Genomic DNA, 143,584 nt, shown 5'->3' on the forward strand with positions numbered 1-143,584 from the left:
GTGTATTTATTACAAAAGCTCAGAAAGCCTCTTTTGTTAGAAAGACTTGAGATAGAAAAAGGGTTCAAGAAACCAGTTTTTTTGAAGGGAGCACATCTTACTTTAAGATTGGTTCAGCTGGTCAAGCATGTTGCTAATAAAGCTGCAGTCGTGGGTTTGATCCCTGTATAGGCCATTCACTTAAGAGTTGGACTTGATGACCCTTGTGGGTCCCTCCCAACTCAGAATATTCCTTGATTCCACTTTTGCCTCAGGAAATGGCCATGTCCCACATAAGTCTATCAGTTCAAGAAATCCCTTTCCTCCCTGCCTTCCTGGTAAAAGGGTATAAAAAGGAATAGCATGCAATGGACTTACTGCAAAAGGAGGAACATATAAATTGTATGCACAATTTTATATATAACATTTTATATATATATATATATATAAAATACATGACCACAGATGACAGCCTTTTGACGTCTATAAAAAGTCTAATTGCTGAAGCTCATACTATCAAACCTAACCCACCACTTAGAGTGACAGCTGTCAAGCTTCTCACACACGAGAAACTCACTGTATTTACCAGATTTAGTTGCAGGGATTTTTTTAAAGCAGACTGGCATGTATGAATCAAATGACTGTTGAAATATAAGTCTCCATGGATACATGAGTATCTAATGCATGTAGGGAGTGAAGATATTTTCTAGACATTATTGACAGATTAACTGAACATGAAACCTTAACTTTCTGAAAAAGACTTCTGAACAGATTCAAAGCAGCATCCTAATTAGAGGTACTTTTGCCTTGTTTCTCCTACGGCAACAGGCTGCATCCTGCCTAGCACAGCAGGAGCTGAAGTCTTACATTATCTAACAGCTATTTACTAGCACATATAAAATGAACTGACGTGGTTAACTTGACCTACACAGACCCACAATCTTGAAAATTTGAATTCCTTTTACTCTTAAATACAGCACAAGTGGCCAGCAAATGCTGTAATTCTGTTCTGGGGTGCAGTTTTGAGTCAATATCTACCTAAGAAATGTATTTTAGTGTTCTGCTAAACGATTTTTGGAATATGGTGTCCACTAAAGATTTTCACATTTTTGAGAATAAAAACTCAGTTCAGCTAAAGGAAATTTAACTGAAATTCACATGTTCGTGAATGACATTCTCAGAAGCTATTGTCACATACTTTAATCTAACAAATTGTACAATAAACTCTTTTGTACAAAGTTTAGACACACTTAGAACTGTTGTACTTTATTCCAACAGCATCTACTAAAATACAGGAGTTCTATATTTCTCAATAGTTTCTTTCTCTTTTCTTTAGTCATACAGACAGCACACTCTCTGTATTTCAGGCATATTAGCTGACTTCCCAAGAGAAGCATGGTAATGTATTCAGTTCTTTATATTCTTTATATTCTTTATATTCTTTATATTCTTTATATTCTTTATATTCTTCTTCCATCTCCAGTGACCAGGGTTTAGCAAAAGAGAATGAACATTATAAGAGAAACAATGAAATCTTTGCCTCAACCTAGCATAGAAAATTTCTTAACTTTGTTTTCCTGGGATTAATGTTGTTTATCTTTAAAGTGCAATACAAGGAGCACTACATGCTTCTGTACCTAAAATTACTCTTATTAGTCACATCTCTGAAGTTATTTAACAGCTGAGAGTCTACTGTAATAAAATTCAAGCAATGCTGAAGGACTATAAAGTCAGAAGCCATTTGTTGTGTGGATGGCTCATAGAAAAACTAGCAGCTGCATTTCCATAGCTGCTGAAGTCTCTCCCCTTTTTGGATAATCATCTGCTTCTTCAAGATGTACAGGGACTTTATACTAGTTACCAGCAAATAAGGAAAAAACTTTCCTTGGTACTTCTCTGACCATAATTCTGTATTTCTCAGTGCACAGATAATTAGCTTGTAACTTAGAAATTCCTACGTGTTTAAGCATACTATCTGTATAGCACTGGAAACAGAATGTATGAATGTGAAGATTGCACAGTGAGAACTGATCACTAAAGTTCGGTCTGGTTAAATATTCTCCAGTTGCTGGAAAAAACTCTGCAGTTACACATTGATGCCCTTCATTAGGTACCTTCCACAGGTTTTACTTGTATTACACAACAGGAGATATCCAGCCATGATTTACAGGCTTCCAGGAGCTCTCCTAGCTGCCAAGACCTTTCAAAGATGATTGTGAACAGCCACTGCTAGGTCTCCACCAGCTCTCTCAGATATATCTCCTCAGAAACCATGCACTTATTATTCATGCCAAATTTACCTACATGTTCTCTAACCAAATTCTCCTCAACCAAGGGAAAATCTTCCTTCCAATATTTCTGTGCCCTGGTCTCTTGGGTCGGAGATTCATAAGGGCTGCTCTTGTCAGTGAAGACCGATGCAAAGATGGTATTCAGTAACTCTGCCTTCTCTGCTTCCTCTTGTTTGGTAATGTCTGCCATTATCCTTTGTTTTTTTCTTTTTATTGATGTATTTGAAAACCATTCATTAAATTAAAGACCATTCATTTTAACAACATTATTCTGAGCTTCATTAACAGAAAAATTTATCTACAACAATGTTTTTTACATCCTTTGCTTAGCAATTTGTTCTCACAAAAGCAACAGAGAGAAAAACACCAACCCCAGTCCAAGCAAATCGTATTCCCAGAGTGATCTGGCTCACCAACAGGATAGCAATGGAACAACAAAGCATGGCACATCCAGGGAGGTTTAGGAATTGTCTTTGAGATACTTGCTTTACTGAGCAATTCTTCCTCTTCTTGGGATGTTTTTCTGGAAAAAGCCCAGGAAAAAAGAGAGCCAAAGTACTTTCTAATGGGTGTTTTAGTAAAGAAAAAAAAAAAAAAAAAAGGACTGGATAAAAGACACTGATGTTAATGTCAGGTCATATTACTCCATTGGGCAACATCATCTGGAATAAGTTACTGTATATTTGGTACTGGACCTATATTTGTCTTCGATGAAGTGTATGTTCCTTATTTAGTTTAGTCTACTGAAACTGCTGCAGTTTAGCTCTACAAAAATTCCCATAAAAAAGAGAACCTATAAACCATGGCCTCTGTTTTTTGGTATGTGGGGTTTGGTTGGTTGTTTTGTTTGTTTTTTGTCTGAGAAACTTTTACTGCATAATAACCCATTTGCATTTGAGTCATGTAAGCTCCCTCAGCTCGTTTTTCAACAGACTGAGAAAACAAGGAAAACAAAGGTTTTTCACTTTTTCATCAGACAGGATGCCTACAGCAGCTACCTAATTTGAGTAGAGAGTTGTCATGGTGTGAATTATGTTGCAAGACACAAGGAAACTGAGAAAATCAAGGTTTTTGCAGTTATCCTTGATCCCCTCCTGAGACCATGAACAGCTTTGGCCAGCAGGGATGCTCTGGTGGTTTCCACAGGGTCTGTGGAACTGGCCACTTTGGGCATGTTCCTGAACACATCTACCAGCGAAATCTGGCATGAACCGAGCTTTGTGATTCCTTTTGCTTCTCTGCAGCTCAGCCAGCCCTTTACAAACTGAGGCGATGACGACTGCTCTGCTTTACATGGTAGGTAGGGAGGAGGCCTCGGCAGCTGCTAGGATATGCTGATCAAAGTGGGAGGGCTAGATAGGGAACAGCTGCAGGCAAGGCAGCCTGACAGCTGGAACTTCCCAGAAGGGTAAGTGCTGTCCTGGAGAGGAGACCATCAGGAGGACGAGTGCGGAACGCGTATTTTGGGGAGCCCACAGCAACCAGCACCCCGCGGCCCTGCCCCGCGCGCCGCCATCTTCCCGCGCCCCCTCCGGCCGCCATCTTGCCCCGGGGCGCTGCAGCCGGTACGCGGGCCAGGGGCGCCACCTGGCGGCGCGCGCGGGACAGCGTGCGCGGGGGCGGCGCGGGGAGCGCCGGCAGCGCCGTGAGGGGAGGCGGCTCGGCGGCCGCGGGAGCTGCACGGCCCGTACCCTGCACCCCGCACCCCGCACCCCGCACCCCGCACCCCGCACCCCGCACCCCGCACCCCGCACTCCGCACCCTGCACCCCGCCCGGCCCGCACCCCGCACCCTGCACCTCGCACTCCGCACCCTGTACCCCGCACCCCGCCCGGCCCGCACCCCGCACCTCGCCCGGTCTGCATCCCGCCTGGTCCGCACCCCACGCCCCGTAGGCCTTTTCCAGCCCTTCTCGCTTTTAACCTGCAGGCAAGGCAACGGCTCCGGCAAGCAAAGGAGCCGTGCTGCTGGTACCTGTCCGCCGCATCTCCCCTTGCAGGCTTGTAGCTCCAGGCGTGCAGGTTTTTGGCGGTGCTGACATTTCTGTGCTAAAAGCAAAACTGACTTCATCAGTAATAAATACAGTCTTGCTGTTATTTGAAGTAGCTGCATATTAGTCTTTACCCAACTAAATTCATATCTGAAGAGAGAATAAAGAAACATCGCCCATTATTATAAATTATTTTAAATTAAGTATTTATGGCAAACAACGGCTTTAGTTTATACTTAGCAAACGGTTGTTGCAAATTTCTTTAAGCACCATTTATTCCTGGAAACAGAGCTGTAGCTCCTGAGTTCTGGCTCCCGTATCAGACGTAGCTTCAATTGTTGGGAGTATTTTAGCTATCAGACAGAAAAACCTGCTCAGGAAATGAAAAAACTAGTCTTGGAAGTTAGTTGATTGTTCCATGATTAGTAAATTCTTGACAGGCATTTCTAGATTTTTCAAATGAGGTCCTTAGTCATTCCCTGGAAAGTCTAATGTACCAAGTAGCAAGTTCAATATTTTGCATATTTCTAAATATTTTTCCTTGTTATTTGTCTTCAGAAAAGGAGGGAAATGAGTCTGGTTTGTTTTACTTTGTTTTGTCAGGACAAAGAATTTGCCTTCTTAATTCTTTATTGTCAAATTTTTAGTGGTGACACATCTAATTTTGTTGGCTTGTGATGTGTTCTTCAAGCTGACATTGACATTGAAAGAAAAAAGGCTGTGTGACATGCACTTCTTTCCCAGTTATTTAATCCCACATACTACTGCATCTCTAAGCAGCCCAGTGCTCTTAAGAATCTGTGGGCTGTTGAGAATTATAGAATAGTTAACATTTTCATCATGGTTTCTTTAAGGTACTCCTACTGCCAATCTCATAGGCATGTTGATTAAAGAAGCAATGAATTACAAGAATTTTTTATACACTAAAGAGGTGATGTGTGTTTTTTATTAGAGCTCTCTCATAAAAGTTCACAAGAGCTGCATTTACTGGAAGGATCAGCATTTATATTTGTGTTTCTCTAAGGTGATTTTTTTTTTCTGTTTTAATCTTCAGATGTTTGATGTCACCAAAATATATTGGTTATGCTTATTCTTCCTTATCCAAAATTTTGTATTTCTCGGTCCCTACAAAAGTTGAGATTTATTTCTTAATTGGCTTATGTGCTTATGTGTAAAACTCCCCCCCAAAAAGATATGATTCTGTATCCACTTTAACATATGTCTGATAGAATTACATAAAATTTATTTTATGACTCCTTGTTTACATTTTAAGATGAAATAATTTTTGTCTCTGTCTGCAATGGCTTTATTGGCTATTACTATTACAAAGTTCCATGGAGAAAGTTAGTTCCTTGTGTTCTTCCCAATGAGCAATACAAGTGACGAGGGACTAGAATAAGGTGTTCAAATTCTTAGAATGTCAGTGAGAGCTGGAAGTGCTGTTCATTCAGAATACCAAGAAAGTTAGTGGACTTCTGTTAATGAGTCCAAAAGACAAAATTTCAAGTAATTTTCAAGTGCTCAAGCTGTGCAGAATTCCAGTCTGCTTCAGCATAAGCCTCTTGCTGCCGAAGGACTAAATTAATGCTCTCACCAGGTCTCCTTGTGACCTGGTAAAGCAAGGAAGAGAATTTGTTCTTAACTCGGCACTGCTCACAGTATGTAATTTCTTAAAAAGCAAGACCCAGAACCGATATGAAATTACTAAGTAATACAACATCTGAAGCAAAGAGGACTCTTGGAAAATGTCTAGGGCTGCAGCTTGAGTTTTTGTAGAGAAAAAAGGTGTGTTTTTCAGGCACTAGAATCTGGCTTCTAAAAAGGAGTAGAAGAAGATAAGAACAAACGCTTTCTATCTGTGCAATTCATACCCTAGTTGGAAGCAGGAACATGTGATTTAAAATCAGCATGGAGATCCCAGAAGTTGAAAGTTTTGCTAAGAATCTCTGGCATTTGAGCTAAATTTTTAGAAAAAGATCAAAGGTGTTGTACTGTGTACTGAATTACATTTAATGCCAACTTGCAGCATCTGTCTATAAACACACATGCATGCATCTATAAGGGGTCTTATTTATTTTTACTGTTATTCTTTCTCTATGGCATGACCAATTCTTAATGTTTTGTTGCACATAGTTTCTAGAGAGTAAAATCAAGAGTTAAATACATAGTCAGTTTTTACAAATCATGAGGATTTCTAACCTGAACATTTTCTTGCAAGACTTATGTTGAATAGTAAAGTTTTTGTATGAATTTTAAAAACTTCAGTGTGCAAATACATTTTATAATTATATAACATATCTCACCTTAGAACTGAGCAGCTATTACAGCTCAGGATCAATCAAGCCTTTGTAACTTATTTTTTTCCTTATATCTAGTTTGTGATTTACTCATTGCCCTGCAGCCTTTCCTCAAAATAGGAAAGTTGAAGAGCAAAGTTCAGCAAATTACATTAACACATAGTGGGTCTAGGACAGCGTTGGAACTGTTTCTCTGGTGGGCTGGCCTATAACGTTATATTAGTACTATGCTCTCTGTAGTTTCAAGTTGCAAAAAGTCTTGCATGTAGCCCACCAGAACATGCAAAATCTGTGCTAAGAAGGATACCAGTTACCTTTACGTTTTCACTGGCATCCTTGGAGCATTCTAGTTTCAGTCACCTGAGTCAGTGGTAACAACCTCTGGATATGTTATTTCCCACCTGTCTGTTTCCTTTCCCCAATGAGTTCTGGTCTGTTCACGTTTAAAGACTTCCCTTAGTTACAAACTGTGTCAGACCCCTCAGTTGAGACTAGGATATGAAGTTTTTAAACTTGAATTTTTTAAATAGCAGCCCTAGGGATTGAAATACCAGGATCATTTAGTTACAAAAAAATACAAAGACAAGCCTGTATATGCAGATAAAGCGTAGCTTCCTTTGCAAAAGCATTGAGGTCTACTTGTGGTAAATCAGCATCAGGCATTTAAAAGTCCTAATTTAAGTAACCATCATAAGTAAGTTTATGTTAAATGTCTGGTGAGTGCAGTAAACTGCCTCCTTGGCATTGTTTCAGGAGGGATTTAGTAGAACTGTACTACTATCATTGAACTGTGCTTATAGTGGGGTGTAACATGCCATACAGTGTTTCAGTAGCAGCCAAATTACTAGCCTTTCCAAGTACTCTTGTCTTCTGTAATTAAATGTGATGAGTCTGAGCTATTTGTTCTGTTTTTTCTTCCTCTGGGACAAAGGGTTTAATCTGTTTGTTTTCACTCTGATGCCCTAGAACTTCAAAGCAAATAATAAAGGGTTACCACCTTCCTGCCTCATCTAGTTACTGAAATTGCCCTGATTTTTTGATGCACCCCAGCACTTCCTAGATCCGCTGTAAATTCACTTTTCATTAAAAAGAAAGTCAGACACACATATCCCTTCCACCCACCCCATCTCCTAGAACTCATTTTCCTAATTTCTGCAGAAAATAACACTTAGAGTAGGTGCTGCTGACAATCTATTAAGCAGGTTAAGTCTCTCTTTTTCTTGCTCTTTTTTTTCCCAGCTAAATGAAACAGTTTAAGAAGAAGATGTGAGTGAAATTCATGAGACCTGAGCCAAAAATGGAGGTGTTTTAAAAATGTATTACTTTTTTTAAAGAAAAGGATTTTGAGTTGGAAAAATATTGGCAAGTAAATTTTAGAAGTAAATCACATTTTGAAAGAGAGTGAAAAAATGCTGAGAAGAAAATATAATTAATCCTGGCAATTGTCATAGGCTATATTTCCCTCATAATTTAGCAGAGTAATAAAGTGGAACTACTAATAAAAACAGAATTTAGAAAGTCATTAAGTATTTATAGTCGCACAGTGTTGCATATGGGACAACTCAGACAAAACTGATTATTTCATGGAGTAGGAAACAATTCTGAAGGTAGACACTTGAAATATTTTTTTGTGCTGAATGCCTGATGTAGTCTAGGAAAGGAGAAATTCAGGTAACAGTTCTGAAGCCAGCACTAGCTAAAGGCTTGTGAGCTGACATGGGCCCAATAGAAGGATATGCAAACTGAGATGTTTCAACATTCTGTCTGAATCCTATTAATCTATTATAATACTATTTTTTTTCTTATAATTTGTTCTTGATACCAATTTTCTTTCACTCAATACTGTGATGAAACCAGAATGAAAAAATTGTTTCTAAAGAATTCACCTTCTTGGTGACATTTCTTTTGTATGACTCTAACCATGAGTATTTTTACCTTTAGCAAGTGGGACATGATTTACCATCAAGGCAGAATGGAAATTCTACAGCAACAGTAAATGAATGTCACATATACAGAATTATGTTTGTGATTCCTGCCATGCTAGGACTAAAGAAGCTAAATAAATATACTCTTGAATTAAGTAAAAGTATTAATAGAAGAGCAACATCTTGGCCAATGAAAACACTACCAAACAGACTGTTAAGAATGGTAAAATTTATCCTGGCTAAATCAAAATTTTTGGACTCTCAAAAAATCATTACAGAAAAATGATGAAATTATGTCTGTAAAAATTTTGCATTATCAGAGTTTCCCACTATGATTAGTCATACATTATAATTTTCATCTTTGTTCACAGTTTTGATTTTTCTCTACATATCAGCTCTTTTGCATTGCCTAGAACACAAATAATACAGCTTTCTTGAATTCTGGCCGTTCATGTGACAGCTGAGACTTCCGTTGTATCATCATGTGTCTTTTTTGCTATTTCTTGAGGTTCTCAGACAAGACAATTCTTTGAGCACACCCTAAAGAAAATGAGAGACTGCATTCATTACAGAAGGCAGTAGTAACAAATACTGGTGACCATTCTCAGTTAAGACAGAGATGATGTGCTTAATGGCATCACAAAGGTAAGTCCAGACATGCTTGGCTCCTGTCATTTTTCATTTCATACATCTAATGAAGTGTAAATATGTGTGTATATAAATATATATCTCATAATTATGAGTATCACTCCCCCATCCATTCCTAACAATGAAGATTCATTTTTCCTTTAAGATCCTTTGGACATTCCCAACTAAAGCAGACCAGGCTGACGATTGACACCTTTTATTGGAGGAACAGTGAATTCTGCCCCTCTACATTCTTCCTTGCTTGCCTGTCTGTCATGGGGTGACTTTACCTTTAAGGTGGTTTTGGGAGCTAAGGAAGTTGAAGTTGCTGGGGACTGATGGGAGTCTTTTCTCCTGATCAATTATCGGTCATTACTGGGAATTGACAGCAGTTTTGACCATTGAAAAGTGGGATCAACTTGTGAACCTTACCTTAAGATGTAAAGCCAGAGCACTCTTGTTCTTTTTGTTTGCTGGCTGTGAAGGGTAACAGAGCTCCAGCTGGTCTCCCGTTCTCGGAGGGAGAACGGGGGCGGGGGGTTGAGCCTCCCACGTCTCCCGGCCGGGAGATGGGGCCTGCGGGGCTCGCCCTGGGTTCTGGTTGGGCCAGGCCGGTCCCTGGCTCGGCTGCAGTTTTTGCCGTGATGGAATTCACCAGAGACTGCTGAGTAAAGAAAGGAAAAAGCTCTGGACCTGCGGCAGGCTGAGACAGCGACCACACTCTCCAGAGCAGCCATGAGGAATCTTCCATCGCAGACAGCTCCAGCTGCTGCTCCGGCAGAGATCCCCGAACCATCTACAAAGCCTGGGCAAGATTTTAACCTTTTCATTACCCAGATGAGACTTGCAGATTAATCCTTTTATCCAGAGAGAGAAAAAGAGAGTAATCAACATGTAAAGAGACTTTATAAACTATCAGAGACTGTAGAGAAACGAATTAAGTTTCAGAAAGGGTAGAGAATAAGGAGATGCTTTATAAACTGAAATACCTTTCTGTTGAGGCTATGGAAATGGACAATAAGGTCTTGAAAAAACTCCTTTAATTCATGACAGTATATAGGGAGGAATAAAGTGTTCAAAGTGTAAATTTTGAGTAAAAAGTAGAGTGATTGTGATACAGTGAAGTGCTAGAATAGAGTGAAGTGAAGATTTGAAGCCTTGGGGGGCAATGAGAAAACTTTTTTCTGGTAAAGCTCACAGAGACAGATAAAGAAGACTTTTGCCTTTGAATAACTCATCCTTAAAATGACATCCCTAGACTCATGGTCCCTACACACCTCAGAGTGATGTGAAATGGGAGGAGATGACAGCACTTCTGGGCAGCTGACATCAGGGCAATAGAAAACGATAACAGAAGTAGTTTTCTTGTGAGACACTCCATAGATTAACAGAAAGAGACTTCTGTTTCTCTACAAAGACTGATGGAAAGACTGTAGCAGGAATTGGAACTGTTTTAACCACCAAAGTTCCAAAACTTTTGTCTCTGTTGTCATGTGAACAAGGGAATGGTGGGTAGTAGGGGATAAAAAGGATTTTCTGAAAGTTTATTCTGGTGTTCTTATTATTGTAGTTTGTTAATAAACTTTCTTTATTCCTTTTAAGCTTTAAGCCTGTTTTGCTCTTGTTCTAATCCATATCTCACAGCAAGAAATAAGTAATTTTTTTGTTACTGGTTTAAAACCACGACACTGTCAAATGCCATCCTGCATAAATTCTCATTGCCACTCCCAGCACTTAAGAAATCGAAAGGCCATTTTGCACTCTCTGTTGTGCCAGCAGCATTCAGAAATTCTATTGTCTCTCAGCTAGTTTCATGTCACAAACAGGATTACCATTCAGAAAAAGGGAGACAGCAAAGCAGACCACGAGGAGTGTGTCTACATCACATCAAGGTCATTTTCAGCCCAAAAATCTAGTGAAACATATTTGTTCAACACAGAAGTACAAGGGCTTTTTCACTGTGAAATTCCAGGTAAACCTTTCTCCTAACAGCTCTGCTCTGTGATCCTGCTACTACTCCTTACTTCACTTGCTGCCTTGGATACTCTTTACTCCTTTAACCACAAACATTTCTGCTATTTAAATTCTAGAGTGCATATAACCTGTGGAACTTCTGGTCATCCAAGTGTAGACAATTCTAAAATAAATTTTCTTTCCCTTTTTCTTCTTCCCAGGCTGTAACATTTATTCCTCAAAATGTTTGCTGGGGAGACTTATAAAAGCTGTCTAACTCAGGTTTCTGCACACAGTTACAAACCTACATTGCAATGCTCCATATATGGTGTGAGTGTATTATTATATGATTTTCTTATATATCGTGCCTGCTTCTTTAAACAAAAGTGTGTCCCAGACAGAGAGAATTAGGATGAGAAGTGCTGCTTCTTGAGAAGGTTAAGGTCTGGCCCAGTGACTACATGCTGTGGACATAGAGTAATGGAGTAGAATGATGCTGCTGCTGCTAGGTCATGTAAATTCCATAGTTAAAACTGAAGATAATCTCAGGCTTCATTAAGAGATAAGAGAATAGTCACTGTGGGACTAAAAAGACCAGGTTTTGATCCTAGTCATTATGATCCCAGTCATAATAAACAGAGATGTAGCTATTTCCTAGACTCTTAGTGTCTCAGATTTGGCTGTGAGAGGGCACAGAAGTAGCACAAGGTGCAAGGTGGTTTAAGAATGAAACTTACGTATTGGACTTTCATTAAGCCACTGATACTTCAGAGGAAACAAAAATAAACACTGATTTACTTAGGAAAATGATCTTCCGTTTACCCAAAGCCATAAAAATAATTTTCTCTTCATCTTTATGCTAGCCACAGCTTCCCAATGGAATTCCAGTTTAAATCTCTTGCATACTCAGAGCACTTTCAGGGGAGAATTTGACCCTGAGGGAGGCAGGAGAACTGGACTGACTTGCTCATGTGATAAAAATAGTCTTTTCAGTAGACCTTCATGAAGTGCAGAGATTGCCTTGAAACTTGCCCTAGCAAGTATCAGAAATAGCCAAGCAAGAGGTGAAAAGCATCCTTGTACTCAAATAAAAAGGCAAAAGAAGAGCCTAAGATATCCTATGACAGTTTTCCTAATGAGTTTCTCACAGGTCACCATTTAAAATGGCATCCTGTTGTCACTAGCACAGAAGTACAGGAGTACCCTGGGCATGCAGATTCTCATGCACCCCAAGTCTCATGACCCCCGGGAAACAAAACTTCAGGAGTTCAAAGAGCAGTTTCTTTCCTGGTTTTCCCTATTTGGCATATCTAGTTCACCTGCCCTGTCTGCAGGTAGCCTGGTTCTTTAATTCCCTGTATGACAATGGTAGGAGATTTATCCTACTTCACACTTGCAGGGCTAAGAATTTTGTGCATTGTTCTTCCAAACGTGTTACTTGCATGTCTAAACTTTTCCATGAAGTATGGAGCAGTTATGCAGCTTCCATGGGATAAAAAGACTAATAAGGTAAGTTTTTCCTTCCCACTGAAGTACTGAGATCAAAATATATGTAAGTTAAAGGTCATCTCCTCTTAATGGAATAAGCACCTGGGGCATGAGGAGAAGATATGCCTCATCATTTTAATGACTAGTGAAAGAGTGATATTATGATCCAATACAACACTTGGTCATGGTCAAGCATTAACAAAAACTTATCAGTGGTAAAAAATTAAAGTGCCAATATATATTTTATAAAAATATCTATGACTACAGCCAGTCTGATGCAGATACTTTGAAGCAGGGGTGTGATGTGAACCTGGATATGAAACTAAATCAGTTATAATACTCTTTGTTTTAAAATACTACTGAAACCACTGATAATGCAAAGATAGAATAACATCTGTGTTTCAGGTTAATGACGCATAGAATTCTTTCCTGTCTTGAAAAATTTCTACTGAAACGGAAAGAAATGAAAATATTTTTGTGTTTGTAAAAAGTCCATAAAAATCCATATTTGCAATTAGAAATAATTTGGCAAAAGGTACTGTAAGAGGGATATCTCTGAGAGGTTTCGAGCAAAACATTTACATTTTCCTTTCTGGGTAGCATTTTATTTTATTGCATACTTACTCCTGGACATTATTTTTATTTATTTATTTTTAATACTTCTAAATTTTTTTTCCTCCAGCATTATAACTTGTATCCTTGTCATTGAGCAAGGACAGGGTGCTCCACAATGGAGGGAGATCCAGGCAGCAAGGCAGGCTGGCACCCCAAAGAGAGCCAGATCTACAGTGCCAGAGGAGGGCAGTCTTGACAGGTCTGTAGATAGTCTCCAGCCAAAAGTTGAGGTTAACAGATGAATATATGGTGATGAGATAAATCCAAGGTCAAGCGATGAAGTCAAATCCATGTGGTCAGAGTCAGGATTCAGATCAACAGAGTTCCTGGCCATGTGTGGGCATAGGTGCAATATAGCTCTGGCAGAAAACAAGTGTAGGAGCCCAGCCTAAAATCAGATCTTGGAAAAAGGTGAGGAGTCCCTGCAAGGGCTTCTCAGGCAACACTCCTACATGTGGTTTCGTGGCTGGAGAGCTGCATTGTCTGTGTTGGCCCTGAGACTAGATGGGTAGCTTCCAGGAGAGAGGGGCATGCTCAGAGAGCAAAGCTGCTTATAGCCCATGTCAGGATTGTGTTTCCTTTTTATTACTTGCTTCACACATAACACATAAAAATGAGATATTTTTTCAGAACTATTTTTTCAGAAACTTATGTGGAGATTTAGTGGCATCAGGTCTCTGGTTGCTATTTACGTCTTTAAGAATCCCTTTTGGAATTTTAAAAAACAGGTAATTATTTTATAAGAACTAAATTATAAAGGAAGTGAGGGGTCTGGAAGAAATGTATAAGACGAGAATTTACAGCTCAGCTCCTAACTAGTATCTGACATAGCAGAGAGCTGAAATACTTTATGGTGGAACCACCTGACACATTATGCTCCTTGCCAATCAGACTACACTAGAAATAATTAAGGATTCCACTTTGGAATCTACTCTCTGAAGGGAAGGGAGAGGGATATAAAAAAACAGGAGAACAAGCAATTAGCCAATAGACAATATAAAACCGAAATAATGGAAAATAAAATTCCTCTTTATAAATATGACTTCATATGCCCACATTTCTCCTTTTTTTTCTTATTTCTCACATTTATTCTCAAGTTTTCCATTCCGGAACTATCACATCATTGGGAAAGGCAAAGACATGTGCCAGGGATTTCAGTTAAAATGAAGCTGAGCCCTAAATCACCTGGGTGATTTAGCATGTGGCTACAAAGGATACCTTATTTTATTCCCAGTTGGTATGCCACATCAGGTATTTGGGTTTCAAATCAAACCAGTTTTCTATCTCTTCAATCACCATTTTAGCCACTATTTCTTGTGTCAGAGCTACAGTGCAAATGGTAGATTGATCTCGAGTGAGAAAATTCCTGGCTGCCCAGTGTTTTCTGATGGAAGAAAGACATGTCTGACTTCAGCAGCAAAAGTAATGTACCCTAAGAACCAGAGAGTCCTGAATAGCAGAGAAATCTTTTCAGGTTCAGTGGCATACAAAAATCTTCTCCCACTAGACTACTTCTGACAATTAGGCATTTGATTATACAAAATGGCATTATGCCAAACTGGGAATTTACAAAGTTCACTCCATTTGAGGCACAGATTAAAAAAGCTCATTGAGACAAAGTCTCCATCAGCAGAAAGACTGTGATGTTAAAGAAAGACTGATTTTTACTTCTCTCTGTAACTGACGTTTATTTTAATTACAGAATGAGCTTGATCATGGTAGTGATCATAGGCTGCATTTGCAATCACTTATTTGCACACAATAACCTGAGGACAAAGTTAATTCTACAGTTGTAATATCTCTTCTGCCTTGATTTACTTTTTAAAATCTGTTTTAATTGTATATATTTTATGTATTTGTATGTATTGTGTTACAGAAGCTGGGATGGTGCTTTTTCCCGGTGAAGAACTGCAACAATACATTTGTGTAAGATGTCTTGATACATAGTAACTAGCGGAAACCAGAGCAGTGGAGACTTCAGGCACCTAAAAATAATACAGAACAATCTGACTGTTCTTTGTGTAGCTGGGCTAAGTATTGAAGTGAAATTATAGTGAGATAGAAGCTGGTGGGTTTATAGAGAAACCCTTTATCAATGAGTGGTAGTGAAGCCTTGGATTACGCCACAAAGGAAGGGATAGAGGCTCCATTTCTGAATGTTATTAAAAACAGGTTAGACAAACATCTCTATAGCCTGACATATGCAGAAATGATCATGACTTGAGGAAAGGAAAGAGTCTGGATCTCTTTTTCTTTTTTGGGTTGGTCCGAAGAGATGATCAGTAGGCTAAATGTTCCTTCAGTTAAGAGACACCCCATCTCGGTGATCTCTCAGTGTCTCTTAGGAACTCCTGATTGTGTGACATCCTGGAAACGTGGAAGCAATTGTGGTTTATGAGGGTGTCTTTATTGGGGAGAGAAGGGCTATGTGCAATGTCCACAGATGTGCAGTGCTAATTGTACATAAAATATGAGCTTTGGAAAATCATTGAAGAATTCTGGAAACAGGAATGACTAGTATGGTGAGAAGTGAGGAAGACAGGAAAAACTCATTCAGGGAAAAGGCAGATTTCTGTTGAATGCTGCTACCACCAGTGAAATGACCAGTGTATCTTAGGATCATGATAAGAACAGAATTTTCCCTCAGCTGCTGTCTGTCACTATTAACACAGGTCCTCCAGTAAATCTTAAGAGCAGACAAGGTTTCTGTTCTTAAGCACTGCAGACATGTGTAGCATTTCTGCCTGTGTGGGAGGATTGAAAGATGGGAGGAATTTGAGAACATCAATAATGGTCTGCTCGCTGAAAAACTCAAAATTATTCTGTGCTGAGCTGGGACCCACTCTTCTAAAGCTTCCCAGGCAGTCATCCTGACAAATGGAAATTCATTCTCACATTCTCAGACTTGCTGAATGCCCTTTGAACAACTACAACATTGGCATGCTATGTTACAGTAACAGAAACACAAAGATTTGTTCAGGAAAATCCCTTATGCAGAAGTCTATATTATGTACTTAGGCTAGGATTTTCTAAAGTTTAACATGGATTACTTTGAAAATAAAATTCTTGGTGGCTTTCTGAGAACTGAGAGTTCATTTTTTCTTATCCAGGCTTTTTATACACCAAATAACTAACATCACCAATATTTTCAGTTAATGAAATAATCACTGTTACCTGTTAATTTTCTATCTGTATTTTCCTTGCAGAATTCTAGATTATCATTGTTCTATCTTCTCTTTAGAAGAAGAAAAATTAGGTGTTATTTTACATTATGAAAGTTTTAAAATGTTGCGCTTTTTTTTTTTTTTTTTTTTTTTTTTTCCCCACAATAGCTCATTTACTACTGGTCAGTCCTCTAAACAGAGAATAATATTGTTCTTAAGGAAAAATATTTCTTCAAGTCTGTGACATATCCTAGGTAACAGTCTACGTATAACCTGGGGGAACTATACAAGATACTTTTCATTTCAAGTTTCAATGTATTTTCTAACATTTTTGAAATAAATTAAATATTTAGGCTTGTTTAGTGGCATAGATCAAACCCAAAGTGCAGCAGCAGAACAAGCCTTCCTGTGATGTCTCATGAACTAGAGTGAACCTGAGGAATGCATCTATAAAAGCATACATTTGTTCAGTATTCCTAGTAATCTGTGAGTACAGGGAAGACTACCTGCCACCTTCACCAATTAATACCACTTGTTTTTTTGAGGTTTCTCTGAGTTTATGAGGTATGTACAACATTGTGGGTGGTCATCAGAATAAGCAATTTCTTTGCTGTAGTTTTCACTGGCTATAGTTACCTTTTTATGTGTTTTGCTTTCATACTGTCTTTCTGCTCTGTTCCTTTGTGTGACTGCACTTCTGATGTAAGTAAACTGTCATCAAAGATTAATCACCTAAAGTTAACCTTTCAGATACTTGAAAATCAGTATATCATCACATCCTTTTTTAATGTATGATTACCATTGTTTTTAGCTTGAGACCTCTTTCTTTGAAATTCTCTCAAATATTCAATATTTGGAAAAATCTATGAGAGAAAAGTTAAGTGATGGTGTGTGTGTAAGGCTCAGGATCTTGCTTACTGCTTTCCAACATTTCTTCAGACCCACACTTTATTACCTGTTCAGATCTCCCAGCAGACTGAGGGCACTCAGTACCTCTGAAGCTACTAATCTACTATGAAACTTATTACAATGTTTAGTCTTTTAGTTAAATTATCAGTAATTCTGGAGAAAATCAGGTGTTATTTTTTAAACCTGCTAATCCAAGCTCAGATGAAGTGTAAATCTCACTGAACCATATGAGCTCAGATGTGCATTACTTGAATAAGTGTTTGCAACAAGAATGACAGAAAAAAACAAAGGATGGGAGGAAAAAACAGTAAATCTTTTTATGGTAGTGCATAGTAATAACAATAATCACCATCAGATCACGTTTTTGATCCAGTTGTCCAGTTCATTTACTAAGGAGCAGAAATCTTGGAATACCAGCACCATGAGGAGAGAAGAAGAAGCCCATGCTGAAAGGCCTCTTTGACACGTGTAATAGTTTGCTTCAATGTGGATTTGCAAGACAAAAGTCAACACCCTTTGCAGGGCTGCATTACGTAGGTCATCAAAACCCTTTCTCTGCAGGCTGAAAATGCATAAACAAATGTTTGGGGCGGCCCAGTGAAGGTGTGGCCACTTGTGCTGTGGTACCGTCACCACATGCCAGAGCCCTGGCAATTCATTGTGGCTGCGCAGTGCATCACTCTGCTCTTGGGAAGGGGTAGAAGGCCACCATCCATCCGCTGCCTCTGGTGACTCCCTGGTGACAACCTGAAATCGGACAGGTTCTCTGCTGCACTGTGTTCTGTACTCCATTTGCCACAGTTTGAGCATCAAGAGGGGACTTTTCTTGCAGCAGACTGCCTAGTGTGGGTGCGTCCAGCGGAAGGTGTCCTTGAAGGAGACGGGACGGGCGGGAACCTGTCTGTCGTTGTGCTGCAGGGAAACCACTGGAGAGCAGCGTCAGAGTGCTCTGCCCGTGCCCCGCTAACGCCGTGGGTACAGCGAGCGGTGCCAGCAAGGAGGGCACTCGGAATCCCTCTCCTTCAAAGTCATTTCGGGGCTCTCACTGTATAACATGAGAATAGCGTGGATAATCTTATATCCCTGTAGATGCTAGAAACTTGGAGCGGTGTGGCGTTGAGCAGGACGCCAACCCATGCACAGGGATGAACGTATTCTGCATAAGTGGAGTTGTAAATGCTAAGAACTAAAGCTTTAGCTACTGATTTCACAAACGACAGTGCAGTCCTCATGAATCTGATAAATGGTGTCTTTGGAATGCCATAATTTAAAAATATCAAATAAACCCTGGTAGTAGCTTTTGGGGGTTTTTTTTGAGTTTTTTGGGTGTTCGTTTTTGTGTTTTGGGATTGGGGTTTTTTGGGTTTGTTGCTTTTTGGGGATTGTTTGTTTTTGGTGTTTCTTTGGAATTTTTGGAGGTTTTTTTGGTGTTTTTGTTTTAATTCAGTATCCTCATCTTGCTTCCAAGACAGGAATCATCTCGAAAATTTGAATGTCAGAATAAACAAATATTTTCAAGGATACCTGAAGCTTTCATCACACTAATTTTTGTTTTGGGTTACTGCTGGAAATAGGTATTCTGAAATACTAGAAAGAACATAGGTAGCAACTTTTGTTCTGTGCTATTGTCACCATGATTATTCGCTACAAATGTTAACAAATTTTTATTTATATGACTATTAAAATATTAATAGGAATGCATGTTTTTAACCATATCTAAAGTTTTCTTTAGAAATAACTTTTTGAAATATCTTTATTTTGCCTCTGTTTCCTTTATAGTAGAAGCCATTATTGGATTAATTACTGAAATGGAAATAATGTAGCTTAAGGGACTGAGTGCAGCCAACATAATAGAAATACATCTGTAAACATAAAGTGATTTGACACTTTAACATCAATCAGTAGAAATCTACTGTTTTGTTTTTTTTTTTTATCTTTCAGGTTAAGAGAGCCTTTGAAGAGAAGAAGCCAAAGAACTCAGTGTTATTGCACTAGGCAAGTTGAGCAGCAGTACATAAAATTTACTTTATGCTAGACTGGGTATGGCTGCGACAACAAACTCATCCGTGGTATGATGGAATGTTAAGATATTAGTGCAAATGATGTAACTGCTTATAACTTACAAACAGTAAAAGGAGCAAATTTACTTCAAATGAGTACTTCATTTTATTAAAATTTGTTTCTGATTTCTTTTATATACAAAGAGTTTTGGATGAAGAATTTATATTTATATTTATATATATATTTATATATATTTATATATTTATATATTTATATTTATATTTATATTTATATTTATATTTATATTTATATTTATATTTATATTTATATTTATATTTATATTTATATTTATATTTATATTTATATTTATATCACTGAGCTGTCAATCCTTTCTTTTTACCAAGGTTTATATATTTGTATTGCACTGGTTTTCTTTTTAAAATTTCCGGTATTTCTTCGCTTAAATGCAGAGATGGTAATGTGCATCTCAAGTAGCTGAGACACGTCATTAAATCAGGTAGAGTAACTGGGTTAGATTTTTAAATCAGACAACTGTTAGCCTTTCCTGTCTGTCCATCTTTAATCCAAGATTCCCAAATACTTGTGGCCATTCTCCAGGAATTATTAATGAGTTGATAGACAAGTAGCTGTAAATATAATGAATGATATTTAAAGTCCTTGAATCATGATATCAATGTCATCTGAATATTTGTCAGTCCAATTAAAGAAAACAGGATCTGTCTGACAGTCTTTTGGCCTCTGAAGTATCTAACAAGTTATAATCCTTAGCTTCCTTGTCATCAAATTCCTTATCAAGCAAAGATACCCTAAAACACAGGGCAAATAAAACCTCTCCAAGATGTTAATATAAGTGCTCTATTTCAAGTAGATAATTATACCAAAAAAAAAAAAAAAAAGAAAGGGAGTCAAAAAAAAGTGGCATACTGAAATTCTCTAAAGGAGTTCCACAAAGTGAAATCTATTATTTGGGTGAAATTGTCATGGTGAAGCACAGGAAGACAAAACACGTGTGAGGTTTAGCATCTCATAGCAAACCTACAATTTTAACCTAAAACATATTAGTTTATACAAACAGATCTTTAATCAATGAAGCCAAACAGATATTTTCATTAATTTACAGCTTTTTCAGGATTACTTTGGCACACATTGCAGTTTTTTTCATGCCATTTTGATGCAAGATATAGTGAAGTTCAAGCAGTTTGACTAAGATTCTTAATATCAGATTGGGCTGAGAGACAGAACTCAAGAGGCAGCATAGAGAAATATTCAGGAGAGCTGAATCACAACTAAAAACTTGTATTGGCAGGGCTTCAGGAAACAGATATTAATGGACACATCTATGTCTTTATTGCACCAGCATGGCTACACAGAAACCAATTTCACCTATATATGTAGAAGGACACTTGGATAGAAGCTGTCCTACACCTTCAGGGACTGAGAAATTGAAATCACGATGTCTCATACAATTCAGGTTGGAAGGAAGCTCAGGAAGCTGGTCAGCTGTTCAGCCTTACCATACATCTTATATTGGTAGCCTTTGCTTTTCTTGGTGTTTATACATTCTCCTTCTTCGGGCTCAGGTGTGTCTCTGTGTTTATGTCCACAGCATCAATTCATCTGCCTAAGGGTCGGATGCTGCTCATGTTTGACAAGGCACTACAAGAAAATCCCCCCAGCTGTTCTTCTAGTTTTAAGCAGTATGTAAGGGGAACAAATTTCAGGAGGGTGGGTCTGCCCCTACAGCAAGTGGGGACTTTTCAAAGGGTTTCAGCAGAGGTGCAGAGGGGTATTTCCACCCTGCACCATGAAGTGGAAAAAGAGGGAAAGAGGAGGCAGAACAGCTGCAGCAGCTGGAGTTGCCAGGATCAGCTTGCCTAGCAACCCCCTTCTTAGGCAAGGGCATCTAATTCAGAAGCAACAGCAACATCAGAAGCAGTCCTAACACTTGGTGAGCTGGGTGCACATTAGGGAGCATGGGAGCTGTCAAATCACCAGCTGTAGAGCTCCGAAGCCTCCTCAGTTTTTTGGTAGGTCTACCTAGATCTGCTTATCAGAACATATTCCTCTGATCTGTGCATACAGAAAGAACTGTATATGGCTTATTACAGTGAAACGGCTATTTGTATTGGGAAGTTGTTGATTTTTATTTTAGTAATGTAGAAACCAAGAGCAGTGATAAAATCAGTATCAATATCAGTATCTTGGAAAAATCAGTTGTATCATTCTATCTTGTTCCATTCACGTTGTGTTGTGATAAGCAATTGCATGATACAGTAGACGATTATGCTTTAGTAATATATAGAAAAGCAATAGCAGATTGTATGAGTAGAAACTATTACATTTTTCTAGAAAAAGAATAAGCCCAAAGTACTTTATCATAGAGTATTCTGATCTGTTCATGTGCACCCTAAAGTGTATTTTTTAGTATATGGCTAATATGATCTGCTATAATGTATTATATATACATATATAGTGTATATTACTTTTGCAGTTCAGTGTGTGTGCTATTGTCATGCCGTATTCTACCTACAACAGGCATATGCAATCCTTATTTTATGTATCATTGTGTATATTAACATTTATATGGTTAAAATTTGTATTGTGTTATTAAAAGTATAACAAAAAATTACTGGTTAAAAGATTTTAAGAGAAGATTGAAGATCAAAGATTAAAAGATTAAAAGAAACCGCGCCATTTGGTGTGGGAGGAGTGCCATTTTAAAAGCAAACAAAAAAACCTCTAAATAAATTGTCTCTCTGCATATGGTCCTAGAACCACCTGTTCTTTGTAAAGAACCATTTTGGAAGGGAAAGTTTAGTTAAGTCCCCTATCTGTTTCATGCCAGTTTCTGGACAGATCAAAATAACATACTGGTTGTATTTGTATGGAATTATTTCTCTTTTTTTTTTTTTTTTTTTTTTTTTTTTTTTTTGTCTGGAAGTTGGAGAGGTCAAAACATGCCACCCTATGTTTCTGCATTTTGTTCAATTTCTCTAGAAGGATTATAAACCTAGAAGATAGAACTCATCCTTTCCCTCTTCTCATGCTGCCTTTTATTGACTTTATTATTTTTTTTTTCTGGCAGGTGATATTAGTGGAGGGGTGGCATGATTTAGATAACAAAGACTATGACTGTTGGCCCCTGGAAAAGCCAGATGAGTACAACATGCTGGACTGCGGAGGTGAGTGAGTCATAAAGAAAGATGGTTTCTTACTTGGGAAATGACTGAAACCCCAAAATTGAAGCATTCATAATAATAGCTTACTCGTGATGGATATTATCCATGGTGAAATGCATCTAAATTAGTGAAATCAGAGAAATAAGTGAAAGAAAACAGCTAAAAGGTACTTCAGAGCAATTATTTGTCCAGTATACCTTGGTTTCAATAGAAAAAGTAATAACAACAGCTGTATGCATTTGCCCAGAGAGAAACTGAAAACATTTTCCTTCTCATTAGAAAACCAAATGGAACATAATCCAAACAGAAGTGTACTGTGCTTAATCAGTAAGCCAGTAAGCAAAATCACTGTTTCTACCTATCATGCTTTTCCATTTTTCTCAAAATTGTTCCATGAGTACCTAAAAGACCCTCAGACCTTTAACCACTTACTTCTGCCAGTATAAAAACTTAATTTACATGATGAGATAACAACAAAAAAGATAATGACTTTTTATGTTGATAATTTTTGAGATGAAAAAGTAATTAAGGAGCAACTGATATGTGGAAAACTCAGTACAAGTTTCTTGTACTCTAGTGGTTATAAAGCAGTAGAACAGTCCCAGAAAGGTATTGGCTTCTCCCTTCTTGGGTATTTTCAAAACCTGACTAGACAAAGGCTAGAGAAACATCCTTGAGATGACCCTGCCTTGAGCAACACAGGCTTGGACCAAATGATTTCTGTAGGTGCCTTCAAATTCAACTCTTCTGTGATATTGTGACTCTGTAACAAATAAATAGCTGATGTAAAGGAACACTTTGTTTGTGTTGAAAAAGATGGGACTGGAGACAAGTGTTCAATAGAGTTTTTAGGAAAAAAACCAAGAACACTTCAGATGGTGATTCTAATAAAACCGTCCAGGAAATATACTGCTGTGTCACACTCCTAGCTCAATGTTATAGTTAAACATTCTCCAATTAATTCTGTTGGAACAATGAAGTTCAAAGACTTTCTAGATAATTTCAACTAAGACTTTTATCCCTGTATGAATTTACTATTGGTTTAACATTTAAACAGCTATTTATCACTACAGATGCCTTGTTTAAAGCTATTTTTACTAAGTACAAGGGAAAATAATGTGATTAGATCGCTTAATTAATGTATACCCATTACAGTCAGTTTTAGAATGAACTTCAAGCTCTATCCTGCCTTTCTTTGTAGGTTTTCTTTGCCATTTGCTGGGCATTGCTAGAAACAAAGCAAAACGCATATACTGAAGCCTCATTGCTGTGAAATTAACAAAATATCTTCAAAGATTTTATATGTGGGAGTAACTTTCATTGAAAAGCAGAGTTTAGTTTACCTTTGTGACACCTTTAAAAGGAAGTAGAAAGTAATTTTACTGAAATTTGTGCTGACCTTTTGTCTTCATTCTCATGTATTCTTTGAAGCTCAGCTCTCTTACCTTTTAGTAGAAATCACACTAGCATTTTTTTAGAAATCTTTGTATTATAGTTTTTCACTTAATGTTGGCAATTAAAACAAATTTTTGCTTTTCAAGGGAGATTGGAAATAAAGAGGTTATTTTACAATTTGCCTAGCTAAATCTGATAGTAAATTAGGGGGGAAATAGTGGTTTCAGTACTGTGCAAGCGAGGAACATACTTGTTAAAACAGGTATGAGTAACAGAAGAGGTCATAACTGAACAACAACAAAAACTCTTGTATTTTTGTGAGATCTCTTGTAAGGCAGGTTTACCAGTCCTCTGCAGAAGGAGTTTAATACTTCCTGACAAACTGTACACAAACTGAGTTGTATTATGTAAGTAATTTGATGTGGTGAAAATTAAAACCTTCATCCAACAATAGGCAAAAAGGTAGGTGAGTGCAGTGGGAAGATTTTGAGGGGGTTAAGTTTATAGATTTAAACTTCTTCCAACTTTTATCTCACTTCATTCTCAGGCCCAGAGGAGGTAATATGGAATCCCAGGGACAAGAGATATGATGGGGATAATTCATCTTTCCCAGTTTAAATTGTGAAAATAGAACATGAGAGATGTCTGATAGCACTCTTTTCACTGTCCTCTGTTCTAGAAGCCATATGGTTCTATCATATGAGAATGCATTCTTAAATATGTAATTATTAATATATATATAATTTATGTTTCAAGAGTTTAAGGGTTTTGGCTGAATTTTGGGTGTGATAGAGTTATCTGTTCCTATTCCATAACAAGGTGTGTCTCAGTGAAAGCAGCTGAGAATTAAGTGCAAAACTGCCAGATCAAAAGAGGAAAGCAAATATGCCAGAGTAGGCAGCAATGCCATATTCTGGAAACAAAGTTTGTTTACATAAGATAAACAGATTTTTCATTGCATTTCTCCAACTGTTTGCTTTTTTCTGAGTGTCAGAATTCTTCAACTAATGTGCATTTGTGTTTACCAATACAGCCACTAAAATGCTCTTTTTAGCTCATAAAAAGTATACTTGAAGAATACTCAAGAGGGTTGTGATGCACTGGAACAGGCTGCCTGGAAAAACTGAGGATGCCCTATCCCTGAAAATGTTCAAGGCCAGGTTTGATGGGGCTTTGGGCAGTCTGGTCTATTGGAAGGTATCCCAACCCATGGCAGTGGAGGAAGAACTAGATGATCTTTAATGTGTTTTCCAACCCAAACCCCTCTATGATCCTATGAATAGATGAAAATTACTATAGAGAAACTTTTACATTTGTATGTATCTGTTAAGTAAAAAAGTATAGCAAATATTCTGACCCATGTCTGCATTGTTTCTAGGACTGGAGATGACATGGGTGCAAAGGCCTCCAGAAAAGGCTGTGAGTGGGGAATCCTTCAACGTGACCTACGCAGTCTTTGCTTCAGACAGTTTTTATCAATATGCTGTGCAAAATGGAATCCTTTCCCACAGGTATTACTTCTTATATAAATGCTGTCATGATCACGAGTATATGAGAATTTTGTGTGTACATATTCAGTGATATAATTGGAACAGCCACTCTGGGGCTCTTCATTATTCTTTCCATCTTTTGAGATCTCTTATAGCCCTCTTTGCCCTGCTATTTTTCCCTTTGCTCTCAGACCAACCATCATGACATGTTTGCCTGCTAGGTCAGAGACAAGGAACAGCACTACTGTCACAGTGCAATTCTGAACATCGCTTCTTGCCTTCTCTGCACATTTATACAATTGTCTATACAATTTATAGCTGAAGATTAAGCATGAGTCATAGGCTCTCTGTATCCTATACTTCAATCATAAGTATGATTCAAGTACAAAACATGGATGTGAAAAAGAGCTAGTCCAGCCCTGAATCCATTTAATTCAGTGGGCAAACTTTCTTTATTTCTGTGAGATTAAAATCACTCCAAAAGCTTATATGTCAGCTCACATGCTCTGTTGGTGACTATGGGCATCAGCAGTTAGAGAGTATGGAGGGGTGCAAGTCCAGATCTACAGACCTGGATCTGTAAATCCAGGGTAATTCACTCTGATTTCACACTTTTGTCTGTAAGTAGCAATTCTCCATCCCTATCTAGGAACAGCTAGGACAGAGGAGCCCCACTTTCCATGCTGTTGTGTAAGAGATGTTTACGGAACATTTTTCTCTGCCTGAGAATCGTTCAAATTATAAAAGCTGTTATCCAGAGTTATTTTATTTCATATTGAAAGATGATCCATAATCAATTTGCAACCACAAAAATTTGAATTTTTTTTTGTCATCTATGTAGTATGCTTAAAAACTATTTAAAATTTGTTTATCACATTTTTCTGAAATTTCTGGCTAATAATAGTTCTGGGAACTTAACTATGAGGCAGGTTTTTCCACTGCTTGGCATGAATCTGATTGTGCTAGTCTTCCCTGGGAGACCCACTCACTCAAATCAGTAAGGAATTTGGAAAAGTCTGCTTTTTGTATACTTACACATACCTTGAACATGGAGACAAATGGCAGATATTTTTAAAGAGAGATAAATCTATGCTGCAGTTTTTCAAAGGATTCAAATTTGCACCTCATTTTGACTAGAAGGTTATCTGTTTGACACTAAAGGTTATAGTGGCTGACCCAAATATACCTGAGGCTGGCAAGTCAGTGTATGGGCATCAGTGTAATTGGGTGAAGCCATGGTGAAGATATTGAATGAAAAATATGTAATACCATTTAAATTTTGAAAAGGAGCCCTAAAGAAAAGTTCATGATGGAATTAGACACCAACTTAATTAAGTATTTTTCTTAATTTCCAGCATGAACTCAAAGGCTAATAAATTTTAATATTTTATCTGTTTAGATGTTTTGGAGATTGACATGTTTGCTTATCTCATATTTCAAATATGTCTATGCCCTTATAAATCTTGCCATGAGTACAATCTATGTTAACCTGTTCCTTTGTGATTTTGTTTATTTGTCATAATAAACACTGTTTTCTCATAAAAAACGAAAGCCTACTGTCTTAGACCCACTCATTATTGGCTAATTCTTCTTTCATTAAGAACAAGCCAAAATATAAGTCCTGTGTTCTGGAATTGTTTTATAAAGATCCAACACAAGTACATAATGTTTCAGCTGAACTGCAGTTGATTCTGGCTGTATCTGAGTAAATCATGTTTGCAGAAAACAATTTTATCTTACAGCCAAATTTATTAGGGTGATAATAAATCAAATAAAACTACCTAAATTACCCTGAAAGTGTAACTGAGGAAACAGTGTTGCATCACACATTTCGAGATGAATACATTCATCTTTCAGGATTAAGTTTCCAAAAGTTGTTTTGCAGAACAGTCTGTTCAAAATGTCAACTCTAAATTTGTGGATTGGAGAATTATATCTGATGTTATCATCCATTTTACTTATTTTCCTTGGCAATTTAGATTGTGGAGCAAATACTGGAGCTAAATGGTCTGTATGAATTGCATGCATGGATGAAGGTTTATGACTGAAAACACTGAGACAGGAAGTAGCCAGGGACATGTGTATCTGAGAGTGGAAGTAGAATAACAGTGTCTTTATCTGTGCCAGATGAAGTAGTGCCAAGTAATCCCATCTGGTCATGAAGTCAGGCTGGAAAGAGAAGTGGAGGTTGGTCCCTGCTTGCAGCACAGTATCTCCTAGAAGTCTCTAGTGCGTGGCACTAGGCACAGGTCCAGTTGACAACAATCTTCAGTGCTCCAAGAGCATTTGAACCAAAAGACAAATGAAAGGAAGAAACAGTTAAACAGTGTTTATTTCACCCCATATGTTTTTGCTGCTAATTTCTCTGTGCAGGATAAAGAACAAGCTCTCATGTGTTTGTTGCAATTTTTGTGAATGAGGAATGGATGTTAAAGTTTTTCTCTCTCTCCTGCTTGGTTAGCAATGCTACTGCTGCAAAGGAATTCTGTGAGGAGCATGAATGTCCTGCCAGATGGAAAGATGCAAATGGGGATAACTGCTGTATCCACCATGCCAATATTCACTCCTGTCCTTTGGCCTTCATGGTTAGTGTGATGGCACAGCATCATGTGCTCTGTTCTTGCTACTGGATGAGGCATCATTGTAATACGCTGGTTCGAGTTCATAAAGTATTTCTGTGATTCCAATTAGACCAAATTTATATAGTTCATTATATGTTCACAAATTGTGGTTCACTAGAATCATGGTGGCAATGTCTGTCAGTTTTAGATTTTTTTTTTTTTTTTTTTTTTGCACTGGGTGCTGTGGTTGGAAGGCAGTATTCAGAATCTCTCATTAGTGGGACCAGTTTCATCCATCTGGGTTTACCTGACTTGGACCACTTCGCAGCCAGCAGAGAAAGAAAAATAGATCACTACATTCTAAAACAAGCAGGCAAAATTGTTAGTTGGAGGTATTCCAGTCTCTCTGTTTTTTAGAGAGACTGAATAATTTGCTTGGATTACAGAGTTGAGGGGAGTGAATATCACCAGCTGGGACTTGAACTGAAGCCTATATACCCATGTCCTGAGATGGAATGATTTTTCTTCATTGTGTCAGATCAAAAAAAGGGAATCCAAATACAGGATAACAAACTTTGTTCATGCGGTGAAGGCAAGATCCATTCTTAGCCTGTCTGCTTGGTCTGTTCCTCTTTGAATGACTCCTTAAAGTTCTCATTCTAAAAATACTGTCTGGAACAATTTTTTTTGGTATCTGTGAGGCAAGCCTTACCCTGCATAAGAACTTTCATGCAGCTGCCCAGTTTTTCTACTTTCACATTCTTGGTGACCAAAGGTGGTGTAACAGGAAGCCTAGCCTACCACTCATTTTGCAGCTGTTTCATATACCCTTCTGTGTGAAGGTCTAATGACTCCACAACAGCTCTAACTTGCTTCTTGGCAATCTGTTCTTAAGGGCTTGTTTATTAATAATTCCCTGAAAGCCTTAGCTGGCACCAGGACTTTGGTTTAAAAGAGGAATCCCTGATGGCACCATTACATCAAAATTTTTGTCTAGAACCACAGTAAAAAACTTTCACATCCCCCTGCTGTGGTGACCTCTTATTATTTCTGTTTTCATGATTAGTTCTGCTTGAAATTATGGTGTAGAAATGGCAAAAGCATGTTCACCAGCATGCATCATTTGATTTCTTCATAATACTCTAAATGTTAGAGTTTCTGCTTAAAGGAACTGAGCTTTTGACTGTCATACAGTTGAATATCACTGCATAATATTGAACATACACTTAAAAGTAAATTTTTTCCATTGTTTGAGAGGACAAACTCTCTTTGTTTGGGTTTGGGTTTTCGTTGTTTTTTGGGGGTTTTTTCAGCATCATGTGTTCGAAAATATTTTATTTTGGTTGATTTGCTCCATTTCTTTTGATTTGGCCTATTACTTACTCTCCTTTGAAAGAACTGTCTGAAGAATTATGTGAAGTTAGAAGATAGGCTTCATCCTTTTAGGTAAACAAAAAACTATAATATCTTTGGACAGCCAAAATTAATCCTCTGTGTTTGCTGTTGTAGGAGGTTTATTGAGAAATGCTCTGCAAACAGGCCCTGATGCAGTGCCTCCCTTCCTCATTAAAGAAAAGAGAAAAAAACCTGCTGTATCAACCACTTGAGTTGTACTCAACAACTACAACTGAAGTACAGTTGTACTGGACTTAAGTACAACCGCTTGAGAAAAATATTAAAAGTAGCATATGATTCTGGTTCTGGTTCTAGCACAGCAAATCCAAAAAAGCGAACCGGCTTCCTAAGATCACTCATTCTATGAGTACACTACAGAGGCTCATGCTTTAAGAAATAACAGTGTATGTGAGAACTTAACTGAATATAGGAACAATTACTTCTCTGTTATTTTGTCACAGAACAGTGTTGCTTGTGCAATGGCAATTTGATAGCTTTGTTTATGAAATAGAACTTTATTTACTGTTAGAGAACATCAATAATTTTGAGAAAGTAAAAGAGGAGGAGCTGGGACTTTCATTGTGTTCTGGTATACTGACATGACCAATATGTCTACTAAAGGCTAAAGGAGGAATATGCGGTCCATGGATCCCAGATGATGGTCAGATATTTACTCACACTTTGTCTGCTGCTGGCAAAATGAGCCAAAGAAACTGGACTGCCAAGGTAAAGTCTATTTACTGCATATAGGATTTGCTGATTTGCTCTTTTTTTTAAGCTTGAGCTTACTTGCTAGTAATTTAATGCAGTTCATTAACTTGTTTCTCATTTCATTTATGTGGATGTATTATTATCTAAGTTATGCAGATAGCTGAGTGCTATCAATTCCAAACAGACTTGATTTGGACGTATCACCCTTACACCTTAGGTGGTAATGGAAGGAGTGGGGATGGGAGGAAAATGAATAGCATAATCTGTCCATTTGAGGTCCACATTAATAATACATTTCACTCCTGACTGGACTTTGATGCATGTTCGTATGACCATTAGGGAGCTTCTACCTAAAGAAATAGCAGGAAAGCCTACATGGCAGGATGCACAGGGCTGATAGCCCTAACTGGTGAGAAGAAGACACACCAGGAAGGGAATCAGACCAGTCTTTCTCACAAGAGCTGTCTCTCCTGATTTGATTTGAAACACACAAATTCTTCTGAAGGATACCACAGTTGGTCAGTTCTTGTTATAAAAGCCTAGTGTATGCAAGTGAAGTTTTGATGCTTTCTGGTTTGTTCACTTGTTTTGCAGGTTGTTCTAGTTCATGTGGGTGTGACTTCTCTCATTGCACACATCAGAGTTGGGAGAATCCAAGCTGCTCTGGAAGCAAAAACTACAGTCCTTCCTGCAGTAGGTATGATGTAAAATGAAAATGTGAGTTAATTGCTTATTGACTGCAAATCTCAGTGCTTTCTTCATTTGTGCATAGTTAACAAGAGCAAAAGCAACTCCTACCCCAGCCCACCTTTAAAAATACACAAATGTCTTCCTGAGATTCTTCTTCACATAACACCGAAGTCTGAAAAAGTGTTTGAGCTTCTAACAGTTGTATTAATCTAGAACAATAGAAGGCCACTCTTGTCAAATAAGTAAAGTCAAGTACCATGACCAATGACTTTAGGTACTACAAGGCTTGTCTGCAGTGTGAGAATATTCTTCCAGTTAGTGTTCTGAGGATCTGGACACTTTTCCTCTGAAGGGAAGCAGACTAGTCTTAAACATATTGGAAAGGCAGAAATCCATATTGATTCCCATGTTCACACTGAAAATTGCTCCCAAGGGCATCAGTCTTTCATTCTCTTGAGTATAAGAGTATAGGAGGAAAGCACAAAAAACTGTATCAATTCTCTTAGTGATGTAAAATTTTAAAAGTGGACTTGTTTAATAAATTAAAGACACGACCTGAAGAAAGTTATTGAATAAAACAAAAGTAGCATCACAATACTCTTGTTAGCTACTCTTCTGGAAGTGTGAGAATATATTTCCTAATGTTACGGGAAAAAAAGAAAAAAAAAAAAAAGCCACAAAGCAACTCCAGTGTGAATAGAAGTATTTATCTATAGAATTTTCTATTCATTTCAAAACAGCTGCTGCTGAATTTTCCAGGAAATTTACAATATATTTGAGATGAAATTTTAAAAATGCAGCTCTACCCCTGAGGCAGAAAGTGACTTCTGTTATTATCTTCGTATTATACTGGAATTAATGAGGCTGAAACAGAATTATTACTGAGCAGTGGAATTTTTCTTTTAGGTTTTTTTATTAAAAAAAAAATTACATAATGACAAAATAATACCTTCAGCTCACTTCTCAAGTCTGAAGTACAGTGTGATATTAGTTTAGTCACAGAGGTAAAATTGAAAGACCATTCAAGACATGGGAGAAGGACTTTTGTTATTTAAGACTTTTGTTTTAAAACTTTGTTTTAAATTACATCTAATATTGCTGATGATTTATATAAGACCTTGGAGTAAAGTAAAGAAAATACTTAAAGTGTGTAATGCAAGATTTCTTTCTGCAGTCCCTTGTGTCTTCTATTGCTTCTGAGGAAATGTCCCTGGCTTCTGGGGATCACAAGTGCTGAATTAAATACAAAGAATGCAAAAGAAAATGCCAGCCTTGAAGAACTTTGAGTTTCAGAAAAAAAAAAAAAAAGTATGGATAATGAGAAACACAATAGTGATGAAGTGATTTATACACAAAACATATCAAAAGCTTAGATGTAATTAACATTTAACCTGATCAGAGAAAACCTTTATTATTTCAGAAATTCAGATTGTTCTTTAAGTTGCTGGGATGGCATCTCTGAATTCTTCAAAATTTATTCTCTCTGGGACTCTGAGGTTTCACAGGTCAAGAACCACATGATTAATTCTGAATACAATCTTGTGGATGGATGAAACTGCCTTAAAATTTTCTGATACGTGTTTTGTTTTCTAATCAGTCTGTGGAGATGGCTTTTGTGAGGAAGAAGAAGACTGCTCTATCTGTCCAGCAGACTGTGGGGAATGCCCTCTTTCTGTTGATGTTAGGATAGCAATTGCCTTACCAATATGTTTAGTCTCCACTGGTTTCATTTTGACAGTCATGGTAAGTACCTGTTCTCTACCTTTTTATTTCTTTTCTCTTCCATGATTTTATTAGACAGAGTGGAGCTCTCTCTTAGTAGAGGGTTATATTTTCTTCTGCCTCAAGCACCGGTGTTCACTGAAAAAAGCAGGAAGAAGGGAAACAACTTTCAAAGCTTCCTTATGAGGGAACTCACATTATATTAGGAATTTTCGTCCTGTAAGAGAGCAGATTGAGGTGGAATGTAACATGGGGATGGGTAGATTATGGTAAAGAAAAAAAAGATTTTCCACAACATGGGGTGTAGGGAATGCCAACAAAGTAAGAGTACTTTTCACTTGCAATAAAACTCTGTTATGAAATAAACAATTTCAAAACTTTATGAAGGCCAGAATTATAAAAGATTTCAAAAACAAATTAGGTAAATTCATTAAGGGATTAGGTCCACAAGAAGCCATTAAATCTCAGAGTCCAAATAGAACTTTAAAAGCAAAGCATTCAAATTGCGATAGTCTCAAAAGAATCATGGGGAGAGGATAATTTTTTTTCTGTTTTGGCTAGTTGATTTTTTTAATAGGTTCATTCTTATAGTGTAACAACCAGCTTGGTTTAATTCAAAGTGATTAATTTTTCGTAATAGTTATCAATTATTATAGCTGACTTATGAAGGAAAAAACAAAAAGCGAATGAGGAGAGTGGAGCATATCAATACTGGAGAAATAGTTTTGGGTGTCTTTGAATAAAAATACCTGTATAAAGAGAAAATGATATTATGACTTATTCCTTAAGAGTGCTTCTGGGAAAGAGGATCTACATTCCTTACATGTCTGCATCTTGAAAAAAATGCATTTGTGAGTTTCAAAGCAGAGGTTTAGCAGGTGAATATGGTAGTTGTAGAGTCATTGTATTGACTATGTTCATAATGGGTAATTTATTTAGATCTTGGCCTATATAAAATCCCATAAAACTGTAGGCTCTTGTGTCCTCAGGGATCCCTTCTCTTTCCATCTTATGCTGCAGTTGCAGTGAGGATCTGAGGAAGGCAGCTGCATAGAGAGGGAATGAGTAGGAAAAAGCTGATGGTCCACAAACTGAGGTTCTAAGGGAGGCCTGAATCCCATTATATACCTTTGCAAGATAAAATGTGGGTTTCTTTCCTCAGAAGCCCTTTGAAATAAGTGGGATGACTTAATTTTGATTCAGTGAGCTCTATATTTGTCATAATTTCAACCAATATATCAACACAATCTCTATAACCTGTTCCTTGTCCATTATCTGGGCTTTTGTTACCTCTTTCAATGAATGCATCATACCTAATATTAAATTTCTCACTTTAGAAAATGGTATAATGATGGTAAAATGCTGCTTTGATTTCACATTTTGGCATTGACTGCAGTCATAACAACTGTATAATTTCATGTTACTCATTTGAAAACATGTATTTACACTTTGTAAATGTTAGCTTTGTATGTCAGTTCTACTAAAAATCAGCTATTAGCTCAATGCCTTCTTTACAAAGTAGTCACAGAATCCCTACCTAATAATATTCTTTATGATAGAGTATTTGACATAATTTGCCCAATTTGTAGGTCATGGGGTAATTCTATTCCAAGATATAAGTTACATTGCTTATTATCTTGGGATTGGGATGAAGTGTGTTCTTGTCATGTACTTACATAACACAGGGCACTTCCATGAGATGAGATTATTTAAACTCCTCATCTGATCTCCAGGCTGAAATGTAAATGCATAAATGTTGCCGAATGTTGATAATGATGGAGAGTTTGTAGACAATGTAAAATATGACAGGTAATTAGTTCTGGAATATAGCCTGTACAGTTTTTAATACATTTATTAGATGCTGTTTTCTTCTAAGCCTGATATTAATACTTCTGGTTCTAATGTTACTGTAAAACATATGCTGGATGTTTACACTTCAGATTTAATTTGGATACTTATAACTTTTCATATTTTATAAAAATAATCTCTGATTCAATGCCTTCAAAGACAGGAGGGTTACATTAGGATTGAATTTTTTTACTTTTGTAGTGGTTTCAATATCAGAAACAAAAGATGCTTTGGGATGAAAGCTGGATTATAGACTTCAGTTGCATCAAACAAGGTTAGTAACTTGTAATTTTGATACTGTAATCAGTTTCCTTATTAATTTTGAGAAATAATCCCAACTGTTCATATTTTAAGGGTCTTGCAAAAACTGAAACCATTTTTGAAAGACATATCCAGTATTTCATCCCTGGAACCTCTGTGAGCTGCTCACTCATATTTTTGTTTATCAAACTTTTAGATCACAAACTTATTTTAAATAGTTGCCTTCTTTTTATTTATGTTGATTTGTTAATTGATAAGGCAAGCCTAACCCAAAATAAACAGGTAAGATCTGAAGTTGGATGAAACACATTGCGTCAGTGGATAGACCTTTCTGTATAATTGATCTCACTAAGTTGCCCTGGAATTGCACAAATATATTGAGAGATATAGCACTGTCCTAATTTCTCTCAGCGTATGCTGAGTGTCGCAGACTGGTTACAAAAAGTGATAAATTTTGGCCAGGGGTTTTGAGGGTTTTTTTCTATTTTATCTTCTGGTTATAAAATATGATTTAATTTGTTCTAATTAAAAAAGTTAAGAATAAATTCAGGTGTTATTACATGATTTATTATGCTGTACTTAAGATATATCTAAATTATCTACTTTGCTGTTCCTTGATTTAGCATTCAGAAGGAAAACAATACCTAGATCCTCAGAATGCCTAAATCTATGGAAGTCTGCTATGCTGATTGTGCACACTTTCATTTTCTGCCTCTAGAACAGAAGAATTTCTAGGAGAAATTGCTAGGCGGATGTCTGCTTTGGGTGTCCAGTGTTGAGATGTTCTTGTGATAATATATAGTAGAGATACTTTCAGCCTTAGACTTGAACATTAATGTCTTTTGATAAGATATCCTTGCTGTCGTAAATAAAAGATTTTGGCTTAGAAATTATTTTGATTTCAGGAACCAAAATTAATTTCAATCCAAATTTGTGAGAACAGAAATGGAGAAGAGTGTTTTTCAATACAGCAAAAACTAACATGAGCAAAATTTTCAGCTGATAGTAAATTAGAAAATGCCATAAGCATCACATGTGAGGGGTAGCAATGGAAAGAGACTGAGGGAAATTAGAAGCATGATAAAAAAATAACAGAATAAAATTCCTTTGAAAACTCCAAGATGAAAGATGTAATTTTCTTGGGAAAAGAGCCTGCAAAGCATCAATACTGTTTAAGAGTATTGCTTTAAAAGTGATGATTAACAACTTAATGAGGATTGATAACATTATAAGGTCACAGACAGTATGTCTTCTCTGTATAGAATTATTCAGAGCTACCCACAGTAGCCTGAAATGCACAGATACCTAAATGAAAACACATCTGGAGTACCCAGGGTATGTAGCACTCAGTATGAAAAATTAGCCTTATTTTTTTAAAGTAACTTTGTTTTTTGGTGTATTGCACCGTATTTAGAGATATAGATACATATGCAGTCTTAGTCTCAAAGCTATCTCAGGGATCTGTAATGTATTTCTGGAAAGAATGCTGTAGAAAGCTTCAAATGTCAATGTAATTTTGAACTGCATATGGGTAATACTATGGTGTGGGAACATGGCAGTCCTGATTCAAGGTGAGATGTTGAACTTCCTCAGCAAGATATTTCTAACAGGGAGAGTTGAGAGGTCTCAGCAGTTCTGATACTAATTGGCTAAATCTGGATTTTAACTGGAGATTATGACAGGACATGTAGTTCATTAAATTTGTTTTGAATTTGTCCATTTTTTTACTGTGAGCTGGTCAACTGATATTAAAAAATGTACATTGAAAATCAGTGGGATTTTTTTTCCTCTTACTGTATTGTTGCTCTCCTCTGACTTCTCTCTGGTGTCAGAATCACTTCCCACATTCCTGTACTTTACAGTCTTCTAGGAGCTCCAAATAGACTTGTTAAAGCACAGGGTTTACTCTCCTTCCCTGGGTTCTGTCCTCAGCTTCTAGGAAGCCCTAGCAGAAAGGGCTAATCATCTCAAGAGCACAGAAATGAAAATTGCATAAAATCCTGAGGATTAGTGAGAAGTATCTCTGGCAATGAATCATCTCTGAAACTTTTTTCACTTTTTGTGCAGCAGTCACACAGCTTTCTCTCTTAACAAAAGCAGATGAGATGCAAAGTTTTTGAGAATTCTCTATATTTGTTTGCCTTTGGAGTCTCCACCTGTGCATAAATAAGGACCATTGTGTGCCTTTTCTCATCCCACATCCCATTTAGATTGCATTATAGAGACAGCAACAGGAAGCATGATGAGTGCTCCCCCAGCACTCAGTGACTCCAACATCAGTTGTGTTACTGCTCTGAGCTCCTGCACAACAGCTGCCAACATGTCCAGAAGGAAATATTTCACCCAGACGGGGAGATAGTAAGTCAATATACTACTCATTTATTGCAGTATCTACTGTTTTAGTTTCACCTTGGTTTCTGGTTCTTGCCACTTTACGTTGATAGGCAGCAAAAAATCTTGAATTTATCTTACTAGGCCAAATCTGGTATATTAAGGTCATCATCTGACTTCTGTACCATATACTGGCTGTGGAGTATTTTACATGCCAGGCTTCTGGTTTGGTTGTCATTTCTCCTTTTCTCTTAGAGTCTTGTTAAAAGATTGTTGGTACATAAGATGTCCTGCATGTGTTTATGAATGGCCCTTGCTGTTCAAATGTATCTCAAACCAAGACTTTGAACCTTGAGTTGTGTCAGCTGGTTAAAGGACAAGATTTCTAATGTGCTACTGTAGAGGATGCCCTTTAATGGAGCAAAGAACCTAGTTTGCTCTGCCTGCATTTTAGAAAAAAGGGTTTTATAAAAGTCTTGGTTTGAGATACATTTGAACAGCAAGGGCCATTCATAAACACATGCAGGACATCTTATGTACCAACAATCTTTTAACAAGACTCTAAGAGAAAAGGAGAAATGACAACCAAACCAGAAGCCTGGCATGTAAAATACTCCACAGCCAGTATTGGCCTAGATAAGGTGCATATCATGTAACTATAAGGACAAATTTTATATCCTGCCATGCAAGAAGCAACTTTTCCCATAGAAGTGATAAAATTAAGAGGTAGGAGCAGAACACATGCAAAGCTAGAAGCTGTAGTTATCATTTGAATACACAGGGAAGGATCTATGCTTGGCAGGATAAAGAAGCTTACTTGGGATCATTGGCTGAGAGAGAAAGTGCCTTCAGCATAGCTTGTGGAAAATCATAGCCACTTCATTGATGAAATACTGTGTTCAGCACTGATCTTTTTTTCTGAACTCTTTCTGAATGGTGACATTTTCATCATCATCATCATCATCATCATCACCTTCCTTGGATGACTCACAGTCAAAAACATTTATCAGTGGTGAAAAATGTAAGAATGGGGCATTCAGTCTCATTGGTGAAGCACCTACAACTGTTACACTAGACACCCCATGCTCTCTATTTATATGGTGGCATCACTAAAATTCCTGCAGTTATCTCCACTGAATTCCTTTACTCTGAAAAGGAAAATTGCCTTGCTCTCTATCAAATTCAGCTACTTCTTTGCTGAGAATGCTCAACCGCATGAGAACAAAAATATGTTAAATTCCCGTGAAGGATCTGCAGAACAGTAGCAAGAAGTAATGGATAGCTAGGAGGTGGTTTTATGTGTTTCTCTAGCTCTGACATTTTTTTTGCTGTTACTCCATCATCAAACTGCCCCAACTGACTCTAACACTCACATTCCAAATGTTGTCCACAGATTGGGATTGATTGAATATAATCACTAATGTTCCTTTATCAAATGAAACAGGGTCCTGTCCCTTGTCTTAGATTCAGATTTACAACCACATATCAACAAGCTTAAATTCTCTGCCTCATCTCTAGAGATACGAAGATGCTCCCCATTACAAAATATATGCAGCCCATTTTTGTAGTATTGCTGGATTCTGAAGTTGCCCTAAAACTGTAAAAAGCATTTCATTCTGTTTCAGTGATGGTAGAACAGTGGCAATAAAGAAAATAATGAAGAAGGCATTCACACTGTCTAAAACCATACGTAAAGAGGTAAAGCAAGTGAGGTAAGAAGTGAAATCTAAGAACTGTATGTTGTTCCATTTGTACACTAATTTTTTAGGGCTTAAAATCTTTCCAAATGTAACTGTAAATTCATATTTCTTTTTCTTTCAAACTTTGCTTGAAAAGGAGCAAAGATCAAAATTTACTTATGTCTGTTTTACTTTTTCTCTACATTGTGAAACAAGGCACTTAGTTTTCCAGTTGTGATAAAAAATCAGGAGGGACATATGTGAAAATTACTGTTGTGCTGTGATTTTTGTTTACTTTCATAGGGAACTTGACCATCCCAATCTCTGCAAATTCATTGGCGGTTGTGTAGAAGTTCCAAATGTTGCTATTGTCACAGAGTACTGCCCCAAAGGCAGCCTGAGTGATGTGCTCCTCAGTGAAGATATACCTTTGAACTGGGGTTTCAGGTACAAAAATCCAGCTTTTGAAAAGCTAAATGACATAGACTGTGCTATATGCCATTTAAGACTAAATATTAATTTTAGAAGTTCTTGTCTAGACAGGCCTATAGAGAGGAGGCAAGGAGGGAGGAAATTTGAATGTGCATACTCAGTCCAACTTGTCTTTTGGGTGTTTTGAGAAATCATATGTTTAGTGCTTGAAATGCTAAGCCAATTACTTTTCAGCTCTTTCTCTAGTTATACTGCAAAACTATTTGAAAAGCCTTTCTTCCCTTAGAACTTTGCTCCCAAATAGGTTAGGTATCCCTAGTTAACTAAAATCCACTGCATCTTTGTTTGTGAAGTCATACTGGTAAAATTGTTAGCATACCTGCAAGTGGTTTATTATTCTTACCGATACAAGAAATGAGCTCACATTGTCCATGAAACTTTCACAAAGGCAGTGATACTGTTTTTTGAGATCGATCTTCTTGACATGTCCTTTCTGCTTCTGCTGTATGCTTGCCTTCAGCAAAGAAAAATGCTTTTCAGGAAGGAAACCTTCCAAATAAAGCAAAAAAGATAATAAAATTGTTTCACTTGTAAACATGTGAAAGCACTCCCAAGGATACAAAAGTACGGACAATTTCTAGAAGGAACTTTACTGTCTTGGCCTGTGAGCACAGGGAGATATGGGTTTTCAAACAGTCACCTTAAGTATTTTGGAAAAATTAATATGGGGACAGAAATTGAAAAAAAAACCTATAGTTTCTGTAAACTTCAGTAGGCTTTGGAGCCATTCTTGAATAAAAGTGGAAGCACTAGATCACTGATTTTTGACTTTCAGGTTTTCTTTTGCTACTGATATTGCTCAAGGAATGGCCTATCTTCACCACCACAAAATGTATCATGGACGGTTGAAGTCTAATAACTGTGTGATAGATGACCGGTGGGTTTGTAAAATTGCAGGTAAAGACAAAGCTAGAAAAAATTTTCAAAACTGCCCAGCCAAACCCCTTATTATAAATTTTACACTCTTCCCAAGTGGTTTCATGTTGACATTTCATATGGAATTATTGTCTGTACCAGACTTCACTAGCAATGCCTTGTGCTGAAGCAAGTTTCATGTTGCATTATCAAGTCAAGTCATTTAGTACTTGTCAAAGATGCACATTTCAGATCCCACAAATTATTCAGTCTATCAACATCTGAGCAGAAACTCTACCTCATTCTCTGTTTTGATAGAGAGAAACCTGAGGCATGGACAATGGTGTAAAAAGATGTAGTAATAATGCTGACTGATTGGTAAGCACAAGGTAGTTTAATGGAGAAAAGCAGACTCAACTCAGAGCTTTTAAGTCTTGTTCACAGCATTGAATTGTATTCTCCCAGAGATGGAGCTACAGGTCAGGTCTACTCTTGCTACAGGAAGACAGCCTCTGGGAACAGGAAATCCACTGGCAAGTCTAGTTTAGTCTGCAGCTGCCAAAGGGAATTGAGGCAGTGATCATCTCTTCTACTTTTTGCCCAGAGTAGTCACAATACTCTCTAACCCATAGCCCATTCTAAAAGCAGCAGCAGCAGATTTGTTTTTTGGTGGTACTATGACTAAGGCTCCTACACAGGGCCAGGCTTGCTTCTTCAACTCCTTCAGTATCCCTTTGCCTTTAAAACTCTTCTTGGAGCATGTTCTGGAGAAAAAACATCAAAATTAGACATAGTTGAATAAAATCAACTACTTCACCTTAGCACAGCTTCTTTCAATTAAATAGGATATTTGTGAATTCATTAAAAAATTCTGTTTTGATTCTGTTCTGTGTCAAACAGTAGTGTTTTCAAATCTTCATGGTTTATCTAGAAGCAATAATGTCAAACAAACATCATAAATAACAAATGTGGGAGCTATTATAAAAAATGTTCTCTACATAAAGATTCAGTCCCTAGGAACATCTTAATTAGAGGTCACACCAGATAAAACTAGATGTCTGCATCCAGCCTTTGCATACAATCAGAAGAGTACTGTTTACGTAAGAAAGAAAACAGAACTCAGTTGTTTTTTTTTCTCCTTCCTGATTCTGAGTCATATGCTAAGAATTCCTTCTATATTAGGCTAGAAGTATAGATGGAAAGATGTTTCACATCTATGCTGCCTTTGTTCTGATGCTAGTGGTGTTCAAGTAACGCCCACCATCTGATTTTCAGTTGTTAGTCTGTCTAACTAGTAATTAGTTGAGCAACCTGCCACCAGAGATAAGGATCAAGGGACAAAGTAGAAAAGAAACCTGTATTTACATGCTTACTCTTGCACTGAGTTGAGACTATTATCTGAAAATAATTTGATAAAATTGTAAAATAATTCTGATTGCAATGGATCACATAGTTCAGTTTCCCTATTCTAATTCATTTTTTCCCAAATATTTTGTTTTCAAGAGGCTACATTTTCAATAGTTTATGGGGGCAAGACCACCCAAACATCATTATTTCTAGATTTAGATGTGTATTTAGAATAGGGAAAATGAAATTCTTTAGACTAGCTATGCTACTGTCTGCTACTGCACATTTTTCAGGGAAGTATCCACTGAATAGTTTCCTTCCTGTTTTCTTCCATTTTAGATTATGGCTTGCAGTCATACAGAAAAGAAGATACTTGTGATGGATCAAGTTCAGCCCAGCAACCTTTGATACAGATTTACACAGCTCCTGAAATACGTACTCTTTCAGATTTTGAACCCAACTCTATGGCAGATGTCTACAGGTAACTAAGTTTTCATAATCTGGCTTTTAGTAATCTTGAGTATTCTTTAACTGCAGTTAGGCTTTCTGTAATTCTGTTGGCACTCCAGGTATATATTTGATTGTATTTTTTAAAGGATTGGAATATAGAACTAGAATCTGGAATGTAGAACAGCATAGATATCACAGGATCTTCTCTTTCAAGTTACATAACCAAATACTGAATTCACTGACATTATTTAAAAGCAGAGTTGGCCAAGTGATTTATAAGGGGTCACTTGACTAGTAAGATGAAAAGGCATAAAGATCTGCTGCTGTCTAATTATCCTTGTTGCTGTTGTTGTTATGAAAAGTAGATTATTTTCAACAATGGTAATACTTTAAAAGTTAATAGCGTCAATGTTCTAGAATGTCATAATGCACATATGCATCCTATAATTCTATAACTCAATGTCAATACAATTATTTGGGGGCATTTACATGGTGACAATATTTGGTTTACAGAGGAAATATAAAGAGTAGGGAAAAAAATGGATGCACTAGCAAATAATTTCATTCCTTTCCTTTTGAAAGCATTTATAGAAGATCACTTTCCAGTGGCTTTTCCTACTAGTGGTGGATTGCTTCTATCCAGCCACTTTTCAGATAAGTGGGAGCACAGTTGTAAACAAACGTCTGCATATAAAATGTACTTGAATGTCATTAACTTTTATCTATTCTATCAGACTAACTGAACAAGAATTTGAAGTCTCAGTAGTATATCTGCGTATAGGCTTAAATATGTCTTTAGAATTTCTTCCAAAATTGCTCAGCTAAGGAATTTTGGATTGTGTTGGTATTTCTGTCTACTGTCATTTGTCCATGTCACTCTGTACTTTTTCAACATGAAGTAGTCTTTGAAAGAGCTCTGCTCCAACTAAACAGTAATTTTAGGATTGTCTTATGCATTCCAGTTTACCATTGCCCTGCAGCCAAAATGCATCCCAGAAAATGTTTCCTTGACTTGTTCTCACTTTGCTCCTGTTCTGGATAGATATCATTATTTGACTTTGCAGGCAACTTTGCCTCCTCAAGGCATTTCTTGCCAAGGGTTCCCCTTTTAATAGTCCTAAGATCTGATTTGCTTCTCATATCATATATGTCTACAATGAACTTTTGACAGATTCAGTGAATGTTTCCTGGATTTATCTTGCTGTCCCACCCACATGTCTGCAAAATCCACATCTTCTTTTGTGGCACTGCAGGTATTAATTTATTGGTTAAAGAAAAGGTAAAAGCAGAGAGAGATAACACCAAAAAAGGGAGAACAAGCAGGCAGGGAAGATAGAGAAGTACCCTGTATGATTGAAAGGGTTGTCTTCTTATCTGGGCTGTTCCTTCAGAATTTGCATTTTAACAAATTTTGTGATTGATGATATAAGCAGGAGGTAAGCCTTCCCAATACATGTATTTGGCCTCACTGGCCAGGCAGCATTGATTCAATCTTGAAATCCTCAGTTTTCATCAGTGCAAAAATTCCATTAATATTTCTGAAAGTGAGGCCCAAATAAAAAATTAGTAGAAACTGCAGGAGTGGGGCTTGTAATTTAGTGTGTTCTTACAGATGAATCACTTGCTTTTAAAGTTCTCTAGGCAAAGTGTTGGTCAGATGGGAAAGCTAAAATGGAAATGAGAGCAGGAGCATGAACGTAGCTCCTGTTCTGAGCTAAAGAGGCTGTTTCAAGTCGCAGTTTCTCCAACACAGGTTCTTCATGATTTGTAATCGTCATATGAATTTCACTATCCACAAAGGATAGTGAATTTTATTGGGCAATGCAGCTGAAGATGATTTAAACCAATACTGCTTTATCAGACTTACTATCATCTAATTATTATGCTTGCAAATCTGTTTCAGCTTTGCTGCCTCACCAGGATAGATTCTGCTTTCTCCTACCAAATCACCACAAAATTAATATAAAAATCTCTTTAGATTAATTTCTAAATTATTCATCATGTTTTGTATACATTATTTTATTTTCCAGCGGTGGTCCACAAGTAGGCTGAAAGACAGATAAACACATCCTCTTATCAACAGAATGTCTTACAAAGCAGTGCAACCATTAGCAACACAATAGATTGAAAATCAGTATTCTCCAAAAAAGTAAATGTTACCAAGCTAAGAGGCATGCATGGGTAAACTATTACACAGTTCCACTATATAAAGAGGCATCTTTATCCAGCCTGTTGGCTTGCTTCTAAGAGACCTCTGCTCTGAAATATATCCAATGAGTTCAGGAAAAAGACTAAATTCTCTATTTTTACTGTCTTTTTCCGTTCTTCATCCTTGATGAATGTATTTGACCTTAGTTCAGCTGAGGAAGATAATGACCATGAAAATATAATTCAGAAGAAACAAGCAGAAAAATATATCTCCTCTGGACACACAGACTTTATGGAGATTTTCTAGAACAGTGATCTTTTCAGTGGCTGGAAAAAAGCTACTCCTCCTACTGGTGATTCTGATGAACCTGCTCCTGACCCCTGATTGGAGCAAAAATCCGAACTCTGTGTTTAATTGGTAGGAATCACATACATAAACCTGCACATATCACCTTGGATTCCATTAATTCTTACAGTAAAAATTGCTTTGCTCTCCCTGAAACTCAAACATCTTTGGCACTTACAACCATGAGAGGAAAATGCTATGAAACATTCAGTAACAGACCTCTGAAAACACATAGTAAGAAGTAGCAGTACCATTGCTGTCATTCCTTTTGAGATACTGGGCTTTCAGTAATAGAATGGGGAAGAGTAAGAAATCATGAGATGAAGAATTCACTGACTCAATTAACAGTTATTGCATTAAGATTTTTCTTCATTTTTATTCTGCAGTTATGCCATCATTTTACTAGAAATTGCCACAAGAAGCGACCCTCTGTCAGTAAGTAAATATGATCTATCTGTAGAATATGGCAACTTTGTTTTTGTTTCTACTGATGATAAAAACCATAATTTGAGCTACTGCACCTTTGAGTTACTTTTTGAGCTTATGAATGCCAGTTCAGTTCCCATGGAACTGAAACTTCAGAGCTTTGCAGAGGAGCGTATGATAAAAATAATGTAGCTCCAAAACTGCCTTTTGATTAGTTTTGTGAGGCATAATGGTTAGGTGGATGCAGGGAGAATGTATGTATTAATATCTTCCTTTTTCTTCTGCTTCTTCCTTTTCCAGTAATTTACAGGCCCTTTAGTGGAATCTTAGTGATAAGAATAACCTAGAAAAACAAATTAGCTGCTCTCTATAATGAAAATGTCTGTTTTGCATGTGTCTTTTGATCACTGCTAAATAGCAAGCACAAAAAGAATGCACCTTGAAATTGAAAGCAGATGGTCTGGATGTATAACCATGTTCTCTCTGAAATAATTTGCTTAACAAGAATTGTAACAATGAAGACTTGAAACTACCATTTTTCCAGTTCTCACAGTTTGTGAGAATAGACTAATATAGTCCCTGTGGTCTCTTAGAAGTTTCCCAATATCTTGCCAGGTATCTGTTTGTTTCAAAAGTTATGTCATATAAACATTGAGATTAAAGCCTGTGAGCCATGAAAAAACTTTTAGGCAAGTTGACCCATTTTAGACTGGGTTATAGTTGGTTTTTTTTTTTATCCTTTCTTCTCCCTTGTGCTCTTATGTAAAAAAAAAAAGCTGACTTAGAAGTGATAGGGAAGATGTTATAAAAGTGATGATGATAATAGTAATATATTTTCAGTGGCTGGCATGAGAACCATAACCCTTGTTTCAATATTGTTTTGAAACATCTTTTCTCTAGAAAGATGATGTGCATTCAGCTGAATGTTCTTGGTGCCCACCTTTGGCAGAATTAATTTCAGGAAAAGCTGAGAATTCTTGCCCATGTCCCACAGATTACGTAGAGGTGAGTAAAATACAATACTGTGTATAAAAATCATTTATTGAAGTGAATTTACAACACTTCATAGAAGTTTTATGGCAATATTACCTTTGATAACTATAAATAATCCAGAAATCAAGAAGTATACCTCAAACAAGGCAAAATGATAATATTTAAAATCCATAATAAAAAACCTGTCATTGTGACAGTGAAGGATTCAGTTGTCCCCTCCAGCTGCCAGTGTAATAGATTATGTTTTTAATATCCAATCATTGATTTTTGTGCAATTTCATTTTATTATAAAGTGTTGAATTCCATACATATTTTATGTTAGTAATATCTAGCTCACTGACAGAGGGCTTTCACATAATGAAGTCTCTCTTAGGCAAACAAAGTTTGGTTTGTTTCTTATGCAACAAGTCTTTCCCTTCAGTAGCCTCAATAAAGTACACCCCCTCCTAGTTTAATTAAATCAGAACAAGATGAGGTCATCCTCATTTCAGTTTAAGTGCTATATAATTCACCTTTGCTGGTTTGTAGCAACATAAATGTAAAAATACCTCTCCTTAGCAGCACAGGCTTTTAATCAGAAAGATTAAAATATTATAACAGTCTTAATGGGTTCTTCAGCTCTTAATCCTTTGTGAAATTTGTATACAGACTAGTCCTCTAGTCCTCTGAAAACAGTATGTGACTCCAACAGCATAACAGCACAAGATAGGAGCTTAAGCAGTGTTCAGCAGAAGGAATGTGTATAATCTTACTCATGATTACCCACAGCAGCATTTTCATGAACTGTTATCTTTCATTCAGCAAGAACCTGTACAACTCCAGAATATTCAGTACAGCTCTAATGCTTTCCAGCAGCTGCATATAGAGCTCCACACAGCCAGTTGGCACCAAGGAAACAGAAGTATTAACTTAAGATACTGCTTGTGCTTGGAATAATAAATGGCTGTTTGCTTTTCTCACTTTCTTTCCCTTCTGCAGTTAATTGAAAGGTGCAGAAAAAGTAATCCATCTCAAAGGCCTACATTTGAGCAAGTCAAGAAAACACTGTACAAAATGAATCCTGTTAGCCCTGTTGACATGATGATGACTCTGGTAAATTTAGATTTTTAATCCAATCCAATCTGCTCACTTTCAATAACTTGTACCTCTATCCTTAGGGTTGTTTTTCTTTTTTATCCTATTGCCTTTGTTTGGTGAAAAAATCCACAGTTACTTGTTCAGTTCTGTTGGGTTGACTGTCGCTGTAGTTCTGCTTGAAACCCAGCTTTTGTCCTCATTCAGTTTTTTAACTTTCTCAACTTCTTCAGGGTTGAACAATTTATTTTTTTTTGTCTGTCAAATATTGCTTGCAAACTATATTCCTCCTTTCCTGTAACTCAGTAGTCTTATACTACCAGGGATATAGAATCCCTTCTTGCTACAAATAGCATGTTTATTAATCATTTTGAGCAGAGTATCTCAAGTCCCTCAGCACAGAAAGAAGATTCCTGCCTCCACAGATTATTTCCTCACAAAGAGGAGGGATGCAAAAAACAAAGCATAGACTAGCATAGCAAGGTAGTTTATGAAAGAGCATTGTGACCTTGCACAGTTGCTCTCTGCATTGCATTTGACCCCTAAAGTTTGCATGAAATTTGAATAGCTGAAATTGCCTCCTGCTATCTTGTCTGTAAGCAACAACATTGAGTCTAGATGCATAAATTTACTTAAGGAGAAATCTGATCTTTGGATTTTGTGAAAAAGTGTCATGCATTTTAGACCTGTCCCCTTTTTTATCTCTGAAAATTTTCAAAGCAGAATCATTCAAATACTTAAATCCTATTCAACTAGGCATCTGTTTCACTTAAAAGATGAATTTTTGAAAAATTTTGGAAAATTCTCTCTTATTTAGATGGAGAAATACAACAAACATCTGGAGATACTCGTTTCTGAGAGAACTCAGGATTTAATGCATGAAAAACAGAAGACTGATCGTCTGTTATATAGTAAGTTACAAAGAAAAAAATACTGAACATTCTTCTCAATAAAAATTTTATTTCAGCTGTGTAACTACAAACAATAACCTTTTGATAGGTGATTATTTAATGGGTAACATTTAGCTAGCAAAGAATGAATATACTTTTTTCTTGCAAATCTGGAAAGATATTTAGCTACTTTCTGTATTTCCCCTTTAGAAATCAGTGCATTCATCTGAGAGCTTTTTGCCCAAAATCCACAGTGACTTTGCATCACTGTGGCAGGCCTTTTACATAGTTATAAATGTTGTGGAATTGTAGCTAGTTACTTTTGATGGCAGTGTGTGTTCCAGAATTTTGTAAGATAAAAAGGCATAAAGAGATGGGAATAGCATGTAAGAGAGGAAAAAACAAGGGGATGTGAAAGTGCAAGATCGGGGGAACAAAGACGATTAAAAAAAAAAAGTAACAGGGAAGAGACAGTAAACAAACCTAACACAGGTAGAAGACACTAGCAAACAGTTGACAAAGAGGAAATTAGTAAAATCCCAGAATTAGAATCTATTAGAATCTAACCTTACTCTTTCTTGGAATGTGTAGGTACTGGTTTGTTTGGCCTAAAAATTATGGGCCATGTGAAAAATCTGAATGTGTTATCAGTGAGATTTATTTGTGAATTCTCACATTACAGCAGAGCAGATTTTCATGCAAAAGTGTTTCTCATTTTCATAAATTCTGCATTTATGAACATTTTTTGTGCCTTTAAAACAACATGTTATGTTTAGTGTATTCTTTTATCCATGTAAAAAAATTACAATGCTCTACTTTCTACAACAGGTATGTTACCAAAACAAGTAGCAGATGATCTCAGGCAGGGAAAACATGCACAAGCTCAAAGTTACTCAAGTGCCACCATCTTCTTCAGGTAAATAAAAATGAAAGATAGGACTAGAACTAACTCCTACAGAAGAAACTTCTAGGCTTCTAGTGGAGGTGAAGCTTCTAACCGAGTACAGAATTTATATCTAAACTGCTATTTATTGTAACAGGTGGCTCTGTAAAAAAAGGTCTTTCAAAATTCTCACACCTCCCTATTTATCATTATTACTTAAATAAAAAATTACATTACTCTGGAGCTCTAACAAGCAGCAGCACATCACTTTAGATATGTTACACATGCATGAATGCATGTTTCATAAGATAGGTCTAAGTAAAGAATCCACCATATAGCCTGTGTAAAGTAAATTTATCTATCCTTAAAGTCCACATGGATTTACAATTTTAATTCTTTTTATGTGTACAGGAAGCAACATATAAATGGCATGCCTTCACTTGTCATAAATGGACAGATATCAAGTTATCTTTTTTTCATTTATACATAACCCAAAACTGAAGACTGCTTAGTCTGTTCCAGATTAAAGTCTACCTGTAAATTGCTTTACTGCATTGATAAGCAAAAAGACTTGGGTCAGTCCATTCTTTTTAATGGAGTCTTTTGTAAATATAAATAAATGAAGACAAAACTATCCAGTAAGAATCTTAGTGAAAGAATTATTGAAAAGAAAATGTTGATGTAATTGCATTGAGAAATTTTTACTGTGTATTTAAGATTACTAATCAGCAATGATTAGGACAGTGGATGATTACATTCTTTCTGTTGTTTTAACAGTGACATTGTTGGCTTCACTGAGCTGTCCAGCAGTAGCACGCCATACCAAGTGGTAGATCTCTTGAACAAACTTTATACCACTTTTGATGAAATCATAGATAACTATGATGTCTATAAGGTGGAGACAATAGGAGATGCCTGTAAGTTCCTTGAGCTGTGGACAAAGATGGGGCCTGGGACATTAAGATAGAGACTGGTGACAAGAAGAGCTGAAGGAGGTTTGGAAAACTTCTTACCACTGGGAAGACCAAATAAAACAATCAGGAGATGAGTCCTACCAGAGCCCTAGCAAACTTTAGGAACATTTTCCTGTATACCTTTAGTCATTTGTAGGATTGATAATGCAACGTATAATAATGATGATGTGAATGGGACAAATTAATTGAGTAAAATACCACTGCTGTTTATTTGGTTCCTATGATTAGTGAGGTCTGATTTTAAGTCTTGGCAGCAGATTAATCCCAGTTGTATTCTGTATGACAGGAACACAAGTGAAAAAATGACCTCCTATATGAGATCATAGATGCTATACCCTAAGCTTTAGTATCTCTCTTTTTTGCAAAGACCATAACAATCTTCTTTCTCATAATGCACTGTAGGGGCTTGACTGCCTCTTTTTCAGTTTTGTAGGAAAATGCCTCTATATTTGCTACCGTGGCAATCTGCTGGGGATAGACTATGATTAAAATGGAGTTCCATAAAACCTAAAGAAAACTAACAGGGATTTTGGATGAGACAGACAGAATACCTGTAAGAGATATGGGGAAAAAAAACCCACTCTTTTTTCTCCATGTAATTACTGAACACATCATAAAATTCCTGAAAGAAATGCAATCCACAGATCCCTAAAACATAGGTTGCTTACCCTACACAGTAACAGAATCAAGGAATCATAGAATATTCTGAGTTGGAAGGGATATCATAGGATCAAGGATCATAGAGTCCAACTCCTGGTCCTGTACAGCACCATCCTAAAGAGTCACACCATGTACCTGACATTGCTGTCCAAACACTTCTTGAGCTCTGTCAGGCTTCATGCTGTGATCACTTCCTTGGGGACCCTGTTCCAGTGCCCAGCCACCCTCTGGGTGAGGAACCTTCTCCTGATATCCAGCCTAAACCTCCCCTGACACAGTTTCAGGCCATCCCCTCAGGTCCTGTCACTGTCACCGCAGAGCAGAGACCAATGCCTGCCCCTCCTCTTCCCCTCACAAGGAAGCTGTCACTGCAGTGAGGTCTCCCCTCAGTCTCCTCCAGGCTGAACAGACCAAGTGACCTCAGCCACTCCTCACACGGTTTCTCCTCAAAGCCCTTCACTCTCCCTCCCTGTGGTTGTCATTTGGACACTCCCTAACAGCTCAATGTCTTTCTTACATTGTGGCACCCAGACCTGCCCCCAGCACTGGAGGAGAGGCTGCCCCAGCTCAGAGCAGAGCAGGACAATCCCCTCCCTTGCCCGGCTGTGATGCTGGGCCTGATGCACCCCAGGACACCGGGGCCCTCCTGCCTGCCAGGGCACTGCTGGCTCAGGGTCAACTTGTCATTGATCAGGACCCCCAGGCCCCTTTCCTGCACTCATTTCTGTTTTCCAGCATCTCCTTTCCTAGTCTGTCTGCACATCCAGGGTTGCCCCATCCCAGGAGCAGAATCTAACACTTAAACACAAATTTGGTGATTGCCCAGTCTTCTAATTTCTCAGGGTCTCTTAGCAGGGCCTTTATGCTTGTGAGGCAATTTAGTAGCACTGGCAGACTCAGTATCCCTTCCAATTCTGTGTCCAAACCATATATGAAGGTGTTGAAGAGCACAGGGCTGAGGATGGAGCCCCGTGGAACTCCCCTTGTGACAGGTCACCAGTCTGATGTCACTCCATTCACAGTAACCTTTTGTGCCTGACCCCCAGCTGCTCACCCATCCTGTGATGTGTTTATCCAGTTGCATGCCAGACAGTTTGTCCAGAAGGATCCTGGGAGAAGCAGTATCAAAAAGCTTTACTGAAATCCAAAAAGATTACATCAGCTGGCTTCCCTTCATCACCTGGGTGGGTTATCCTGTCATAAAAAGAAATCAGATTTGACAATCAGGGCTTTCTGCTTATGAAGCCATTCTGGCTGTGACTAGTGACTGTGTTGTCTTTCAGATATTTTTCATTACCTCCCAGAAAAAACTTCTCCAGAATTCTGCTGGGCACTGAAGTGACAGGCCTGTAGTTTGCAGGGTTGTCCCTCTTCCCTTTCTTGAAAGTCTGGACATTTGACAGCTTCCAGTAGACTAGGACCTCTCCAGATTTCCATGACCATTTAAAAAGTATTTTCAGAGATCTTACAATGATTTCACCAGTTCTTTGATCACTCTGGGATGAATCCCATCACGTGCCATAGATTTACAGGGGCCAAACTAGAGCAGCAAATCCCACATAAATTCAGGTTTTAGTGGGAGTTTATCATTCTCACAGTCATGGCTGTCCAGCTCAGCACTCTGGGACCCCAAGGACTTGTCATCAGTTTTTAAAGCATAGTGCAGGAAGCATAGGACAATGTCTAGTAGGAGTCATTGCCCTTTTTTATAATATCTGCCCAATGAAAAAGGTGCATTTGCACTGCCTGTCCCACTTTAAGCATTCTCAGTGGAGGGGAGGATGAACAAAGAAAGAAAGGATTGGACGGAATAAATCTTATATAAAAATAAGGATGAAATACAAAATTTTTCATACCTAAGGTAATTCCACACATGAACCATTTCCCTAGCCTTCATTTTCTTCTGGCCTTCTTTGCTCAGCAGGCACAACTGTGCCTTAGGATATGAAGGAACAGGGCTTCTTTCTTTTTCTTTTTTTTTTATCTTTTAATGTATTTTTTTTATTGTAGGCAGTGTACTTTAGTAAATCTCTGTGTAATGCCAAAGGTTAATACAGTTGCATTGTTGTGTTAAGATATGGTGGTGTCAGGAGTACCCAAGGAGAATGGGATCCTTCATGCTGGTGAGATCGCAAGCATGGCTTTAGATCTTCTGGATGTCTGCAAGATTTTTAAGATTCCACACAAGCCCAATACCCTCCTAAAGATAAGAGCAGGAATACATTCAGGTATGTTGAGAAAGCTGCAAAAGATTCTTCCTCTGGCCTTACAAAAAGATCTGTAGTGGCCATTTCCTCTCCATTTAAAAAAAAGAGTTAATTTTTTTATATGCAGTGGAACACAATATAGAGGTCATCCCAACAGAATAATTTATTGGATACATGGGATATTGGTACCTCAGTTTTGAATACAGCATTGGAAACATCCCACAACCCCTTTGCCTCTGCTGATGTGAGTTAGAACTGCCATTCTGTATCTATTGTTTTTCTTTATCAGCTGTTCTCTTCTCAAAACAGTGAGTTGTTTTTTGACACTCTGATCTAGCCTTCACTGTGAGACTCCTAGCTCCTGATTTAATTTGATGTATGTTTGCAATTCCTTCTTGATAGACAGACAGAGTTGCATATGTCTTGTGCAGCCCAGCATCTTCCAACTAATCAGCATACATTGTCTTCTATGTTTTAAATCACTTTTAAGACAGATTTGTAACCCATGTAAAGACAATACTGACACTCAGGCTTTATTTGGTTAACAAATTAGATTTAAGATAGTGTGGGAAGCAACCACAAGGCTGTATGACTGATTATGTGATTTATAAACACAAAATGTCTTGTTTTCTATTTCTTGACAGGGGCAGTTGTAGCTGGAGTTGTTGGAACAAAAATGCCACGGTACTGTTTATTTGGAGATACTGTGAACACAGCTTCCAGGATGGAATCTACCAGTGAAGGTAATAAGGAACAAACTGCAGGTGGGGTTTTTAATCATCCCTGAATTAGTTCTTAAAAAATGTTAGGCTGAGTTTTGAGTCCTGACCTATTCAAATGATTCTGAATCCTGTAAAGAGTTTCTTGATTTCTATGTCCAGTCTGCCCAGGGACAAAATATCTGAGTGGTATTCTCTACAACTGTTTTTGTAACCAGATCCCCATATTTCTCAAGTCTCAGAAAGGGATTTTTGTGGCTTTGAAGTTCTCTACAGTAAAAAAAGGTAGAAATAAAACCAAATGAGAGGCAAGTGGTTATGTTCACTGTTTCTCTTTGTTCCTGGCATCCAGTTGGATTTATGGTAAAAATATTTTCATTACTCCTCTTTTATTTCTGATAACTTTCTGTAATGGAGAACACAATAAACAGTAGGACACCATGGGAGCTGTGTCTGTGTTGTAGAAGATTGTGTATATTTTTTAATATTGTTTATTTCTTATTTATTGTAATCTGTATGTAATGTAATATGTATGTATGTAATATGTATGTGTCTGCTAGAAAAGAGTCTAAACAGAGTTTCTGTGGAGGTGTTCTCACTGCTTCTTCCTAAGAGATAACAGAGCTCCAAGTTTACTTAGCAAGCTTTGTCTTTAGCCAATATGAACATTTAAATCTCAGATTCTGAAATATTTTAGCTGATCTACAAAAACTGAAAGAAAAAGAAATAGAGTGATCCAGTGTCACAGAACCCTCATGGCTTGTCTTCTTTCATTCTTGAAACAAAGCTGAGTAATTTTATGGCTCACATTGCAATGCATTGTAAATGAACTAGACACATACAAGATTCTTCAAGTTTAATTTAATGGTAAAAACTGATGCCTTCAATATGATCCACTAAAAACAAGGCAGAAAGGCAGGAGAATGGTCCTAAATGATGGATTTGAAAGTTTTGAAAGGATTTGAGAATAACTAGCATCCATTCCTTCTCACCATTTTTATTTTTCCAAAGCAAACACTAACCTGGGTGGAACACATATAACTTCATTTTTTTCTACCAGTCTACCAGATAACTCCTTTCATACTTCTTGTGTCATCTTATCTGAACTCCTTTAAAACTAATACCTTCAAAATCTGCTTCCATCTTTCACAGGTTATCTTTTGTTCTGTATGCCAGTTTCTTTCTAAGATGGTGCATCAACACTATAGACCTAGAAATAAAGAGAACATTTATCTTTCAAGCCTTTGTTTTCTCTCCCTCTTTTTCTGGCCACATAGTGAGGACCTCAAATTACATTACCAAGTTTTAACCCTAAGATGATTGGTTTAAAATAGATTAATCACTAGCAACGTGCATTAAAAATGCTATTACCTGGTATCTGAGTGCTAGTGTCTTGTTTTCAAGCAAGATGACAAGCTGAAATATAATGTATCTACTGCAAAGAATATTTCTGCGATATGTATCTCATGTATATATATGTTGGAACATATATCTCCTGATTACAGGCAATGTTCTGAGACTCTAAAAACATGTAAACAAATAAAAGTGGGCATTATAGAACTGTCATTTTCTGATATAGGTAAAATCAGTCAGACAATCTTAGCCAATCCTACTATCATCTGGGATTTTTTTTAAACAAAGAAGCATTGTGATTGGCTCTGTGTCACAGAATGTTACAAAAATTTTTGAAATTTTTTTAAATTTTGGCAAAATTTTGCTTTTCAGCAAAAGTAGAATTTCTTCTATCTGTCCTCCTTTTTGGTCCTTCCTCCATCATTTGCAAAAGGCAAGATAGGTGAGGTTTACATGATTTACATGAGGATAAAATTTCAGCTAAGGAAAAATCGCATTGTTAAAATAATTGTGGAATTATGTTAATATAATCTCTTCCATATGTTTTAATTTAAAGGTTTGGAGTCAGAGCAGGGATGGCTGTTTCCTTAATGTTTAGACTTCACTGAAAACTGAATGTGCAAAGAAAGCACTGGCTCTTTATTGATCAGGGGGTAGAACTGTGTATAGTTTTCTTCATCAGATGAAAAGGATGCTTATCAGTAGCAAAGACAGACAACTGTGAAGAGTACAAAAATATTATTAGATGCAGAATGTGAAGAGTAGTGCTTGTTGACAGCCCCATATTTGTCCTGAGATGCTCTTACAAACAGGCCAGGATCCTGGAGCTTATATGCAAACATTTTGAAGAACAAATAACAAGGAATGAAAGCAAAGACTTGAAAAAGAAACCCAAGGGGGAGTTCATTAATGAGTCCTGAAATTTTTGACACACTTTGGGAGATGGATCTGTCTTAGATGTATAATTTTTGCTAATATGATATTTCTATTTCTTTCCAGCTCTTAAAATACAGTGCAGTTCAAGTGCATACCAGCTGTTGGAGCAGATTGGAGAGTATGTGTTAGTATGCCGTGGGAATTTACAAGTCAAGGTGTGTATGCAACATTTACACTCAGCTTTTCAGAGAGGAGAGTGTGAAAGTACTCTGGAGTCCCTGAATTTTAACCCATGAAGTTCTCTATACGTTCTAGTCCTCTGTACCTCACAGTGCTTTTGTTAGACTAATTCCAGTACCTGAAGAGACCGTGTTCACATTTTAAGACAGGACCAGTTCCATGCTCTTGTTCATGAGACAAACCTGGTAAATCAGAGATGAAGGACTTAGTCAAGCTTGGAAGTCCTGCATGGCACATTCACTGTTACAACTGCTTGAAATAAAGAAAGGTCCTTCAGAGACATGACAAATCATCACATGAGTTCCACAAGAGAATTAACATACTTGTGGAACCAGTTTTGGATGGGACTTCAAAGAATTGTTTTAACTGATACTACTGTGTAGTGGTTTAGGTTTGTTGAGATTTTTGTTAATGTATTAGATAATGTGGCAGGTTTAGTGTTGGTTAAAATTATTAGTGTATTTATTTATTTTTTGTTGTGAGATATGGATTAGGAGGAGGGTAAAATAGGTTTAAATTTAAAAGGTATGAAGAAAATTTTATTAATAGAATTAAAAGATAAAAATAATTAGAATAAAATTTTTAGAATTTTTTTGCTTGACTTTTTTAATAAGAAATAGGTTTTTTGTCTTTATTTTTATAAACAGTAGTTGTTTGGGAAAAAATTGCAATTGTGAAGGTTTTTTTTTATTTTTACAGCCTTCACACAGCTGAGTTTATGGTTTATGTTAATTTATGGGGTATTATTTTAAGGATGAGTTGTTTAAAAGTAAAGGTTTTTTCTTTTATTTTTGTGATTATTTTTTTTTTTAATAGAGGGTTTTTTTCTTTCTGGGGTAAAGGGATTTTATTAATTTTTTTTGTTTAAGTTTTTTATGGGATAACCTTTTTAACTTTTTTTTTTTAATTATGGTTGCTTCTATTTATATTTATAGTTTGAATATTTTCTTTCTTTACATTTTTATGAATCAAAGGGGATATTTTATTGTATTACAGTTTATTTTTAAGGCTTTATTAAAATAATTTTTCGTTGTAATATTAGGGTAGTTTAAAACTTTTTAATTCAGAACTTGATTTTTTAAAAATCAATTTTAGTGTTTTTATGTGGGGGTTTTTTATGTGTTTTTACTTTATTTTCTTTTTTCACTGAGGGGAAGACTGAGGTTTGTAGGTTTTATTTGTGCAGTGAAAGGGTTAGTATTTTACTTAGGCTTGCAGATGGTTATGGGCAGAGGTTGAATGAGTTACGGTGATGGATTTTAGGTTGTGCTGGGCCCCTCTCTCTGCTTGGCCTGGATTTTTGGGGCTTGGTGGACTTTGGCTTGGGCTGATGGCAGGGGCAGGGCAGGGAGGAGGAGAGAGGTTTTTTGGGTTGTTTGTTTTCTAAAATATAGAGGCGGACTTAGCTTTTAAATGGTTTTAAAAGTTGTTAATTTTTAGAGTTAGCTATTGGGGTTTATTTAAGTACAGAGGAAGATTTTAGTAGTTTTTTCTAGAAAAATAATTTTTGTAGGAGGCTTTCTTTTTTCTTTTTTTTTCCCCACTAAATGTTAACTAATGCAAAACTAGCATATACTGGCATTATCTTTTAAGGAAATGTTTTATGCCTCATTTTTCCTCTATGTAAAGTGGCTGACAAGCACGTATTTCTCTTTTTGGGACTTGTTTTGAGTTGTAGTAAGAAAATTATTTCATAAATGACAGATAGTGTTATAACCCCATGACTAATATTCTTCCTTAGGGGAAAGGAGACATGGTCACATACTGGCTTGAAGGTAAGAAAGCCTCTGTCACCCAGAAGGCAGTCACCAGCACTTCTGTGACTCCTCAAGATGCCGACAAAGTTTCATACAGCCCGATACCAGGTGTCCTTCCCAGTGATCCTCTCTGAAGTCCTGCTTCCTAGTCACTCATTAACTCCAGTATCCCTTCTGCTTTCAGTCTGTTAGGTCATCTTGCTAAATTAGAAAATTAGGAAAGAGATTATGTACCCCTTTGGCCTTGTGAATGTGTTAGCTCAGGCTTTATTTACTGTTATTTCTCCCAGCAGTGGCACTGAAAATAAAAAAAAAAGCAAAAACTCGTCCTAAGGAATAATACATAGAAATGTCCCACCAGCTATCAGAGCAGAAGGTAGCTCCCCAGTGTTACTTCTTGATTTGGTTTTGATGGGAAGTCTTCAGCTTGCACCCACCATGACTTCAAAATCAGCTGGTTAGATATTCCAGCCTGTGAGGTGCTCCCACAGGAAAGGAGACAGTGTAGTGTTGCTGTTTAGTGGTGTCATGAACCCTGTGGCCATGGTTGTTTTTGGGGTCCAAAAGGGAAAAATGAGGTGTGTATTGTGTAAGGAAGTAAGATCCATCAAAAGAGGAGGGTGAAGCAGAGAAATTATAGTGGATACAAATTGAAACAAGAATTTGTACTCCTCCTTCCATTTCATCTCCATTGTCTGAAGCATAAAAAGAAGAATTAAGAAGAAAGCCTGGTGTGTTTCCATACAGCCAATTCCTAGTGAAACCTGCCATCTTGTTGCAGAAACATGAAAATCTTGTGAGAGAAATGTAAGACATTGTATGCCATTGCTAAAACGGATAAAGTTCACTACAGCTGCTCTTGTCTTTGGCTGCTCTGGTATTTCTCTGAAAAACAGCTCTTAACATCAGCTGATGTTGTTGCTTTCACTAAAGTAGTAGTGAGCCTACAATTGCTGGATAGCTATGTGTCAGTGAAATCAGGCAGCCCTCTGAGTCACTGTGCAATTCAGGACACAGTTTAGGAAAGGTCATTCCTGAGCCAGCATTTCCTGTAAAGAGAGAACCATCAGTACAAGTAGAGTAATCTCTAGATGAGCACGATTCTGTGAGCATTGCTGGTGTTGGCTTTCTTTAAAGACTTACGTTTCGGGACTAATCTATTTTGAATAGTTTAGCCCATCTCAGTTCAGCTGATTAACAAACAATCTAACAGAATAAGTGAAACTGAGAGACAAAGGATATCAAGAGTCAAAGCATTTCCACCAAAATGTGAACTAGACTGGATAAAGCTAGATGGAAGAGGAAAAGGAAGGACTTTGAGTGACATAGCACCACTTAGTCCTGCTTATTCTGTTCCCTTACCCTCCAGTCTGTCCCTAATCCTGGGGACAAGTACAAAAATATGCATGGAGTTACAATTTTTTCTGGTATAAATTTGTGTAATTTAACCAAGCATCTGGCTACTTGTTCATGTTCCTATGTAGCTAGCATAGCCACAGCTTTTAATTCCAAGTATGTGCTGTGCGACAGTGATAGGAGTGTCACACTAGTCTTTCTTCAGCTTCTGTGAGAAGCAAATGCTGCTGTAATGGTAGATTTTTCAAGGAAGTCTAACAGAGGTAGAATGTAAAATGCTTCCAAATTATGGGAGAATTTTTTGAGCTGAACAGAAAGGTTGTGTAACATTTTGAGCAAAAGTATGTCTCAGGAGTCTGTGAAACTCTCTGTAGTCTGAATGGAACAAGAATCGCAGCAAGGGTCACAGACATAGCTGGCTTTGGCACATGAGATTCCCAATGTAAAGTCCAGCCAAATTTTTTAAAATCAAAATTTTTAATTGGTTTCACATTTTTTCTAAGCTTAAAAATTCCTTTCTCTTTTTAAATTTCATATTAGAAGGTACATTTCAATTACTGGTTTTGTAATCTTAGCAGAATAAACCTTTCAGTTATCAGTAGCCCAGAGATATCCTCTAATACAACCATTTCCTTTATCCAAATGCTGTCTAAAAATTGTGAAACTCTCTGCTCTGTTATAGTGCTTCATGATGTATTAAATAGTATACATTATTATCTTAATGAGTTTCCACTTGTTTACAATTCTATTAAAAAGGTACATATCCTTATCAAATGTGGATGTGAAAGCATATGCTTTGTCTTTAGTATTTCAATTTTAACTCTTCTGCTTTATTTTAATGTTGGATATAGAATTAAAAGATTTTTTAAAAGTGTCTTATGAGTTTAAAATCTTCTAAGTAGAAATAAGTGATGAATGACCAACAGCAACCTTGCTGGATTGACAGCTCTAACCACTGGCAAGTCCTTGGGGAGGATTCAAGTTCTGCTGAAGACAGCAGAGACTCTTGTTGACTTCAGGAGGCTTAGAGCCTGGTGGTTTTCTATAAAAGAGGTACAGCCTGAAGAGTGCCTGTGTCAGCCTGCCTCAGTTTTATTGTTACTTCCTGTTCCTCTCCTTGAACAGAGTATCTCCAGAATGAGAATAATTTTCTACAGGCTGTTGAATCTTCCATACCTTTCCTGCAACTTCAAGCAGTAGTCCTTAGTACTGTCAGTTTGTCTGATGACTGTGATGATATGACTGACTTTGGAAGATACAGTAGTGCACGTTACAGACACAAACAGAAGTGTCCTCAGTCAACTGACAAGTATTTTAAGATTAATCTCAGGTATTCTGACAGATGTAGTCAATGACAACGGTCATATTTCAGATGCAGGAAAGCATTTACCAGCTGGTAAAGCTGAAGTATGATAACCAGCACATTGCTCATCTGTGAGATACTTTAAATCCACACAGATTCACATCCCAGAATTGGAACTAGTCAGCTGATCTAGCAAGCGTTGTTTTCCAAAATGGCACTATATACTAGAAGTATGTGATATGCTCTTCCTTTTCTTGATGATTTTATCCATGCCAGAAAATGGGACAGGAATTGCAATAATAGAGCTGAAGAAGTGAAGGTGATATGTACTTTATAGATCACTTCACACAGTGGCCATTCATTTTCTACAGTCATGCATGATAATACAAAGGACACTAAGACTCTATTCATGATGTGATGATTTTATGGAAAGACTGTGCATTCTGATTTTTGTTTATTGCAGCTCCATCTACCTGGCAGTGAGAATGCAGGCAGGAACATGAAAAAAAATCACACAACACAAAAACTGACTTATGAAAGTCTTTTATTAGATTGATAAACTTTCACTATATTGTTTCAACTTGAATATTGAGAAACAGACTGAATAATCACAATATTTTAAAAAATCACAACAAGTAAAGCCAAAAATTCATTAATGTATTTCCAAGTGTAAAACTTCCTAAATTTTATTCAAACCATGGGCATTGGAAAAAGGCTGTTTTGCCACCAAGAAGTTATTCTGTATCCCCTAGATTAGGTAGCAAACATATTTTACTTAGCTTGTTATTAGTGTGTGTGGGGTCTCCAGTTCCAAGGTTCTTTTTTTTTGCAAACAGAAAAGTTAGCTGCTTCCTTGTACAGCTAATTAGTCCCATGAAATAAATGAATTTTTTTTTTTAATAAAAGTGAAGTGAAATCAGGTGTCCTTTGCAAGCAGTGCAGGGGCATAAAATGAGTGTTGAGCCTGACTGTGCAGTCAAAGGATGCAGCGTCTCTTTAAGACCACTGATTATAATGAGATTTTCCCAGTTTATAGAACATCTTTTCCACCTACTCAGACCCGTAAAAATTGCTAATAGCCCTTCCATCTGAATTGACCTCAAAAGTAAAAATCTTTGGTTTTTTTTAAGAGTGTCTTTCTGGGGCTACCCTTTCAAACCTGTAAAAAGACAAGGCTATGCAAGATTGTTCTGATCATACTCCAGCTGAGTACCATCTGCTTTTCAGCTAATGAGCACTTTGTCCTCCTAATTTCTCTCCCAATTCTTCCCCACTTCAGTGTAGAACATTGCATTGTACATTTTTTTACATTCTAAATTGGAATTCAAAGATAAAATATTTTGCAATAAAATGTTCTCTCCAAATAAAATATGGGGAAATTGCCTTTCCTCCTAATGTAAATTTTGATTTAAATTTAAATGCACTTTGGATGTAGAGATATGGAACAACCATAATTTGAAATGTGACAGAGTGGGTGTTTAGAATTTGTTTGTGTGGGAACCCTAATGACTGAAACCTTCTGAAGAACACCCATGAGTCTACATGATGTTATTTAATGTCCCACAGCATAGTTACCACAGTCCTCTGGTTCACACAGCGAAACAACCTACCCCGGCTCCTTATTTGTACACCATCTTTCCACTGCATTGTCTTAAACACTTATATTCAATCCTTTTTGGAACTAAATTCCAAAGATTGGATTCAACAGTTTTCATACAGCACTAAGTTTGACCTTGAAGCTCTACATTAAATGTTTAGTGATACATCTTTGGGCAATTTGCCTTGGATTTCAACAGCAACAAAATAAGTACTTCCTATCACTGAGTGCCAAATATGAAGCTAATGTAGGAGCATTCTTATGTTTATGACTGTGCACAATTGCTGATTATTACTGCATTTCATACTAAAATATGGTAGTGTGAAAAATAAGTGTTTTGATGAGATCTAAAATTGCATCTCCACTACCTGGTAATTTTTTTTTTTTTGTGTAGCTCTTGTATCATGTCTTCAGGCAGGAAAACTCTCTCTCTGTCCCTATGTGAGAAGCCATCTGGGTAAGCTACCAAAGATAAAGTACACACACGGAAGAGTGTACTAAGCATACTGCTTCTGTGACCAGAATTCAACACAGTTAACCTGACAAAGTAATGAAATACCGTGCGTGATGCCTTTTTGGTCTCTTTTGCTTTTATGAAGACCTCTTCTGTTCTACTCTCACTAGTACATGTGAGAGGACAGAGCCATGAATTCGAAGTGCTTAACCCTTTTTCACTCCTCTTCAACTTTAGGTTGAAAAAAAATGTTAGAAATGCATCTTTCAGAATTCCTAAAGGTTCAGGGCTTTTACCAATGGTTTGGGGAAATGCTGAATGCAAAGCACTGGAAAAATTCAGATTTTAATTGCCAGGATTTCACAGGGGGCATACTGAAACACACACATGGAATGTCTTAACTCTGTTGGAAGAACTGTGTCTTCTTAAAGAGCCACAACAGAGTTGTTCTTAGAAGTTTTTTTCTCCTGAAGAACAGAAGGAATTTTAAATTGCAGCAATAGACTTGAGGCAAAAAAGCTAGATAAGGTGTTGGAAAAACACCTCTGGGGAGATCTCAAATTACTATGTCGCTATGATTGTGCCTTCTGTTACCTGCCCTTGCAGACAAATGTATAGCATATATACACACACCCATCCAGGGTGCAGTTTGTAAGTAAAAACGTTAAGCATAAACACTTCTGTGTATCTGATACAAGGCTAATCCATGCAACTGTTCTAAACACAAAATACACAAAGATTTAAAAATTAATGAAATATGAATCTCCATGTCTGGTAAAGACATAGAGGGTCTGGAATTCTAGCACTGATAGGACTGCTAAATTCAAGGTAATGCCTACCTATGAAAGTTTGCCAGGGTGCATGAAAAGTGACTTCTCAATCCACACTCTCTGTGGTTTCCAGACATAAAAGAGCCCATACCACCAGAGAAATAACAAGCCTGCTGACAGTTCTCCCTGTAGGGATTGCATGTTCACACTACCTGCAGAGTGGAAACGGGCTCAGCGTGAGCTGCTTTGCAGCTGATGCCCCATGCTGTGTGTCAAGAGAACACATCTAGCCTACACATCAGGAAACTCCTCTACAAGTTTTAATACAATTTATGTTAGAAGCATCGACAGAAACCTTTCAGGACTCAAAAGTTTCCTATGCCATGGCTTTACTGGCAATATGTTGAGAGTCAAGGTCCTGTGTGCTGATTGTACTCTGCAAGTAAATAGGTTAGTCCCTACACAAACCATGACAATCAGGTTGGCAGTACTTAGCAGCCTGACAGTCACCCACCTCTAACCCATGGCAAAATCCCAAACTTGTGCTGCAAGAACTGACAATATAATTGAATACCTCAACATAACAGCTTAGATTGGATGGGTGATGTAGTGTCAAACTCTACCACCCTGGCCAAACACGAGAAGTCTGGTATGTAGCAGCAGGCATGGTAAGAGGGGGTCACAGTAGCTGTTACTCTGGAAATAGCAACATATTTAATAATTACTGGAGCCAGGGCTGCACAGAGTTTGCATCAGAGGGGGAGGAACTGCCTCTGCAAGAGTATGACAGCTCTGCAGAATGGAGATGAAGAATACAGTCCAGAGTGACACATACGCTGAGCACACTCACCTCTTGCTTATTCAGTTCTGGGCCAAAAGGACCAGCTATTGTTTTGCACTCAGGAGGAAAAAGTGCACACTGATTAAAACTTTATTTTAAACACTGCAGTGATCAGCTTCTATGACGGTAAAAATGCTACTTGTTACAAGCGACACAAAATTGCCTTTTGTTGATCTGCATATCACATTGTCTCTTAAAAGAAGATAAACTACACTGTAGCACTATGACAAATGCTATTCCAAAAATAAAGTTTATATATCTTAGGAAACTTCTCTAAATGCCCAAATTACGTTTGCCATTAAATGCTTTATACACCCTGCAACACATAATTTAGGACCAAGCAATATGTGGTTTACAAGACATTTATCCCCCAAGATATTTATCCCCCAAGCTGAGCTCCCCTACAGCTTCATGCATTGTTTGGAAGAGAGCACTGAGGAGAGAAGTGGGACTTTGACCCGGAGTTTTTTAAAATAGCAGGAACAGAAAGAAGCTCTCATCTCTGGTCACGGCTTGGAATCACACCCCAAGCTGTGGTATTCTGAAGCCAAATTCAGACTAGAAGCTTCCTCTGAAAAGCAAAGTGATTATTCCTGCTTGCTCTAAGATCAGCACTGGTACCACAAGTTCCAGTGTCCACATGAGCTGAATGAAAATAAAGTCCCAGGTGCTCTCTGATCTGGCCGTGTTATATGCATAAAAATTTTGAAAATGCTGTCATAATGTCTGTGATCAAATATGTGTTAGAGTTCTACTGGTAGAACTATGAAAATGTCACTTTATTAAAAAAAAAAAAAAAAACAAAAACAAAAACAGAACCACAAAACAAACAAAACCCAAACTTAACACCTAATCCCCCAACAAACAAAAAATCTAAACCCATTTAATTTTCAAATTTACAAATTAATATTTTTTAAATGGCCAAAATAATCGATTTCCATTTCACTCTCTATTAAACTAGCAGGAAAAAGAAAAATGAAAAAAAAAAGGAAAAAAAAAGAGGTTTTAGAGACCATACTAATTTATTTCTCTAATTTCAAATTCTCACACGTTCAATAACCAAATTTAAAGGATTATGGTATATTAGCCTAGAAATATTGCTTGAAGTTGTATTTTATTGTGAAATCTTATCTGAATGAATGGAGGAATCACGTTGCCTGCAACTATCAAATTTTAAACACATTTTTTTATATCTCTTTCTATAACTTGTGGGAAGTTTTCACTCCCATTAAACTTTGCCTGAATACAAGCATTCTCTTGTTTGTACACTAAGAATGGACAAAAGCACATTACTCACATCTGCATGTCTGTATATCAAGTTATATATTTACTATTCCATTTGTCACTAGAGTTTGCTGTCTTGTCATGAAAAAGCCCACGTAACTTTTGACACAGAACATCTAATCCTAAACAAAATGGAAAAACTTGACTGCTTCCTATATATATTTGCAGAACTGTACAAAACTAGGTTCCCAGAAGGCTGGTGCCTTTCTCTCTTATGCAAGGCAAGCGATTACTCACAACCCTGTCAAAGGCAGCAGGCAGGACCCAGTTGCCTGTTTTCTCATGGTGGGTCTCATCTCCAGGGATGCTCAACACCCCTGGGCACACAGTGAGACCCTCACCTGCTCTGATTAGAAGCAGAAAGCAAAAGACCCTATTTGTCAACATGTTCATCAGCAGCTTTTTAGCTGTTGGCTTCAGAGGCCATTAAATAAGACTTCGTGGTGTCATTAAAGACTTGTTCTGTACATTGCAGAATAAGGTCCTGCAGTGACTAAGCTGAAGGAGGAGGTAAGCTGCTGACAAGTGCTTTCATGTGGAAGCTGAACATGTCAGGGAGAGGGTCTGTTTTTGTTGAATTCCTTTGCTCATTGGATAAAACCTGGGCTCCACAGAGTGCAGGTGTTCATTTATTACCACAGTAGTGTTGTTGCATGCCTGAGCAGCAGAGCTGCTATGCTATGCTATGCTAACCTATTCAGAGTTTTTGCCTGGCTTCAACTAGCTAGTGTTTTTTGAATTTATCCTAGAGTATCCAGATGCCCCACCAAAGCCTGGCCAAAAGGTTAACATCTTATTTGGTCTGAGAGACACCAAGCTAGTCAAAAAATTGTTTCCTTCTTCTGGAAACATCTTCAGACACTGGTTGTCTGTTATGATTTGACATAAATTTCTCAACAAACAAATACACACGTAAGTATATATATATATATATATATATATAAAATTTACATTCACTTTCCAAACAATTCCATAGGCATGGAAAGCCTCATTTGAGTGCAAAATTCCTTTTAATTTTCTACACAACATCTCAGGTTGCTAAAAATGAAAGGCTGTTTTTCTTATTTCCTACTCCGGTAACTCAATAACATTTCTTTAGTACAACTTACGTTGACAAAAAACCAGGCAGTAGGAACGGCAATTAAGACTTTGATCACACAATAACTTTTTGGCGTTCTGGGAGTTTACTTATAGGAAACTGGGGCTTTGTGAGATGCTAGCAAATTACTCTGTGCTTTACCCTATGACCTGAACACTTAGAGTAGCTGCTTAGCATGCACACTGTATTATACCACACCTCTGTTACCTACACCGTAGAGGTCAGGTCAGACGTTTATGCACAGCATGGAACATGCAACTTAGTGTTGGACAGGATAGCCAGGATTTGTATTTCAGGATGTAAACTGCAGGCTCTGAATGCAGGTTAATCTTCATTACTCACTTCACATTTTCTTGCTATGTATCCATAAGCTGTGAAAAAACCATCTGTCAGTCAGGTCCTCTGTTCCCTTCTCCCAGCAAAGCATGGTTTTGAGACCCCTGAGTGGACTGTCACCATGCATCCCCATACAGAAATATCTGGCATTTTAGAAAAGGCACAAGAAAATGGCATTTTCAGAAGAGTCAGATCCCACTCTGAACATAACTCACAGTAATCTATTCCTGAAGCAATTTTTGAGGTACTGATATATATTTTAAAGACCTGAGCTCACTGACATCTGCTCCTAGTCTCTGCAAGAACTGTGTCGTGCTCATGGTGCATTCTTCTCGTCAAGTATGCCTGTAAAATCCAAAAGTGTTAGAAACATTCCAGTGAACTCAAGACCAGTGGAAAATTAAGCTAACATGTCTATGTTCATGCTATTGATGATGGGTTAGTCTTTGAAAACTCTCCTGAGCCTATCTGGCTCCCAGGAGACTTTCAGAAGAGCCCATGGGGTCAGGACATCTATTCCTTGACACAATGAAAAATAAAATCCTGCCAGGACAAAGGGAGACAAATGACTTCTACATTCCCTGACATCAGCCAGCTACTGGAGTTCATGCTGACATCTCTCAATCCCTCCCAAAATGAAGTGACAGTATTTCAAAAACTTATTCACCCATAGAGCACCACATTCTTTCTTACAGACAGCTCCAGAGTTTCATTCAGCTCTTGATTTCAGCTGACAGCCACTGCTGTCCTTCTGCCAGTGTGCCTACAGGCTTGGGTACAATGGGCAGCAGGAAAACAAAAGGGAGGGAAAGGGAGAAAAATAAAATTAAAATGTAATTTTTTTTTTTCCCAAAAATTAAAAATTGAATTCTTTAACCTTTAAACATGCTCATCTACTTACAGAAAGAGTACTTCAGGCACAAAAGGTTGGAGTATCAGTCACATACCACTTTAAATTGAAATAGTATCAGAATTGTCCCATGCAGTCAGCTATATTATCCCCTATCAATTTGCAGTCCCTGTATACATACATATATATAAAGTATGCATCTTTCACACAATGGTCTCCTGGTCCGTGTTGGGGTTTATGTAACAACAGTAGCTGTCATAAGGGCTGTTATCCTTGTAAGAGCAGACAATGATACTATCTTTAGGAGCCACAAAAATGTTGTCTTCAACGTCAGGGCAAGGAGTGCTGTCCCTGCTGGGAGAAGAGCTCTTCTTCTCCAAGGCACTGTATGTGGGGCCATCTCCCACGAACACATTCTCTGGCATCTCTGGGTAACAGCTCTCCAGGTATTTCAGCATCTCCTCCTGCTCCACTTTTTTGGTGAGGCTCTTGCACTCTCCCGTGGCATCGCCGGTGCTGCTGGTGGTGCAGATGAACACGGTGTCCTCTACCCTCAGCCCTCTCCTGTCCTTGCGGTAAGCTTTCCTGGCCAGCTCGTCACAACTTCCCTTGCCGGACTCTAGGTCCGAGGGGGTCCTTAGCAGCTCCATGACATCCCGGTCCTTGACTTCCTTACAGCACGGACGCATGTTCTCGGGACATTTGGTGCAGCCGTCGGTCTTTCTGGTCAGGGCAATGGCGGCGATGCCCGGCAGGCAGATGGCCGGCCCGATGGCCAGCAGCGGGATGTCGCCCAGGGTCTCTCCCTTGATGCCAGACACGGTGAACATGAAGCCGAATACCAGAAAGACGCTGACCAGAGCCACCACCAGCCCCGTCCGGGGGTTGATGTCGTCGGGTCTCAGGGTCCGCGCCATCCAGCGGGTGCGCACGGGGATACTTCCCTCCGGCGGAGCTCCCTTCGGGGCAGGAGACGGACGCCCCCCGGCAAGCTTCCGAAGTTTCCCAGGCAGCGAGGCACGGAGCACCTCGACAGCCGGCACCGCTCGGCTTCCCCTCGGTGCAGCCGCAGACGGAGGGCGGGCCGGGGCCGGGAGCTGTCCTGCCTCCTGCCTCCTCCCTCGCTCCCTCCCTCCCGCGCTCGTTCCCTCGCTCCCCGGAGCCGGTCGGAGCGGCTCTGCCGCCTGCAGCCCCGCCGCTCCCGCCCGCGCTGGCGGCGGGCGCAGGGGGCTCGGACCCTGCCAAAGGCCAGAGGTAGATTGACCGGGCGGCTTCCAGCAGCAGCGGCCGGGGAGACAGCTGCCGCGAGGGTTCACCTGCCCGCTCTCCGTTTCCTCTTCCTCGTCCTCACCCGGCCCCACCGGAGCCCCGCACAGCCGTGAGTACGAGCAGCGCCCGGCGCGGGATGCTGCGGGGCCGGCGCGGGGACTCGGCGGGCTTGCCCCTACCTGATGGCCGCTGCTGCTGCCTGGCCGACTGCTGCCGCCACCGCGGGCAGCCTTTCCCTCTCGGGCGAGGGGCAGCGGAGCCCCGACGGGCGGCCTTCCTCGGGAAGCCGGCATGTGCATCCTCCGCACGGGCTCCCGCGCTTAAAGCCTCTTCTTCGGTGAGGACGGGGCTTGCGAAGTAAATCCTCTCCCGGGCAGACAGCAGTCCTGCCCCGAGTCTTCTCCCGAGTTAGGCGCCAGTGGAGAGCGAGGCTTCGGGAGATGCTGTGCGGCAGCTGGATTTCATCCTGGAGGTGGCCCTTAGGGATAAAGCCTCTCCTGATGTTATTCCCTCCTCAAGAATGAACACAGATGTTGGGGTTCCCTTGGTATCCATGGCCTGCCGACTGTGATGGTGACGTTCTGTCCCTGTGATTTGATGCACTTCGGTGATGGTAATCTGAAGTAAGCACCACCAGCTGAATGAGTATAGGAAAGGATCTCAAATAGGTGGGAACGTGGAAAGGCAGCAGCATCTTCAGGCAGGTTGCCAGTGATACAAAAGACCAAATGCTTTCACCTGGGGCAGAGATACTGGGAGATGAAAAGGGGTTATACCAGAAATCTTCCAAGAAAATTAAGGTAACAGGAAAGGACACTCTGAACTAAAATTATGAAACCATATTTTTAAAAAAGTTTATTTAAGTTTTCCCTTTAACATGATTCATTTTCTTCATACTACAAACTTGGAAAGCTCAGAGAAGCCAATTCTGAAAACACACAGATGTTTCCCAGGTCATGAAAAGCATGGGTTTTATTTTTATTGTTTCGTCCCTACAGTACAATATCAACAGAGCATCTCTGTGTTGTAGATTTCCAACTTGCCTTGTAGAGAGCAAATCCAAGAATATAATTTTGTAAGTGGGAACAACTCCTGCCTTACAGGACACTTCATAAATGGGGTGTCAAGCTATAGTATTTACTGTTTCATTTGAAGGGTGAATAAATGGAAGTAGAAGTACACACTGGGGAGAGTTTCTAAGTCAGTGGCAATGGCATGTGCTTGAGATATTAAAAGTTTGAAATGGACCACGATCATTGTTTCAACTTGTCCTCCAGAAAATTGTCCAGTAAAATTCACACTGAATCTCTCACCTGTTGCAGACTGGGCTGAAACAGGAATGTTTTGGACTCTGTTAGAAATACCTTTCTTGACTGAAAGATTTAAAAACTAAAATCTTGCAGCCAGCACAAGGTAACTCTACTTTTGCCACTGTCCAGGATTTAGTGCTATGAGAAGTGAGACATTAGTGTTCTCAGCTCCTATTTTTCAGAGTGAAAATTTGCTGTTTCTTTCCATCTGCTGTTATACAGATGCACCGTTTTTATGTCCTCATGTTGGAATGAATAATGACTTTTTTTAACCATCAGCTAGATTCTGGATTAAAGGAAGTGATTAACTTTCAGCAAGCCTGTCCCACGTAACTAAAATGTTCTAAAGTGTAAGTTATAAAGTTATGAGTATGTTGGTAACTCATGCCATGAAAGTCACTGTTCCTGCTCCCTGACTTCCTTCGCCTTCCCTAGTGCATTTGAATAGTCTTTCAAAAAATTGGAAATTGTTCTTTTGTTGAAAAACAAATTATGATGCCTGGGGAAAGCAATTACCTAAAGCCGCATTCATCAACAGTCCTTCAGAGATAGAAAAAGGACACAGAAATGTAAATATTAGTGGCATTAGTGGAGGGGAAAATTGCTGTAAGAGCTGAAGTACATGTCAGAATATCTAACAGGACTAAAAAAGGCCCTTCAAATTTAAGCGACAGGCTTACTGAGATGGAAGAGGGAACATCTACTGTGGAACAGAAAGCTGTTAGTGCACAGAAAAACACAGAAAATGTCAGGACAAAGGTGGAACTAAATGTCTTCAATTTGTACCTTTGTGAGTGATTTCAAGACAAGATTGTATGCTTCCAGCAGGAGGGGATAGAAAGGGAAAACAATCATCCAGTTCCAGGAAAGCATGCCACAATTGTTAAAATTGTCTTTCCAAGCTAGAAGTCAAGAGATCAGCAAGTGCCACTTAACACAACTAAGCAACAATGCAAATGGTTGAATTTTCTGTCCTGTTCATAACCAAAGGGAAAAAAACCACTCCTTTGAGGTGAAGTATGTTTCTGTTCTGGAGCTGTACACAAAAATTAGGTACTCAACCACATTTTTTACCTCAGTTCTCAATGGCAACCTCTCTTCTCCCCTCTTGAGTGGATGGGCAGCAGGATGGAGACGGAAGGAAAAAAGTGTTCTCTACTGTAATTGATCAGGTTTGTGATGACCTGAAGAACCTGAACATGTGTGTCTATGGGATCTGATGAGATGATGTGCTGCTTTTGTCTGGGATAGAGATTTTTAATTTTCTTCACAGTGTCTGATATGGGGCTGTGTTTTGGGTTTGTACTGAACACAGGGTTGATAACACAGAGATTTTTTTGTTATTGATAAGCAAGGCTTACCCAGAGCCAAGGCCTTCTCTGCTGTTTGTACTTCCATGCTGGGGAGGAAGTTGGTGGTGCCTGAGAGGCTGGGAGGAGACACAGCTGGGACAGGGGACCCCAAGGGATCAACGGGATAGTCCAGACTATGTGACATCATGCTCAATACATAAAAGTGGGGGGAAGAAGGAGGAAATATGGGACATTCAGAGTGATGGTGTTTGTCTGCCCAGGTCTTTGTCAGGTGTGATGGGTCCCTGCTCTCCTGGAGATGGCTGAACAACTGCCTGCCCTTGGGAAGCAGTGAATGAATTATTTGTTGTGATTCGTGTGCATGCATGGCCTTCAGTGTCTCTGCTGAACTGTCTGTATCTCAACCTGTGACTTTTCTACCTTCTGATTTTCTCTCCAATTCCAGTGGTGAGGGGGTGAGCCCTGCACTGGGGCTCGGCTGTTGGCTGGAGTTAAACGATGACAGACGCATCCCAGAGTCCCAAGGGAATTAGGTGACAAGCCACTCTCTCCATGGTACTTGAAAAGTCCTGGCAGTCAGGTGAAGTCCCAGGTGACTGAAAGAGTAGAAATATTGGACCCACCTTTAAAAAAGGTAGGAAAGAGAACTCTGAGAACTACAGATCTCTCAGCCTCCCTGGATTGACCTTTCCTGTTAAAAGCTACGCAGTAGCTCTCTAAATTGTCTAAATAGGGATTTGGTTGGTGGGCTGTTCAGTGGATAAGGACTTCTTTGAAAAGTCATACCCAGAGGATAGTGGTCAACAGCTCAATCTTCACTTGAAGTTTGGTAATAGATGGTATCACTTAGGGAATCTGCCCTGGGACAAGCATGGTTTAATGTATTCCTCAGTGATGGAAAACCATTGGCAGGTTTGTAGCCAACCTGCTCTGAGTGGTTTGAGTGGTGCTGCTGACACATGTGTAGGTTGGAGTGCCATCTAGAGGGACCTGGACAAGTTTGAGAAGAGAGTCCATGGGAATCTCATGAGGTTTAACAAGACCACGAACAAGGTGCTGCACCTGGATCAGGGCACTCCCAGTATCAACACAGGCTGGGGATGGATTGAGAGCAGCCCTGCCCAGAAGGGCTGGGGGCTGCTGATAGATGACATGACCCAGCCATGGGCACTCCCAGCCCAGAAAGCCAAACGTGTCCTGGGCTGCATCCAAAGCAGCGTGGGCAGCAGGGGAGGGAGGGGATTCTGCCCCTCTGCTCTGCTCTGCTCTGGTGAGAGCCCACCTGGAACCCTGCATCCAGCTCTGGGGTCCCAGCACAGGAAGGACAAAGATCTGTTGGAGTGAGAAAGGACTAGGGCCACCAAGATGATTAGAAGTATGGAATGAAGTATTTCTACAATGAAAGGCTGAGAGAATTGTTGAACCTCATGAGATTCCTGTGGGCCCACTTCTCCATCTCACCCACATCCCTGTGGATGACATCCTGTCCTTCAGGAGTGTCAAACAACCCACTTACCTTGGTGTCATCTGCAAGTTTGCAGAGGGTGCGTGCAATACCCTCATCTATGTCATTAATGAGATATTAAATAACACTGATCCCAAAACCAGCCCCTGAGAGACATCCCTTGTCACTGATGTCCATCGGGACTCTGAGCTGTTGACCACTACCCTCTGGATGTGACAGACCAACCAATTCCTTATCCATCTAAAAGTCCACTCATCAAACCTATCTCTCTCCAATGTAAAAAGCAAGATGCTGTGAGGGACTGTCAAAGGCTTTACAGAATATAAATGAATTCACAGCCCTTCCCTTGCCCACTGATGTAGTTACTCTAAACATTCTCTATTTCCACTCACTGGGGATTTCTCCTGACTGCCATGGCTTTGCAAATAGAGTGAAGAGTGATTTGTTAACTGCATTAGCTAATTCTCTAAGGATTTTCTGGGATGCATCTCATAGTGGATCCCATAGACATACATGTTTTGGTTCCTCAGGTGATAAGAAAACTGATCTCCTAAGGAAGAAAGCTCCCACCTTGCTGTCCATCCACATCCAGGTGTGGGAAGAGAGACTGACAATGAAAAAAAGTTGCTGAGTATCTCGGGCTTCTCTCATCCATTTTTTCCGGTTTTCTACTTGTGCCATCGGAGGAGTATGTTTTCTTTGACCTTTCTTAATTATGGAGCAACCAAAACAGCTATTTGGATAAGCAGCTTTAGATGTACTACATTCCTTCTGGTTTTTTATGTAGGTTTGAAGACAGAGATCAGAAAGGGATGGACCGAGATGGATGTGGTGAAAAGGGTACCAGTAGAATGACAGGTAATTTTTCCTGGTACTTCTTTCTTAAACCCTTTTCTGAACCTGCTGTTTTGCAGATACGATTGTCTGCTTCGGTCTTCTTGCTTTCTTGCAAGAGCAAAAACTTTCTCTGATCAGGCAATACTGCAAAATCCATGGAAAAGTGTATGTGCCATACTTTTTAGTATCCTAAAATTAAAAGATCTGGCAGATGGAGTTTTGAATTAATACATTATAACTGACAGCTGTCTTACATATAAGATCTCAGCCACACCATGCAAGAACTCCACAAGCCCATAATAACATCATAGGTAAAATTAGACTCTTAATTTTCACCTTCCAAACTCTGTGGCAATGCTAAAACTTGATACTCTTTTTGAGTATGGGCTCATGTAAGTCCGATCTATAATTTGGATATGGAACATGGGACTTGTTTTGCTAGCAAGTTCTGTGTGGATTGGGATACTCAAGTTTCAAGCTTTTACTAATGTACTTGTGCCCATATTTGAGCCACACCATTAGCTTGAGGAGACAGTCAGGAATTCTGCTGAGGTCACTGGCAGACACTTCAAATCTGCTCAAGAGCTGCTTCACAAAAGTCCTTCCTGTCTGCAGCAAGTACTCCTTGCTTAAAGTGGATGCTGAATGCGCAACATCCATCTCCAGGCCTTTTTGTACATTGTGTTTTCTTGGCAGCATATACAAAAGGAAATACTTGACAATTTCTTTGTAAAGTGCAACTATGTGCTGTGATCCTCATATACCTCTGTTGAAAGACTTCTTTTTTTCTTTATTTGAAAATGCTTGTTGTTTACCCAGCTTCATATACCATAATTACCTAATATATATATTTCTTAGGGGATCTGTGTAGCCACTTCTGATGCCTCTTCCATGCCTCTGGACTGCTCTCAAAGCCCCAGGCAGTGCTGTGTGTCTTCATGTCCTCAAGCACGAGAAGTTCACCTGAGGGAGGATTTTTGGGCTCTGACTGTTCACTTAAGCCCCTGGGTCTTGCTCTTCGTAGACAATCATTTGTGCTTGACCGCTGCTTGCTGGCCAGTTGGCCGGATGTGGAAGGACTCTGCTGATGAGAGCATCTGATCAATAAACAAGGGGCAAAAAAGAAATAACAGATGCCTGAAGGGCTTGTGTTTTGTCACTGAGCCATCACACCAGGAGTGGGATTCAGAAACCCTGGTAGTGAGTCATGCATCCGTCTTGAGGTGACCTCGGGGACTTAGCAGGATTGCTGTGGAAGAGGTACAGGCTGCTGTATGAGTCACGGCATCAGGCAATAAATTAGCCAATATAATTCACTGGGAACTTTATCTATCTGCATCGCTCTGCCTGATGTGCTCTTTCCCTTTGGGAAGCTTCTGATTAAATATACTTTATTTCTTCTATCAAAAATTGCTCACAAAAAATGCAATAAACTCAGGGGAGTCACCCACAAGTACTGTGTGTTATGCACAGTGGTGAATAATGGGTAGCTTGCTTTGTCCCAGAGAACTTAGCAAACACTTCTTAAAGGGGGTCTCTAATTGAGTTGCTTGTCTGTGAAGAAAGAGGAAGGGAAAAAGGTTGTCTTGACCTACCTCTGCAGAAGAAACTAATAATTTTTGATATGCTGGAACACTTTTAAAGCAGTTTTAAGCATAATCATGACCATGTATTAGGGTACTTGCAATGACTAATTCTTTCTCTGAAGCTTGCTGACATCCTTCCTGTGTGTTTAGGAAAATTTAGTAGAAAACTAAGGAAACTGATCAAAAGGCTATGCATGTTCCTTGCAGGCTCTGGAAGATTGGAACTTCCCAAGCCAATTAAACTTGAAGCAAATATGGGGATGGATATCATCAAAGTCTATAGCTCATTTTAACAATGCAGATATGTCTTTAAAAAAAAAAAATCATTCTATGCTGTGGATATGAAAGAAGAAATGAAATCTTTGTCATAATAGTCCTGATTGCCTGACCCGTGATTACTTCATGCCACATCTGCACCTTTGTTAAGATGTAGCAGCTAATCCAGGGAAACATTTCCAGGCATATGAATGATGAGAAAATAATCAGAAGCAGTCAGCACGGATTCACAAAGGAGGAAGTCATGCTTGATCAACCTGATAGCCTACAGTAAAAGAGCTGGCCTGCTGGATGAGGGGAGCGTGCAGACTGTCTATTTGGACTTCAAGTAAGGCCTTTGACACTGTTTCACGTAAGATCCTCCAAGACAGGCATTTGTATGGCTTTAGTGAGCAGGCAGTGAGCTAGACTGAAAACTGCTCAAATGGGCAGACCCAAATGCTGATGATTGGTGGCACAACTAGCTGAATACCAGTGACTAGCAGTGCACCCAGGTGTCAACACTTACTCCTCCAACAATCTTCATTAATGACCTGGATGATGAGGCGGAGTGCATAATCAGGAATTTTTCAGAGAACATAAAACCAGGATGAGAGGCTGATATCAGAGAGTCATGTTGCCATCACAGGGACATCAACAGCCTTGAGAAATGGGCTGACAGGAACCTAATGAAATTCAGCAAGGGCAAATGCCAAATCCTGCACTTGGGGAGAAAAAAAAATGAAAAATGCTAGGTACTGCCCAGCTGGAGAGCAGCCTGAGAGAATAGGACCTGGGGGTCCTGGGGGACACCAAGCTGAACATAAGACAGCAGTGTGCCTTTGTGGCAAAGAAGAATGATGTCCTAGGCAGCATTAGAAGGAGTATTGCCAGCATCTGGGAGATGATCCTGCTCCTTCACTCAGAACTGGTGAGGATATCCCTGGAGTACTTTGTCCAGCTCTGCACTCGCTCGGTACAGTCATGAGCACATTGCAGAGAATCCATTCTTCAGTGCACCCTTCAATGGAAGGGTCATTAGGATAACTGAGGGACTGGATCACCTTTGCTATGAGGAAAGGCTGAGGGAGCTGGGCCTGTTCAGCCTGAAGAGGAGAAGGCCCAGACGGATCTCTTCAATGTCTATGAGTGTGTGATGGGAGATCACAAAGAAGACACAGCAGAGCTCCTTCCAGTAGTGCCCAGTGACAGGGCCAGAGGCAGTGGGCACAAATATGGGAGGTTCCCTCTGAACTTCGGGATACACTTTTTCATTGTGAGGATGACCAGACACTAGGGCAGGTTGCCCAGAGAGGTGGTGCAGTCTCCATCCTTGGAAATACTCAAAAGTCATCTGGACAGGGTCATGGGCAACCTGCTGTAGATGACCCTGTTTGATAAGAAGTTTCTTCCAACATGCACCATTCTGTGATTCTGTTATGGCAGAGGAAATGATGGATGAGTGTGAACATGTGTGCATGTACAGACTGAGCACTCGCTCATCACTGTGCAGGGGCACTGGAGAGAGATGGCAAAGCATTTTTTACTGGAGATGCAAGCAGCTCACTTTGAGGGGGTGAAATCTGCATGGTACACCAGGAATTCTCTGGGGAAAAGTGTGCTATGGGGCACAAAGTCTGCACAGAAGTTACAGGGCAGCTGTGTTCTTGAATAACATGGAATCTGCTTTTTTTTTTTTTTCAGGACACATTTAATGTCTATTACCTGTCAAATGGTGATGGCTTCCCTAACCATCTGCTCCAGCAAATCATCAGCAATCACATGGCTGCAGGCACCAGGAGTGACTTGCTGCAGTCCCATGCTAGCCCCTCACTCTCAGGCACTTCCCTGGCAGCCCCCCTTGCTGCCTTTGGGAAATACCTGCTTCTTCACCCTCTACCACCCAGCAAACCGAGTATCTGAGAGGAGGTATCTCAGCAATTGCCCGCCAGCAGCTGAGAGGCCACAGGCACTCCCTGGGGGACATCTCACCTCAGCCCAGCTAGCTGCTGCTGGTGGCTGCTGTGAAGAGCCTTCAGAGCCTCACTAAGGACCAGGGGAGAGAGGTGAGCTATGGGATAGGTTGTCTGTCAGCTCTGCTGTCCCAGTGATCAACACCTAGCAATAAGCACAGCTGGGGATCAGACCAAATCTAGTATACATACATAGTATTTCACTGTATAGTGAAATTTTATTTTTTTTTTTTTTTTTTTTTCATTTGGCTTCTGGGTGCACCAGAGACCAAGATCAGGGCGTGACAGAAGTCTGTCCAGGCTTCCTTCCAACACTGTGAACATGCTGCTGAAGACTGCCTTCAGAGGAAGTAGTGTTTGAGTTTGTACCCACAGGTAGCTTCAATGAGGAGATGTGGGGAAGAATATGCAGAAGTGGTTGTTAGGAAGATCTTGCTGTTTTCCTCCATGGATAGTGCATTGAATGGGTAGGAAGTGGTAATAGTAGTAAGGCCTCTGTGGTGGAGTGGGGAAAAATCAGATGTTCTGTTGTCCAAAGAAAAATGAATGTGCATCACCATGGCCCTTGCATGCCACCACTGTCTAAAAATTAAGAACTGACTTGTACAAACCTCAGTAATAAGAGTGGCTAAATGTGTACTTGATTAACCTTAGTGCCCTACCAGCTAATTAGGCAGCTTATGGGGACAGCTTCACAGATGGTAGTATTTCCTTTCTATGGACTTGTTCCCTTTTCCCATAAGCTGCACCCATATGTATCCATTATCTAACTAAGCCATCACAGATGGTGAGATGACAACAACCATGAGTCAGTCATGGTACTGTACTGTGTCAGGGAGCAGTAGTTAAAGGAAGGGCTGTGTGCTCATTGTTCTGGGAGCACAGCTCTGTGAATGCTTTATGTATAGACCAGATCCTGGTGTTTACTACATGAGGAGGTGTGTAACCACACAGGGTGAAGGGCAGTGATGCTGCTGGCAGGAGGACTTTGCCAGCATTACAGACATTTCAGTGTAGTTGGGTATTCTTGTGTTCCAAAGGCATTTGATGCAGTTTGATAAAAATTCTATTGCTGTATATTGGGAGTGCTTGCAACATTTAGAGTTGGTGAAAACCTTGCATCAGGGGACATCAAATGGTTACTGATTACAAGTGTGGATATAAATATGCTGTTTTTCACTCCCTTTCCATAGCATTGACATGTGACTCTGATAAAACGGAAGGATGCCATAAAAACAGCTACAACTGAAGGTCTCCGTCCATTCCACAGGATAAAACTTCCAGAAAACTATTTTCTCTCCCACTACCCAACCATTTTCATGTTCACATGACAACATAGAGACAAAAAAAAACTTTGGTGTTTAAAACAGTCCTAATTTTTGCTAGAGTCTTCTCATCAGTCTTTGTAGAGAAACAGAAGTCTTCTTTTGCTAATCTATGGAGTTTTTCACAAGAAAACTATTTCCTTTATAGCTTTCTATTTCTCTGATGCCAGCTGCCTGAAAATTTGCCATCAGTTGTCTCCTCCCATTTCCCATCACTCCAAGGTGTGTTATGGGTCAAATGAGTCTAGGGATGTCATTTTTAAGGATGAGTTATTCAAAGGCAAAAGTTCTCTTCATTTGTCTCTGTGAGCTTCCCTGCAAACAGAAGTTTTTTCTTTGCCTCTACAAAACCACAAATCTTCAACTATTACTTTTCCCCCTCTGTTCCAGCACCTCACTGTATTACAATTACTCCACCTTTTGCTCAAAGTCCACACTTTGAACACTCTATTCCTCCCAAAATACTTTGTCATGAATTAAAGCAGTTTTTTCAGAACACTACTGTCTATCTCCATAGCTTTAACAGAAAAATATTTCAGCTTATTAAAGCATCTCCTTATTCTCTACCTCTTTTGAAGCTTAATTCCTTTCTTCACTATCTCTGATAGTTTGTAAAGTCTCTTTTTACATGTTGATTACTCTCTCTTTCTCTCTCTGGAAAAAACCCATTAATCTGCCGGTCACATCTGGGTAATGAAAGGGTTAAAACCTTGTCCAGGCTCTGTAGATGGTTTTGTGATCTCTGCCGGAGCAGCAGCTGGAGCTGTCTGCGATGGAAGATTCTTCATGGTAGCTCTAGAGAGTGTGGTCACTGTCTCAGCTCGCCGCAAGTCAAGAGCGCTTTTCTTTCTCTACTCGACCATCTCTGGTGAATTCAGTCAGAGCAAAAACTGCAGCCGAGCCAGGGACCGGCCTGGCCCGGCCAGAGCCCGGGGGGAAGCTCCGCAGGCCCCATCTCTCGGCCGGGAGCCGCGGCAGGCCCAGCCCAGCCCCTGTGCGGGCCACATGGCCTGGGCAGGGGAACGGGAGGCCAGCTGGAGCTCTGCTACCTTTCCCAGCCAGAAACAAAGAGACAAAGAAATTCCCAGGCTTAGGTCTTAAGGTGGCGTTCACGGATGGCAATTCTTAGAAATGGCCAGCTGTTGTCTGGGTGAAAAACTCTCACCAGCCTCCAGCAGTTTTAACTTCTTTAGGTGTTTCTCTTTTGTTTTCTTAAATGCCAATCTATCACACCCCCTTAGCCCATCTCCCTGTGTAAAGTGAGCACAGGCCAATCTGTAACCCTCCTATGATGCTGTCATGATCTGTGGAAAGGAGCAACCAGCCATTGGTGTGTTTTGAATTGTACCTTGTGCTTTTACAGGAAGCTGCAGTGTGGCAGGATGAGAAATTAATTAGCCTCATGCTGCCACAAGCATTTCCAGTCCCAGCTGACAACAGACTAATTAAGAACCTCCCTGTGGTGTCTATTTTAGATAACCATTTAGTCTGATACAATTTTACCAGGGCTTTTCTAATGGTTTATTTCACAGGCAACTCATTAGATTAATTTGTGTGTCAAACAGCAGGAACTTGAATAGACATTTTGAATTCCCAGCCACCAAAAGTCAAGACGGTTTTGCCAGAGTGCACTAATTTTATCAAGGCAAAACACACGCTTCCTTCTGATATTATGTGTAATGTCATTTGTTTTTGGATGTTACCTTAACCTAAGTCCAGAAGTTTTGAAAACTGAGGGTGATCTTATAAGTGCTGGTTCTTAGGACCCGATTAATGCCCCTGTATGTGATTTGCCCATCAGAGTCACCTGTGGTGCTTGCAGACTGAGCACCAGGAGTGCCAAGTGCACCACATTATCAGTCTTGTCTGTTTCAGCATCTCAGTGAAGACTGAGGAAGCAAACTTCCTGCTAGCCCAATGCGTCTATGACTGTGGAAAATGCTCAACCTTCAGGATCTCCCACGAAGCCTAACAGAATGAGAAAAGGGCCCTACATCCCTCAAATGGCAGGAAGGAGCGCCCTTCCTTTCTACCTTAACTTTCAGTATTAAGCTTAGCCCTATCTAACTGCACCAACACAGTTTGTCTTTAGGAGCCTACAGGAGTGCAAGATGTAGTCTGGACCAAAGTAGGAACATGGGCTGAAAATGAACCCAGAAGCAACTGGGTTTTCTCCTCACAATCTGTCCTAATAGGAAAATGTGTAGGAGGATTTTACCTTCCCTTACTGTCTCTGCACTGCCTCATGTTCACAAATTACAATTGTGAGGGTGAAATATTTGACTCCAAATTAAGAGTGAGTGGATGACAGCAAAGATGGCACATTGGACCTTACATAGCATATGATTGCACCGCTTGGAAAGAAGACTGGGGTGCTGTGTGGGGCAAAAGAGCGAAGAACATGAGCAGAACGGCCATGCCAGGGGAATAGGGTGTACCACATCAGCAGTTGAATACTCTGTGTGATTTTCAGCAGGATACAGTTCTCCATATGACTTTGGTTTTTCATTGTCACTAGAATTAACTGGGAAGGTCGCTTTGAAATTAATCTTTGAACGCGTAATATATTTTCTTTTTCCCTGGGAGGGATACTAACCCGTTGCCTATTTTCAAACACTATCAGAAACTTGGGTTAAAGCCTCAGAGATTAATTTTGCTTCCAAGTTTGGTTGAAATTGGCCTTTGAATTTGGATACATAATTTCATTGGACAAATTACTTGAACTGAGAGTGCCTCTCTACAAATCATCTGCTCAGAGCCACCTCCTCAGAAGCACACAGATCATTGTTTATTGATGAAAAGGAGTGTTTCCATGCTTTTCTGTCTAAAATGCTATCCCAAACTAAAATGCCTATACTCTATCTTGCCTAGGATAACACACAGGAAGTGAAAACTAAAAACATTAGTGGGATTATTGCATTTCTCAGCACCTAATTGTTTGTAATTCTTGCCTCACTCTGTCTCACTCCCAGAAATTCTGTGTGACCAGAATTTGGAACATTTCCCCTGTTTCATGGCAACAGAGCTATGCTGTAGAAGCTCCACAAAGCCACACACATTATGATTTTTATCCCTTGTTGCAGGCTGGCTGTGTGTAAACACTTCCTTCCCAGTCCTGTCTGAGCCTTTTTGGAAGCAAGCAGCTACAGCAAATATCAGGTGTGACTTCATTTGCTGTAGCCCTCTGCTTCCTAATCCTTCAGGCTCTTGCTGCTTTCCCCCGTGGCTGAATGCTGGGAGGCTGGTGACCCACTTCCCGACACTGAAGGCACCATGGAACACAGGGCAGCTGCAGTGCCCAGCAGCTCTGTTGAAGCCGAGTGCTGACAGCCAGAAGGCAGAAAGGACTGAATGCAATTGCCTCTGAAATGTACACTGTGCGCTTCCCCCAGCCGATGCTTCTGCCGTAGCCCTGTGACAAAACATGCTCTTCACTCCTCAGGTGAATACTGGCTCAGTGCTATCAGCTTGCATTTCTTCCTGACAAAAGCCTCCAGTGGGCCCTATTAAGCAGGGGGGCTTCTAGAGCTTTTTTTTTTTTTTTTTTTTTTCCCTGATGATTAGCTTTATATAACCAGCCTGTGTCACACCGATGAAATTTTTACTTCAGTCCTTTTCTGGCTGATCCTCTGGGCATTTCTTGGTGGCTTCCTGAGGTCACTGGCACTGCTCTACTGACTTCTATCTGGCATGCTACTCCCTTGGCCAAGCTCAGCCTGCCCAAAAAATAACTTTGTCTACCAGGGTGCTCATGTCAACTGCGGGGTGAAACTGGATGACCTGCAGTTGTCATTCCTCTTGGAGCTATCAGCTGGTCATTTTTTTTACTCTTATTTACCATTTAGTATCTGTTTCCAAGAATATTGTGTGGTTTCTAAGGATACTGTATGTAAGAGTCCTATGTCCTTTGTGCTTTGGTGTATTAACAGATGGGGTACTTGGGCATGTTGCAGTACTTTAGAGTCTGTCTGGCTGACCTAGTATCTGCTGATAGTTTTCCAGAGCAGAAATTCTTTATGGGAACATGAGACTAAGGCAAGGTCTTGTGGATGAGCTACAACTAAGCACCAAGTGACCACAACCCACCTTGCTACACATTTCCTTGCAGAGGCTTGCTCAGCCCCAGCAGTAACACTGAATAGCATGTTGTCCCTGATCCTTCACTTCTGATTTTCAGACTCTCACCAAATGTGTGTCATTGATTCCTAGGTAAGTCCCAGGCATTGCACTTGGTTTCTTCTATACTCCTAGCTCCCTTCATGGTCTAGGCTGTCCTCAGAGATAACAGAGTCTCCTGTTACACATACTGGGAACAGCCCACGAGGCATGGAGTCCTTGGGCTTAAACTATAGAGTATGATCCTATGTCTTTCATAAGGGCATTGGTTTTCCTATTGTGAATTCCGGTCCTAAATCCCACCCTATTCTGCCAAGGGGAGCCACCAGCTGCCATGTTATCCCATGGCTTTTTGCAGGATTGCTGTTTTCAGCAGATAAAACTTCTAGTGGTGTTCTAGCATTCATTCAGACCCTGTGTCCCTTTCAGGATCTTTTCCACATTTCCTATTCAGGTGCTACCTGCAAAACATATAATCAGAGGGACAATGACTGGATAAAAAAATTCCTCAGCAACATTTATTTGACAGATTCATCCCCTGTGATCAAAGGCCCTCTCCCTATCCTGTTAAATTTAATGGAAATTTTACTAATAACCTCAGAAAACCAGGATATTACTCTACCTGATTAGCAGACAAGACCATTATAACATTATAGCTTTGTAAAAAATTAAATCCTTCCCCCTACTCTTTGGGTGGGGGGAACAAGACATGTAGTGTTATGCTTCCTCTTTGGATGATGCCTGTTCTCACAACTGGTAATCATCTGAGACAGGAGCTGGAGTCCTGTGAGAGCAGTGTGCTGTAGCAATTTCTCTCATCATCATATATTTAGCCCTGAGTTTGGAAAACACCTCCTACTAGATGGGAGCTGAGCTAAGTTTACCTCTGTGGTTGCAGCTGTGCATTTCTAGTCTCTGTAACCATCGGTGCTGCCAGAGCCTGGCATTGAACTTCCACTACTTTCTATTCACTCCCAGGAGGCTTGGTGGAGGGGTGTTTTGATAATTTCTCTGTCTTCCCCTGAAATTTTTATTTCTGGAGCGTGTCTCAAATGTACTTCAAGAAAAGGAATGAAATTCAGTAGTATGACTGTGCTAGCAGAGCAAATGTTTTGCTGGTGGTAGCTATTTCCCCCATCATGTTAGCACTGAATTTGTTCTGGTATTCCTGAAATGCCTTTAAACACTTCATTTCTTCTTTAGAGTGAGCCAAAATGCTCCCTTGTGAAAGCTAGCCCTGGGAAGACAGTGTTAAGCCTCTTATGAGAGCAAAGCTGTGCCTGTGTTTAGACTTATTCCATCACCCTCTGTGGCATTTGAGCTGATTCCACTTTTTATGCCTATCACTCTCTCATTTCCTTTGGCTACGATGCCTCTTTCTTTCTGCTGAAATGTTTGGAGGGCAGGCAATTCCATGGCTGCCTGCAGATCAGCTTTCAGCATTGAGTTGTGTAACAGCTGCCCACTGTCACTTCAGAGCCAGTTTTGGGAGTGTCATCAGCTTTGTCAATCCACATGTCCCAGGGAGATTTTTACTGGATAAAAGCTTAAGAAGGATCAAATTCTTAAATGCACATCCGAGACATGAAGTGTCAAATGGGACACCCAGCTTTCACTAACCAAACAACTGTAATTCATCGATATCAAAGTTCCAGCTATCCATAGGCATATGATACTTAAAAGATTGTCCTGTGCTTACCTGAGCCTGCATGTGACAAGAAAGCCAGTATGAAGAGTACTGGAGCTTTAGTTCCACAAAGCCAGTGTAAAAATATCCAGTGGAAGCTTACAAATATGTATCGTAGCTTTCTAATACTAAAAACATCCTACTCACCGTAGATGTGGGACACTGTGTCCTGGAAGATGTCCTCTTGCTACCTGAACCGCAGGTAGCAAGCCTGAGCCTCCTCCAGTGAGAGCATGCCCTAAGTTGCTCTTTGCCATTGCATTAATTTCTGCACAAGACGACAAGACCCAGGGCTGGCAGGTCCACTGCACACAAGTTGCATCAGGTCTCAGATGGCTTCTAGCAGGAGGTTCAGCACCAACCTGTGCTGTCAGCATGTGCCAGGTGGCTGATGGACTCTCCAACAATGCCTCGAGCTCAGACAGCTTGTAGTTTACATGGGTTTGCATAGACAGCTCCATAACTGAAGTACCATGTGCTCCAGGTGAGTTGTCTGCAGAGACCCTGCTACTGAAAAGTAAGTCTCGGGATTGAGTTTGGGCATATTTCTCTTTGTCTAAACACAAAAGCACAATCAGTTCAGCTTGCTTCACTCGCCTGGTTTGTACTAGCTAAATTACTCACTAGCCTAACAGTGGCTTAACTTCATCCATTACCTTAATATTCCTTTAAGTAACTCTATCTAAATAAGAAACCAGTCATGTCTGGTGCAAAATTTGCGGAATGATAGAGAATTTTGTCTGCTCAGAAGCTCAGAGTCTGACATTAGGTCACTTCTCAATAGGCTTTTGTGCATCCACAACACAAAGACAGCTGCCTTCAGGGTGGCCAAAGGAATGAAAAAAATGAATGCTAATTTATTTTATTTTAAATAACTCTAATGTTGTAAACAAACTAGTAAGCACACACCTTAGCCAGGCATGGAGCATTTATAAATCAGTGTAAGGAGCTCTGTTGCTCTGATAGTGAATTGGTATATACTGAGTTGCATTTTTCACTGATCAGACCTGCCTGCATGAGACTAACCCCTTACAATTATCTTATATTTGAAAAGTGTGTTTGACCAATTTCTTTACAGCACTGGATAGCTTTAAATAGGATGTATAAACCCATCATTCTGGATCCTTTTGAGCAATGGATTTCGCTGTGGAAGGTCACATAGTAATTTTTCCAGGAAGAACCTGGGATTTTTTCAAGTTGGATAAATTCCAGCTCAAGTAATTGCACTTTGCCTTCCCCAATTCCCCCAAAGGTCCAATTAATTCAGGCATTCTTAGCATAAAACTGCTACACACTGCTACTGTACATGGCTAGACAGCTGTTGTACTTCCCCCCAATGACAAATACATCTCAGTGATGCGTGAGCTGATTCCCTCACACCACTCTGATGTGGTGTGCCTGAATGATTCAAATTCTCATAGTCCTCCAAGAAAAAGCACACGGGTTACACACACTTTTATCATGGTCTTCCTAGGCCTGCTAATCTTGGTCATCCTTCTTTGTCTTGCTGGTTAAAGTCACTCCTGGATCTTGAACTGCCATAGGTGGGGAGGGTCTCAGAGGAGGGGATGTGCAAGGTGCGCTGGCCGGCTGTACTGACATAGCACATGTTGTTTTGAATACTTGAGAGGGCACCCCCACTGAGGTAATTAGTTACCTACCGACTGCCTAACAGGTAACAGCTGGCTGATGTCTGCCTGTAGAGAAAGAAAAGTTTAAAATCTCAGAGAGCGGGTGGAGATAGAAAGCCCATAGATGCAGTGGTGCCTGTTCTGCTTTTTCTTTGGAATGTATTCTTAAACCTGTTTGTTTGACCAGGTCTCAGTCTGATCCTTGCAGCAAGAGCATGTTGCTTTGAGGCCCTCCGGTTCCTAGCTCTAATGATCTGGTGTGGCTCCTGTGGTTTGTAAAATCAGCTGCAGTGCTTATGTCTGACCCTTGTTGTCAGACTGGAGCCAGCTGTCACATCAGAGTCTCAGAGCTTCTGGATAGAGGGCTTTCCAGGCCTTGTCCAGCTTCAGAAAACTTGCTCCTGTCAAAATTACTGTGGTAGTGAGAATGTTTCAACACCAGGGCTGAAAGCAATGGCTTCTTGCTTCTGTAGATCTGCTCAAAGCAATGTGAGGCCCAAAGGTAACTCCTGGCTACACTAACTTCTTGGAGGGACCTCCACCCTGCTGGAGCAGCAGGTAAAAGCAGTAGGGCTACAATGAGAGAGGGTCTCATGAAAAGAAAGCTGAATATGACAAAGATCAGAAGGGACCAGTTTCTCTACCATGTGCTTTGCTCTTTGAACTTCGGGGATACTTTTGGACGTGCTGTAGGATTTCCAGTTGTGTCAACTCCCATGCATCCACATCTGCAAGATACAATGGGGACAAATTTTTTTGTGGAGTTGCTGTGAGATGGGATAATCCACACTTCTGTCTCATCTGCACCTGTGGATGTGTTTACCTTTCAGCCCGCAGGGGGCTCAGTTCAGCCCAGTTCAGTATCCCATTGCTTGGGGGATAGAATTTCAGCCGGCAGCTTATGAGTCAGGCCAGTGTTGGCAGGTGGAGCAGCTCTAGGAAGGAGGTTGTTCAGTGATGGGTGTCCCACATCGGTCTGTCTCTGATGTCCATCAAGGTTTCACTCAGTACCAATTTACACCTTCCTTCCTGCATGGCTGTCAGGGGTAGCTGTCATCGTACCAGACCCCTTTTCCGGTTGTGACATCGGCATCCTCTGACTGTGTCAGGAAGCACTGGCTAAAAGCTGCAGAAGGGAGGTGGCATGTGCCTGCCTCTATTGCATGTGCTACCAGAGTCAACCAGCTCACATTTCATCTCGGCTCGGTCTGGAGATGCACACATTCAGTACACATTCATCTTGGAGAAGGGCTGTCATCCCTGAAACTTGGCTTCCTACGAGCCCACTGGCTTCCAAGATGTGTAGACAGCAAGTTACAGGTTTCATTTTCCATGTGTAAATGGGGAAATTGACATTCTCCAGAGTGGGATGGGGAGGAGAATTGGAAGGGCAAGAATAAAAAAACCCATAGTGAGAGGGATTAATTTGGTTTTTACTTATGCGTCAACATGTGTTATAAGAGAGGTGGAAAATTACTGTGAGGGCTGTACACGTGTTGGGAGCCGAGCAGGGCAGGGAAAGCTCCCACGAGCGGGCTGCGAGTGACCCGACCTGCCGGTGGGGCAGGTGCCCGGGTGCCTGGGCAATCGGGCTCCGGGAGGAGCCGTAACGCACAAAAGCAATTAACTAGCACACAGCCCAGGTCACCGTGCTTTAGTTTCTCGGGGGGATGTCGGCTCGGCCCTCCTCGCCCCCGGCCTCTCCCTGCCTGCGGTCCCGCTCCCTGTCCGCGCCGCTCCCCCGCGGCAGCCCGTGCCGCCGCATCCCAGCGCTGCGGAGCTTCCCCGCCCGGGGCTGCCCGCAGCCGGCCCGCACCGACCCCGCCGCCCCGGCCGCCGCCGTGCCCCGGCCCGCTGCTCGCCCGCCCGCGCCGGGGACGCGCCGCCGCCGCCGCCGCCGCTCGGGAACCGCGCCCGGACGCTGCGAGAGCTGCGCAGCCTTGAGCTGCTCGCAGCTGCCGAGCTCCGGCCGCTCAGCTGACCCTCGGCGGGCACGGCGACCTGGCCCCGTCTGCTGCTTCTGCCTCGCTTTTTCCCTCTTTTCTCTTCCACCTGGGTACGAACGCTTCCCCTTCTTTATCGATAAACAGCTCTCAGATATAATACTGCCGCGTTTGCACTTTATTTTCGTCCAAGGAATCTAGCAATTAGAATCCTCCTCTACTCCCCTTTGCACAGTAGGACGGGCAATTCTTATACCCTGTTTGCAGGGTCAGATTACAAGGATGGTATTTATCCAAGCACCGTATTTCTCCAAGAAGGGTTCATATTCTAATTCGCAGTATTGCACACAAAAGGGGATGCCGAGGTCTTGCTAGTATGCAAAGTTCACTGATTTCCCCTTGGAGGTAACCTGCTTCCAACTGGCTATTTATATTATTTACATTCCAAAGGCTTGTGGACTGCGTTTTATGTGAAATTTGCAGCTGAATGTATTTGCTCATTGTCTTCTCATCACGTGTTACAAGAAGAAAGCCCATGACTTCAACAACTTTGGTTGAAGAGAGATGATGTTTGGGTGTTTCACCTCAAGAGAACTAAACTAATTCTTGTTAACATTTCGGTCCTCGTTTCCATTCCTGGGCTGATAGATGGCACCTATTAGGAGTCACCTAGTAATAAGTTTCAAAATATGCCAATTCAAAAGGTGGTCAATTAAGCTACCTGGCCTAAGGCAATGCAACACGGGGCATTAGCCTACAGATCTTACTGCAGCCAGAAGGGTTTTCTGTCAACAGAATGGAGGGATTTAGCCTAGTGACAAAGGTGTCAGCAGTAAATCCCTCCTGAAATAACTGTGGTTCATTAGACTTGATCTCAGGTTTCGAGGAGGTCTGTCAGAACTGTTGTTGGAGCCATGTGTAGATGTAACACTGAGATAGCCACATTTTTGTGGGGGTGCAAAAGGTAGCATACACTCCATAGAGTTTACAGTCTTAGGTAGAACTGCTGCAAAAACAACAAGTGAAGGGAAATACAGTTATGCCTGTTTCTCTGAGGAGAAGCTGAGGAGATGAGTTGGTAAGAAAGTGTGACGAGCTGGTGCTCACAGGCAAGATGAGAGCCAGCGATTGATCACAGTCCTCCTGTGATGACACAGCATCTCCCAAGCCAGATAGGGCTTTAAAAACACAGCTAACATATAATTTCTATTAAAGACTTGAATGAAACTATACGGAAAAACAGCCACAGCTGTGATGGGAAGTATGGCCTGCAAATGGATGACAGTGGAGAGCTATTGATATTAACAGAAAATAAAACCTGTTGTGTCACAGTGCAGTGTCTCAGATTAAAAGACAATGTGTCTGATATTTAAAAATATGAGCAAGATGGACAGTGGACAACCCTGGTCTGAAGGACAGGAAGGGAGACAGTTCCACTGGGTAGGCAGTTGCAAACTGCCCTCCTCAAGATGAAGCAAGTCAGCAGAAGGGGGTATTTTTCCATTCCCCTTAATGTGTCCAGTACAAGTGACCACATGGGAACATCAGCCCCATCAGACTCATAGATGATTGATTTATATTTTTCCTGACAGGTTGTTTCTTTCTGAACGGTCCATTAATTTTGGCTTCCAGCAAAAAAAAAAAAAATCTCCAGTGCAACACCAAACAGCAACGAACCAAATTGTGTAGGGAATCTTGGTTTTGGATAAAAAGAAATGTTTTACAATAAATAGTAGGACAGACCTACAAATTCAGAAACAACTTTCATTACTATTCCAGAGTTAATGAGATATATTAATATGTATTAGGACAAAGTCTCTGTACAAATATATAGTTTAATATGGTTTATAAAGGGGTTGCATCTCAAATCATTAACTTTACATTTGAATGGATAGAAAAGATAATTTGCAATTTCCTGGAATATTAGAAGCTCAGAAAGTCACGCTTTCTTAAGATAGATATTGGTAAACTAGAATAAACTGGCTGTGTTTTCTGTGCAAGATTCACCCACAGATAGTCTATGAGTAAGTCAATACCACTATCAATTTGTCTTAATTAGGAGGCCTTTACCCATGAGGAAGAAAGAAACATAACTACATCTCAAAACTACTTCACTCATGCTTCAGCCTGTTGTTGGCCAATTTATCTTGTTCAGCCACAGTTCTAAACAGCTTCTGGGAAAAGAGCTCATTTGAAGAGTACATACTTCTAGTTTTGGAAGATATTTTAAAAATAGCTTAGTACAATTCTTATTAATAAGCATATGTTCTTCTGTTGCTTCCTCAGGGTCAAGTATAACTCACCTCTGTTGTTTTTTGCTATTTAAGTTAGATAATGAAACTATTAGTGATGCTTTAGAAATCTGTATAAAACTTCTGTGCTGAATTGAGTGGACAATGTCCGTTGCCACATAGAACTGAGTTACTATTAGTTTTAGAAGACAGGAAGCTGTGCCTGCAGCCTGCTGATAATTTACATTTTCACAGTCATATTTTTCAGTAAAATAAATGCTTCTTTTTCTGCTATGTTTTGTGAAAAACGCAAATGAAAAAAAAATATAAAAATTGATGGTATGCATGTGAATGTAGAGAACTGTCCAATCAGGCACACACCCCCATCCCTCCCAGGGGACAAAATGCAAGGTAGAGACTTCTGAAACCACTTGCCCTTTAGAAAACAAGGCCATATCCACCAAACTAAATTTTGACTCTCCTTCCTGACACAATCAGCTCAGCAGATGCAAAGTCATGTCTTTGGAAAAAAAGTAGAAAAAAGCCTATTTCTTCCTTTGCTATATTTATAATACGTTTAAGTGTTGTGTTCCGGGGCTGCAGGATCGTGTTCAGGGGGGCTACAGTTTACCAGTGACCAGCATGGGACTCTGCGAGATGGGTTTCTGCTCAGGAAATCATCTCTTCAACACAGGAACAAACTCAGCTTAGATGCAGAGACAGAGAGCCCCAGACAGAGACAAGGTGGTGGGTTTATGGGAAAGAACCAGGGTGGAGTTTTAAGGTTGGGGTCTAATAGGAACATAGCAAGGGAGAAACCCCAGGGGCTCAAGCGCAATCTGAACTCCCTGGGCTGCCACCCCACAAGGCCAGCGCAGGAGGGTCCAGGGTGGGGCAATTCCTCCTGGGCTCATCCCCCTAGGCAGAGGGATGGAATCCACTCTTCCCGGGCTTTAAAGAACCACACCTGTCACTTTATCAACCTTTATCTGAAACTAAATCTTTCCCCCCACCCCGGGCAGGGAGCACCTCACAACTGCCCTTTTAAATTAAACTTTGATTAGGAGTTTAGAATGTTTCTAAAACTTATACAATAGAAAACCTAGCCCCCCCTCAAGTACCCGCCTTAATTTGTGAGACACTGAAAACACTAGCACCCAACAACAAAACACATTGCACAAACGAACACAAAACAAATGAAACTAAAAACAAATACTTAGAACTCAGACAGCAGCTGGGAAAATCAAGCACTGGGGATAGTTAATAAAAAATAAAGGTTTTTTAGTTCATTCTCTTCCAGTTTTTTATTTTCTTCTTAGGAGGGGAGTAGTTCTTTGATCTCCTCTTAAGAGGGACAGAGTTCCCTCTGCCTTGCCTCTGGCACTGATATCATGGGTGTTGCCATTCCAGATGGTCCTGATAAAATGCTGGCTTTTGGGAGCTCAGGTTGTAGTTTCCACTTTCTAGAGGGGGCTGTCGCCCACAAGGGAAAAGGCACCTGGAGAAACGGGTGGAACCAGAGGAGTTACTGGGGGGGGGGGAAGGGAAGGCTTAGGGGCCGGAAAAGAAGGAGTAAGGGTGGGAAAGAGGGAACCCAGACAGCATGGCCAGTGCCACCTTGGGAAGGGGGGAGTCTAGGACAACATGGCATTTCCATTTCCTGGACAGGGAACAGGGAATATGGAAAGACAGGGGGTGAAGGAGGACACAAGACAGCAGGCAGATGGTAGCAGACCCACATCACTTTGGACGTTCTCTGTCCCTTGCCTACCTTCAGAAAAAGGGGCATGGGGTGGCTTAGAGGCACATGGGTGATGGGGAGTTGACAGTAGCTGAGCCATCTTGGTATTTTTCACCCTTTGACCTGCTCTAGGGAATAAATTGTTAAGGAGTTGATATAAAGTTCCAATGTTAATTATGAATTGTTATATAAATCAAGTTTCAATGATCAGTTATGAATTGTTGCTCCAGTGTTAACTCCCTTACCATCAGGTATTGCCCCTGCCGCTCCACGTTCATCCAAGATGGTGAACCACTTAAGACTATAGAGAAGGAGATTGCATCACCTAATATGTAAATATGGGACTCCCATAAGGCTTAGCAGGGAAAGAATTACCTAGCAAGGACCCCTAAAACAATGAGCCACTGTGCAAATAAAGAATTGGAGTAACACCTCTGACCAGAAGAGACACGGGACAACATCAAGACTCTGGTCAAAACTTCTCACCTTCATCACCCTAAGAGCCAAGAGAGCCATAGAGACCATGAATCTAAAGTGTCTAGCTAGAAACTCCCGCTAGACAGGAGACCCAGACCTGCCGGATGATGGAGTTGACGTCCTCCTCCTCCACACCATCTTGGGAGCAGCGGTGGTGTGTGCATACCATGGGCCTTCTTCCCCGACTGTTTCCAATAAAGCTGCAAACACTAAAAAGCTGTTTCCCTGGTATTCATAACAGTCTTGGGGGCTTGTCTGGGATTCGGCCACACCTGAAGAGGGCTGGGGACTAGACAGGTGGCTGCTCGCCCTAATGGGCCTCTGGGATAGCTGGCCCTATCTGGACTGGATGGAAGCAGTCTGGGACCAGATGGCGCAGAATAGCATCATTAAGTAAAGCCGGTGGTGGGAGTGGGAGGCAAGCAAAAGGTGTGTGTGTGTGTGTGTGTGTGTGAGATGGGGGCTGGCAGATCAGATCCCCAATGTGAGTGCGAACATCCTAGTACTGCAGTTCCAGACTCCCACAAGGGGCCCAGCCAGAAACAGAGGAAAGCAAGAGAAGTCTGAGTGAGTGAGGCTCCTCCCAGGGGGATAAGGTGGGCCCTCCTCCGAGTCTGTGGAGGAACAGAAGTATGAGTGGCACACAAAAGGGGTAGGCCTTCCCCCCTTTAAGGCTTGGCAGGTGGCCCTTGGGGCATGCTGAGGGAGGTGGTCAGTGAGGCCTAGAGAAGTAGTGAGTGGCACACATCCCCAGGCGAACCTCCAGGCTTGCAGGGGGCTCGGATAGGGTGAGTTGCATGCAACCCTTGAACAAATCTCCAAGTGCATGGGGATCAGGGTGCTGTGAGTCATGCACAATCTCTGGAGAGGTGGTCATGGGTCCCTACCAGGGTTCAGGGTGCCCCGAGTACACTGGCAGCACCGAGTAGAGCCAAGAGTCCTCGAGTTCCCAGGGTCAGACAGTAGTGCTGGGGGTTCAGTGTGCCACAGGGCTGTAAACCCACTAGAGGCCATGGTCCAGGGAGAGGCCGTGGTCCAGGGCTAAGGGTACTAAAGTGGGGAGTCCAGGCCAGGCAAGGCAATGAATCCCAAAATTACCTTTTTGCTGAGACCATTCCCACAGGGGGCATGGCCAAGCTAAGCCCAGGTGGAAGGTGGAAGTGGGGGGTCCTATTTAAGTCAGTCTCTAGCAATAGGGGGTGTACTGCAAATAGGTCCTAGCAGAGAGTTTTCAGTGACTTCTTTATTCTATCTAACAAATATAATACGGTTCCAGAGCTGGGGCAGTCTGTCCAAGGGAGAATCAGACAGTGAAGGCTCCGAGTCTCTACCACTAAGGGCTCCTTGGCATTGAAAGTGTACCTAAGTAGTCTCAAGGAGGCGAGGCACAGGAGCCCGGTGGGATCTGGCAAGGATAAGGGGCCAGACCCAAAGGTCTGACCAAGGAGTGATCAGATCTACGCTTAGGGCAGAGAAAAGAAGACTCTTGCACAGGCCAGCAGGAGTGAATGGAGTGAGAGTTCTGGGCCCAGGAAGAGTGTGATGTGAAAACACTTTCCCATTCTGTTTCCAATAAAGATTATCCCTTGTTGTGACTCTTTCCCCTCCCTTGACAGCAGGAACTGTGAGTGCAAGCAGTTAAGTTAAGCAGACAAAAGGAGTTATTTGAACTGTTTATGTTTGAGTTAAATACTAAAAATGAGAGATAAGTTGAAAGGACCAAACAAGCTTGAGTTGTTAATCATTGTGTGGCCTGTCAGTATTCCTCCGTTTGAGTAGAGGCACATTAGAGGTTGTTTTTAAGACCCATTGAGAAGATATGCAGAAGTGTTATAGTAAGATAGTAAATTCCCCAAGAAAGACTAAGAGAAAGATTAAAAACATCCCTCCCAATAGTCCCTTAGGAAGACTACTTAACAACTGTGACAACTGAGAAGTAACAAGAGGATTAGATCAGACAAAGATGGTCCACTATTGTACAATGATATGGCTGGAGGTAAACTTACAGGGAGAGTGGCCGTGGTACGGAACACAAGACAAGTGGCTGTGTATCCAATTACATCAAAATCTGAGTACTCAGGAGGACCCAGATATAGAGCAGATACAGTACATCACCTGTGGGCTAAAGTACGCCTCTGAGGAAAAAAATACAAGTCTATAAACTAGAAGAGGGAAAGCAAGCAAGCTAGTGAAGTAGAAGAAGAGGCAAAGAAAGTTAACAAAAACTGGGACCCTCTTGACTACTTACTTCCTCCTACCCCTGCTGTACCTCCAATCCCTCCTCCAGTTCCTCCTGCTGTGCACCCAATTCCCCCTACTCTTCCAGCTGCCATCCCTTTACCGCCCCCTAACCCAGTTATACCTTCACCACCCCCCCCAACCCTCTCTTTGCCCTTTTTACCCTTCACCCACTGTCCCCTTACCTCTGCCATCTCATGCACCCCTTATTCACCAGCAAGTTCCTGCTCTTCCTCCTCCACCACAGACAAGTAGCCTAACAACGTTTCATGATCTCATGCCCGAGGGAGACAGTCAGTTCCATCCATAACTGATGATGGACCGTGTTGTAACACCCGGTCCAAAGCAGTTAAGGTGGAAAAACTTCCCCCTCGAGAAGTTCCCATGGGCGGCATAGCTGATGGGATCGGTTTTGTAAACGCTCCCTTAACTGTGTCTGAAATTAGGAACTTTAAGAAATAATTGGGAAGTTTGGTAGAAGACTAGATAGGAATAGTGAATCAAATTGATCAATTCTTGGGTCCTAATATTTATACATGGGAAGAATTAAACTCCGTCTTTAACATTCTATTTTCCCTGGAAGAGACTAGATTAATAAGAACTGCAGGAATAAGAATGTGGGAGCGAGAAAACTGACCCAGGCCCCTAGGTGACCAGAAAATGCCCTTAGTGGAGCCCAACTGGGATCCTAATAAAGAAGAAGGGAGAGGGAGAGGGAATATGAGAGATTACTGGTCCCTGATAAGAGAATCGGTCCCTAGAGGGAGTAACACCAAGCTAGCTTCTTATGGCACCCAAGAAGAAGATGAAATTCCAGCAGCATGGTTTAACAGGCTGAGGTGAAACTTCCAGCTTTACTCTAATGTTGACCCAGATGGCCCAGAGGGCCAGGTCCTCCTCAAGGTACAGTTTGTGACTAAACGCTGGCCAGATATCAGACTAAAGCTAGAAAGAATAGAGGATTGGAAAAAGGTGTTAATGAACTACTGAGAGAAGCCTTAAGGGTATACCTGAGGAGAGAAAAAGAGAAGATGAAAACAAAAGCTAAAATTATGGTAGCCATAGCCGGAGGAACCAACAAGGAGCCAACAAGGCTGGGCCAGTAGAACCACTCAAGAGAGAAAAAAGTTATATTAAACCAAAAGGGGCTGGGGCTCTACCCAGTGACAAATATTGTTATTACTGCAGAGAGAAAGGACACCTAAAAAGAAATTGTAAGAAATTCCAATTTGATGAAGCTATAGCCCAGGAGCAAGAAATTCTAGAGAAAATCTTGAAAGGAGACGACTAGGGGTGTCAGGGGCTCTGGGGAATATAATGAACTATCTGGAAGAACCCTTAGTAAATTTTGAGATCGGTCCCCAGAGTGATGAGTTTGAATTCTTAGTTGACACAAGGGCAGACAAGTCATGTGTGACTAAATTACCAACAGGGGTCACAGTCAGTAGAAAAGTCTGCAAAGTACCAGGGGCCAAGGGAGAACCATTTGAGGCCCAGGTTATAGAAGATGTAGAAATTAGAGGAAATTCAAGAGAGTATCGAGCTAATGTCATCTATATCCCTGAATTAGGTTGCAGTTTATTGGGATGTGATTTACAGATCAAATTGGGAATTGGAGTAATCCCAAAGGAAGGAAAAATGGCAGTGCAAATAATGGTCATAACAAAGGGAGATATAGATTAAATCAACCCAAACATGTGGGCAGGAGAGAGAAGACTTGGTTGTTTGAATATTCCACCAATAAAAATAGAAATGCAGAAAGACATTTCATTTGGGTAAGGCAGCATCCAATTTCTCCAGGGGGAAAGAAAGGACTAACCCTAGTAATTGGCCAACTATTAGAGGAAGGCATTTTAGAACCACGCATGTCTCCACATAATACTCCCATACTAGTGGTGAGGAAGGCTGGTGGAAGGTCTAGATCGACTAGTGCAAGATTTAAGAGAAGTTAATAAAATAATGGTTGTGAGGGACCTGGTAGTACAAAACCCATATAATCTCTTAAGCCAAGTACCTAAGGGGCATTCATGGTTCTAAAATGCCTTCCTCTAACAGAGAGGCATTTTAAAGGTTTTTAAATTTTAAAGGTTTGTCTTTGAATGGATGTTGAAAGGAAAAAAAAAAGCAGCTAAGGTGGATGTGTCTTCCCCAGGGGTTCACAGAACCCCTGAATCTTTTTGGACAAGCTCTAAGAAGAACGCATGGAACAGTTTATACTTGAAAATGGGGTACAAATTTTAAAATACATTGGTGATTTACTTGTATCAGGAGAAGAACCAGACAAAGTTGGAAGTTCCAGTATACAGCTTCTAAATTTCTGAGGGGAAAAAGGTCTAAAAGTATCGCAAAAGAAACTGCAATTTGTGGAACAGGAAGTAACATATTTGGGACATATAATTGGCCAAGGGTACAAAAAGTTAAGCCCCGAGAGAATTTCAGGAATTCTGACAATCCCTGCCCCAAAGACAAAGAGATGTTAGAAAATTATTAGGCTTGTCTGGGTATTGCAAACTATGGCTCAATCAGTACACTAGAAGCGTTAAATTTCTATATGATGAATTAATAGACACAAAACTGTTAACCTGGACCTCAAAGGATGAAGAACAGCTTCAGGGTTTAAAAACTAAATTATCTTCTGCCCCTGTACTAAGTCTGCCAGACCTTAAAAAATCTTTCATCTATTTGTAAATGTAGAAGAGGAGATAGCTTATGGAGTCCTTACACAAGACTGGGGAGGGGTTCAGAAAGCCAGTTGCATATCTTTCCAAGTTACTAGATCCAGTAGCCAGAGGGTGGCCAGCCTGTGTACAAGTGATAGCAGCAACAGCTACCTTAACAGAAGACACACAGAAACTTCCCTTGAGGGGAAAGATCCGAGTTCATACCCTGCACAATGTGAAAACTGTATTAAGTCAGAGGGCCCCATGGTGTCTGACTCCTGAATACTAAAATATGAAGTAATCCTAAAAAGTACCGAGAGCCTCACATTAGTCACTTCGAAATGTTTAAATCCAGCCCAGTTCCTTATGGGAGAGCTGTTAACTGACCTGAAGCATGACTGTTTGGAGGTTATTAAGATGCAAACTAAAGCGAGGGAAGATTTAGAGGATGAGCCCCTCCCATATGGGAGGATCTTATTTACAGATGGGTCATCACAAATAGTAGCTGGTAAATGAGCCTCAGAGTATGCAGTCATAGTCGGACAGAGTATACAAGTTAAACAGAAAGGAAAGCTATCCTTGAATTGGTCTGCCCAGTGCTGTGAAATTTATGCCCTAAAGAGAGGGCTGGATTTACTAGAACAAGACAAAGGAACCATCTATACCGACTCCCAGTATGCATTCAGGATTGCCCATACATTTGGAAAAATATGGGAAGAACAAGGATATTTAAACTCTAAGGGCAAGAATTTAATACATGCAGAGCTAATAAAATTGGTGCTAGAATCCCTAAGGAAGCCAACAGAGATAGCCATAGTTCACATAAAAGGACATCAAAAAGGGGACACCCTTGAAATTAAGGGGAACCGATTAGCTGATCAGGTAGTGAAAGAAGTGGCCTTAGAATAAGAGAGTCCATTTAAAATTCTTAAAATAGAGGGAACACCAAGTGAAAAGAGAAAAGAAGAAAGACCAGTCTTTGATGAGAAAGAATTAGAAGAGTTAGAAAAGATGGGAGGGCAACAGAAGGATGGAGAGTGGTGCACCCCTGACGGGCAGCGAATTTTAAATAAGTCTTTAACTCGAAAGATGATGGCAGACTTACACAAGTTGAGCCATTGGGGAATACAGGGCTTGTGTGACCACTTTCCAAGGAACCATAAAGAACTGCAGGAATAAGAATGTGGGATTCTTATATGGGAGCATATGATGTAGCAAAAGCAGTTACTAAAGGATTTTTAACCTCTCAATGAATTAATCAGAAAGTAATGAGAATAATACCATCTGGAGGAAGAGAGTTGGCCCCGCAGCTGTTCCAAAATGTGCAAGTAGACTTTACAGAAATGCCCCCTGTTACTAAATATTTGTTAGTAATCGTGGATCACCTCACCCATTGGGTGGAGGCATTCCCAACCAAAAGAGAGCCAGCACAAGTGGTCACAAAAGCAATCTTAGAAAACATCATTCTCCAATATGGGTAAATAAATAATGTTGATTCTGACCGGGGTCCGCATTTTATTGCCCAAGTCTTACAACAAGTCGTTGAAGCCTTGGAAATGAAATGGAGATTGAATAACCCATGTCATCCCGAGAGCTCCGGAAGAGTAGAAAGAATGAATAAAACCATCAAGAACGTGTTAACTAAATTAGTTGCAGAAACCCAGATGGATTAGCTTAAGTGTCTACTCTTATCACTGTTAGGATGAAGAACAAGGGCCCTATCAGATATCAGAGTGTCACCTTACACAGTTATGTTTGGACTCCCCTTCTTGATAACCCCATATAGCACTGGAATTTATCCAGGAGAGGAGGCAGCCACCCCAAAATACCTAAAGGCCATAGGGCATACATTAGAAGATCTCAGGAAGAAAGGTTATCTTCCCCAAACCTCTCCCTCAGACACTAAGGTACATTACATTGATCCAGAAGACTGGGTATTAGTTAAACCACAGAACACTGCAGCTTTAACTTCTAAGTTCGAAGGCCCTCTTCAGGTCCTGCTCACCACCAATACAGCTATACAGACCCAGGAGAAGGGGTGGTCACATATAACCTGGATTAAAGGACCTGTGCCACCTCCCACTGAAGAGTCAGAACCAGCCACATCACCTACTGAATCTTCTAACAAGTAGACTGTGACCAAGTACTCAAATGATCTAAAGCTAATCCTCCAGAGGAAACCTAAAGACTGTTAAAGACTGTTTATAGCTAAAACAAACAAACAAACAAACAAACAAACAAACAAAGTGTTAAAGATTGTTGAAAATTGTAGCAATGCATATTTTTGTGTTAAAAGGGTTAAAATATCCCACTTCCTCTTTCTCCACCTGATTGACTCCAATCTTAGTGTAAATCAATCTCCTATAGAACACCCCTTAGGGCAAAAAGTAAATTGGTAGGGAAAAAGTAGAGAGTATTGGCACTGAGAGAATAAAAGACCCTGTACTAAAACCAGTGGGGTCTTCTGTAGGAGGGAAACATAACCAGGAGGCAAGGCTGGGTGAGCAAACATTCCACTTAAAAATAACCACTTCAATCACTAGATACAACACAGTGGTCACAGAGTATGGAGGAATGCCTCATACCAGACTGCTGAGAATGCTCTTACTGATCCTACTTGTCAAAGACACACTAGGAAGTCAGAAGAGCCCATGTACTAAATGTTACTGCCATCTTTACAAGGGAGAGGAAACCAGATCTCTAATATGAGTACATACTAATTTAAACTAAAACTATGTCAACCTCTCTCTGTTAGCAACCTGTTAAGAGGACAGGAAGACTTACTGGATTTTATGAAACATAACCACTTACCGGCAATCATTACTTGGGGAGTGTCCTATAGGAGATGCTTGGCTTTGCTTTGAAAATAAGTTTGAAGTTCAAAGGTGTATCAGACTTGGTAAAAGAAAATAATAACATCAATGAATGAGAGAGAAAACCTAGAAGCATCTTGTGAGAAAAAGTTGTTAATCAATTTAGTAGAAAAGATCAGTAAAAATTAAATTTAATGGATTGTTGGATCTGTGGGATTACCCACATGGCTGAAGTCTGGCCTTGGGAAGGGATCAGCTTGGGACCAATAGAAATCTTAGAATGGGTACAAAGAAGACAGAAGGTACCAACTATTGGACAGAGGGGAAAAGAATTGTGGGAATTAAAGTCTAAAATAATTGGAAAAGAGTGTGTATCTATGAAAGGGGGAAATGTATAAAACCCTGGTAGGGGAAATGTTCTGTAAAAGAGATACTTAAAAGTAAAGCATCCTATTTTAAGGTGGATCCCTAAATAACCCAATAGATACTGGTCCATTGAGAGGACAGAAACTGGGTGTATCTACCAGGAAAGATATAAATTACATTAATGTGCCAGAAAGAGAATAAATCCATTTTGGGGAGTGAGAGAGGTATACAAGTACTGGGAGTTTCCAATGACTCTCAGTGACATCTTTTGGGAAGCTTGAGAACACCTGTTTTGGATATCCGGGAATGTGCCTTACACTAAATTGACGGGAGATTGGACTGGCAGTTGTACTATCGGGATTATTAAACCATCGTATTCCCTACCTTCAAAAGAGTCTGGATCAAACCTAGGGGGTCCCAATACATGATGATTTAGACAAACCTGGCTGATGAAAATGAAACTTAATTGAAATTGGAGGAATGTGGGCCTGGTTTTCTCTGAGCCAGAGAGAATTACAGCCTGTCAATGGCTGATCTGTTCCCAAGGGAAAGTTTCTTGGGAGATCTCTTGCTCAAGGATGATACTTGTAAACCATTTTACTTTCTCAAAACAGTTCTGTAAAACTGCAGATAGCGTGTTTTTTTCTTGTCCCAGCAATGGGACAAGAGGTGGTGTTCCCTTGACCAATCATGTAAAACAAACCTGTAGCGTAAGACCCTATAAAAGCTGAAAAGTTCAGAGAATAAAGGCCCCTTTCCCTAGAAACTCATTCTGGTGTGCTGCATTGAACCCACACTTCTACATCATGTCCAACAGTGCCAGAGGAATGCAAAGATGGAAAAACAAAATGTGGACCCTCCAAGAGATAATTCACGCTTATGGGCCAGCAACCTGGGCTCAAGATGGGTCCTGGGGATACTGAACCCAAATTTATTTATTAAACTGGATTATAAGATTGCAGACAGTACTCAAAATGGTATCAAACCAAGACTTCCCTAGCTTTAGCCCATGTAAGTGACAAACTATCCCAGACTAGAACTGTAGTGTATCAAATCAGGTTAGCAGATTATTTATTAGCCAATGAAGGGGGCATATGTAGAAAATTCAACTCCTCTGAATGCTGCCTAGAAATAGATGACTGAAGTGAAGTCATTAAAAATATTTCAAAAGACATCCAGAAGCTAGCCCATGTTGGAGCTAGAGAAGTGGACCCCTATGTTCGATACTAGCTGGTGGGATAATTTCTGGTCATTAAAAGGGAACTGGTAGGAGAAAATAACTTTTTTTGTCTTGTGTATAATTACTAGTCTAATCCTCCTACCCTGCATACTCCCCTGTATAATTTGAGTTGTAACATCTGCTGTACAAGCAAGCCTAACAATACCAAAGGGGCTTAATAGAAAGGAAATAAATCATGGTAATAAATGATCAAGAACATCAAGATGCCAAGCAAATTTACAACCAATATCAAAAATTAAGAAAATGTAATTTCAAGAAGAAGTAATTGCTAATTGATGCAGGTTTGAGCCTGATCAAAGAAGAACAGGGGGGAATAGTAAAGAATAAATAGTTAAGGAGTTGTTAAAAAGTTCCAGTGTTAGTAATGAATTGTTAGGTAAATCAAGTTTCAATGATCAGTTATGAATTGTTGCTCCAGTGTTAACTCCCTTACCACTGGCTATTGCCCCTGCCGCTCCACGTTCATCCAAGATGGTGAACTACCTAAGACTATAGAGAAGGAGATTACCTCACCTAATATATAAATATGGGACTCCCACAACACTTAGCAGGGAAAGAATTACCTAGCAAGGACCCCTAAAACAATGAGCCACTGTGCAAATAAAGAATTGGAGTAACACCTCTGACCAGAAGAGACATGGGACAACATCAAGGCTCTGGTCAAAACTTCTCAGCTTCACCACCCTAAGAGCCAAGAGTGCCATAGAGACCATGAATCTAAAGTGTCTAGCTAGAAACTCCCGCTAGACAGGAGACCCAGACCTGCCGGATGATGGAGCTGACGTCCTCCTCCTCCACACCATCTTGGGAGCAGCGGTGGTGTGTGCACACCCCACGGGCCTTCTTCCCCGACTGTTTCCAATAAAGCTGCAAACATTAAAGAGCTGTTTCCCTGATATTCATAACTCATAACTTTAACTCATGAATTAAAGTATTAATAAAATAGTATTTAAGCATTGGATAGTGTTGCAGTGAATCTGTGTTCTTTGTGTTGTACATATTATGTTCTCTTAGTATGCTCTGTCACCCTTCAGTTCAGTTGGTTTCCCCCAAGCTGTACCCCCCCAGTCGTCCGCAAATCCGTGTTACAGCCCTGCCTCCTCGCCCAGAATGTTCTCTGTCCCTCCCCCCTGGGGTGTCAGTCCTATGTTAAGCTTTCCCCCTTGAGTGTCAATCCACTCTGATCCCTGCACCTGCTCCAGTGAGTTCCTGTCAATCCTGCCTTGTACGAACCCCTGGCTTGGACCTCCCCTTTGGAATTCCTCTAAACCACAATACCCCAGTGGATTGTTCATCTGCTCGTTAGTTTGTGTCCCCTCTGTGTTTTCCCATTTGTTGGAACTCAGTGAATCTCACCCTCTGATCCTCCCCTGAGTTTTCCCTATTGGTCAAGAATTTGTAACCACCCCCTGAACTGCCCCTATATATAATTCCCTATACCCCTTTCATTTTTGCTATTTGTCCCTGACCCCTTCAGACAATAAACCAGTTTCTGAAACCCATACAAAGAGCCTCCTCCTCAATCCTTGCCTCCACACTCAGCTCTAACTATCAGGACATGCTGTCAAGAAATAGCTCTAAGCTCCACTCCAGGTCATCCTGCTCCTGGTGTGTCCCATTCTTGGTGTGGTGCCTTGGTGGTGGTGAACAAGTCTGGGTCTCTGGCACCATGTCAAGGTAGAACCACACCTCTGCCTTTAGAAGAGACACTTTCCAATGGTTTAGCCTTGCTTGCTGAGCTGATGTTCCAGGCTGCACTGTCTGCCAGATTAGGCAACTTGATTTTGAACAATGAGATCCAGTCAGTCATGCAGTGAGGAGATTAACTCACATCCGTTATAACACCTTTTGAGGCAACTCATTAAATCAGTCTGACTGTGAAGTCCAGCACACCTGATGGCATTAATCTAATATCTCATCAACCTGGCCCTGAGGTTATCAGTGGACAGCTGTAATTACAATTGATTGAAAAGACATTTTCACAGAGGAGCTTCCGTTTCCTGGAATTCAGGCATTTCTGAGTATTTTCTGTGCGTTGCCCAGTCCAGTCATTCCAGTCTTTTTCTTATTATCTCCTGGCAGGCATAGGCAGCTTTTTAGTAACTTAAAATCAAGGTATGAAATTGGCAATACTCTGATGACAGGCAAGCTTTGAAGATAAGCTCTAAAGACAAGCTCACATGGTCTTTTAGTTTCACTGTATCTTTTCTGCAACTTCCTACATCCTCCCTGTATGTTGGGGAATGAGGTGAGAAGCTCCTGCTTGGTTCACTGTCACTCCAGCTGTGACACTGGACTGGTAGCTGTTTCTTGACATCTTCCCTTTTCTCTTCCTTGATGGACTCCTCAGAGTCAGAGGACAGCTCAACCACTTCTGGGGTTCTCTCAGCTAATGGCTTAACATACCCAACAATGACACAATTGTCTGAGGAAGAGCCACTGTCGTTTGAGTCAGCATGAGCCTGTAAGCCAGTTTGCAGTTTGGTTCTCCGACTCCCTGAAGCAGAGTCCTCATCAGAACTTTCTGAGGACTCCAGAGGAGAAGCTATGGTTGCACGAACCTCTTCTGAAATGGAATAGGAAGGCCCTGGAGTTTCATCATCCCAGGGAGCCTGGCCAAGACCAGGTACAGACAGACTAGTATCTGGCCCTTGTGGGTACACCACATCTGGAGATATTGTAATAATCGAGGAGTCTGAGTGGCTTCCTTCCTCGTACGATGGTGCAGGACAGTCATAATTGGCATGCTGATCATATGCTTCTAAGTTAAAAGGACAACGAGCAAAACTGATGAATTCATGCAGGAAGTGTTCAGTCCGATTCAGCAAAAATGGCTTTAAATCATCAGCAAAGGCCTGACTTTCCAGATCGTACCTAGTTACGTTACTCATGATTATGTGCTGCACAATATTGATCAGAGATCCGTGGGCACCAAACAGGACTGTAAGTTCCCTCTTCAGCCAAGGAACCAAGCGGTGCAGGCAAGCAGGGTTGCGGCGGAAGAACTCTGCCGAAATCTCTCGATAGCGGCCACCGTCCTGAATGCTGCGGATGCGCACGCCAGTGCGGTACAGAGCCCTGCGGAAGCTGATCATGTCCTCCTCCTGGATCTGTCGCAGAGATCTGCCCTCTGCGCTGGCCTTTCTCCTTGAGGCCAGCCTCCTGATCATCTGCTGAATCTCTCTGTGTCTCCGGCGCGGCGGCTCACTCGACAACCCTTCAAACAGCATCCCGTTATCTGGAGGGGACAGCATCCGCCGGGAAGGGGAACTGCGCGCGCGGCGCTCCCGCGTTAAGGTAGTGCGGTAACGAAATCTCCGGCCATCGGGGCTGGCAAAGGAGCTAGTTTCTAAAGGGCTGAGGACGTACTCCTTGAAGTCATCTTCAGCACGAATCGTATGGAAAATGGAAAAAAAGGGCTGCTTGCAGAGTGGGCACTCTGCTTTGTTTTTTGACCATTCCTGGACGCAGCGGAAGCAGAACCTGTGCAAGCAGCGATCTAGATATGCAACGTTGTCAAATCTATCCAGGCAGATGGGGCATTTGGAGTCGGGAGATGCATCTGTTGGCAGCTTACTGGTGCTGGCTTTTGGAGAAAAATTGCTTTCTTCTGTAATCTCTCAGCTAACAGAAAGCACCTAGTTCCTCCCACATTTTAGGATTACCATTTGGCTAGTCAGGTCATTCCTGCCACAAAGTACCTTGGAGTATGAGTCACATCCTGACCTGTGAAGGACGGGCTGAGTTTACTCACTAAGATCAGGAGTTTTTCGAAGCAGATGCTCTGTATGCATCTCCTGTCTCTGCTCTTGGCTCTTAGCCAAAGGGTGCCCACAGGGTCCCAACTTGCATTAGAGATTAGAGGGTCTTACTTTTTTTTTTTCCTTTCCTTTAGTTCCCTACAGTCTCTAGGACTGGTCTTAAGCAGCCATCTCATTTTGATATGAGCTGCAGGCAGCTGTTGGATGGCAGCATTGCTCACTAATATGTGAATGGGAATTGAGTCAGAATCTCAGAAATAAAAAGTTTAGCTTCCACAATTGCTTCTTTAAGCCACACAGTTCTCACTGCATCTAGTGAGCTATTTTACTTTATGAAATAATCATGTTCTAAGGGAAAAAAATGAAATTTGCTTTAAATGAAAATTAATTATTATCGTCTAAGCAATAACACAGACTCAGTCTCCTGGACATGAAAGAAGATATACAGTCTAAACAAGTATCATAATCAAAAAGATCAAATATGTACACCGTATAGTTACTTACCAAAGAGACTGAGTATTTGCAAAATTGCATGCCCCTCTTTAGGAGTTCCCTGGGTAACAATTGAAAGGGAAGACAGAAAAAAATTAGCATGATCTGCCTTTATTTCTGAACATGGAATAATATTTAATATTCCCTGGCACAGGCTCTCCTATGCAAAGCCTTCAAGCTCTGAAATGCATGGCCTTCTACCAGTAAGCTGTACATCCTCCCATCATTCCTCACGCTCCTGCAGGGATGATGGCCAAACAGTGCCCACATTAGCAACCTGACGCCTTAAATACACTCAATGCCTTCCCTTTGGCTGGCTGATGGCAAAGAATCAAGTTAAACTGGAAAGGTCAAGTGGAAATCACTGAACAGAGTGAGCCATATTGCAGACACAAAGTGAGCAATGAGTTCTCAAGCTATGTGAGAACTGGGTCAAAAAGGGTCTGAAACAGAAGCTGTTAAGCAAAGGAAGAAACCAAAGTTGTTATTTCAAAGATGGTCCATGTGGCAATATTGTTCTGTGGCCAGGATCTGCTTTGCTTTTGGCTCTGCTCAAGGCTGAAGTCAGTTTAGAACTGTAAGACAGCAGAGACAGTAGAAAGCAGATGCAAGCTGCATTGGGAGCAGCAGCCATTACAAAAGCAGGAAGGTGAGCTGGAAAAAGCAAAACCAACAATCCTGATAAAGGGAAGAAATTATATCACATGCTTTTACAGATAGGCAAGGACAGCATTGAAAACCTTTCACACTCACTAATAGGGAAAACCACATATACAGAACTTTTAACCTTCAAAGGATTTCATGCATGTTGTTCTCTTAGGTCACAATGTCTAAGCTTCCGGCCTGTCCACACAGTGACTAACTCCAGTGCCTCAAAAGAAGAGCAGTAAAACCAGCAGTGACTCCATCCTTCTGAGAGAAGGATACTAGCAAGACAGTACTTACAAGAATCCCTGTAATACACTTTGGTAGGTATTTCAAAACTGACAAAGGTGCTGCTTTGTGATCCTGGGCAGCTTCTGGTCCTTCATTGCAATGTATTGATGTACTGAATGTAGAAACAGGGAACCTTGGAAAAAGAGATTTTTCCAAGGCAGGTATGAACACTACTAAGATAACCTATGCTTTCCCATGTTGAATAAAGTCAGAAAAAGCGTTCCAACCCAAGACTGCAGAAACTGGTGTAAGACAATAGCAGAATCCGGCACTGAAAAATTTAACTGGGAATTTGTATGGAAATACAATTTCACCAGAAGCCTTAGCCAGTTACCCTAAAATTATTTGTCCTTGTCTCTGAAATAAACAGCAAACACTGTGAACAGGGGCTGAAGTGACATCCTACTATAACAGCAGCTCCTTATAGAGGATGAGCCAGGTCAAGTTGAGACCATAAGGGAGAGAATAACAAAGTTAATTCACATCCTCTCTTGCTTCCATGACAGCTGAGCCCTGCACACAGAAGGGCTTCTGGGGCTCCCTCCTCTGCTCCTTGTATGCAGTGGAAATGCTGCTTTTATTGTATGCCACATCATTATGTTGCAGCCGGAGAAAGAAAAAAAAAAACAAGCTCTTTTTGTACTTGCCTATAAACGGTCAGGTCATGAAATAAATAAATAGCAGCAAATTATGAGATCCATTCAAACTGCAGCTCTGCAAGCACAGAGTATTCCCAGGTAAGCAGCCACTTGTCCATTTAATTATCTTCCCTTTTTTTTTTTTTTTAAATTAAACATACTTTAGACATATAAACAGCCAATATGGAAAAGCCTGATTTTCAGAGCCCCATCATGCTCTGTAAATGTGGCAAGTTCTCAGAGTCAGGAGGATGGTACACATTTAAGTTACATAAGCAACTTTCACTAGAGAATATATAAAATCTCAAAATCTGATACTATGTCTTATGTTCCTCTGTTTCAGGAGTACAAAAGTTAAGAACTGCTGCAAAACCCCCAAAGGTTTTCAGTCACAAAGGTACAATATACATGCTTTGAGCTTTAGATATTTGAGGAGCCTTTTAAGATGAAACTTGGTGATTTGAGAAGGTTTAAAGGTTTATTTTTTTATTTAATTTGTTTAATTTTAGCATTCCTGGAGTGTGGAAAGTTAGGTGTTCAGCTGGATTCCACAGTTTTTAAGACTTTTTTTTTTTTTTTTTTTTTTTTTTAATTCTGAGGTGAAATAACTTATCTTGATAATCACAAAAAGGCAGTTTACAAATATAATCACGTGTGCTTTCCTTTACATGGACACGTGATTAAACTGGCTGCCAGAAAAACAGCTGCTAAATGCTAGGAATGTTTGCAACCAGCCTGCAATATAAAAATCTACACCCTCTCCATCCAAATTTACATGGCATAGTACTACATAAAGAGATAACATAAACACTGAGCAGAAAGCAACCACATGAAATAAATGCAGCAAATATTTGCTTATCCAGCCACTAAAAAAGGAAAATGCAACCTAGACTGAGACAAAAATGGAGAGTCCTTGTTTTTCATATGATAAAAGCTATTATCATACTCTTGCTTAAAAAGCCATGTGAACAAGTTGAAGTTACAGTGTGGTGGAAGGAGAGCACAAGCACACTCGTGCTGTGCCACATCATATTTGTTGTGTTTTAAAGAAAACTTAGCTCATTTCTTGCAGCACTTGTGAAAGCAGGACAAAAAATAGATGAGGGTGGGGCAAGAAGAGAATTTGAAATACAGAAACAGAGCAAACCCCCATTCTCTTTTTCAAGTTTCAAAGGCATCCTTGTTTCCATATGTATATCTGAAAATTGAAAGTGCAAATTTACTTCTACCCTTTTGTATGTGATACTGTATGAATTTGTAATGGGCTCACAGTCTGAAGAGACACAACCTGGAGCCCAAGCCATCTCTGAAGCACCAGCAGAACAAAACCTGTGCAGGATACAGCAGCCAAGATCAGTACATAGCAGCAGGTCAGCCCCTCAGCTTGGTCTGAGCTGCCTGTACTTCACAGACCATAAAAATAGAAAGTGGCAGGTTTTTAAGAAAGCACCAGCATTCCGTAGTGCTGCAGGTTAATGATATTCTGTTAAAGCCATATGGATCACTGTCATGCAGACACTAAGGAGGAAGGAGAAGGGGACAGGGTGATGAAGAAAACTGAGACAAGAGAATGGGAAAGCTGAGGAAGAGAAGCTGCATCTCCCCTGGTCTCTGTTGCTATCACACAGTCAGGAGGTCATCCTGAATATGGAAATTTAATATGCTGTCCTGGTCTAGGGCAAATTTGGGAGAAAACCTCTGAATGGGGTCCCTCCAGAAAGCAAATTCAAGCGGCCCCTCCCTCAACTGGTTCGGGAAAATATTTCCTTAGAGAAAAGTGGAAAGAACCTGTTTATTTAATAGAAATTGAGTAATGTTAAACAATAAAACCTCTTGCTGTTCAAAGAGATGGCACATCCAGAAAAGTCCTTGTTGTGGGGTGTAGCTGGGCTCGCTCAGTCTCTTATCAGTCCCTCTGATGCTGGAAAGTGCCGAGACCCAGGGCTTGATGGACCACAGGTGTGAGATCCCGGTATGTGTCTGGGTTTTCAGTCCAGAGCAGGTTTGAACAGATCCAAGAAAAAGAAAACCAGTCCAGGGACTTCTCTGCCTCAGCTAGCTAAAACTAACGAAAAGCAAAGGAAAGCCCTGTCCTGCAGTGTGTTTGTGCTGCAGACAGCACCGTCCAGGAGCGGGATGTGTGGGAGTGATGTTTTTCCTCAACACAAAGTGCGGCTTCTTCTTCCCCGCTTCACTCTCAGAGCCAGTCTTAAAGGTGCAGAACTTATATGTAACATAAACCGGGTGACTGGGGATACAGACATCATAAAGTCACCCCATGACATATGCCCACTCCCTGGGCCCAGGTAGAAACAGTTTCCAATGTCTGCTCCTCACAGAGATTCCCTATCTGGCACAAGGTAAAAAGCAAATTAAGATCTGGCTGAGAATCCTATAATCCAAAACTACTCCCACAGATATTCCTTTGGACACCAGCCAACTTTTGTGCCTGATGCCAGACTCTAGGTAATGAAGCATCAGCCCCTTATGGCCTGAAAATTGAAAGTGCAAATTTACTTCTACCCTTTTAGATATGATATTGTACTAATTTGTAATGGGCTCACAGTCTGAAGAGACACAACCTGGAGCCCAAGCCATCTCTGAGGCACCAGCAGAACAAAACCTGTGCAGAGATACAGCAGCCAAGATCAGTACATAGCAGGAGGTGAGAGAAAGGTGGGAGAGAAAGACCCCAGCTGCTGCCTGTGCTGGTGTGGGTGCTGTGTGGGGAGGAGGCTGGCAGGCATAGCTTTGCAGCCTGCCTTGAACCAGAGGCATATCCATACAGAGGCACCAGGGTCAGACAGCACTTCAGGTTAGACACTCCTCTAAAAAGGCTCAAGGTTACAAAACCTAGTCATCATTTATGCAGGCATCTAAGAATGAGGAGAAGAGGATGGTCTGTGTGCTGGTTTTGGCTTGGGTAGCCAAAACTTTCTTCACAGTGACAGGTATGGGGCTTTGTTTTGGATTTGCGATAAACACAGGTTGATAGCACAGCAATGTTTTTGTTACTGCTGAACAGTGCTTGCACAGAGCCAAGGCCTTTGCTGCTCCTCACCTACCCCACCAGTGAGGAGGTTGAAGGAAGGAGGCTGTGCCAGGAATTGTGAGGGGACACAACTGACCTAAGGAATATCCCAGTGCCATACCTTACAGTGCCATGCTTAGCACACAAATCTGGGGGTGGAAGAGGAAGGAAAGGGAGTTGAGATTCATGGCGTTAGTCTTCCCAAGTCATCCTTACGCATGATGTAAGCATGATGAGCAGCATCTCCCTGATCTCCTGGAGATGGGTGAACACTTGCCTGCCTGTGGGAAGCCAAGAATGAATTCCTTGATTTGCTTCACTTCTTTAACTCTGACTCCTACTTTCTCTAGGAGTTAAACTGTCTTCATCTCAACTCAGGTGTCCCTGCCGTAAAACGGGAGGAGGATTCTTGAGATAGATTCCTTGGACGAAAATAAAGTGCAAACGCGGCAGTATTATATCTGAGAGCTGTCTATCGATAAAGAAGGGGAAGCGTTCGTACCCAGGTGGAAGAGAAAAGAGGGAAAAAGCGAGGCAGAAGCAGCAGACGGGGCCAGGTCGCCGTGCCCGCCGAGGGTCAGCTGAGCGGCCGGAGCTCGGCAGCTGCGAGCAGCTCAAGGCTGCGCAGCTCTCGCAGCGTCCGGGCGCGGTTCCCGAGCGGCGGCGGCGGCGGCGGCGCGTCCCCGGCGCGGGCGGGCGAGCAGCGGGCCGGGGCACGGCGGCGGCCGGGGCGGCGGGGTCGGTGCGGGCCGGCTGCGGGCAGCCCCGGGCGGGGAAGCTCCGCAGCGCTGGGATGCGGCGGCACGGGCTGCCGCGGGGGAGCGGCGCGGACAGGGAGCGGGACCGCAGGCAGGGAGAGGCCGGGGGCGAGGAGGGCCGAGCCGACATCCCCCCGAGAAACTAAAGCACGGTGACCTGGGCTGTGTGCTAGTTAATTGCTTTTGTGCGTTACGGCTCCTCCCGGAGCCCGATTGCCCAGGCACCCGGGCACCTGCCCCACCGGCAGGTCGGGTCACTCGCAGCCCGCTCGTGGGAGCTTTCCCTGCCCTGCTCGGCTCCCAACACGTGTACAGCCCTCACAGTAATTTTCCACCTCACTTATAACACATGTTGACGCATAAGTAAAAACCAAATTGGTCCCTTTCTGGTATGTGAATTTATGATTCAAAAGGTACCACCTAGTGATACAGAAATACCAAATAATGAATAGCAACCCTGCAAGGATTTTAGTTTGGTGCTTGTTTGTAGCTAAAGCTGAATTCATTTGCGTTACCTCAGGAACCTGGACGGTCAGCACATGTGTTTGTATGTGAACAGTCACCTTGAAGTCACTGCGAACAACTATCACAGTCATGGGAAGCTTCATGTCTAACACGGATCTTAAGCCTAGTGCAGATGTTTACACAGAGCTTGATATTTAAAATTTTATGCTCTTATTTATTTTGATGGGTTTATTTGCCCCAAGTCAGGTGAATAACTTGTATGGGTTTTGAATTTATTCTTCTAAAGGAAGGAAAAGGAGAAGGAATTGAAAAGGAGAGTGTGGGACAAATTCCTCCTTCTTGCAATAAGCACTTCTACCTGCTGCAAAATGTATTGTCTACCCACAGTTACATCTGAAAAGTGACAATAGAGAACACAGAGTGTGTTTTCCTGTGTTTGAGAGCCTTTGTAGCAATGTGGAGTGACAGCAGGATGACTGCAGCTGATGAAAAAAAGATATGATTATCAAGCTGCATAACCAGCAAATTATTTCACTTGTTTGGGTTTAAATTCCTTTTCCTTTTGTGCTTTAATGCTGGCACTGAGTTTTTGGTTCACAATAAAAAACAAAATGTGGCCCTAATTACAGTTCATCATGTTCATAATTTTTAAGTGATTACTTTGCTGCTTGAATCAGTGCAAGGATAAATTCAAAATACCATTTATATCATTTGCAATGCAGAACTGTGAAAACCACTCTACCAAAAAAGAGTTTGTTGAGTAAAAATCTGTTGTCTTAATGACTGTAATCAGTAACACACGTAGTGTGAACAAAGTAAATGCTGTCTTTGTCTACTGGTCATGTTGTGCTCTTAGCTGCTGCAATTATTTCAAAATGAGTGGAAGAAAATGCCTTTTCCTCTTCCTTAGAGTGACTGTTGTCCTTCTGTTCTTAAGTGTGATGTGTGCCACAGAGGAAGGAACTAAATTAACTTACTGTCTATGTTTTTCCATCTCTCCGAGTCCAGAAATCACTTTTAGAGCAATCCTGAATAGCCACACATCTGTACCCAGTTGAAAGATTATTATGACATTATTATTATTAGAAATCACTGCAGCAACAACTTGCCAAATGAACCGTTAAAAGCAAGCCAGACTCACTGAACCACAGTAAAATCGATTAACGGCTGCTTGGGGCAACATATGGTCTTTGAAGGTCTTTATCTTTTTAACCATTTGTCTCTTCCAGTGTTTGTGGCAGAGCCCTCCACCTCTCCTTCATTTGAATTTAAAGAGCCATTTCAAAAACTGTAACTTCCTCTTAGTGATAAGCTCATGTAGTGGTGTGTCACTGTTCAACTGGACCTCTACTAACATGTGGAAATTTGAATTAAAGGGAGGAAACGGCTTTTACTATAAAGGAAAATGGTGTGTTCTTTATGCTTTGGGAACTTCACTTGAGCCTTCCTGGCTGTTGCATTGTCCTGTGCCCTGAGCACCCCTTTTGTGGTTGTTGTTTTTGAGTCTGAAGTTTCAGAGATGATAAAGAATTTTTTCTTCAGATGACAAAAACACAATTCCCATAAACAGTTTCCACAGTTAGAGCCCGCTGTGCAAACCCTGAGCAGCAGCTTGCCCGTGCCTTAGAGCATGTGCCAACACTGCCGTCTAGCTTCCACAAGGCTTTGTGAACTTTTGTTTCTTGGTTGCTTGTGTTCATGTATTAACACAGCTTTGTCAAGCCTCTCTTGGCAAGTCAAGGTCCTGTAATATTGACTTCTGTTTGGAAACACAGAATCATTTGTGGTCACGGCACAAGATGAGAGATGGAAGACTGCAGCAACGAACAGCAGAGGAGATCTGAAGTGGTAGTGTATCAAGAAATCTCACCGTCTGTGTTTGCAGATAGGGAAATTAAACCCATCTGTCCAAACTCTTACAAGATACCTGGCAGCACAACAAGGCAGAAAAAACAATTCCAGGTCTGTTCAGTATTTCTAATGACAAAGCATTTGCAATGTCACTGAACAGGGTCTCCTGACATATCACCCCCTGATATGTCTTTTGGGCTCAGTGTTGAATGTGTGTGTGTGTCTCTCTCCCTTATCCTTCCGCGTCTCATACCACAAATACAACGTTTTTATTCTTCCCCCACAGCAGCTGTAGTTGTTGCTTCTCGGTCTATGGTGACCTGGAGCTACTTGTCTGAAGTAGTTTGAAGTACTGCGTTTAGGTTTTATATGCATCTTTTTTCTTGTCATCTTGGGATTTTAAAAGTTTGTATGGTTTCCATTTACCATGAACTTGCAGTTGTTTACCAAAATCTGTATTTATATAGCCTTTAGGTTACAGATGGTACTGCATAAATAATAAAGAAGATAATGAAAGCATATGATTTTTTTTAAAGAGGCAGAAAGTTCTGTTAGGGCTCTAGAAATCGCACAATTCCTCCATTTTCAAACAGCATGTAATGCAAGAATGAAGCAATTATGTCTGAGCTTTCTGTGTGGTGTAACCACTTCCCTGGGTGTTCCAATGCCTGACCATCCTTTCAGTGAAGAAATCCATCCTGATGTCCATTCTTGGCACAACTTGAGGCTATGTCCTCTCCTCCTGTCAGTAGCAGCCTGGGAAAACAGGCTGATCCCCACTTTCAGGTGGTTGTAGAGAGCAGTGAGGTCACCCCTGAGCCTCCTTTTCTGCAGGCTAAAAATCCCATGTCCCTCAGCTTCTCCTATAGAACTTAATACACTCTCCACCAGCTGTATTGCCCTTCTCTGGACACTCTTCAGCACTTCAGTGTATTTCTTGCAGTGAGGAGCCCAGAACTGGACACAGGACTTGAGATGTGGTTCACTAAGTACAGAGGCATGGTCACTGCCCTGTTCCTGCTAGCCACATTAATTCTGGTACAGGCCAGGATGCCATTGGCCTTCTTGGCCTGTACCATGGACACATGGCTGGCTCATGTTCAGACACTGTCAACCAGCACTCCCAGCTCCTTTACCTCTGGGCTGATTTCCAGCCCCTCCTTCCCCAGGCTGCAGCTCTGCTCAAGGTTGTTGTGTCCCAAGTGCAGACCTGGCACCTGGCCTTGTTTAACCTCACACACAGCTGGCCTTGGCCCACGGATCCAGGCTGTCCAGGTCCCTCTGCAGAGCCTTCCTGCCCTCCAGCACATGAGCATCTGTGTCACAGATTGTCATCTGCAAAGTGACTGAGGATGCATTTGATCCCAGATCATCAGTGAAGATGTTAAAGAGGACCGGTCCCAGCGCAGACCCCTGAGGGACACCACTGGTGCCCAGCCCCCAGCTGGATGCAGCAACATTCACCACCACTCCCTGGGCCAGACCATCCACCCAGTTCCTAACCCAGCACTGAGTGCTCCTGTCCAAGCTGTGGGCTGCCAGCTTTGCCAGGAGTGTGCTGTGGGAGACGGTGTCAAAGGCCTTGCTGAAGTTAAAATAGACACATCCACAGCCTTTCCTGCATCCACCAGGTGAGTCACCTGGTCATAAAAGGAGATCAGGTTGGTCAAGTAAGACTTCCCTTTCCTAAACCTATGCTGTCTGGGCCTGATCCCTTGCCTGTCCTGTATGTGCCATGGGGATACACTCAAGAAAATCTGTTCCACAACTTTCAACTTAACCAGGTTAAGCTGTCCTTACATATTCTTATCAACCTTATAATTAACATGTATCCATGGGTACTGTTTCATGTTAATGAGATAAGGTAGTATTTGAAGGAGAATCTTTTGTCTCCATTAAAGCAGCTGTTAGTGTGGCTGCATACCTGGGTGAATCAACTAATCATTTCATTAAACAAAAGTCCTCTTAGCTATGCTAATCAAAAGCATGCTGATCACAGTTTTCCAAACAAACCCCCTGAAACCTAAACAAACAAACCACTTCAGGACTAATAAACCAGTCTTGCTCTGATATATAAGCTGTGCTTTATTAAAAAGGATTAAAAAGAAAAAAAAAGATCTGAGGGAGATTTCATCAGCATTATGCATATATTCCTTTAGCCATCTCTGGTGATGTCACCTGAATGGTTAATGCTGCCTAAACATCATTATTTGCTGTATAATTTTGAATATGACAGGAAACACAGGCATTCTGTTCTGAACTGCATCTTCTTGGGTGAGAAGAAGATGGTGGATGCAATATATTAACACAAAGCCTTTCTTATTAAATCCCAGAAGCAGGTTGAGGGGGTTTCTATGTTATTCTTGACTTCTGTGAGCAAGCACATGAGCAGATGCTGAACAGAGTTTGAAAAAAAAGGAGAGGTGAAATATATAACACTGTCAGTGAGCAGCTTCATAGACAGCTTTTTCAGAGAGAGCTAAATCAGTGTATTAAAAAATGAGACAACTGGCTTTAAAACTTCATAGGTGTGGTTTAAGCCCAGCAGGTAGCTATGTACTATGCAGCTGCTTTCTCACTCCCCCTCCAGCAGGATCAGGGAGAAAATCAGAAGAGAAAAAGTAAAAATCCTTATGGGCTGATATAATAACAGCTTAATAGGTAAAGCAAAAGACACATACAAGCAAAACAAAAAAAAGGCAAAACAAAACAAAGAATTGCTTCACCACAGGCAGGCAGGTGTTCAGCCATCTCCAAGAAAGCAGGGTTCCATTATGCATAACAGTGACTTCAGAAAAGAAATACCCTCCCCACTGATTCCTCCTTCTTCACCCAGATTTATATATGAGCATGATGCCACAAAGGTGTGGGATATCCTTTGAGTCCACAGAGGCCAGCTGTCCTGTCAGTGTCCTATCTTCTCCCAACTCTTTGTGTACCTCCTTCCTGGTGGTGTGGGTGAAGAGCAACAAAGGCCTTGGCTGTGTGGAAACCCTGCTCAGCAGTAACAGAAGGTGTTTTGTGTTATCATTATTCTTTTAAGTGCAAATCCAAAACACAGCCCCAAACTAGCCACTGTGAAGAAAACTACCCCAGCCGAACCCAGTACATAACCCTAACCCTAACTTCATACTTCATACAATTTACTTTATGCTGTAGTTCTACATGATTTAACAGAATCTCATTGACAACCCCACCCCCTCTCCATATTTTGATATAATACACAGATATCATTCTGTTAGTCTATAGACATCGCCTGAAAATGCCCATCAAATGTTAACACGTCCATAGAATGTCAATTGATTTAATTTCAGGGCCCATGAGCTGGGGCTCTGTCTGTTCTGCTGGTCACTCAGGACAGGATAGGAGAGGAGAGGTGATGTGGTGTAGTAGTGTGGCCTAAAGCTAGGTCAGGTCAAGTCACTACTGCATTTGCACAGTTTATTCTAAGACTTGTCCTCCATTGGTTCATGTGGTTCCTATTAGAGTAATTCCTGTAAGTGAAACTCAAATAATGGGTTACAACAATTTAAAGGCACATCCATCACTATTTCCACCCGTGGGCATTTTCTGCCAGATTGAAGGGTTTAACAGTGTAATGAACTCCTCACCTTGCTTCTAGTCTGGCTAGCAACAAGGGGCTCCTGCTATAGCAGTTACAGGGTCCGCCACAGTCCTCCATGGGATGCAGAGGGACAGCCTGCCTGACCATGGCTTCACCATGTGAAGTGGCTGCAGGGCTTCATCACGGGGACCACCTCCTGCCCCTCCTTCTTCTTAAGGAAAAGGACTTCTCACACTCTTCCCCTGTACTGTGGATTCATCCACAGGTCACAGTCCCTTTGACTCAAGTTCATACTGGAAGCAGCCTGTCCAGGACAGTGGCAGACAGCTGCAATGCCCTGGCCACCTGCCAGCCCAGGCGCATCATGGCTGTTATCAAAATGTTCCCAGGCACAGCAGAGTGAGATGATAAGAAGCACTACAGCACTACAGCAAGCAGCCACCAACAACCACTGGATTGCAATACACAGTCAGACGAGTGAGCCCTGTGGGCAAGCACTCAAGCCTGCTGACTAATAATTAAACAGCCATAACAGCTGAAAGTTTAATCTAGCACATTCCAGTCTAGACTGACATAATCTGAGCTTTTTGAGCCTGACTTTGGGTCCAAAGGAGGACTGGTGTGGTTTAACCACAGCCAGCAACTAAGCACCCTGTAACTACTGGCTCACTCATCCGTGGTGGGATGGGGAAGAGAATTGGAAGGGTAAAAGTGAAAAAACTCATGGATTGAGATAAAGACAGTTTAATAGGGAAAGTAAAAGTCACACACAGAAGCAAAGCAAATCAAGGAATTAATTCACTGCTTTCCATAGGAAAGCAGGTGCTCACCCATCTCTAGGAGAGCAGGGCCCTATCATGTGTCAGGATCACTTGGGAAGACAAATGCCATGACTATGAACTTCCTCCCCTTCCTTCTTCTTCCTCCAGATTTATATGCTAAGCATGACACCATACCATATGGGATATACCTTGGGTCATGTGGTGTCAGCTGTCCCAACTGTGTCCCCTCACAAGTCCTTGTACATCCTCAGTGTCCTCACTGGTGGCATGGGTGAGGAACAGCAAAGGCCTTGGTTCAGCAGAAAAATGTTACCAGCCCTGTTTTCAGTGCAAATTTAAATCACAGCCTGAAACAATGAAGAAAATTAGTTCTACTCCAGCCAAAACCAGCACCCACTAGACTAGAAGGAACTATTTTCTAAATCTCTAGGAGGTCTTTAATCCCACTTCTGTGTTATGGGGGAGGTAAAAGTAGCTTCTTGCTTCTGCTGTCATGCTGACATGACTTCAGGTCAGCATCAGGATGTGGAACTGAAGATGTTTCTAGGATCCTTGACATTTACTCTAGCATTGAGCTGTGACAGCAGTACAGTAGAGAGGATACAGAGAATAGTCAAGACAGGCTAGAGAACTAGAAATTCTTGAGTGAGGCTCTCTGTTCTTTAATATACACAGAAATATCACACAGGTTTCTCTGTTAGCTAAGGGCCACATCATAAAAAGAAGAAAGTCTCCTTATGCCTTCTTGCTGTCAGTAGGCAAGGTTCTTGTGATCACCGGGGACATTATTGTTCAATCTCTCTTGTGAGCAGTCATAGTCTCTGTTTTGGACTTCAGGGACAAGAGAAAACGGACAGGTCTTGGTCCTCTGGAGATTTTTGCAGAAGCATCCCTGAGCATACACGCCGAGCAGTAGCTAAGATGAAGGGAGAGAAATTCAGCTGCTGTTAGTGTTGCTGCTTCCTCGTAGTCCTGCACAGATCCAGCCTGCGGCGCAGGCAAGCCGGCTTGGAGGAGATGCCAGGGAGTATTTTGCCATCTCGTGGCAGCTCGGAAGTAAAGCATCTGTATGATCACAAACACTCGCTGCCCAAAGCCAAAAAAACGGAGATCTCCATCAGAGCTGTCTGGAAGCGACACTTGGAAGGTTTGCAGCAGAGCAGGCCACAACCCTGAACTGACCAGTACCTGCCCGTGTGCATCCCCAGGTGCATGCCAGTGGTGGAACCTGAAATAAAAGCTGAGAAGATAACACTAAAGAGGACCCAGCCTGGGGCAGGCCAGTGGTCAGAGACTATTTATAACTCCTGCTCTTGGTGTCATGCTGCTGGAGATGCCCAGCTAGCCACGGAAAGGAGCGGATAACTGAAAGCTGGCAAAGGCTGCCACAGTGAGGACAAGAGCACACTGAAGCTGAGCTCTTATAGTGAAGAATGACCCAGCTAGTCTCTTTGGATCAGAGAAAGTCAGTGGAGAGGCAGAGAGCCTGTCAGCACAGAAACCTTTGGAGGAGCACTGCTCTAGGTCTATGACAATTTTCATGTACTTGCAGAGTGATGTAGCTGAGACAACATTCTTGAACAACTGAGGAATTGAACAGTCTTCCACTGACCTCGTTTCCCACAGGAGCTCTGCCTGAGGAAGCATGGTGCCAAGCACACCAGAAAGAGGGCTGGGGGTTGCCCCTGGTCAGGGACTGCAGATAACACTGTCAACAGCACAGGCACTGCTAGTGCTGTGGCTGCTGCTCAGGAAGACATAAGATCCCTCCACACTCGTTCCCACAAAGCTGCTGGTAAGGAAAAATCCTGCTGCTGACCAAGGGACCCCTGAGGACCTTGAGAAAGGCAGAGAAAGGAGGGCCAGGCTCCCCAAGAAAAGGTTATTCCCCAGAGGGTAACCCCAAGAGATATGTGGAATGAGGTGACACTGCCTGTGTGGGCAGTGACAGAGGAGTCACATGAGTTCTGCTCTTCACAGCTGTGTAAAAAATCAGCATCTCAATCCAGATCCATTTGGCTTCCAGAATTGCTTTGTTTCAGCTCAGAAATTATAAACCCCTGTGAAGAGCCTAGAATGCCTTTCAAGTATACCTTTATATTTCCATGACCCAGAGATGAACTGTCCAAGTTGGTCCCACTTTGCCTAAGAGCTGACACATGCACACAGCATTTAGCAAGTTGACAGCGTACAACAATTTGGGATATAAATCCCTCCTATTATGCCAGCACTGGGAGTGGGTAAGGGCCCTGATGCTCGCAAATGGTGCAGGTAACAGTGAGGCTCCAGGCACTGGGGCAGGATGTGCCCTACTGGGGAGCTGAGGCAAGTAAAATGAGTGTCTTGGCACCCACATACAACAGGTCACAGCCCACATGCCTGCTGTGGACACAGGAGAGGTTGCATCTGCCCTGAACACCAGGGAAAATTATTTGGGGCAGAGATGCAACTACTGAGCAAACTTCAAGGTGGGCTACCTGGTGAGAAGCAGGCCCTGGGTCCAGGCAGGTCATGAAGGAATGGCCCATTCTGCTGCCTAGGGAGATCTTCAGGAGCGGAGAAGATGGGACTGTTGGGAAGTGCCAGAGCACGCGTTTGCTCTTGAGCAGGAAGCAGGACCAGCTGGTGCGTGGGAATGAGTAAAATGGCTCAGGATATGGGACAGGGTTATCACATGAACAGAAGGGCACTGCTGGTACTCTGGGGATCTGTGAATTCACGTGTGCTTTTGCAAACTTTAGTCCATACTGACTATGGGTAAGAAAAGGGACAGGGCTGGCTGTCCTCATGTTTTACACAAGTCCTGGTAGTAATAGATGCAGGTACTGTGGCAGGCTGTGCCCCACCTGTGGCAGCCTGCACAGCTAGCCTTGTCCATATCCTTTGCACACCTCTGTCTCCTGCAAGTATGTGCTAGTTAAAATCCGTAAGGAGAGCTATTTTTCTCTTTCCTAATAATGTCTTCTGTTTTATCTATCTCTTCTTTCTTACGTGCTATTTATGTTTTATTTACCCAACCAACCACACGGCTTCTCCAGCCTTCGATGGGTTCCTCTGCACCCTCGGAGACAACGCCGAGCTCCCGCTGCCGCCCCGCGACGGCTCTGCCATTGCCTAGGGCCGTCCGTGGCTCAGGAGGCGGCTCTCCAGCTGCGCAGGGCGGCCACCCGCGGCCCTGGAGAACGAAACCGCAGCTGCGCACCCCCACGGCAGCCGCCACCTACGGAACAAAGCCCGTTCCGCCGCGACTCCCCTCGCTTTTATTCCCCGGAGTTGCTCGCCGGGCCCCCGGGCAGTATCGGCACCCCCGCCTGTTCCCCGCCGGCCCCGCGGGCACGCACCAGGCGGCAGAGCCGGCGGGACCCCCACCACCCGCGGCGCCATCCCCATCCCCCCGGCCCCGGCCCCGGCCCCGGCCCCCGCCCCCGCCCCGCACCCGGCCCCGGTCGTGGCCTCCGCCCCCGCCCCCCGGAAAGCGTCACTGCGCAGGGCGCGGATGTGACGGCGACAGGCCCGGCCTCGCTCCCGGCCTCGCCCGGCTCAGCTCCGCGCCCGCGGGGAGCTGTTCCCGTGGCAACGATGGCCGACCCGTCCCGGCGCCTGGCGGAGGGCGCCCGCCGCCGCCGTCCCCCAGGGGAGGAGAGGCGGGAGCCTCCCGGCACCGGGCGCTGCCGGACGCGCCACAGGCTGAAGGCGGCCGCGGCCCTGGCCCGCACGGGAAGCGAGGGCTCGGCGGCGGTGAGTTGCGGGCCTGGGGGCGGGCGGAGCGGCGGTCCCCGCCGGGGCGCTGGCTGGCGGCTCCCGGGGGGCGCGGGGCCGGGGCCGGGGCTCGCTGACCCCGCGGGTGCGCGGGCACTTCCGTGAGCCCGGGCTGCGCCCCTGGCTCCAGAGCGCTGGCGCTGCCCCGGCCCCCGCGTGGTGCTCGCTGTCGTGCCGGCGGGAAAGGCCTGCTGCCAGACCGGCTGCAGAACGTGGGCTAATGGTTTTTGAAGTAGGGAGATAACTTATTTCTACTGGATTGTAATGCCTTAGGGTAACACCAAAACCTAAAATATCTTTTAAGCAGATGGATTTTTTTTGTTGATCATGTTTGTTATCTCTTATGATTTCACTCCAGCCAGTTGCCTAGCAGCAGGCAGCTGCTCGTGCACTCCCCGACCAGGGAGATCAGGGAAAAAAATGAAAGGGTAAAAGCTGAAAAACATGTTGGTTGAGATAAAGACAGTTAAATACCAAAACAGCTAGATACCAAAAGCCATGCACACAGCCAGAGTAAAACAAGGAATTCATTCACTGCTTCCCACAGGCATGCAGGTGTTCGGCCATCTCGGGGAGAGCAGAGCCCTATCATGTGTGACAGTGATTTGAGCAGGAGGCATCATCACTCCGAATGTCTCACCTTTCCTCTTTCTTTCCCCCATGTTGTATGTTGAGGATGATGTCACATGGTGTGGAATATCCCTTTTGTCATTTTGGGTCACCTGTCCCAGCTGTGTCTCCTCCCAGCCTCCCACCAACTTCCTCACCAGTGTGGAAGTACAAACAACAGAGACAGCCTTGGCTCTGTGTAAGCCCTGCTCAGCAATAACAAAAACATCTCTGTATTATCAGCCCTGTGTTCATCACAAATTTAAAACTTGGGCCCGGACCAGTCACTGTGAAGAAAATTTACCATCTCAGGCAAAATCAGCACAACAATCTGACTAGATAAAAGGCAGTGCGTACTTGAGGATGACATCTGGTTATTTCTGCTTCAGTCTTGAAAAAAAATACTTATTTTGGCAGGAGCACATCCCTGGAGATTGTCTCATCCAACAAGCTGTGTGTAGTCCCGCATGAATGCCCAGCAAAGAGGGGCAGAATGTGCAGAAACAGAAACAGAAGCAGAACTTGGAAGGTGATAATGTAGTTCAAGTGCAATTACTTCTTCAGCTTTGTTTTAAAGTACAGAACTAACTGTTCTCATACTTTTCATGTATAAATGCTAGATTTTTTAAAGCTATGTTTTGGAGGATACCATGTAAATCAAGAAATTTATTGACCACATCAAGGGAGTTAAGAGTGGGGAAGAAGACAGGCCTGCCTGTTATCTTCATCTATGCCAGCATGATTCAAATGCTGTGTAAAACTTGCAGCACAGAAGAGCTAGATCTCACTGTGAAGAGAAGCCAAACAAAGTAGTTAGGTCATGCTGCCTCTTTGTTCAGCATTCTCTCAGAACCACTGCTGGGTTTTGCAACCTTAAAAGCAATTGTTACTGTTTTCTGCGTCTAATGTAAGATTCTTGACTCTCTGTGATAGCAATGATCTTCTGTCTCTGTCTTTTCCAGAACATGACTTCAGATAAGGAGTTCGCAGAAGACAGCAATTTTTCTCCAAAAGCCAGCACCAGTAAGCTGCCAACAGATGCATCTCCCGACTCCAAATGCCCCATCTGCCTGGATAGATTTGACAACGTTGCATATCTAGATCGCTGCTTGCACAGGTTCTGCTTCCGCTGCGTCCAGGAATGGTCAAAAAACAAAGCAGAGTGCCCACTCTGCAAGCAGCCCTTTTTTTCCATTTTCCATACGATTCGTGCTGAAGATGACTTCAAGGAGTACGTCCTCAGCCCTTTAGAAACTAGCTCCTTTGCCAGCCCCGATGGCCGGAGATTTCGTTACCGCACTACCTTAACGCGGGAGCGCCGCGCGCGCAGTTCCCCTTCCCGGCGGATGCTGTCCCCTCCAGATAACGGGATGCTGTTTGAAGGGTTGTCGAGTGAGCCGCCGCGCCGGAGACACAGAGAGATTCAGCAGATGATCAGGAGGCTGGCCTCAAGGAGAAAGGCCAGCGCAGAGGGCAGATCTCTGCGACAGATCCAGGAGGAGGACATGATCAGCTTCCGCAGGGCTCTGTACCGCACTGGCGTGCGCATCCGCAGCATTCAGGACGGTGGCCGCTATCGAGAGATTTCGGCAGAGTTCTTCCGCCGCAACCCTGCTTGCCTGCACCGCTTGGTTCCTTGGCTGAAGAGGGAACTTACAGTCCTGTTTGGTGCCCACGGATCTCTGATCAATATTGTGCAGCACATAATCATGAGTAACGTAACTAGGTACGATCTGGAAAGTCAGGCCTTTGCTGATGATTTAAAGCCATTTTTGCTGAATCGGACTGAACACTTCCTGCATGAATTCATCAGTTTTGCTCGTTGTCCTTTTAACTTAGAAGCATATGATCAGCATGCCAATTATGACTGTCCTGCACCATCGTACGAGGAAGGAAGCCACTCAGACTCCTCGATTATTACAATATCTCCAGATGTGGTGTACCCACAAGGGCCAGATACTAGTCTGTCTGTACCTGGTCTTGGCCAGGCCCCCTGGGATGATGAAACTCCAGGGCCTTCCTATTCCATTTCAGAAGAGGTTCGTGCAACCATAGCTTCTCCTCTGGAGTCCTCAGAAAGTTCTGATGAGGACTCTGCTTCAGGGAGTCGGAGAACCAAACTGCAAACTGGCTTACAGGCTCATGCTGACTCAAACGACAGTGGCTCTTCCTCAGACAATTGTGTCATTGTTGGGTATGTTAAGCCATTAGCTGAGAGAACCCCAGAAGTGGTTGAGCTGTCCTCTGACTCTGAGGAGTCCATCAAGGAAGAGAAAAGGGAAGATGTCAAGAAACAGCTACCAGTCCAGTGTCACAGCTGGAGTGACAGTGAACCAAGCAGGAGCTTCTCACCTCATTCCCCAACATACAGGGAGGATGTTGGAAGTTGTAGAAGCTGTTTATCTCCTGCAGTTGAGAAGATGGAATCAAAAGAGGATGAGAAGAACAAATGTAAAAGAAAAGATCTGCCTCCACACGACTTGGGTTGGTGCCCTTCTCCAGGGAGTGACACAGTATGCTCCCCTTGGAATCACAGATTGTCTAAGAAGGGAAAGTCCAGAAGCCCACAGTCCTGTTCACGGGACAGTCGAGGCAGTCATGGCCATCGGTCTAGAAGGGAGCACCGTAGCAAAAGCCAGCTTAAAAGGAGACGATCAAGAAGTGGAGATAGTAACAAATACAGGAGTAGAAGAAGCAGCAGAAGGTCAAGGGCTCATGACACCAGAGCCTCTCTGAAAAGCCAGAGGTGCTCTCTAAGTGGTGAGAGTACTCCATCCAGAGAAGTGAGTAGATCACGTTCACGTAGCAAAGGCCACAGTAAAAGGAGATCAAGAAGTAGAGACAGCGATCGCTATTACGTAAGAGACAGCTATCAAAGCAGACACCAGTGGGGTTCTGCTTTCTGTAGTCGAAAGGTGTTTGGAGACAGCTATGAATCCTCCAGCAGAAGGAGGACCCGGTCTAACACTCTTTACTCAAGGCAATCTGCTAGTCCAGAATACAGGATACGATCATTTATTGAGAGGACAGATCTGCATAGCCAGAGGGGACTCCATGAGAGACACTATTACTGTTACGAAAGATGCAGGTCAAGGAGTCGGTCAAGCAACAGATCAAGGACTCCTTCTGGAGGAACTGACAGAATGAAAAGTGAAAAGCCTGGTGGAAAAAGGAAGTACAAAACTCGCCACCTGGAGAATGCATTCATGGAGAGCACAAGTCTAGAAAGAGAAAATGACTCCAAGAAAACTTCCTCAAAATTTGGTGATTGCTGCAAAAATGAAGATAGCCTGTCAGACAATCGTGCAAGCAGCGAGACAAAGCGCAAGAAAAGGAAGAAAAAAATGAGGAGTCCAAGTGTGGAGATAGTCTACGAAGGAAAAGCAACAGACACAACGAGGCATCTTAAAAAGAAAAAGAAAAAGCATAAGAAGAAACATCGGAAACATCACATGAGTAACTCAGTACATTCTTCTCCGGTGGTGATTACGATTGATAGTGATAGCAGCAAGGAGCCAGAAAGTACTGAATGGGACAGCAGTATTACATGGACAGGCACAGCTCAGATAAATGAGAGGGAAAATGAGTCTCCATCTTCTTTTCTGAGGAGGACAGGATGTGAGGAAATTGGAGGAATAGAGAAGAAGTGTGATATCCCTGCCACAAGGGAAAACTTAGATGGTAGCAATAGAAATGCTGATGTCAAACTTCAAGAAACAGCAGCTGAGCAGAGTGTTACCACCCTGAATACCAGCAGTAAGGCCTCTCACACAGAAACTGTAACCAGTTATGTTCAGGAAGCACCAGCAGCGCCTTCCAGTCAACTGCCTTCCCCCAGGACTTCCTTCCTAGAATGTCCAGAGAGAGAGCCATTGATACTAAGACTGCCAAAGAGACTTGTCAGCAGATCCTCATGGTTTGATTACCCAGAAGAAAAAATGTAGTAGACTTTCCTTGGAACATTGTTTAAACTGTGAATTTAGCTACTTTTTTTTTTTCCCCTTCAGAACTAAAATGTCTGATAGGGTTTCTGTCTGTTAAAAATACGTCTAGTAAATGTATAAAACTGTTGAATGTGTATGCACCTTTAAGTCAAAGAAGATAGAATATAGTATGTAATTCTAAGTTTGTTAGAGGACTGTTTGGAAGTTTAAATTTCATAAAGCCATCCACACAGTATTTCGAAGTTTTATTTAAATCAAACAGAAAAGGAGCCCAAAACAAGAGCCAGGAAATGCATTTTATGGGGATTGCTCCTTTTAGACAAGGGAACCATTGTTTAGTTCATAAAATGGGATACAGTCTGAATTCCAGCATCATTTCAATCTCTTTGGGTTAAGCTGATCTCTGCTGAAAAGTAGTCAGTGATTTCTACAGAAATTCTCAAAAGACTTGTGAGTAATTTTAAGGTAAGCTATGTCAAAATATGAATAAAGCAATAAGATTTTTTGTTGTTATTTGTTGAAATATATTTACATATGTACTGTGTGTTTTGCAAATGGAGTTTTTTCTTTTGGTTTTGAGTGTCTCATGTGTCTTGACGTGGATATTTGTGCAGTCAGGAGTACTCCAGATTGGAAGGGTTGTCTGGAGATCAGCTGGTATAAGCTTTCACTGAAAACAGGAACTTTAATTGGGTTGTGTAGGATTGGTTCGGTTTTGAGTTTTTCCAAAAACTGGGTAATCTCTGTCCTACCCTTTCTAACACAGGAGTATTCCCTTGGGAAACATTTTTCTTCCAGATTTCTTTTTATTTCCCTTGTTGGAACCTGCACATTCCGCCTTGCGTTCTACAGCTGTGCAGCCTTCAAGGAGTCTTTTCTTTATACCCTACTGCTGCATTCTTGGAAGATTTCTGTCTTGTCTATCCTTGGCAATAAAACACTTCCTCCTGAACCCCTTGAAATAACCAACATTCACCCAGCTCAGCACATCCTAGATGTCCTGCTGCAGGTATTTGCAAGGTACTGGGCTCTGGCAGGGTTTTGTTCTCCAGGTCTTGCCCTTCACTCCATGCACAGCAGTAGCCCTGAGGGCCGAATGAGGGGGATACCTTCTGTCTCTCCTACATTACTTCCAATTGTTTGTTCAGAGTTTCGCCTTGGCTGGTTGCCTGCCAGATACTCACCAAGCTGCTCTGTCACTTTCCTATCATCTGCAGGATGGGGGAGAAAGTAAGATCAGAAAGCTGGGTTGAGATAAGGGCAAGGGAGAGTACTGTCACTATCCAGATAGAGTCGGGGACAATTAGTACCTTCTATTGCCAATGAAAAATTGAGTAGGGGGATAAGAAACAAAGGAAAACTAAAGCAAATTTTCCCTTCCTTCTCAGCTTCACTCTGCCATTACAGGATCTTCTACCTCCTCCCCAGCTGTCCAGGAGGATGGGAAATGGGTATCGTGCTCAGTCCGTAACATTCAGTCTTGATGCTTCTTACTCCCTATACTGTTCTTCTGCTCTAAGATGGGCCCTTTCTACAGTTGTGCAGTACTTCTGAAACATATTGCTCCAGCTGCCAGAAAGCCTGCTCTTGTGTATGCTCCTAAGGACAGGCTTCAGCTCCTGACAGGAACCTGTTCCTGTGTGAGACCTCCATGGCCTGTAGCTTCCATCAGGGCATCTCTACCTGCTCCAGAGTGGGGCTTTTCCACAGGCTTTGGGTGGGTCTCTTCTCCACCGTGGTTATCCAGTGGCTGAAGTGGGCAGCTTGCCTCACCATCGTCTTCATCACCTGGAATTGCGCAGGCTGTGGAGAAGGGCTGCTCCTGCCCAATCAGTCGGTACCGGTTGGCTGAGCCTGAGAGAGAATGAAGAGTGATGGCAGCCAGCTCCACTCTTGCCTCTGGGCGCATCTCTGGGCTGCAGGTTGGTTTCTACCTTGGCATTAGGTTTCAGGGAGCATAAATATCTGAAGGAGCTAGGGCACTGGGAGGCCTGGGGACCATGAAGTGTGAACCATAGTGGTGGTCTTGGCATGGTCCATTCTTGCTGTTGGCTGCTAAGAGCTCTCTGGCATCTCCAAGGAATGAATGTGGCTCCCTTTGTTCTGTTTAGCCTGACAACCTATCCAAATTCTCCTGGAGGGCAGGGGCTCAGCGACTGGCATGTTCCTGGCAGATGGCTCAGGGATTGTTGATGCAAGTGCCTTTGACTGGAAGCTTTGATCCATCCACAGAGCTGGGGTATCCTTGGCATAAGTGGGACTTGTCCTACACTTGGAGTGTACAGGCTATTGAGAAGAGGGCAGGGTGGAGTAGCTGAACTAAATAGAAGGGAGAGGTTTGATGGTACAGCCCTTACACTTGGTGATGCTGTTGTTGGGAGCCTCTGGGTGACAATGAAGGGATGGAAAACAAAGGAGATGCAGTGAGTGTCTGCTATCAGTTGCTCAGCTAGGATGCCAGTGCTGAGAAGTTAATTTGACAGGCAATTACAAGAAATTTCCAGATCAGCAGCCTTTAACTTATGGCAGATAAAATATGAAGGGTGTCTAGGGCAGTGAGGAAGAGAAGTGTGCTACAGGCAGCCATTGCTTTCCGAGTGCTGATTGGTGTAAACCAGCTCATCACTCGCGCTGCAGCTACCTGCAAAGTGTGAGTAAGCAACATGAGTTGGTATTAAGTGCTAAGAATTCTCCTTGCATGGAGCAAGCCTTGTGGTTTGACCCCAGCTGGTGACTAACCACCATGCAGCTGCTCACTTACAACACCCTACCCCAGTGGCATGGGGAGGAGAACTTGGGGGATAAAGAAATGTGAAACTTGGTGAACAGTTTAATAATTGAACTGGAGTAAAATATAATAGTAGTATTAGTAATAGTAGTAAAATGAGGGAGAGAAAGAAGCAAAGAAAAAAAAGTAGCACACAATACAATTGCTCACCTGCTGGCCAGTGCCAAACCCAGATAGGCCCTCTTCTGGGTAACTCCCCCAGTTTATATACTGGGTATGACATTCTATTTTGTGGAACATACCTTTGACCAGTTCAGGTGCCCTGTCCTGGCTGTGCTCCTCTCCACCTTTTTGTGTACCTCTCCACCTCACTGGCAGAACATGAGTCACTGAACAATCCTTGACTCAGAGTAAGCACTCTCAGCAACAACCAAACCATCAGTGTGTTACCAGCATCATTCTCATACTGAATCTGAAACACAGTGCTGTACCTGCTTCTAAAAAAATCAATTAAAATGCCAGCCAAAAACAGGACAGGGTCTGAGCTGTATTGATCAGCTCAGGGTAGGAAATTAAATTTATCAAACCTCTTCCAGAGTTCCCCAATGTCCTGGGTTGATTATGATGTTAAATTGTATCCCCATTCGTCCACCTAACCCAGACACAAGTTCTGTATTCTTAAAATTCCATCTGAGAGTAAAAGTGAGTGGAAAAGAAGCACCAAGTCTGTTATCAGACTGTACTTGCTCCCCCCGCATCGGGAGTTTTGACTACAGCACAGACAGACAACAAGGCACAGGTCGCCTTGGCTTTTCCAGCTAGCCAAAACAGAGAGATCTTCCTGGACTGTTTTCTTTCCCTTTTCTTTGAAACGGATTGAACCTGCTCTGGGCTGGGGACTCAGGGGAGCGCCGGGAGCTTGCACCCGTGGACTACCGGGAGCCCAGCCTGGGCAGCGGCATTTTGCAGCACCAGAGGGATTGATAACAGAGCAAACATCCACAGGAAAGAGACCCTCTGAATTTTGTCATCTCTTCTGAAGGGCGAGAGGTTTTGTAATTTGATATCATTCATTTTTGTGCTGGGTAGTGCTGTGCCTGTGAAATAAAGAGGTTTTTTTCCACTTCTCTCAGAGAAATCTCTTCCTGAACCGGTTGGGGGGTGGGGGGAAAGGGCCACGTGAGTTTGCTTCCCGGGGAGAGCCCCACTGGAGGTTTTCTCCCAAATTTGCCCTAAACCAAGACACCCTGGCATGATTTTGTAAGCTTAGGCAAGACTTCAGTTAGCAGTGGCGTTTGATTTAGCAACCCACATCACCTTATCTGGGGCTATTTGAGTTTCTTTGGATATCCTGCTTGTTTTCCAGATGCCTTTTGAGAAGAAGGTGTCTTATGTAGCAGACCTAGGGTGTAAAGCCCTGAACTCTCTTGATGTGTTTTTTAAAGTTTAACATTTTTTATTCTGAGACAGGTGCATGGGAGAAACGCAGCCTTCTCAGAAGGTTAAACTTTTACAGGCGAACTTCAGAAAATAAGGGTACCTGGTGTCAGGAAAATTAATCCACAAACACCAGAGGTTTATGTCCAAAAAGGAGACAGAGGAGTCCTTTTACTTTATTTGAATAAAGGGAGAGGCCATGGGGCATTCCCCTGGGGTCTCTCCAATTTTTGGAGGGCGCAGCCTCCTTTTTATCCTAATTCCCGGCCGCTTGTCCCTTCTCTCTTTCCCCATAGGCTGAGGTACTTGAGAGGTACAGGCTTCCCGGAACGCCTGACACCTGGGGTACCTTCCCCCTCCCCACCCCCAATGCATAATCCCTTCTTAACTTTTATGGAATTCATAGTGTTCTTTCAGTGCCTCTTTGATCTTCTACTGGAATCCATCCCATTGTTTCTGTCGTCTCTCACTGATAGCTACATCTTATCAACTGACCCACAGCTTGTTTGTAAAGACAAGCTCATCATTCCTTTCAATCCCTCCTCTTTTAATTTTTGTTAATAATTGTCTTTACAAACTTTAGTTATCATTGACCTAATTTCTTGTTCTTGGGTTCTTTTTGGCTTTGCAATTATTTGCAGGGGTATCACTCTCTGCCCTTTTGTAGCTATCTCTGGGTCAGTAGGCACAGCTACTCCCTGCATTCCTTTGATCACATGTTGAATGAGTTGTATTAAGCAAGGGATCATGCATGGTAAAAAGAGTAGAGTTGCTACAACACATAAGAAGAAAAAAAAGCACTTGTTTGACTCATAGGCCACCAAGTAACCATGAAAACATGTCTCATTCTCATCCTTTCCATGTTTGGACCGGTACATGGGCTAACTTTCTCATTCCTTTTGTTATTTGTTTTACCACTTTTCTATTGTCATCTATTTGCAAGCAGCAGTTTGAGTCATTAAATTTTCCACACACTCCACCTTCTTCTGATAATAAATAGTCTAATACCATCTGATGTTGAAATACTGCATTTCTCATCTGAGTAGGCTGGTCAGCAAGAAGGTCAAGAGCTGTAGCTGTCTGGTGGATTATTATTTCAAAGACAGCTAATTATCTGATTTCAATTATGAATGGGTTCTCTGGTACCTGATATTAATTCATTTGGGTTCCAGGTAGCTGGTCCATAGTGTTGTATGATTCGTTCAGGTGGCTATTCATCTTTTTCCCACTTTCGGGTGCTCCTTCTAACCAGGGATGTATCAATTGACCGCTTCTCTCTAATTAGATCATTATATACTTTGATTCCTAACTGATTTCCTTGAACTTGTGTAGCAGAAAGAACAATGGTCTAATATACCCCACATAACATATCCCTGACCAGTTTGGGGGTAGCCTGTGGTAAGCACATTGGCCACAAATCCAGCAATGCTCCTTTAGAGCCCAGGTCCCATTAGCAAAGGGACCTTTCCAATTTTCATCATCAACTGGTGGGTTAAAATACAGCTTGCTTCCAGGGCCTAGGGGTCCACCAACAATAGTTGCCTCGCCATAAGAATCACAATATTTACATTTCCAAGCTCTTACATGAGGCTTCTACTTGCAATCACATCCCAGATCTGTTTTATTAGATCTGGACCAGAACTTACTGAAAAGGGTTCGAGTTCCATTCCGGTGTTGCCATTGCCACTGATAGTCTCGGACAACATGTGTCTGACTTGTGGAATTATCCCAGGGGCAGCTTAAAAATAAAGGGTCAAAAAACTTATCCTTCCCCACTGCTTTACAGCCTTCAAAATCCTTTTGGTAATTATGGAAGGAACACCTTACCCAGCTACCATTAGTGAGCTTAACATGCGTTTGATTCCATCTGCCTCGATATCTGGAACAGTCATAAGGAGGGCAGTTGGGGGCCCAACAATCTAAACTTAAAGTCCAGTCACAAACGCTCTTTCCCACATATGTGCTTCCTGTTCTGTTTAAGCAATAAATGCCTCTTTCAGAAGAATGATGGACTTCTTTCTTTGTTTTAAAATCTTGTTCTATTATGGACTTCACTCAGGGTGCTAACTCACCATTTAGGCTCGACTGGGCTGGCCACCCATGGCCAGCTTTCAGATCCCCCTGGCCTTCCGCAGACTCAGCAGTTTCTAAGGTTAAAGGTCTTTGCTACTTGTTCTCCTAAAGTAAAAAAACTTATTTTCTCACTTGAGACTCTAACTTAACTGAAAATATAAAGGTAAAATTATTAAGAGAAACATTCTAATAGTGTTATAATCTAATTTATTAATCTAATTTTCAATTTCACATTGTCTTCTACACCACCTGTGGCAAGTGAAAGCACAGAAACAACTTAGCATAAAGAAAGCAATGACAGCATGGATTGGCTCCCAGTGGCTGGAGATCTGAGAGTAGGGATGCCCAGACTATTTCAGCAGGCAGTCTGTGGGTAGGCACTCAGGGCTTCCCCCGATGTCGACGCACCAGCTACTGCTCCAGTCCACTCCTGTGGAGTGTCAGTCACGGCTTCCCATCCTTCTCCTGCAGCTGAGATGTCCAAACCTCTGGGGCCTCAGAGACCTTGACTCGTGTTCAGCTCTCTTGACAGCTGTTTCTGTGGTCAGCAACACCTGGGAAGGTCCACACCACTTTGCCACGAGTGGTGCTTCTTTCCACTCCTTAATTAGGACTCAGTCTCTTGGTTTTCACTTGTCCAAAGGCAGGGTCTGTGCCAGCAGAGTTTCCTGTCGAATAAATTTCACAAGAGACAGTATCCAGGCCACAAATTGTTTTAAATATACATCACTTAACTCTACTCCTGACTCAGGCCGAGAATTACAAGGATAAGGAATTCTAAACTTCAGTTCAAAGGGAGATAGTTTAATATTTCTCTTCGGTCTGGCCTTTACTTTTGCTAAAGCTAGTGTCAAGAACTACACCCATGGCATATCAGTTTCTATCACCAACTTTAGAAGATGCTTCTTTATTTTTCCATTCATCTTTTCAACTCGACCTGATCTTGTTTTTAAAAAAATACTTTAATAATTGACCCTGTAGTTGCGGAAACACCTGGGAACGCTTCTGGCTACTCATAACAGACATACTATTACCAAAAAAATCTCTTCACCCGGGGCATCTCAGTAAAATCCACTTGGTATCTCTGGAATGGACCTACAGCCCAAGGCCTCCCCCCTGCCTTGTCAGCTTTCGGGCCTCAGCCATTATCAGAGCTGTGGCTGCGCAGTTCTGCAGACAATGGGGCTAGATTCTGGCCACTGGGTCTAACATTTTAGAAAAACAGGCAACAAGTCTCTGTGTTCTCTCATGCTCCTGAACCAAAATATCTTTTGCGTGACTTTGTATAAACATGATTTAGTTCAGCAGCAAGTAATGCCACTGCTTCAAGCCAATTCCATTACATTTCTTTATTTATTTTTTTTTCTTTTTAGTAATTAACCACTCCTTATCTTAATTTTTGCATCAAGTCCATCTTAGGCATAGGGAGATGACTAACAAATTAACTTCCATTAAGGAAACTCTAATATTTATAACATTTCATAACTTTCAACATTTAAAACTTTTATTAAGGAAAGAAACAAAATACTTTCCTTTAAAGTTTTCTCATAACTTCCACAGAGAAAGTGCATGACAAATACCCAGGCCTTCTATAGGACACTATCTTCACAAGGTTGCAGCTACAGAATTTGCTTTAGAGCCACAACAAACCACAGACTGGTGGGTGTGTTCCCCACAAGGTATGACTTGCAGCATTGGCTTCATAAGTGGAACTTGCCAATTCTGGCTTTTTACAACAAAACATACAAAAAGCAGAGGGGTGTGTTCCCCTCCAAACTGGAGCCATTCTGCACAAAACTTCATGTAGACAAATTAATTAAATCTTCAAATTAATTTACTACAATTTTTACAATTCTTTCAAAGAAAGATGGTTAAACTTCTGAGCCCACAGAAGAAACTACAATTCTCACAACTCCTTTGAACGATTAAAAAAATTCTTTAGACAATTTCCCCCCTCAGTGATAAAAATTAAGGTGAATCAAGAGGTCTTTGTATTTACTAAGACACACACCTCTCCTCGATCCAGATCAACTTTAAAAGTTGTCAATGGCTCTAGGTTGGTGGATATAATGAGAGCCTTCGACACTCTTAACAATCCACTTCCCTTATCTTCTGGACTTTCTCGGCAGTCCAGCTGCTTTTGGCTTTTTTTGCAGACATTGCTGTTTTCACTGTCCCTCTGCCCTGCAGACAGCACACTGATCCTTTCCCAACCGCTGTTTGGCTTGGGTCTCCCCTGCTGGGGAGAAAAAGCCTCTGCCAATTTCTTGTGGCTGATCCCGGCCCCTCTGTCCCAGGGGACCCCTTGGACCTTGCGGTTTTTCCCTCTTTGGCCTGAAAAAGCCAATCACCTTCAACTTTCCTCGTTGTGTTCGCTCTATTCACCGCACACCGAATACCAGAGCCAGTCCCTGTCCTGCCACATTGTCCAAACAGCTCCTCCCCGCTCCAGTGCTCCCGGCGGGCACGGCCGGCAGCACCACAGGTGGCCAGGGCGTCCTGCAGCCTCAAAGGGCCGGCAGCTGCTGCTGCCCCTGCCCGGGGCCGATGGGGTCAGGCACTGCACAGTGCTGAGTCCCAGCAGCCCCACAGGCCCCCAGCCCGTGCTCCTGGTCCTGTACCTCCACTCTTGGTCCCTGCTTCAACATATCTCTCCACACTCCAATTCTGTTCCAGCACACCAACACAATCCATCCATCCCCTGTTGTCAAAGACTCTTTCTTGAGTCTCCTTATTGCCACCCCACCCCAGGCGTGGATTCTCGAGATCTCTTCTAGTTCTAGGGGGTGATATGATATGCTGCCCCCCTCCCCTTACACCACTATTATTCCCAGGTGAAGCTGAAGGAACAGCATTTCCCTGATCCCTTCTAGTTCTGGAAGCTGAGGATACAGGGACTTGCAGCTGGCCTTGGGTCAGCTGGTAACACCGGAGGACAAGACGGGGGAAGGTGCGGAAAAACATTTTAATCTTCACTGTTTTCTTCTTCCCTCCTTTTTTCCTCTTCTCCTTCTTTTCTTAACACATAGATTTCTCTTGTTGTTTGTTTAAACCATATCAATCCACATTCCCTTTTAATCCATTTTTTCCCAATTCTCCTCTAGATACCTTCACAGAACTCAACACAAATGAATTCTGTTTTCTAAGGTGGCCATACAAGTCCATTTGGCAACTTATACTCTGGCCAAACATAATAACAATATTTTACCACCATCTCTATAGTTACCTCTGTGAGAATGCATAATCTGTCCCAAGATTTCAGCATTCTCCCCAAGGGACTCTCTGGGGGCATTATGAGATCGTCATTCCTTTTGCCAAGACCCCTTCCTGGCTGTACCCTTGCAAACCTCTCTGGGCGCCCTGTTTAGCCTGTGCTACCCTCCATGGGTGCCCACCCAGGCTTGCTCCCCGAAGATCCCATTTTACTCACCGGTGAGATCTCAGTGGTCCTTCCCTGTGGACTCTTCACGGACCCCCCTGGTCCGCCACTCGTCTGTCTCCTGGACAGTCTCGGGAACCCAATCGATCGCCCGGTGCTGGCTGCCACCAAGGGGAGCTGATCACCGAAACTGGGTGAGGCGCGCCTTCAGCTCCGCTCGCTGCCCGCCGCCCCGGACGGTGGAAATAGCCTGGACCGAGCCCCCAAAAATATTGTCAGGAAAATTAATCCACGAACACCAGAGGTTTATGTCCAAAAAGGAGACAGAGGACTCCTTTTTCTTTATTCAAATAAAGGGAGAGGCCATGGGGCATTGCCCTGGGGTCTCTCCAATTTTTGGAGGGCGCAGCCTCCTTTTTATCCTAATTCCCGGCCGCTTGTCCCTTCTCCCTTTCCCCATAGGCTGAGGTACTTGAGAGGTACAGGCTTCCCAGAACGCCTGATACCTGGGGTACCTTCCCCCCCACCCCCAATGCATAATCCCTTCTTAACTTTTATGGAATTCATAGTGTTCTTTCAGTGCCTCTTTGATCTTCTACTGGAATTCATCCCATTGTTTCTGTCGTCTCTCACTGATAGCTACATCTTATCAACTGACCCACAGCTTGTTTGTAAAGACAAGCTCATCATTCCTTTCAATGGCAAATTTTAAAACATGCAGTTGACATAAAGCATTTCACAAGGCATTGACTTAGCAAACTCTAATCCATCCAACTTTAAGTTACCCAGATTTCAAGAAGAGGAAGTTAGAAAGGTAGAGGGTGTGTCTTTGTGCAACTTTGTCTGCTTTGGCCTGCTGGGACCCTCCCTTTCACACGGGGCTTCTGGTGTGCCAGTGGCTGATGAACATTGTGGAGCTTGACTAGAGGCTCTGGGGAGGTGGGATGTGGAGAAGTGCATTATCCTACATTTTTCAGAGCTTGCCTTGCCATCCTGACACACACAGACGCACACACACAGACACACACAGACACACACACACACAAGACACACACAGACACACACAGACAGACAGACACACACACACACACACACACACACACACACACACACACACACTTCAGTTGTTTTGAGCAAGCAATGATTTTCTCCAGTCTCACACTAGGGTAGCTCGAAATCTCAGGAGAGACACGACAGCAGATAAACCCACTAGAGTTATATTGCTCTGCATGCATCCAGAGCCTGCTCATGTACGCATGGGATCTTGTTTACAGTTCATCCTGTCAGAAATACATAATAACCCAGCGTGCTCTGCATGAGGCTCCTCCTTTAGTACTCACCTGCTGTGCATCAAATGAGAATGTTCATCACATTGAAGTGAAACTGCAGGGATGAAGCAAGTTTCTGTCTCCAAACTGGACAAAAATACGAAAAGTGGCTGCAGAAAATGCTGCTGCTGCTGTCATGCGTATCTATTGAACATTTTGTTGGTATAAGAATTATCAGCAGTGTCACAGATGCTCTATGGCTCAGTTTTAAGAAGGTTCAAGTGTCAATTTCCAGCAAGTGGGAGCTGTCTGCAGTTTGGCTTCATGGTCTTTGCCATGGAGTGACAGAAGACCTGGATACATCCCAAGCTTAGCTAGGTAACCTGCTCATGTAGGTATGTTGTCAGTGGTCTCCAGAAGAGGAACTAAATTAAATAAAGCAAACCAATTGTATTACCAAGGGCTGATGAAAAGTAGAGGAAAAGTCCCCTCTTAGGATGCTTTGGAATGCTGAGACCTGAAGAACTTTTTGCCCAAGATGTGGTGTGACCAACTGCACATCTAAGATAATCTTCAGTCTTGAGGAACAACATGTGAACTAATGTGTGTGGCAATAATACCATTTATCTTTTGAAAACCTGTAGCCATTAGAGATGAGGCATCCATCCAGAGTGTTATGCACAGAACAAGTCACAACTAAATGACAATCCACTGTCCAAGGCATTGAGATGAACATCAAGTGCAATGGGGAAAAGACATTCAAAGCATAACTTTTTTTTTTAAGATCATTCACCTGGTGAGTGTAGCTGGGACGCTAAGTTTAATCCTCAGCCAATTACATGAGCCAGGTCACACAGCTTCTCCAAAACAGAGGGCTTTGTGCCTTGAATTCATAGCAGTTTATTGTCCATTAGCTGAAGAGTTAAAAATGAATGTATATACATGCATATGTATGTGTATGGACACCTGCATGCATTGTGCTTATGGGGGGAGAGACGGGGGAGAGCAGAGAGCTGACAGATGACTTTTGTACCCTGGGAGAGGAGAAGAGGAAAAGCAAATACTGTACATCTCCTGCATTCACTCCTATTTTATTTGGGTATACGAAAGAAGGAAAAACTACAAAACAAACCACTGGATGGACTGGTATCTTGTAAGATTTATGAACTTCTAAATTTAGAAAAGTAATTTCACTCTTGCTGGCGTATTGTAGGCTCTTGTGCAAGAGTCAGTAAGAAAAAAAATGTAAGTTACTTCCTCTGTGAGAGCATGTACAAGTAGCATAAAATAGGTTCAATTAATCTTTTCAGCCACTGAATTTACTCTGGGTAAACAAAGCATGTATCAAATTGTATGTCCTAGAAAGGTAATCAACCTTACAAAATGTTTCACAGTTCTGCTTTTCTCATTATTGTATTGCAGATAGTTTTCTGAATGGAAAAACCGTTCAAGCAAAATGTTAAATAGCATTCATTTGTCATTTTCCTGGACAGACCAGGCGGCATCCTGCTGGATCTCAAAATACGTAGTCATTATGAAGTTTGCATTGAACTGTTCATTCTTTTTTGCTCTTTTTTCTCATGTTGTGTTCTTTTGTGATGGATAATTTCCAGAATGCCTGCTTCAGTTGGTACAGGTGAAGACTATGCAGGAATCACACAGATGATTAGATACAGAGGATCATCACAAGTGATTGAACTGTGTTCAGATAACCTGTATAGGCAACCTCTACTGCTTTACCTGTAGCTATAGATGTTTCTTCATGACAACCATTTTCCAAACCTCATTACCAAGATCATTACAGAAGAAATCTGTAATTTTAGGCTGAGGCATTAATGAGTATAAACAGATTAAGGAGAAAAGAAATCTCTACAGTTTTCATGGCAGGTTGGTGCAGAAATAACTCAGTAGTACTCTATGACTTTTGCTATGAAGGGAGTAATAGTAAACAATTGGATTAAATAGTCCCAGGTTAAAAAAGGGAAGAAGTAAAATATGAAATAAAGGGTTCAGCCAGAAACAGAACCTCATGTTGTTTAATGGCACAATCTTTTGCGCAGGCATCCCATTTTCAGTGAGTGAGTTTTGTTACACTATCATCATTGCACACTAGGTGCCGTTGCTCACTTTAATGCAAGAATTTCAATGTTCCCAAGTATGATTAAATACCACAAATATAATTTATTTTAATTCCAAATGTTCTAATGCTTTATGTGAGGTTTGCTATTTATTGCCAGATTTACAGGGCTGGTTGGGTAAACCAGGTTAGAGTTGATTATCCTTGGGAGTATTAATAATCTTTGTTTTAATGTGCCAAAATTGTCAGAAGTTGATTGCACTGTTGCTGTCTTTTTGCACAGGCCAATTGATTGCTACAGAGCAGTGACGGAAGACAGTGCTGGTGTACAGTCAGAAAACAGCTGAGTGCAGGAAACAGCCAGCACCACAATGAAGATTGCCAAAGAACTAATTGCTGTCACAGAATAATACCCCTACCATGTTCCACAGGCCAAACAGGTGAATAATGATCTCATCTCCTACACAGCACTGAGAAGACATGCTGAAATCATATGCAGCATATTACCTGTGTTGTAACCACAGCTGCCAGAGAGATAGTTTTTTATAAAACTGCCTTGTTGTCACCAATTAGAGATTATCATGATCAGTGCCAGTTCCCTAGATATTTCCTTCAGCAATATTAACGTAATTTAGAAAATGAAGGTTAGCCTTTGCTCATGCACAACTACCATATCAATTGTTTTGAGTCCTGCCATCTCCTCACCCCATGTCAGCAGCCTGCTGGATTTCTAAACTCAAAGAACATATCTGGAGCGAGCTCGAGTCAGGTGTGAATATTTAGGAGAGTGGAGAAGTAGTGTTGAAGAATGTATTTGGTCCAGGTAGCACAGTGTGAGCACAGGGTGAGCTCTCAGGGCAGGGGTCCAAGCTCACTGATCCTTTCATGACAAAGGGCCTGGGGACCTGTAGCTGAGCAAGGGAGAGACCAGAGGAGCCAACAATTCCAGGCTTTCCCATGTGTCCCATACTGCTGTAAAAGGGGAATTGGGGAGGATTATTTTGATAGATTTGTCTGATGAAAATGAAGAGCAAACACAACAATACTATATCTGAGAACTGTTTGTTGATAAAGAAAGATAAGTGATCCTTATGTTTTTGTTACTGCTGAACAGTGCTTGCACAGAGCCAAGGCCTTTGCTGCTCCTCACCTACCCCACCAGTGAGGAGGTTGAAGGAAGGAGGCTGTGCCAGGAATTGTGAGGGGACAGAACTGACCCAAGGGACATCTCAGTGCCATACCTTACAGTGCCATGCTTAGCACACAAATCTGGGGGGGGAAGAGGAAGGAAAGGGAGTTTGGAGTCATGGCATTTGTCTTCCCAAGTCATCCTTACGCATGATGGGGCCCTGCTCTCCTGGAGATGGTGAACACCTGCCTGCCTATGCAGTGAATGAATTCTTTGTTTTGCTTTGCTCCTGTGTGTGACTTTTACTTTCCCTATTAAACTGTCTTTATCTCAACCCAGGTGTCCCATCCTGCCATAAAAGGGGAGTTGAGGAGGATTATTGCTAGATTTCTTGGACGAAAATAAAGTGCAAACACAGCAGTATTATATCTGAGAGTTGTTTATTGGTAAAGAGTTATTGGTAAAGAAGATAAGATCTGGGATAAAAGCCCAGGGTTCCCTTGTTTTGGGTCTCTCCTTGGAGGCAGCAGCTTGAGCTGATGATTTGTTTTTTAGTTATTGTACCAAGATGATCTGTACGTCTGAGACTCTGCTATGGGAAACCTGAGGTCTGTCAACACAGCAAGGAAATATGTTGTGACTGTGTAAGTGTGGTGGAAAGGGTGTATCTTGGAATATCCTGGTCCCAGCTCAGGTGGTGCGAGAGTGACTGGCTCCTGCACGGTCAGACTGGGAAGTTTCCTTAACAGTAGGAAGGAACATTTCTTTTGCACACCATGGTCAAAGGTGGTCATGGAAAAGCAAACATCTTTTTCATAAGGTGAACCACACCTTCCTAAACAAAGTGTTCTGAAGGTTTTATTAGATCAGGTGGATTTAGGATGAATGATGGTCTCATTTTTAACTGACTGCCTTGGTCTATGTGCCCTGTTAAGTGTTCACCCTATGAATACTGTGCTGTTTTGTATGATTCTAGATGGATACCACTTCTAGCTGAGTGGAAGTTATATACTTACCACAGAACATCTGGGCTTCATTGCAAGAATTAACTTGTTACAGTTCAGGAGTTTAAGTCATCTCTCTGCATCCCAGAGCTTGGGATAAAGAATAAAAACCAGCAGAGCCCCACTTCTTAGTGGGAGATCATAGGTTCTTCTGCAAGTTCTATGTATGCAGAGTGCTTAAACGGTGATCTTAAAAGTAAAAAATGACAATTCATAGTCTAAGCTCTGATGTTTCCCAAAAGAGGTTACATAACCTCCATGAGAAAAGTTTATGGTATCCTGGGCATCTGCAGCAAAAGAACATCCCAAGACATTATGAAATTAAAATAGGGAATAACTGTTATAGGTACATCACCCTGCCTGGACTTTTTATTTAATAGCGTTTTTCAGTTATGTAGATGTATTTGTTTACACTTAGGCACAGTATTCTTGAAAGGACAGTGGAGATGTAACATGCATGGAACTTCTTCCTCCCTGTTGAAACATCATAAAGAAGCTCATAAGTAATAAATTTTACCAATGATTAGCAACGTCTCTACAAAATGGCTAAGAGCTCTAGAGCTCTCTTTTTTCCTCTGATCTTTCTTCTCTTCTTTATTAATACTTTTCTCCTTTTTGCACATTTTACATTTGTTCTGCAGGTACCCTGAACTTCTCAGATATTTGATCAAATAGGGCAATATGGGCAGAGTGTGAATCTTGGGAAGTTAATGTCAGAGCTCTGAGGGCATTGCATTCCAGACTTCTCCCCAGTTCTTGTCTGCCTACACTGATGTCCAGCTCGGGCATGGTGCAGCCATTAGCCTGGGGTTGTGGTGTTGGGGTGCCAGGGGCTGTGCTGGGGGCCTCCCCATCACTTGGGAGTCGTGCATCAGCTCAGCCCCACTGGTTTGTCCTTGTGCCCAGACTCCCAGCTCTTCATCCAAGCATCCAGCTGTTGCCACTTGCCAGTGTTGGAGGCACAAACTGGTTCAGCTTCCAGTTACCTTAGCGTTGTGCTGCATGCCTTGAATCTGGTTTTGTGATGCTTTGCTTCCAGGTCTTGAAATATTACATTGCCAGTGCCACTTAACAGGGGTTTAACAGGAGAATCTAGAAAATTGTCACAAGAAGGGCTTTGTATCAGCCCTGGCATGCTTTCATGTTGACTAAAAATGACAGTGAAATAAATTTTAGGAAAGTCTGCAATGGTGAACTTTTCTACACAATTTCTCTTCCCTGTTTTCCCATGTGTTTTCTTACTTTAACTTAAGTTGGTCCATGCTATAGCTCATTCACTTCTGACTATACTTCTGCTCCATCCAGACAGTTAATTTCCCGTTTTTTAAAATGTTAAAGTACATAGATTTATCAGAAATACAGCTTAATTACTCTGCAACTGTTAAATTCTCTATGTGCATAAGAGGAGGGAGAGGGACTTTTTATATGGGCAGATAGTAACAGGACAAGGGGCAATGGTTTGAACTGAAAGAGGGCTGTTTAGTTTAGATATTGGAAGAAATTTATTCAGAGGGTAGTGAGGCACTGTGACAGGTTGCCCGAAGAAGCTGTGGGTATGCCATCCATGAAAGTGGTTAAGGCAGGTTGGATGGAGCCCTGAACAACCTGATCTAGTGAATGCCATCCCTGCCCATGTCAGGGGGATTGGGAAGTAGATGATCTTTTTCAGCACAAGCCATTCATTGAAGTTGAAGATGCAGAGTGAAGTTGAGAATAAGCAGAGTGATATCAACCTGTTTAGTTGTATTTTCTTTTTCATGATAGAATTCAAAGTGATAGCTCTCAAGATTAAACTTTGCTAATACCTGTAGGTATTTGCTTCCAACAACCTGTTTTTTGTAGGGGACTAAAAAAATCGAATTTCCAGGGTTTTTTTCTAAAGACAATTTTATTTGTAATCCAAATTGCATCCCTGACTAATATAATTTCTCAAGAAGTATGCTATTTTCATACATCTCTACACACTGGAAATACTGTAGACCTGAAGAAATTACCTTTTTTTTTTGAGAAGAGAGACAAATCAGGATAGTCATTTCAGCCATCTGTCTCCTTAAAACACACTACCAGCGTTCATGCCTTGAGTTGAACCCCACAGCATCATACTTTCTAGATACTGAAAATAAGAAACCATAGACAAAACGGGTAGCATGATTTGGGCAATGTGTTCTGTCTGATTCTGACTCTATACACTACTATGCATATGAACAATATTTAGGTTTTCTCTGAAGACCTGCTGAAGTGGAAACTCCTATGGCAGCCTTTCAGCTTTTATGGTTCCAGGGTAAGTTTTGTGAAAAATGTAGCATATAGAACAGATTAA

General features: G+C 41.6%; 4 protein-coding genes and 2 long non-coding RNA genes across 9 annotated transcripts; 3 read left to right on the top strand and 3 right to left on the bottom strand.

Annotated features, from left to right (window-relative positions):
• The first annotated feature begins 3,378 nt into the window (after positions 1-3,378).
• On the top strand, positions 3,379-62,037 carry LOC111941232 (atrial natriuretic peptide receptor 2-like). 3 transcript variants are annotated; one of them, XM_086867156.1, is made up of 28 exons: positions 3,379-3,566; positions 8,991-9,127; positions 19,180-19,233; positions 19,644-19,756; positions 20,867-20,957; positions 22,346-22,442; positions 25,213-25,345; positions 27,786-27,909; positions 29,902-30,006; positions 30,586-30,688; positions 32,279-32,424; positions 34,453-34,525; positions 36,723-36,870; positions 38,469-38,555; positions 38,826-38,969; positions 39,790-39,911; positions 41,556-41,697; positions 44,547-44,595; positions 45,487-45,591; positions 46,558-46,671; positions 47,471-47,564; positions 48,372-48,459; positions 49,204-49,343; positions 52,136-52,288; positions 52,912-53,010; positions 55,339-55,430; positions 57,197-57,230; positions 61,863-62,037. In XM_086867156.1, exons 6-28 carry the CDS (start codon positions 22,427-22,429, stop codon positions 61,967-61,969), a joined length of 2,418 nt encoding a protein of 805 aa, XP_086723282.1. In that variant the 5' UTR covers positions 3,379-3,566; positions 8,991-9,127; positions 19,180-19,233; positions 19,644-19,756; positions 20,867-20,957; positions 22,346-22,426; the 3' UTR covers positions 61,970-62,037. The 3 variants fall into 3 exon arrangements, with proteins under 3 accessions (XP_086723282.1, XP_086723283.1, XP_086723284.1); XM_086867157.1 differs by lacking the exons at positions 3,379-3,566; positions 36,723-36,870; positions 38,469-38,555; ... (1 more) ...; positions 39,790-39,911; positions 61,863-62,037 and adding an exon at positions 3,920-4,240 and having other exon boundaries at positions 19,180-19,307; positions 57,197-59,442; XM_086867158.1 differs by lacking the exons at positions 3,379-3,566; positions 8,991-9,127; positions 36,723-36,870; ... (2 more) ...; positions 39,790-39,911; positions 61,863-62,037 and adding an exon at positions 13,233-13,364 and having other exon boundaries at positions 57,197-59,442.
• Positions 62,038-66,708: 4,671 nt separating this feature from the next.
• TMEM215 (transmembrane protein 215) lies at positions 66,709-68,073 on the bottom strand. Its single transcript, XM_023944370.2, has one exon. The coding sequence runs from the start codon at positions 68,017-68,019 to the stop codon at positions 67,306-67,308; it is 714 nt and encodes a 237-aa protein (XP_023800138.1). The 5' UTR covers positions 68,020-68,073; the 3' UTR covers positions 66,709-67,305.
• Positions 68,074-68,382: 309 nt separating this feature from the next.
• LOC147648285 (uncharacterized) lies at positions 68,383-75,282 on the top strand. The gene is made up of 3 exons (XR_015280623.1): positions 68,383-68,480; positions 73,247-73,317; positions 74,155-75,282. It is a non-coding gene; the product is annotated as an uncharacterized LOC147648285 (long non-coding RNA).
• A 15,062-nt stretch (positions 75,283-90,344) lies between these two features.
• Positions 90,345-96,253, bottom strand: LOC147648286 (uncharacterized). The gene is made up of 3 exons (XR_015280729.1): positions 92,030-96,253; positions 91,815-91,912; positions 90,345-91,541 (listed from the first exon to the last, which is right to left on the bottom strand). It is a non-coding gene; the product is annotated as an uncharacterized LOC147648286 (long non-coding RNA).
• A 6,051-nt stretch (positions 96,254-102,304) lies between these two features.
• LOC111941231 (E3 ubiquitin-protein ligase Topors-like) lies at positions 102,305-110,656 on the bottom strand. Its single transcript, XM_086869793.1, has 3 exons — positions 110,653-110,656; positions 103,759-105,197; positions 102,305-102,430 (listed from the first exon to the last, which is right to left on the bottom strand). Exons 1-3 carry the CDS (start codon positions 110,654-110,656, stop codon positions 102,305-102,307), a joined length of 1,569 nt encoding a protein of 522 aa, XP_086725919.1.
• Positions 110,657-121,278: 10,622 nt separating this feature from the next.
• Positions 121,279-126,724, top strand: TOPORS (TOP1 binding arginine/serine rich protein, E3 ubiquitin ligase). 2 transcript variants are annotated; one of them, XM_086867963.1, is made up of 3 exons: positions 121,279-121,595; positions 122,643-122,754; positions 123,188-126,724. In XM_086867963.1, exons 2-3 carry the CDS (start codon positions 122,719-122,721, stop codon positions 126,167-126,169), a joined length of 3,018 nt encoding a protein of 1,005 aa, XP_086724089.1. In that variant the 5' UTR covers positions 121,279-121,595; positions 122,643-122,718; the 3' UTR covers positions 126,170-126,724. The 2 variants fall into 2 exon arrangements, with proteins under 2 accessions (XP_086724089.1, XP_086724088.1); XM_086867962.1 differs by lacking the exon at positions 122,643-122,754 and having other exon boundaries at positions 121,341-121,595.
• The last annotated feature ends 16,860 nt before the right edge of the window (positions 126,725-143,584 follow it).

Source organism: Cyanistes caeruleus, chromosome Z (genome assembly GCF_971803275.1).
Source record: "Cyanistes caeruleus chromosome Z, bCyaCae1.hap1.1, whole genome shotgun sequence".
Taxonomy (NCBI): Eukaryota; Metazoa; Chordata; class Aves; order Passeriformes; family Paridae; genus Cyanistes; species Cyanistes caeruleus.

What these genes read in the sequence shown, in the direction of transcription:
- LOC111941231 (XM_086869793.1), bottom strand. An exon ending in CAGTGAAACTAAAAGACCAT is followed by an intron (nt 102,431 to 103,758) that starts GTGAGCTTGTCT and finishes TATTGGAAACAG; the next exon opens with TCGGGGAAGAAGGCCCGTGG.
- TOPORS (XM_086867962.1), top strand. Translation starts at nt 121,437, where the DNA reads ATGGCCGACCCGTCCCGGCGCCTGGCGGAGGGCGCCCGCCGCCGCCGT. An exon ending in GAAGCGAGGGCTCGGCGGCG is followed by an intron (nt 121,596 to 123,187) that starts GTGAGTTGCGGG and finishes TGTCTTTTCCAG; the next exon opens with AACATGACTTCAGATAAGGA.
- TMEM215 (XM_023944370.2), bottom strand. Translation starts at nt 68,019, where the DNA reads ATGGCGCGGACCCTGAGACCCGACGACATCAACCCCCGGACGGGGCTG.
- LOC111941232 (XM_086867156.1), top strand. An exon ending in CAAGAAGCGACCCTCTGTCA is followed by an intron (nt 44,596 to 45,486) that starts GTAAGTAAATAT and finishes TCTTTTCTCTAG; the next exon opens with AAAGATGATGTGCATTCAGC. An exon ending in GTCCCACAGATTACGTAGAG is followed by an intron (nt 45,592 to 46,557) that starts GTGAGTAAAATA and finishes TCCCTTCTGCAG; the next exon opens with TTAATTGAAAGGTGCAGAAA.